This window comes from Pollicipes pollicipes, unplaced genomic scaffold (genome assembly GCF_011947565.3).
Source record: "Pollicipes pollicipes isolate AB1234 unplaced genomic scaffold, Ppol_2.1 Scaffold_3481;HRSCAF=4094_pilon_pilon_pilon, whole genome shotgun sequence".
NCBI classification, from domain to species: Eukaryota; Metazoa; Arthropoda; class Thecostraca; order Pollicipedomorpha; family Pollicipedidae; genus Pollicipes; species Pollicipes pollicipes.
In genome coordinates this window covers 1-136388 of record NW_023596304.1, presented here as the reverse complement: position 1 = coordinate 136388, position 136388 = coordinate 1, and the positions used below count along the sequence as shown (strand labels likewise).

The window sequence follows — 136388 nt, the reverse complement described above, 5'->3', positions numbered from 1 at the left end:
TATGAGAGTTACTTCTGCGTAGATTGTTTCGGGATGACGATTTTGCCTCCAGCTGAGCCAGCCTCTGCTCCAGAGTCTGTCGATCTCAACTGGTGGCTGTGTCTGAGTTGGACGGCTCCTGCTCCTGAGGCTGCCCACCCCAAATGGTGGCTGTGTCAGATCAGCTGAATGATCCATGGTCTGCCCATCTCACCCAGTGGCTGTGTCCGACCATGTGCTCCAGAGCCTGTCCGACCATGTGCTCCAGGGCCTGTCCGACCATGTGTTCCAGAGTCTGTCCGTCTCTCATGGTCACCGTGCCTGACCAGCTCCTGACCGTAGCCCGGTCGTCTCACCTGGTGGCTGTGCCGGGTCACCTCCTGCTCCAGCTGCTCCAGGGTCTGAGTCTGCTGCTGGTGCTGCTCCTGCAGCTGGTCGTGACGCCGCCGCACGGCCTGCAGCTCGTCCTGCAGCGGCAGCCGGGCCGGCCGGCCGCAGCTGGGGCACACCTCGGCCACCGCCGGCAGCAGAGGCTCCAGCCTGGCCCGCGCCGCCGCCACCGCCGCTCGCAGCTGCCCCGGCTACGGTACAGAGGCCGCGTCGCCGATGACGGCAGGGAAGGCACCGTCGGCGCGCCGTGAACAATGACACAGCGGCCATCGTAGGCGGCTCGAAGGCGGCCTCCCGGTGGCGAGAGGTTCACGCAAGCACACCTGAGCGGCTCGGTCACATTAGTTTGTCAGAACTGCCGCCGAGAACATTGTCATGGATGGGTTGTTCACAGGAAACCCTCGAAAGAAGCTCGCGGCGCTTTTCTTAATATACTCGTGTCTGTGTGAACTGGAAGCGACACTCCCGCAAACTGGGAGCATCGCGGCAGTGGGCGTGGTTCCGAACACGTACGGCAGCTCTGTGTACCTGGTAGCCTGATGTCGCCGGTGTTATCTCGGTGAGCTCCGGCGCCGGCTCGGGCTCTGCCTGGCTGGCTCGCAGCAGGTCCACCAGCTCCCGCAGCTGGCCGGCCGTCAGAAGCGCCTCCCGGCGAAGCGTGCGCAGCTCCTCCGAGCCGACCTCCGGCACCATCGGCTCGTCGCACTCGACGCCGTCTCCGAGCTCCATTAGCGTCACCTCCCCCGAGGGCGGGCGGCTCACTGGCGACAGGCACGCCCCGCAGCGTGGCGAGGTCAAATGACGTGGACATGGTGACACTAGTCACATCATGAACCGTGGTCATCATCAACAAGCGCGGCGCATCTGAATCTACATGGACCGCCAATGCCTGCGCAGTCGCCTGGAAACGAAGCTCAGCGCTCAATTAGTGAGGCAACTGTTGGTCCTTGCTCTGTGGCCCAGCTCGGCTTGTCTGCATCGCCGGACGCTCGCCTGAGCCGATGCCCTCGTCCACGGACAAGTCGGCCGCACACCTGAGCCGATGCCCTCGTCCACGGCCGAGTCGGGCCCCCACCTGAGCCTATGCCCTCGTCCACGGAGAGTCGGCCGCTCACCTGAACCGATGCCCTCGTCCACGGACAAGTCGGCCGCTCACCTGAGCCGATGCCCTCGTCCACGGCCGAGTCGGGCCCTCACCTGAGCCTATGCCCTCGTCCACGGACGAGTCGGGCTCGTGCCGGAGCGAGCGGTTTTGCGCCGGCGGCCGCCTCCAGCCGGCCGGCCAGCGAGCTGTTGGCCGCCTGCAGCTGGTCCAGCTGTCGGCGGCCCTGGCGCACCTGACCGCCGCGCTCGCGGCCCAGCCGCTCCAGCGCCAGCTGCCGCTCGGCCGATTCGCGCAGCTGGTCCGACAGCTGTGTGCGCTCATCCAGCAGGCAGCGCACGCGCCGCTCCAGCGCCAGCTGCTGCTCCCCTAGGCTCTGGATCTGTGCAGACAGGGGGGGGGGGGAGGGATAAGATCGCCTCCAGCGGCTGGTGTACTGGGAGAAATGTGCACAGGGGGAAGTGACTCGGAGTAAGTGGTGTGAACGTGCTCCAGCGGCTGCTACCCCAGCTGCCGTACGCGCGGGTAATACGCGGAAGACGAAAGTCAGACAATTTATAAATGTCTCGCAAACCCATTGATGCTTTAAGCCGATCCTCTCCCTGCCGCCAGCAAGCTCAATATTACATTTCATAAATAGAGAGGATGAAGTTTGAGCCCCCCCCCCTCCCCCCCCCCCCCACCACATCCCCCTAAGAACATATGTGCAGATGTTGAGCCACGGCTGACGATGCCGTTCTGCTGCGGGTCTAAAAACAGAACGTGGCCTGCTGCTGTGTACGATGACAATTACGCCGTGCAATTTTTGATGTATTTGAATTTCATACATCCACTGGTAGCTTATTCCTTGTAGGTTGTTGCAAAGTTTTGTGATGAACAGCAACAGTGCCCGTGCCTGCTTTTGCTGTCCATACTGTATTTTATAAGTAGCTGAGATACTTGAGACGTCTGCAGGGAAAAGTTTCAGTGATATATTGGCTCCAAAACGGTAGATTCTGGGGAGCAGCTGTAAAGGCTTCAAACCGAAAATATTGTGTGACGTCACTAGGTGCCCATAACGTATGTGGCCTCCCGGTGGGCAGATGCAGACCGGTGTCACTTCTAGCTGGCGAACAGAGGCTTGTCAAGAATAAGGCTTGGTTTCCGAAAACGTAAGGTATTTAGACACGGAATATTCAACATGTCCGTCTTATAGGAGTGACTCTTTCATTACGGGGTACCATTCTCCCAGAGTGAGTTGCAAGCGTTGCTGTGCTTATGCCACACTGAACGCATCCTGCAGTCGTACCTCTTCTCGCATCGCGTCCACGTGGGAGGTGTGGAAGTCGAAGCTGTCGCGCCGCCGGTCCTGCTGGCTCCTCAGCTGTTCCAGCTGCTCGGTTATCTGCTTCTCTCCCTTCATCGCCTGTGAAGCCAGACAGACGTAAACAGTGCGCAGAAGAGACGGCGGAAGAAGAGATGCGAAAACTTTTACCGTTATGCTTGGAAAATGTCAGATATGCGCTGGACACGGCGGCATGAAGCGCAACATTGTCGCGTTTCGGTGTCATTATCTCCTGCAACTTCGTTCAGAAGCCCTCAGTGATCCATAGAATCTAAAATACCTAAAAGTCAGGACCGAGGTCAGGCTTATTTTGGCTCTACTGTTGCGGACCAGATTCCACTCCGCTTCGCTGCGCACGGGGTTGGTTCCAATGCTGGCTTTGGATAGCGCTGCACAGTGTTGAGCCGTCTCTAATTCTGAGTCCGTTAGCCAAGGCTCAATACCGGAACTGATTACGGTGGAGCCAATTCCAGTGGCAAGATTGGGCTCCACAAACTCCTCCAAAAACATATGCTACACAACAGTTTGTCTAGATCAGAGGTTTGTTAGTATGGGACTGCTGTATCTTGCGTTCCATTTCTCACACATCCACAACGATTGAGATAAAACTATTAGTTGCCGCTCATGTTTCTATTTGAGTTATCTCATCAGTGGTTGCGTACAAAATGGTTTGTTGGTAGCCCAACGTTGCCACGACTGTCACGCGCGGATGCTCCGTTTTGTGGCAGGCTGGACGGGGTGCCACGGACCGGGTCCGCTGTGTCCCCCAGGGAGACCGGTGGACTGTTGTGTCTGGCGGACCTCTGCAACTCCCTCATTGTGTGCGCGGTATGGCAAGCAGGCCGCTCCGTGCAGTGCGCCCGCCAAGAGCGTATACCGATGTCAATATCCACCCCGTGTGCTGACCGTCAGTATTCTTTGACCGCCGATTCTCATTCGACTTAACCCGTGTGAGGGTTATTGTGATGTGTTGCTCTAGGTCGCTCAAACCGCCCTTTTAAGTATCGGAAACCTGAGAGGGGTGCTGGACACCTCTCGGCTCACCTCCGCATCGAGGCTCCGTGACCACTGTGGAAATAAAGGACACCCCTTACCGGCTTTTCGGCCCACACCCCCGGCCCCGATTCTCCGCTACGACGCTTGACCCTGACCCCAACTCGAACCGCTTTCAAAGGACCGATTCTACCTTGCCTCAACAAAACGTGTTCGATTGCAGGGTCGGCTTAGATTCCACTGCGATACGAGCGCAAGTCTGACGACAGAATATGCGACGTTTCAATCGATTAAAACGAGCTGTTCATCTGCAGTTATCGTAGCTTATTATGGCAGTTACCAGCAGTCACTGGCTGTTACAGTTATTTCCTTATCACCAGAACGTGAAATTCGAAACCTCGATGATCTATGTGCCTAAGCGGATGTGTTTAATTCTAACCCCTGATTAACTCTAACCCCTGAGTTACCGATGCTAATGCCTTTTATCGCCATTGAATATTTACGGTCTGAATTGTCTGTAGGCGGCGTCGAGTGATGCATATAAATCTTCATCTGTCGTAACTTGCGGTAGCTTTTGGGGAGAATCTCGGGTGAAAATTTTGGTGGTGGGTGTCACGAACCACCGACAGCTCATCACATCCAATCGTGGTGCATACCGATTAGCACTGTTAAATATGTGAAAAGAGAAGAGATGACGTGAAAACTCACCAGCGGCAGTGTCTGAGATGAGATGCGTGACCGCAGAGTGGACATTACCCGTCATGGATTCTTCAGCGAGAAAAATCCCCTGACGATTATCTGGCGTTTATTCGCCGACTGCGGAGAGTTGGCGAGGGTACTCACGTCCCGGAGCTGGCGCGCTAGGCGCTGGTTCTGCTCTGTGATGTCCTCGATCATCTGGGAGCGCTGCTTCTCCGTGTCTCTCCCCGAGTGGTGCTTCTGCTCAATCTGCTGCCTGTCGGGGGCAGGGCCGGCGACACGGGTCAGTAGGCCGCCGCCGTCGGACAGACTCGGGTCAGGTCACCGGGGCACCAGCTCCCCGAGTGGTGCCTCTGCTTAATCTGCTACCTGTCGGGGTCAGGGCCGGCGACACGGGCCAGTGAGCCGCCGCGGTAAGATAGGTTCGTGTCAGGTCACCGGGGGCGCCAGCTGTCGTGTCTGACAGCCGTCCCCAGGCTGAACGTTCGCATGCTCTTCCTCACGAGCGTAGATTTATGTGACCGATACACTTGTTGGCCGATAGTACAGGGGCGCAGAGGCGCATGTGCCGGAAACGCCGCCCTACTCTTCCTCGCCGCCTCGAGGCGTGCACCGGATGGCGATCCAGTGGTGATGAGACACTGACCGCAACCTGTCGCCGTACTGACCTCACGCTGGCGATATCAGCCTGCAGCTGGACCACCTCCGCCTCGTGCTCGCCCTCCATGGCCGATATCCGCAGGCGCAGCAGGTGCCGCTCCTGCTCCAGGTCCTGCAACACACAAGGCCGACCGTCGCTGGTGTGCACCATACCATCGCGCTTCTGTATGTAGTCACCGTTCCTGTTCCAAGTCCTCTAACACGCCCAACTGTCAGTAGTGGCTGTCAAGTCACCGCTCCCGCTCCAGCTTCTGCAACGCACGATTTTCTTCAAAAACCGCGAAAATAATTTGTGTTGATATGTTTTTCACAACTTCTTACAAAGGTCCTTTCCCTCCGCCCTCGCCGACGTTTCTGGGGCAGCGAGCCGGTGATCAGTGCTGCTCCAAACGTGGCAAACGAACGGCGCGACAACGCCGCTCGCCACGCGCAGTTGGCTCAAGAGGTCGTAACTGAGCATCAAGTAATGCTGCCCATCGCGCGTGCCATGGCGTTAATTGCGGAGGTCCATATGCGATGGTGGTCGGGTCCGTTGTCCGTTGGTTTGGCCTCTAGCAAAGATCACGCCCACGCTTGCAGGCTGTCAAATCACGGAGTCGAGTCACTGAAATATCCGCCCTTCATTCTCTTTCTCGATGCGCAAGTCAGTTAGTGCATAAGCGCTATACACATACCGTTCTAATTGGCGTGGGGCGCGGACTTTTAACGAGACGAATATGCATAACGTCCCACAATCCGATATTTAATCGAGAAAATACATGTATAGCCGGCTCCGAAATGACGACTCGCCAATTTGGAGCCAATGACACTCAGTCCAGCGAGACCAAATCTGGGCTGGCAAGTGCTTGCTAGGCTAGGCCAGGCACCAAGAAGTGACTGCCAATGGATTAGATCGCGCAAGGTGAGGTTTGGAGCAGACTGCTCCCACGGCCTTCAGCACAAGGCAGGCTCTGGGAGTCAGCTCGCATTGCGATGCTTGCTTGGTGTTGTGAAGGTAAACGATGGGATCCAGTAGGGACCCGTGAGAATCGTGCGGTTCACCTGAATAATCACGTCAATTATGCCGTTCTTCCTCACAATGTCTTTCCTACACTAATTGCAACATCGTTTGGTAGTCAGCACTGAGAGATGACACTGCGTAAGATATCAAGAATTGTAGCCGGAGCCCTACAAACATATGCACCGACTTTACACCTCACAAAATGCATTTCACGTTTAGGAGATAACGGGGAAGTTTGCTGGCGCCGCGGCCTCATCTGCCTAGTGGCAGGTACATACATCTATACATGCCAGCCTGTATCAAATGAAGGTCGTTCTGTGAGCGAAGTCCATCCGTAAATACACGGCCCAGGGGCAGCGATCCGCGGCCGTGCGCACCAATTGCCCGCGACGACGGCCGCAACGGAACGCCGGTCTTCGCGCCGCGCGGCCGTGCGCCAGATAGCGCCAACAAATCGTGCGAAATCGGACCGACAGCCGGCCGGCGGGCCGTCCGAGCGCCAGTGCATTACGGGCGCGGCTCCGGCGCGGCGGCGGCGGCCTGGACCGCGGCCGGCGGCCGGGCCGGACGCGCGCCGCCGCCGGCCGGCCGGCCGCAGCGCACCGCGGCCGCGACCGCACCGCCGTCCGGGCCGCGGCAGTTAGCGGCGGTCCATTTTCGGCTGGCGGGCGTGCCATTCCCACGGGGCCAAGTTCACTGGGGCAGCGGTGGTTTGCTCGACTGGAGGTCTTGGGCTCGTCGGTACTCGTAGAGGTCGACGAGCAGGTAGTAGGTGTCAAAGCCAGCTCAATTCGGGATCAGGATGAGCAGGGGTTTTGAATTCTGCCTGGTGTAATCGCAGAATCTGCAGTTATGCCAAGACTAAGACTACAGTCTCCAGTGTCTAGTCGAGAGCTCCAGTCGCTAGGATACCCCCACCCCCTCCCCCTCACCCCCACTCCAGTACGTCTGGTGAGGCCCGAGAATCGTGAGAATTCTGATTGCGTTCCACCACACAGTCGTCGGTTCCGACACCACTGACCAGCCTGTCGGAGACATTTCGGACGTCCAAAAATTACTTGCTTGCGCCAAGGCATCTCAAGCCTCTCAGGGCTCCCAAAAGAAGGCAGGTTGTGAAAGAAACGGATGATGCTAGGTGCTGATGGTGGCAGGTAGCGCGACAAAGACTAGTAACTGCAGACGGGTGCGACATCTCGCCAACAACCAAATGAGGTTATTTCACGCGAATGCATTGTAGCACTTTTCACCTTTCGTGCATCACACCAGCTCGGATACGTCTTTCAAAATTCGTCCTCTCTGCAAGCACCTGGCCTTGCTGCGAAGTGATACGTCACCAGTTCATGTCTCCAGTCGTCACGCCCCGTTACCAAACGTCCCTAGTCATCCCAGCGTTGGCAGATTTGAGTGCATATTCGTCCGTGGACGCAGCAGACTCTGGTTGGCCTGCCGTGTTCTGAATGCATACTACACGTCGGTGGCAATGCCGGATAGTGTGCCATCGAACAAAGCTCATTTTGTCATCGCGGTTTCGCTGTTGATCATGACAATGATTTGGGCTCAGGTGGCGATTCTCTTGCTGTCGAATGATTAAATTTCCTTATGCATTCCTCTATCCATAATACTGCTCAGGCATACGTAAGTAAATAGCGTGATCTACCTTTCAGCTTTCCTGTGATTGCTTTGAAAAAGGGTTTCTTCGCTCCCGTATGACACGCACATTGCTCGACAGTCCTCAAAACGGGTGGAAACATAAATAAAGTGTGATTTGTGCATTGTCGCACTTTTTCGCGCTCACCAGTGCCCTGCCTATGCAATAGTTGACTTTAAGCCTGCCAACTGTCTTGGGTCGGGATCAAGCGTTCCAAACGAAATCCACTCGGATGTTAACAGCGTCCCTCTCCAGCCAGCCAGCAAGCGTGTTTTATGTGAGCTGCGCGTGCCGGCAAGTCAAGAGTAGAGATGATCAGCTTTCCCCTAGGAATACCCCAGCTTGAGCACGACAAACTGGAAGCCATTCATAACGTTCCTCGGTCGGTACTGATGCACTGTTTTTCCACGCCAGCGTTGTTATATCATTAACGTTGCCTAATTTTCTTGTTGTACGTGAATTGCCTTATTGTTGCAAGTTCGCGTAGGGATAATAATACGCCTGAAACACTCGTCCCGCGGAAGCACTTAACTGATGTCCGTGTGGTGTCAAACGGGTGACGGTGACGGTGACGACACGTCAGCCAAATGCGTAAGCGCTAACCAACCAGACACACGACGTACCGCCTATCCTGCTGAGTCGTGATCCGGACTACGACAGCCTCCCCCGACGCTGAGATGACGTGACCTCTGCCCCCTGCCTCCGCCGCGGGCTGACCCGGCCCGGCCGGCCGCGTGGCCCGGTCATGACCCCGCCAGCGGCCGGCCGGACATCCTGCCCGCCGCACCGGCCCCGCCCCCGCAGACCCGCGGTGGGCCCGCCGCCGTGCCGCCCGGGCCGGCCGCTGAATGAGGCTCGGAGCGCGGCAGGCCGGCTGTCGGTCAGGCGACAACAGCAACCGTCGCCATGGCAGCCAGCCGACGTGGCGCTGACCACGTTGATTCGCGAACCTGTTTGGTGCTAGGCCGCTGGGAATTAGAACGGTACGGGTCATGCAACGCTGCATGACCGGGCAGCCACCGGTCATGTCCTATACGGGATCGGTCGTCGGCACACAAACAGCAGCCCGACCGTGGCGGCCCAGCCGGCGACGAGATGAGCGGCGGCTTCATGTGCACGGCTGGTGAGCATACACTCGTCGCCGTATTCTGGCACATGCAGAATGCAGAAATCCGGAACATAACATCTCCTCACTAACGAAGTAAACGTCATGACAGTAATCGCCAGAACGTTTCGATGCTAGCAAAACTGGCTTTCCGCCATGACCTGGCATTTTGAACCTTGCCGGTGCGAGGTATTTCGCCGCCTTCGACGCCGCAAGGGAGGGGCTTAAGAGCCAGTGCTGATTTCACACAGGATGGATTAAAGCAACATTGAGAAACGTGACGGGCCGACGTGGCACACAACGTACAACTCTTCCCTAGGTCAGTCTCCTACGCTGTCCCTCACGGTTGAGCTACCAGTTTTTGTTTTGTTTAAATGCTGTCCGGTTTTGTGTTCGTAAAAGCAAGTTCAAGCTACGTATATGCTGTTTGCAGAACTTTGCAAAAATATGTAGAGCATTGCTGAAACAATTAAGAGTGCGTCACAGTTAACTTTAAGAGTTCAAATGCATTCAGGGTTATCCCGTGCCGATGACCTTAAGTGATCTTGTAGCTAGAGTCATTAGATATAACGATGACATTGCCATGCTGTGATCAGTTTATTTACAATGTTTTGTACGGTGTTGAGGCCTTACCTAACGGGACCTCAACGGGAGCTTGCGTGACGCTTACACCAATAACGATATAATGCGTTGATTTCAGTTCGCATTTAGATGGGTACGGTCGCTAATTTGATGGGACTTATGTAAGTTTTTCGAACTACTTTAGAAAATACAACCACATGGTTAGAATTCATGATATACCATTTGACGCCTTCAGAACAGTTGAGGAGAAAGCTCAGTCGTTGGCGCAGTCAGGAGCACGGCAGCGCAGGCGTCGCGGGGCGGCAGCTTTTCACATTTTCCCCCCACAGAGGTTTGAGAGCCAAGACGTATGCTAGTCGCATGGCAAAGTGGGGAGATCGACTTTTCAAGCTCGGTGCGGAAAGGTTTAAAAATTAGACAGATTCAAAATTGACTGCAGTGCTCGAAAGTTTTGGGAGGTTCTTTTCAAGAACCGGCCGTTTCACCAACGCTCTTGTCGGCAAGGATTGTTTTTGAAACCCAAAGTTCATATACCACATAGTGAGACACATCATTGCAGTGTTGGAAGCGCTGACATCTGCAGCGATCACATTTTCTGCCAACCCAGCCATGAGTTGTCTTCAACGTTACACGATGGGCGTGAGCGGATCGGAACCGCCCTCGGAGCTGCCGTAAACAGCGGCTGATCCGCACCCAGGCTGTCAACCAGGCCCTCGCCGTCCGACTGTAGACTAAGTGGCATTCTATTTCGTGGTCATGTGCCCCGAGTTACGAGAGCGCCACGCTCCGCGACCCCCTGATTACAGTAAAATGCATCCGGACAGCGGGCACGCGACGATGATGAAGGGACAGCACTTTGGTGTTTTGTTCGGATGCAGGCGTCATAGTAAAGAGAGCTTGTGTTGTGAGAGTCGGTTGTACCGGCTAAGGGCAGCGGCAATGGTCATGACGGGCAGCGCCGGGCCCGCGCGCCGGCAGCGCGGCACTGGGGCTGGAACGGTGACGTCCGCCTGTCGCTTGTGCAAGTCAAGAGATGAGCCGGCCGCCCGTCAGCTAAACGCTGCTTAGACTGTCACTGTGGTTACGTTGGAACCAACGACATAGCATTATCATCCGCATGGTCCGCATGCCAGATTTACAAAAGTGTGAACCGCTTTCTCGCCAAACAGGCTTCCCAAGATATAATCGATCGGACGGGTGTCGCCGTCACTTTTGGCGAACAATAACACAGTGGCGGCGTTGTTCCAGTGCGTGGGCAGGCGACAAAGAACACGAACAATAGACGTCGAAGAGGCCAGTGGAAGTTTCAAAGAATGGGGCGTCACTGAATGACTCATAGAAAAAGCAATATATGGTTCGGGCAGTTGCAGTGTCCTTTTGCAAACATCTTCTGCTGTTTGACAATTGGACAACGACGACTGTTCCTCACCACAGTCTGGTTTGCCTCATATTGTCCTGTACAAAACTTCCTACGGCATGTAGGTCGAACAATGCTGCCTTCTTTGTCAATCAATAATGTTACAAGGGCTCGCGTGGGCCAGCCGAAAAGAAGTATTTCAGATGACTTGGAAAAGCCAATATTCCAGGCTTCTTAAGGTGACCCATTCGCAAGGACCCGACACTGCAAAAAGAAGGTTGCCACGGGCCTACAGGCTTTCCCATGCGCAGAACAGCGGTAGGAGGAACAACGTCGTCACTGAGGCTGGCGACGGTCGGGTCGCAACACAAGTGCACGTCCTGGTGGCCCCGATACTCTGAGGACTGACGCCTCGCGCCTAGGCAACGCATCGCACCTTGGATCAGGTGGCTTCGGTGCAAATTCCAGGCACGACGCGGATATTCCGCTCGCGTTCGCCGCTCCCAACAGCCGTTGTAAGACTCTGCGCCTACCGTGACCCCGAGAGCCACACGTGTCGATGAGTGATCAGGTCATCGATCCGGTTATCGATCAGACGCGACTTCATGCAAATGTCAGCCAGCATCCGAGAGCTGGGATCACTGCCATTCTTCTTTGAGTAATCGTTGAATAGCAATGCGATCATAAATTTCACTCTCAGTCCTGAAGCGTTGCGAATTCTACGCGACACAAGGAGACCACTGCTGCAAGCCAAAGCCGAATGCTTAGCGATCGCATTCTGCATCGACATCTTGCGTAGTTCATGCGCTTAATATCCTGCGTAAACATCGTTTTTCCAATATTCTCATCTTTATCGCTGTTCCTAATTTAGACGGGCGTGATAGGAGGCTCGAATGTGCGTGAATAAGTCGGGATATCAAACCAATTATTGTAATATGTTATGAGAATGATACATGTTTCACGTGCTATAGTCCGTCACTTGCATTTTGTGGGCTATTGTAGGGTTATTCATCACACATCCGCTCGGACTACACACGCTGTGTAACTAACCCAGAACAAAGAGACAGGCTCTGGAAACAAAGCTCAAAGCTCTGAGAACATGGTACACGCAAATACTGCAGCAAAAACTGGATAGTCGCCATGTTCCACTCACAGGGAGTACGAGTGTACCGTAACGCATCTGACATGGTCGGATTATGGTTAGTTATGAACTTGGAGACAACAATCCTTTTCACTTCAAGTTGCTCAGGTTCCAGCTGATAATGCAGTAGGGGCATGCTGAGTAGCTCTGAAACCGAGTCCGCTCCACAAAGTGGGATTTACTAAGAATGGAGTAAGTTGGGGCGCAACTTTATTCCCCTTTGTGCCTCGTCAGAGCCATCGTGTAGTTAGATATTGTTCGTCAGATCTTGCCAACTAACTTGCACAATCAACAACACTACATGCTGACCTTCAATAAATGGCGGGCGTATGGTGCCTGGCAAATCCCTTGATACGTTCGCATCTGTGGATAAGTAAGGAACATGCATGAAAAAATTTGGTCAAGAACGCAAGTGTCTTCTTAATTTATGGGATTGCGTCTCTGGATACTGAGGCTCGCGATCCAACCACTCCATTGGGAGGATGAGGGTACGTTCGTCCAGATTTTGTCATCTATGGAGCTATTTTGATCCCTGCAATGCTGAAATCACGGCACCTGATGACCGTTGACGAGCCGCCTCCAGCCCTGCCTTTCTGTGCGCATGAAGCAAACTTAAGCGCGAACATTACACCTGGCAGAATGTCTGGGATCTGCATACGTCGAACCACGATTATTCGACACAGACACACGTGTTCGTTTCGATACCATCAATTGAACGGTCGTTTTACGGCTGGATAACACGGATGCCGATAAGATCCACAACATAAATTGAGGAAGGAATATGTGATACCGTGTCTGCCGGCGGCGCTGTGGCATGTTTGTCCCGCTTCCGCTCTGAGAGTAGGTTAAAAAGTCGGAAGGTCAACGATCTCCAGACGCATTCGCGCCAAAACCAACCAGACAGTTCTGTCTATCCCAGCGTTTACCTCGTTACCAGCTATTGTGTTCACGGGATTAAATCGGCTGGGGTGGGTGGAAAGGAACGGACGCGGTAGCGCGCTGGCTGCCAAGCGCCCAGGCCGTATACCACGGAGCAGGTGTGGTCGGCTACGTAATCCTGCTCTTGGTCCGGCTGCGCGGCGCGCGCTACAAATTGCCTGCGGAGGAGTGCCCCGGTGCGGCCATGAGTGCTGCACCGCTTCACACGGCGGCCCTCCGGGCTCTCACCCGATTAAGTGCGCTCGACGGGTACCATCCGTGACCGTAATGCCCGATCCACGTCAGGGAGCGTGGCCTGCACGCGTCACACCCGTGCTCAGTCGGAGTGAAATGTCAGCGCGGTCGGCCCTGTCGGGATTGGCCGGCACTTTCACTGGCGGTGCCGCGCGGAGGCGCGGCTACGTCGCGGGTCACTGACCCCGCTCCCGCGCTCGCCTCAGGGCGCCCTCTGTTCGCAGAGCGCACGACCCGGCCGGCTGACCCGTGACCGGGGGGTCACGACGTCTCCTCCGTCGTCGGCCTTCCGTCCGAGCCGAGGGCGCGGACCGGTGAGACGGCGCAGGCGGCAGTCATGAGCTGGGGTAGCCGCCCGGCAGGTGCAGGAGGTGGGCGGCACGGGCGGGTCGGAAAGGTTGTGAAACGGTGCCAGGCTCCGGCGGCGCCGCCTCCTCCTCCAGGCGGAGGTCGGCTTGGCACAGCTCGCGAACTGGGCCGAAGGCAGCTGAACAATGCAGCCGACTGCCGAAGGCACTGCTCTACCCGCCATTGGGAAACACGCGGGCGGAGGCCGGGCCACGCACCGGTTCGAGTGAGAGCTGATGGAGTTCCAGCTTAAGCTGGATGGTGGGGATGGATGTTCTGAAGAAACCTAGCCGGCGAATTGTGCTAGGAGACGCATGGTGCCACCGCGGACCTTGTTTCCAGAGGAACATTCTGTCAGATGGCGGTCCTGAATGAAGACTGAGCGAATATCCGAGTGAAGGATGACAACTGCATGGTTTAATATTCTCCGCGTTCAAGACGACTTCAACTGTGCACATGGGCCGGTATGCAGGCGTTGTGTGCCAACCTCGTAGTTAGGGTTACCAAACTTCGTGCCTTTTCTTTTTCAAGCCTCGGACTTCGCAAATGGTAGTGCGTCACCTAAAAATGCACCGCATTATGGCGTTATTGCGCTGTCCTTGACAAAGGACATTCAGAGATTGAGCCTTCGAAAGACAGTTGGTTAGCCGGCTCAAACAATAGCGTACGGGGCTGGTATCGCTGGGTGGGCCCCGAATACCGGTCTGCCCACCCGCGGGTGACTTCGTGGCGCGCCCCTGGTGGCATTCATGGCCACTGCGCGCTTGTCTGGATAATAGTTAAACGAATTCAGTGACGCCTGAGATGGAAGGACGTTAGGCGTTCCACACCTGCAGCCAACCAAAAAGGAAGGTCAGAGTGACGTCCAGAATTTTACACATATGTTGCAAAGACTTTCTTGACCATCAATTCACCCTCAATCATTTAAGGCTCCAGACACTGCATATTTGCTCTCCTTAAGCACAGCTACAGGTGACCAAGCGTCTCAGAAAGTGAGGAAACAAACATGAAACTACCACACTGAGGAGCATGGCTATAAACACTACCATTAAACTCATGACGTGAATGAATACCACTACCATGAATCCCCTCACACCACTGAAGTTGGAGCACGCAGGCTGTAGTGCTTCTCGCCACCTGTCGCAGTGTTTCTCCTGTGAGCCCCGATTTCCACACCGTGCACCACAGGAGGTGCCTGCTCAGATGTTTGACCGGAGCGATACGACCCGTCGGCTGGCACTGCCGCCGCCAGTGCACAGGAGATGCCTGCTCAGATATTTGACCGGAGCGATACGACCCGCCGGCTGGCACTGCCGCCGCCAGTGCACAGGAGGTGCCTGTTCAGATGTTTGACCGGAGCGATACGACCCGCCGGCTGGCACTGCCGACGCCGCCACTGCTACAGCTGCTCCGTGAGCCGGACATGACCGAGGAAACATCACGAAGGTTTCGTCCGGAGGTTTCCATTCACGGCTGTTTTGCTTCCCAGGCACGACGTGTACCGAGTTTCGTGAGATGCAGCTGTTCACTGTAGCCCCGTACTCTTTCGACTTATTATCGCTGCAGTCGTCCAAACCGTCCGTCGCCAAGACACCCCTGTCCGACCAGCCTCCGGCTGCCCCCTGCTGCCGTCCTACCGACCGACCCTGAACTCGGTCAGCTGCCGAACGCCCCCCGAAAGCATCGACCAGTTACCGCCGGTGACCATGACGATGCCGACCACAACGGCGGCCAGTGACGTCATGACACGAAACTGGGCGGTCCGCGTGGCGTCACAGGGAACAAAGGCTGACTCAAGTTCAGGTAGCGGCGCCCCCGGAGCTTCGCTCGTTGTACCGGAAGGAAAACCTGCTGGGCCAGGTGGACGTGGGAGGTGTCATTGCGTGCGGTTGTAGTGGATTTTGCAGCGCGTGGGAGCGCTCTCGTGAGAACGTGGCAGTGTTACTGTTACGTGGCCCGTTCTAAACCGTTGCAGCTTTCGACGGTGTAGAATCTCAGCTATCACACGTGCCGCCCATGAGATCGCGGGAGGAGACCGGAGTACGACCCTGGTGAACTTTGGACCGATGTGTTCCTATCACACGTGCCGCCCATGAGATCACGGGAGGAGACCGGAGTACGACCCTGGTGAACTTTGGACCGATGTGTTCCTATCACACGTGCCGCCCATGAGATCACGGGAGGAGACTGGAGTACGACCCTGGTGAACTTTGGACCGATGTGTTCCTATCACACGTGCCGCCCATGAGATCACGGGAGGAGACCGGAGTACGACCCTGGTGAACTTTGGACCGATGTGTTCCTATCACACGTGCCGCCCATGAGATCACGGGAGGAGACCGGAGTACGACCCTGGTGAACTTTGGACCGATGTGTTCTTATAATGCGCAGGCGAGCACACTTATCCAGAAAATGTAAATATACTGAGTGCCTTAGCAACGTTTCAACTTGAGCAAAACTGTTTTATGGTGCAACAGCTTCATGGTGCAACTTGCTGTGGCTTTATGGTGTAAAAAAACTTCCACTGAAGGCAATTAACACTACACGCAATCGTATCTACCTGTTATTCAAGTTCCGAGGAAGGGCTGTTCGCATATCTTGGTTCAAAGAATGGAAGACACAGATGCTTTTAAGACGCACGCCGGCTAGCTCGACCCTCTTAGCCAATGGTGTATTCCTGGACTTGGTCCATTGGTGATTGTTTGTACCGCCTCGCGTTCAGAGCTCCAGGTTTGTCTTTGAAAACCATCTGAGCAGCTTCCACACTTCCCCAGCTATCTTGAAGTAAGCTAAGGAAGTTCAATGTATTTCATTCGAAGGAAATGTTCCTCCCTTGAAGAAATTGAAGCAAGCATGAGATGTGATTAAATAAGCTTACTTGTAAATTTCGGTATGCCGTTCATGTCTAGGTGACTGAAATAATTCGTACGAAATGGTCTGCACATACTCGCGAGCGTGTAACTCAAAAACTGGAGGGGTTTAGGTCTTAAAGAGCACAGCTTTGAAGTGCACCGAATGATCTTTAAAGTGACTATTTCAGTGTAAAATTCCATACAAATGTGGAATGACTCATCATGAATTTTCGTTGTCGAGAAAATGATTTCTCATAAAACGTGCAGGGAGAGAGACAATACACGAGAGAATCGGGAAAATAGCCTTCCACCGGGCGGTTGTCAATCGCTGCATCGCTAATCCTGACATTTCCCATCGAGGAGAACGTGTGTAGGTACTTGACATAGCGCAGGCTGTTGACCGTGGTCCGGCGCTATCATCCCCGGTGAGATTGGTGAGAGCGGGTGAGATCAGCGCCAACACGACACGGGCTGGTGAAGGCCAGCAGTGCAATGTTTACCTCCGTTTCCATGACAACACAGACGATCGGTATGACGGTGGACAGAGCATGCAACCTTACGGTCGATGCTGACGGCATTGAGCACGATGTAACGGCATGTTTGTTCAACAGAACATTGTGTTCACAGGATAGAAAAGGGTTTCATTTGTTATGTAATCAAAGTAGCGTAATTAAAAGTGCAGTTATCAAGTACGCCATAGCGTTTTTTTTCACGCAATCATTCAGACAAAATATAATTTGTTACCAAATCTGAATTGCTCGACAAAAAGAATAACCAGGAGCGAAATCCATAATTTGTGGCTGAGGCTATCAAAGCAGCCGTCAGTTTTAGTCCGGAGGTGTTTTCTTTTGCCATTATGTATCTGTTCGGCATGTCACGTTTGCGGCTCTTTAATGATTTGGTTACGTGAAAACAAATACGGAAATGCAAAAGGGAGTTTAATGCATGATTACGAAACAAAAATGTTTTTTGAGTGTAGCAGGCAGTCTGGTTGCTTAAATAGGCCTCGCGACTGGCAATGCATCTCGATCCCTGTTCATTCCATTTCCCTGCATTTCAAAATTCGGCGCCTGTGGAATGTGGTGGAATTAAATTAAGTCTAATCGAATCAACGCTAGCGTGAACTGGACTTATATGTATAGTACAGGCTGTCCTGCTTCCCGTAACGCCAACACATCTCCGCACATTACCTTTTTCCCCAGAAAACAAACATCCAGAGCGCTTTCTATGCGGTATCCTCGATCCGGAGGAATCTAATTAGTGTAGTGGGCCGACGCCCCTAGCCCGCCCCACAGCACGTACTCTGGGGCTGGTCAATACACCCGCCGCAGGGCCAGCCGTGACCCGTCCGCCGACCCGGTCCATGTGGGCGGAGCGGCCTTTTCGTCACGTTCCTTAAAATTTTCAGGGTAAAGCAAAACGTCGCTGTTTTTGTTTACGTGAGGCACCGCGGGTTTTTTCGAAACACGTATGGTGCTAAAACTAACGCGCAACAAGAGTGCGTCGAGCAATGCACGATAAACTCCGTTGCCTTCGACAGGGCGATGGCAGGGTTTGGCAGTTGGCGGGCCGCGACTGAATTTGGGTGAGACCTCAAAACAGAAGCTCAAGGGCCGTATGAAAGACGCGAAGCTGAAACTAAAACTGTGAGCAGGACGTCTGTGATGCGAACTTGTGCTTGATTCCGCTCCGGCGTAGGTCATTCCAGTACCGACCAACACCGCATGAGCTCAATTCCGATTCTGGCTCCGACAACTTTAGCACAGTATGAATCTGCTCTGCTTCTAACGCAACGAGATACAGCTCAATTCTGGCAATGCCGGCACGTCACAACGATTTACGAAATAAACCGTTAAAATGCCAACAAACGTTGTCGAGGCAACTATTTTTTGTGGAAAGGCCTGCGGAAGACACGAAGTTTGATGAGGCAACTACAGGGCGTTGTGACATTTGTGTAATAGTGTCACTTATTTTGGGAGAATTTCGTCACCCGAAGTTCTAATAGCCTTGCACTTCGATTTTGAAACTAGCATTCTTTTGTCATATTTATAGGGTGCAGCTTTTAATCAGTACTTATGTTGCTTGGAACTGACGGAGCTGCAATGTGCTCGACAGCATGTGTTCGGATGTACAACGGAACAAAAATGTGTGTCAATATCATTACACACTGTTGTTTCAGTCGAATCGTTTTGGTCCCACGTCGCCACGGTTCCGTGTTGCCGAACATGCCTTCACATGCCTTAATACATCCACCGCATGGATTGGGGTGCAGGATGTGAGAGACTTAGCCAACCCAACCGTCGAACTTCACCGCGCGTGGTCACCTGCACACCTGAACGGATGTGAGCACCGGTGTAATTATATGCCATTGTCTCAGCCGCATTGTTTTCGTCCCGTTTAGCTGCGAGCCTCAGCTGCCAAGTGTGCAGTGGCACGGCTGGCTGTCCGCTGGGCTGAGAACCGTCAGCACACAAGCCCACGAGTCCCTCACGACGACGGATCCGCCCCACACGGCTCACTCACGACTCACTCCCGACAGACCCGCTCCAGCACGACTCACGACTCACTCACGGCGACAGGTCGCCCAACACGGCTCACTCACGACAACAGAATCACACCAGCAACAGACCTGCTCCAGCACAGCTCACGACTCACTCACGACGGACCCGCTCCAGCACTGCTCACGACTCACTCATGACGACGGACCCGCTCCAGCTCGGCTCACGACTCACGCACGACGGACCCGCTCCAGTTCGGCTCACGACTCACGCACGACGACAGACCCGCTCCAGCTCGGCTCACGACTCACGCATGACGACGGACCCGCTCCAGCTCGGCTCACGACTCACTCATGACGACGGACCCGCTCCAGCTCGGCTCACGACTCACTCATGACGACGGACCCGCTCCAGCTCGGCTCACGACTCACTCATGACGACGGACCCGCTCCAGCTCGGCTCACGACTCACTCACGACAGACATGCTCCAGCTCGGCTCACGACTCACTCACGACAGACATGCTCCAGCTCGGCTCACGACTCACTCATGACGACGGACCCGCTCCAGCACGGCTCACGACTCACTCATGATGACAGACCCGCTCCAGCTCGGCTCACGACTCACTCATGACGACAGAGCCGCCCAACACGGCTCACGACTCACTCATGACGACAGGCCCGCTCCAGCTCGGCTCACGACTCACTCATGACGACGGACCCGCTCCAGCTCGGCTCACGACTCACTCACAACAGACATGCTCCAGCACGGCTCACGGCTCACTCGCAACGACAGATCCGCTTGAGCGTGGCTCACCACAAGTCAAGTCGTCGGCGGTGGGCGGGGAACTGAACGCGGCATTGTGCTTAGACAAAAACGGGGAATTTGGCTGTGACAAAAGTTTTGGATGCTTGCGGCAAGCGTGTTGATCCCATCTTGCCGTGCCCCCTGCCCTCCCCTTGCCAGACCAATTACTGGGTTTCGACGTGCGTCACGGTGAGCTTTGGCCAATTTACGCATTGCGAATTTGGCAAAATGCGAATCTCGTGCTTCCCATACTGCACCAATGGGGCACGTTTGCACGAGCCGACGGCGACCCACTGACCGAATCCGGTTCCAAACTTTAGGAAGCGATGCGACCTTGCTGACCTAGCCGTTCGCCAATTTCCACATGGCCAGTGGGCACTGGTGCCGAGCTGCGACTGAACATGTACAGGACGGCTGGAAGGACGATACGGAATTATGATTTTACATTTTATGAATTGCATCAGATTCGATCAATACACATGATCAGATACATCAGATATTGTTATATATATTTTTAAGGATGCAATCTGAACCTTTTCAAAACATCAGTTTTTGGGATCAGAGCTCACGCTAAGCCGTGCTTGTTGTGTGAGCACTGGCCCCTGCCATCCGATCGTGCAAATTGACGCCAACGGCAGAACTTGGTGGCGAAAGTTTAGCATGTCGTAATGCTCGGCATGGTCCGCCCTGTCCTCTGACGTCACCTGACCTTTGGCACGGCTGTCGCCAACGGCCGCACTTCATATCTGTCGAGGGCAAATAGCGAGCGCCTGAAGTGACTCGAACCCATCCCGTCACGGGTAGTAAGATCGGAAGACACGCGCTCTAACCAGCTTTCATATCTGTCGAGGGCAAACAGCGAGCGTCTGAAGCGATTCGAACCCATCCCGCCACGGGTGGTAAGATCGGAAGACACGCGCTCTAACCGGCTGAGTCCTCGGGACGGACTAAACGCACTGTGTGTTCATAGGAACAACTCAACGTTGTGTCCGGACAACCAATGGAACTAACGCAGCGAAATAACGACCGCAAGGTTAAGCTCACGCCCACACCTACCCGAGCTCCGAATCATGACGCTGAAGGACATTCCCTGAACCTGATCTATAGACACCTTGAAACAACAATGTCCTGCGCCGGAAGGCGTGGTTACCCATGCGGACCCCTCCACGTCACCGTGCGGACGCGGCTGCACGCACCACCGACGGCGCGTGCTTCCCAGAAGGTCGAACGTGTTCCCTTGTTCGAACCGATCGCTAACGAGGGGCCGTTTGCTTTCGCTCCCGGCAACCGCAACGACGTTCATCCCCATCCGAGTAATCAGTTGGTCACAAATACGTAATTTGTCAGCGGCGGTGTTCAAGAGCACATTAGGGACAGCACGCGGGCAGGTACTTGCCAGAGCTAGTCGGTGACAACGCCGAACCCCCACGGCGTGAAGGGACACGCACGCGTAAAGCCAGCACAAGGAGGGCGGGCCGGGCACCGCAGCCGTCACACGTGACGGCGAGACGGCTGCTGGCGGCCCGTCACCGGTGTGGTAACGCTGAGCCAGCGCGGATCGTGACCTCGGCCGAATCGTGTCAGCACAGCATTTACCTCACACTGACACGTGTGCGGCAATGACATACATGGCGAGTCTTTCTCCAGCCCCAAATGGCATGCAAATGTGCCGTTTTCCAGTATGCCCACTCGCAATGCGGTGGAAGGCCTCACGTCTTAGCGCCAGCTGCAATATGCCGGAACTGCTGAGCTGCCACCGTGCTCATTTACAATTACCACATTGTCAACATCTTCAGCCGCTTCTCGGCCGCTGACAACGGCCCCAAGCTCCCTGCGCCCCGCTCGCCCCCCCCCCCCCCCCCCCCCTGCTTGTCGACCAGAGCGGTGCCCCCTCACCTCAAGGTGGCGGCTGTACTTGGCTGCCGTGCGCTCGTTGTCGCTGCTCAGCTGCTCGTTCTTCTCGAGCAACGCCTTGCCGAGCTCGGCGGCCAGCAGCAGGTCCTGCTCCTTCTGCGCCAGCAGGGTGCGCGCCGTCGCCTCATCCGCGGCCATCTCGCCGCCGCCGCGTTCCACGCACGCCGCCCGCGCCATCCGCCTCGCCCACGGGTCGGGTGAGGTCAGGTCAGGTCAGGTCAGCGCGGTTCCGCATGTCACGTCCGACCGGTGTTGGTCTCGAGCTGCGTGCGGATCGGCCGCCGCGGCGCCCCTCGACGCAGTCCACCTGCTGAGGCGCAGGCGGCCGCGGAGACGGTGCCGACGGCGCTCCCGCCCGCCCGCCGCCGGCCGCGCACCTGTACACACTGATTCACCGGCGGGTCGACACCGGCGCCGGCACGCTAGGTCCGCCCGCTGGTGTGCTGGCAGCGCGCCGCCCCGGCCCCACGGCCGGAACGAGTCTATGCTTGTGGGATCACCTCGGGATTAGCCGACTGGGTCGTTCGCTAATAGCGCACAAATGACGCACCACGGACACAGGTAGAAAATACACGGCACATTTATTCATGGTTCATGATTTACATGGTTCAGGGTTTATAAATGGCTGAGTATGAAAACTGCATTCCAAAACATGCAATTTCACCATTCTGCTTTACACATAGTGCGTTTTACCCGACGACAAACCGTACACAATGGCAGTGCGGTGAGCTCCACTTCAGAACACAGTGTATTTGCATGTTAACAATGAATACTGAACTATTCGCGGCTAATGAGAACTGAGTCCGCTTGCATAGTTATAACACAAACCCGGAGTGGCGCGGCCGTGGATGGGACGGATGCCGGCCCGCCGACACGGTCATGACGGGACTGGGTACGATTCGTTCCGGAAGAGCCGACCGAGCGCCGGACCGCTGCCGCTGACCATCGCCATGACAACCATTCCGAAGACCAGAGCACGCGCCGGCCACCTCCGGTCAGCAAGTATGCTATGTACAATCGCGCAGTCACATAAATATGCATACTGAAAATGTCACAACTAATGCCCTACGCTGCCAAATCGATTCGGACCGCACAAAAATGAACGATTTCGTAAGGCTCCGCGGAGCAGCATGATCAGAAGAGATCAGAAGAGATCTCTTGATCTCTTCTGATCTTCATGATCAGAAGAGAAGCTGACCAACTAAGCCCAGACATTTCGTAAAAACGCGACGCCCATAAAACATGACAAACTTAAGCAAGCTGCAACCTAAACCGCTTTCGGACGTGTCTGTCCGCCCACAGACCAGTCGGAAGTATTCGCACTGGCCACAGCCGAACAGCAGCGGCGTGGTGCCGACAGACGGCCGCCGACCGCGCCGGCGAGCCCCGACCCGTCCCGCTCCGGCCGACAGCGGCGGAGCTCAGCGCCGCACCGGCCAGCCACCGGTGTTTGAGCCCAGCCGCAGACCCTGCCGGACGCGTCCGCCGACCCACTGAGGCGTAAAGCATCACCGCACAGCGCTGCCGCGACCTGTGGCCCAGCGTGGCGCAGCACAAGCCCGCGTCACGGCGCGACGGGCCCGCCCGCTGCGACGGTCCGCAGCGCCGCGCGTCACACCCGGGACAAGGTGGGACGCCTACTGCTGCGGTCGGACGTAGCAGGAGCGCGTATAGTCTATCATTTGCCGCAGCACGGCGCTCAGCACGAACTCGGCGCTGTAGATGGCTGCGGACGGAGTGGGCAGGCGTCACGCGCACGCGGCCAGACGGAAGCGTTCCGAACACATTGGTCACACAACATAAAACGGGGCCTAACAGCGGGGCTTATTGGGGTCAGCGGAAGAAACAATGCCACAGGTCGGGGCTCGCATAACCCTGCATTGGTCGCTTTCGGATAGCGTCCTCCTCCTACTTACAGAGACCGTGGGAAAATCTGGGTATCTCTGCGCTGGAACTTCAGGTCTACATCGGCACAGGCATAATGATTGACCACGAATGACCACGACCTTCAGCAGTTTTCTCCGTTTATCAGCCTTAACTGCGGGTAGCACGCAGAAGTGTCGCAGAACTCCCGTCCAACGGGGATCTCTATGCGTGGCGGCCACTCCCCAGCGGGAGCGGATCCGCTCTGACCACGGCGCCCCGCCCCGCCCCGCCCGCGCCACTCACGCAGTCCCGCCTTGAAAATATCCTCCACCAGGTGCAGGTCCGTCTCGCACGTGATGACGTAGTGGTTCTGGAGGCGTGGCTCCTTGAGCGCCTTGAGTGGGCGGCGTCGCTCCTCGACTGTGCCGCCCGAGCACTGGATGATCTCGGTCAGCGCCCGTCGGCTCGGCACCACGCCTGGGGTGATGTGGAAGCTCATGCCCTGCCGGCGGCGCGGCGGCGTCAGCGCGAGCCGGGCGCAGGAGGACGAGCAAGTACGGTTGTGACGGACCACACGGGCTCCCAAGAGAACGGGACGACGCGTCTGGATCTCCAGTGGAATCTGCGGAGTCACTGAACCCGGGCATGATCACACGGGTACTTGACCGAGAAGGGAAGCGTTTCATAAACCTGCACTCAAGTCCGCACAGGAAGCGATGTTGGCACCGGCTCCAGACGCGCAAGCCTGGAGTGCATCTACGAAGCTGCGGTAGGCGGTACTACAGCTACAGTGCATTTAACTACACATCACCAAACTACGGTAGGCGGTACTACAGCTATAGTGCATTTAACTACACATCACCGAACTCAGCACTGCTAGGCATCGCAGCCCACCGCCTCACAAGCCGTCCAATAATGAACTACGCCCAGAGCGCCTGACCCGCCGGCACTCAGCCGGGCTCACCTTGAACAGGGCACACCGGTCTGTCTTCGCGAGCGTGGCGGCTAGCGAGAAGTTAAATCGCTTCTCGAACTCGGCGTCGGCCAGCAGGAACGGCTGCTCGGGCAGGAAGCGGCCCTGGCGACCGCTCTCCTCCAGCCAGCGCTGGGAGACGATCAGCGAGCAGCCAGCCAGCGCCGAGAGGAACTTGACGGTGCGCTGTAGACGCGCCATCACCAGGTGCGTGGCTTCGGCGGCGCCGCTCGCCAGCGTGCCGCCCAGCCGGCGCACCGTGTCGGCCAGACCGGGCGTCGAGCAGGCCGACAGCAGCACACGCGGCGGGCCGTTTTCCGGGTCGGCCGGCGGCGGCGGCACGCCCGGATCGGCCAGGTTCGGTGACAGCGTCGTCTTCTTGGTGGCCCGGTCCGCCTCGATCTCCTGCAGCTGGGAGCGGCGCGGCGCACAGGTCAGCGCGCGCTGCTGCGGGGACGTCGGGCGCTTCCCCGCTCAGGGTTGTTCCCAGCACCGACACACGCGGCGCGCCGAAGCTGGGCGGGCCACGGCCTCGGTAGAAGGCGCGGGCAAAAACCGGTCCCGGCGGTACGCGCCGAGCGCAGAAGCCGATGCCATTCACAGCTTGGTGGCGGCAGTAAGCGAAAAAGTGGAGACACATGGCACGATGCAGCCACGTGTGCAGATGTAACCGCACAGACGCCTGACTAACATTCCTATATAAGCTGCTGGCTGCACCAGAGAGCGAGAGCGGCTCCTGCAAAGTTAACAGCGTGCTACAATCTCACGAACGTGTGATTACGAGATTGACCGATGAAGTGCTCGATCTGCAAAGCGAGGAACGCCCCAACGCAGAGAGACAATGGCCTCGCTCGAAAGCTCACCAGCCCACCCATATGCATCGCAGCCAGACGTCGGACAGGCACCACACAACGGTCACGTTGCTCCAGGCCCAGCCGGCACCCCAGGTTGCTCACCTTGCGCTTGTTGCGCGGCGGCGGGTTCTCCTTGAAGCGGCTCCAGATCTCGCGCGTCACTATGATGGGCGCCTTCCAGGCGGCCATCAGGTGCGGCACCAGGTTGTAGTCGATGCGGAACGGCTCCTCCAGACTGAACTGCTGGTACTTCTGGTGGGCGGCCAGCTGAACCACGCTTTGGTTGCCCAGCAGCAACTCGTTCAGCCACTGCAGATTCACCGCCGGCGTCTTCCACTCGCGACTCTTGGCGTACTTGGGACCCTCCGGTCTGTCCGAGCCGAAGGCGAGGTCAGGCTAGGTCAGGTCACGTTGGTCGGATCAGATCAGGTTAGACATGCAAGCGCAAGCCACAGCAGCACCGAGCATGAACGCTGGGGTCCAGCGCACGATACCACGCACGATCGCTTCTCGCAGCACATTCGAGATCCCAGCACAGTCGGCGCCCTGCAGACATCGGCCGTGAACTCCTTTCCGCCCCATCCATCGCGGTCCCCCGCCGCACGCAGCCCCCACTGATGTGGACGTACTTGCGACAGATGAGCGTGGTATTGTGCCGCGTGAAGTAGCCCGTGTACTTGGCACCGCACGCCTCCACCATGTGCTTCACGCGGCGACGCTCCTTGTCCTCGAAGCCCGATATAGTAATGATGAGGTTTTTACCCGGCTTGTCAGCGTCACTGAGGAAAGGGGGGAGGGGTGTTCGGTGGTGCAGCGCACATCGTGTTGACGACATGCTGTCCGGCCGGCGGCGGCCACTCTCAGCTCCACTCAATAACTGCATCCACACAGTCCGAAACCGTGCGATAGGTTGTAGTAAAGTGGTGGCGACCGTAAGCCTGGTGCGGGTTCATTTTCCTTTGATTGTTTCTTCCCTGCATATGCTCGTGTCCATTTCTGAAGAAATTAAGTACGACATACCTCCCAGCCCGACGAGGAAGCAGCCCAAGACTCCAGTACAATGTGGGTGAAACTGAGCATTTAACATAATCTAATGATGCATCTCAAAGCCAGCAACACAATCCGGACCACCCGACAACTGGTAAACTGCCCGCATCACAGCTGACCGGCACCGGCTTCAACGATCGAGCCATCGACCCGGGCCCTTCAAAAACAGCAGGCACACGTACGGCCCACCGGCGCCCGGTGCATACCTGTACGAGACGGGCAGATGGAGCGCCTGCCACGGCGGCGTCACCTTGTGCTGCAGGATGATGTCGTTGAGCCAGTAGGCCGTCACACAGCGCTTGTTGTCCCGCATGGCCTGAGGGCAGCGGTGTGACGCGCGGCGTCGGTCTCCGAGGGCGGTGCTGGCGGGAGGGGTCGGGACGGACGCCAGCGGACGGGGCCGACGTCTGACAGACGCCAGCAGTGACGCCCACGTCCTGCCTCGCACGGGTTTCCATCGCGCCCTCTCGACTCGACAGTGGCGCCACCAAACCAAAGCCAAGAGACAGCGCCAAGATCCACGCCACCTCACCCGGCCACGTCGAGCCCTCCCAGCCCAGTGGAGGTCCTGTCCCTGTCCGTGTCCCACTATCCCTCTGTCCCCCGCCGCCGGCCGGCAGCCTTACCGTCTGCACGATGGCGTTCTTGAGCTGGAGGCAGAGGATGTGCGTGACGCGGCCGCTGTACGTCTGCTCCACCTCGCCGCCGTACTGGCTGATCACCTTGCACCAGGACTTGAGCTCGTCCACGGGCGTGCAGTGCTGGTAGTCCACCAGCAGGAACACGCAGCCCAGCAGGCACAGGTCGGGCGGCACTGCCGGCGCCGGGGGAGGCCGGTCAGTTCTCGCGCCGCGGTCCGACCTCCGAGCACGCGGCCGGCTCGTCAGACGCCGGACGCAGCGCGGCGGCAATCGGGCGCGATCACGGCGAGGTCGGCGGTGGCCGCCGGCATATCGCACCACAGACATCCACGAGTCCTACTGCACTCATCGTCACCCCGCCGCTGCGCCCGGCTCGGCCTCTCCTGACCAGGAGCCCTGTCCTGCCCTGACCTGACCTCACCCGACTCAGTCTGACCCGACCTGGGCTCTCAGCCGCCCTGAGTCGACCCGTGCCCGACTCACGGTTGAGGGTGGGGTCGTGGCCGTAGTACTGGACGCGGACGGCCGGCTGCTGGCCCGGCTTTTGCGGGCTGACGCCCAGCCGGTAGGCGGCCTGCGGCGGCTGGCCGACCGGCGCCGTCGTCAAGCCGGCCTGCTGGAGCACCGCCATCTTGGCTGCCGGGTCCGCCGTCACTGCCGGCCGTCGGGGGCACGGTCACGAAGGGAGTTGTGGGCACACATAACAATCACAGTCCAGGAACCTTATAGCCCAGTAACTAACTGCCTGGGATTTTGGTGTACCTGTCAGTCTTCGGCGCGTACGCTTACACTAAGCACGGTGCTGGGCGTACCAAAAACACGGGACAGTCTGGTATTGCGTAGGACTGTGGCCCCTCCTCCACCAACAGGCGACAGACAGCTCGCAAGCCCCCCCCCCCCCCTCCCCCCTATCCCACTGGCTTCTGTTCGAGCCGGCCGTCCCTGGAGCCTCGGTCGCAGAGCCGTCGGCGGCGGCTCACCGTTCTGGCCGGCGGCCGGCGGCGCGCGCGGCTCGGTCGGCGTCGTCTGCACGCTCTGCGGCGGCGTGGTCAGCACCGGCGTGCCCGGCGTCTCCGGAGTGGAGGAGCCGCTCATCGGCCCGCTCGACAGCCGGTTGTTGAGCAGGTTCGCCAGCGCCGTCTTCGTCTTGGGCTGCACCAGGTTCTGCTGGTTGTTCTGCGTTGCGACGAAGGGGGTTGACTCGCCATTAGAAAGCGTGCCTTCTATTATATCATGGCAAGCTTTTCATGCCTCATTTCTACATCACAAAAACGTCCAGGACTCGTACAGACTTGCTCAGAGTACATACAAAGTAAAAACACACAGTACTGAAAACAGAAGTCTGGGCCAGACCTCACAGTCTCTCCGCCTTCGAGTGATCTGCCATTGCCCCCCCCCCCCCCCATCCCTCTCCACGGCAGTGGGATATCACCAAACCGGCAAACGGTCCAGTCGTTCTTCTGACGCACCAGGATCTGCTGTCGCATCTCGGGCGTCAGCGCCTGGCCGTGCGGCAGCACCACCTGCTGGCCGCCGACCTGCACCAGCCGCTGGCCCGGCTGCAGCTGGCCAGGGTCGCTCTGCTGCCGCAGCAGCAGCTGCTGTGGCACACCGGCCGCCACTGACTGTGGCACGCTCTGCTGTCGCTGCATAAGCTGTCGGTGGGCGGAAGCGGCGTCAGAACGGCGCACGATAGGCGGATACCGCGTCAGAACGGCGCGCAGTAGGCGGAGGCCGTGTCAGAACGGCGCGCAGTAGGCGGGAGCTGAGTCAAAACAGCGCGTGGTAGGCGGGGGTTGCGTCAGAACGGCGCGCAGTAGGCGGGAACTAAGTCATAACAGCGCGTGGTAGGCGGGGGTCGTGTCAAAACGGGGCGCGGTAGGCGGGGGCCGCATCAGAACGGCGCGAGGTAGGCGGGGCCACGTCAGAACGGCGCGGCGGCCACAGGACGCCACCCAAAGGCAACATCAAAGTAACGGCCCTACCACGGTGCAATGTCACCTGGCAGGAGCTCGTCAGATGTGCCAGTAGGGTCGGCATTCCATGCGTACCTGCTGGACGCCCTGAACAGTCGCTTGCTGACGCTGCACCAGCTGCTGCTGCATGCCCAGCACGGACGGCTGCTGCTGCTGCAGCGGTTGGCGCATCTGCTGTCCGGCCACGGCCTGGTCCACCACCTGCTGCCGCTGCACCAGCTGCGCCGGTATCATTCCACTCGGCTGCTGCTGCTGCTGTTGCTGCTGCGGCTGCGGCTGCGGCTGCGGCTGCGGCTGCGGCTGCGGTTGCGGTTGCGGTTGCGGCTGCGGCTGCGGCTGCGGCTGTGGCTGTGGCTGTTGCTGTGGCTGTGGCTGTGGCTGTGGCGGCTGCGGCTGCGACTGTGGCTGCTGCGGCTGCTGAGGCTGTTGCTGTTGCTGCTGCTGCTGCTGCTGCTGCTGCTGCTGCTGCTGCTGCTGTTGCTGCTGTTGCTGCTGTTGCTGTTGCTGCTGTTGCTGTTGCTGCTGTTGCTGCTGTTGCTGCTGTTGCTGCTGCTGCTGCTGCTGCTGAGCGGCCATCGTCTGGCGGATTTTCTCCAGGTTCTGCTGCACCTGCTGCTGGATGGGCTCCTGCGAGTCGGACGGCATTTGCGCCGGTCGCACCTGTCCGCGTGCGGGCCAGTCACACGCCGCACCGCAGCCGTCGGCTGACGTCACCGAGCTGTGCTGCGTCAACGGCAGGGTGACCAGGTGGGGCACACGTGCGACGCGGTCGCTCCGACACACCAATGGTTGCCCGAACAGCGCATCACTCAGTTATGCCTACAAAAAACGCCACTTGCAGCTGGGTCAGTTGGACCCGCCCTCAGCACAGAGACGGCTCGAACCGACACACAGCATTCACGTGAGCGACACCCGGGCGGACGGCGACGGGGGCGTGCCGTACCTGCTGGATGATCTGCTGGGCGGGGGCCGGCGGCCGCGCGATCTGCGTGACCATGCGCGGCGTCTGAGGCTGCCCCACCGGCACCGGCATCGGCATACCCTGCCGCACGGGACGCACCACGCCCTGCCGGCCGGAGCGGGCGCGGCGGTGAGACACGGCACCCGTCGCCGGCGCTACACGGACGCCGCCACAGCGCAGCGGCGAGGACGCGGCGCTCGCGGCGGCGGACGGCCGGGCGCGCGCGAATGCGAGGTACGCCCGGAAAATTGGGCGGAGGGTTTAGTCTTGTGCTGAAAACCTACAGCGGTGGCACGACAGCAGCCTTTTTAAAGACTTGCCCCTGCGATCTACACCGTGACGTGGCTGATCACGCCAAGATAATGTGGATCGTGGAAATGGACGAACGAACCGACGAAAGCCGAGAGTCACGAATCAACGAAACTTGCAACTTGTGAAAAAGGAAAACTAACCTCACCCATGATAGATCGCAGACCGGAATGGGCAGTCAGTGCGCCAGTTCCATAAGCTGACAAAAGCCGCTGCCCATCCGCTGTGCGTCCGAGCATCACATGCAGGCTAAATAAACCACGGCGCGACCCCGACATGGCGCTCCTCTCGCGGTCCAGCGAGACATCAGGACCGAGGGCGTGCGAGGGATGCCGTCCGGCCCGGCGTGGAGCCCGTCCCGCACACGCGCCCGTTCGGAGGCGCGCCTCACCTGGATCTGCTGGATGGGGTGCGGCGGCCGCTGCAGCTGCTGCACCTGCGGGCCCAGCCCCGGCTGCTGACCCTGCGCCAGTCCCGGGCGCGCCTGCCACTGCTGTTGCTGCTGTTGCTGCTGTTGCTGCTGTTGCTGCTGCTGTTGCTGCTGGAGTGAGCGCTGCCGGAACTGGAAGTGATTTATGAGGATGCTGCGGTGCTGTGGGTCCATGCGCTCCAGGTACTGCACTCGCTGCTGCGAGTCCAGGCTGACCAGCCGCTGCTGGTGCACCTGCACGATGTGATCCTCGCGCCAGCCCAGCCGCTGCTGCTGGCCGGGCGCCGGCTGCGCACCGGGCGGTGCCGCCTGCTGCACGGCCATGCGCACGCCGTCGCCCGGCTGCACGGGCGGCCGCCATGTTTGTACGCCCATCAGCTGCGGCTGCGGCGGCTGCGCCTGCGAGTACGCCGGCTGCTGGCGCTGGATGTAATGCTGGCCCTGGTGGCGGATCAGTTGCTGCGGCTGCGACGCCGCCTGCTGGCCCGGTACGCTGTAGGCAACAGACTGCGCTGGCTGCTGGTGCTGATTCAGGATCACGTGCTGCTGATGCTGCGACGTCAGCACCCGCTGCTGGTGCTGCGACGTCATCACTTGGTGCTGCTGCGAAACTAGCACCTGCTGCTGCTGTTGAGGTGGGATCTGCTGTTGCGACGTCATAATCTGCTGCTGGGGAGCCATGATCTGCTGCTGTGACGTCATTATCTGCTGCGGGTGCTGGCCCATAACCTGCTGCTGCTGTGCCAGCGGCGGTGTCCGCATCCGTTGCTGCTGCTGCGCGAGCATCTGCTGGCGCTGCTGGGGCGTCAGCACCATTTGCTGCTGCTGGGTCAGCATCTGCTGCTGTGTAACCAGCTGCGGTCGCTGCTGCTGGCCGGCATGCGTCAGGTGCTGCTGCTGCTGCTGAGGACGCTGGAGCGTCGACTGTAGCGGTGACCGGATCTGCAAACCGACATCGGACCCGTAAGGCGATGTTTCAGCGATACCGATGCCGCGCGCGTGTGCTGGCTGGGCAGGCAGACGAGACTTGAATCAGATGTCACAACAAAGGAGATCGGAGATCAACGCCTGGTGTAGCAGTGCTTCTTCTCTTGTTATCATGACACACAAGAATAGCCGCTGCCTCCTCGGTCACCAGCTGAAGGTGGCGGCCTCCCCCTCCCCCCCCCCCCCCCCCCCGTCTCGGACCGAGCGGCTTCATCGACTTCTGACCTGCTGCTGCTGCAGCTGGACGGGCAGCCGCTGCAGCTGCTGGCCGGCCACCGCCATCCGGGGCGACATCTGGCGGGCGGCGGCCGGTGACGTCCCTGCCGAGGCCGGCGTGGCGGGCCGAGGCGCGGCGGCGGGCGGCCGTGGGCCGGCGGTGACCGTGACGGCCGGCGCCGGCGGCTGCACACGCCCGGGGACGCGTCAGAAATGGGCACAACACGAACGGAGCGAGGCGCGGATGCGGCTGGGTGGGTCAGGAGTTAAAGCGGACCCAGCATGGGCAAGAGTGGAACAGGGCGGGATGGAACAGGACACGAGCTAGGCCAGGACGATGCCTGGCAGCTGACAGCGTCCCTGGCGACACGGTCCACAAACACAAAGCACACGCGTGTTGGTCGAACTGCTACGCACGGTAGAGAAGGTGCAGGTAAATTGAGGCAGATGTTACGACTTGGGAATGCCAAATGTGTTCGGCACCGGATGGCATGGCGTGGACGATATGGTAGATGTGTTTGAAATAAGGCTGCCTGGACGAGCTGAAAGAAAATCTGACCAAGAACGCTATGTGTTTTTGAAACATGTAATCAGAATGTCGCGTAAGAGCCAACAACAGGTACAGCGCGCATATGCAATTTACACGTTCCTGCATTAAAATAATATACTGCACGACTTTCTGTCCTCCACGTCCAAAAAAAACGGTGACCATGTCGATGGTCCCGAACCTTATGCCCGACACGTTCTGCCGCACCCGGTGCCGCACCAACCCAGTCCCATCTCCCGCCACCACACCAACGCTCCCTGGCCCCGCGTCCGCGCCTCGCCCGTTTCCACCTTGTCGGGCTGATTCCAGGGCAGGTTCTGCTTGAGTCGCGCCAGCAGCTGCTGCTTCTCCTGCTCGCCGCTAGGCCGGCGGTCCTCCTCCTCGCCGAAGCCGGTGATGGCGGCCAGGGCCGGGTCGGGCGGCGGTGGCGGCGTGGCCGGCGGTGGCGGCACCAGCAGGCGCGGGTGAAAGGCGGCCGCCTCGCTCAGCCGGCCGGCCTCTGCCGAGCTCGTCACCCAGTCAGGCGTCACCGGCACCGGCCCCGCCGGCTGCAGACACCGCTCGTACATGGCCTGCGAGCGCCGGCGCAGGCCGGTCAGCGCCGGTGGCGGCGGGGACCGGTGGCGGCAGCAGGCCTGCGCCCGAGACAACGGCGGGGAGCGGCGCCAGGCAGCAGCCGCACAGAGACTGAGGCCGTGCCAGCCGGTGACAGCAAGGGACCGGTGGCGGCAGCAGGCCTGCGCCCGAGACAACGGCGGGGAGCGGCGCCAGGCAGCAGCCACACAGAGACTGAGGCCGTGCCAGCCGGTGACAGCACGGGACGACACGGACAGAAGCTCCCATGCTAGCTGCGTACATTGGTGGGCAATTAATTCCTATATATACGGCCTGCTGTCCTCCGTCGCAGAAACCCGAACACCGACTACGTCGAACCCGTCAACATTCCCAGGACCAGCTCAGCACCTCGACACCCGCCCAGCTCGCAGGCCGCAGTCTCCGCCGCCGGCCGTCAACTCACGCCCTCCGGTTTGCCGACCACCAGATGGGTGCAGCGCGCGTCCAGCCGGCGCTGGAAGGCGCCACCGTGGAAGGTGACTAGCGCCCACACGGTGCGCACGTCGTCGGGCTCCAGCCGGCTGCAGCAGACGCGCACCCCGCGAAACACCTGACCCGGCGCATGGCTGAAGGCAGCCGTCCTGCGGGTCTCGGTCAAGGGGTGGAACTGACAGAGGCTCACTGAGGTGCATAACGAACAGCAGAGGTGAACCACAGCTGAATTGTTATTATCTATGTCCGTGCCGCATGGTAAGATCAAAGTGATGAGCAGGTGAAGAGAAGAGCACAGTGTTGGCTATAAGGTGCTATCCAATAAGACAAATGTAAGCACACTGACGAGCTTGACACCCACCCTGCCCATGTCTCGACGTTTGGCCAGCTGTTTCCAGGATGTTACTACATTGCCATACTATCAGACCCCCGCTCGGGGTTCACTGCGCTATTCCGCAACCCGCTCGAGATGGACCAATCAGCATCGAGCCAGACGGCAGTCAATTTAGCATTTAGGCGCCTTAGGCTTGACAAATCAACCTGGCAGGTGCAGTATCAGAGTCTGGAGTCGAAAGGCAACTGGTCAGCAGCCACCACAACGTGCGTGCGGAGGCAGCAGGGAAGCCTAAGTCTCAAAGCACGAATTTATGGTAACATTTTGCACACCCGACCACATGAATTTCGAAATGCTCTTCACTGCTAACATACAGGTGGTTTGTGGAACAAAAGTGTGCTCAAATACAGCACTGAGAATTCACACGCACGCACGCACGCACGCACGCACGCACGCACGCACGCACGCACGCACGCACGCACGCACGCACGCACGCATGCACACACACACACACACACACACACACACACACACAGCAAACACCATCACAACATAATGTCCTTGCACAAAAAATCCAAGTAGCTCAACTGCTAGCACGCCAAGGATACGGAAGCAGTTTTCCAGCAGCTGCGGAGAGTGTGACCCAGACTGCCCTGAGAGCAGGCCGCTCATAGAGGTCATGTGCTTCATTAATGACATCTTCATCTGGTAACTCCCCAACAATGAGGTGAGTTGTGTAGTCTGTGAAGTATGTCTCTCTCTTGGCACCACCACTTTCCAACTGTTCTTCAACCTGGGGCAAAAAAGGCAGGTGTATTGGGGTTTTAAACATGAAAAATGTCACAGACTACACAACTGTGCATTCTGATCGCTTAGTCAGCTAGAAAGACTGCTTTCTGATCCACCCATGGCAGGGTGGGTTGTATTTGCTTTAGGGCCTAGCTATTTACCCCAAATGGACAGATGGTGGCAGCAGCTGTACTAAAGGTCAGATGATGTTGAAGGGCCAGAAGGCCATACTGAACATTGCAGCATTCTGAAATTTTGCCACCAAACTCTGCTGTTGATCTGGAATTACGTGATTGGAAAGAAGGGACCAGGGCTCACACAAGCACTGCTGAGCATGAGCTCTTATCAAAGAAATCCATCCATAGGAAAGGTTCAGGTGAAGTCTTCAAAAAATAAACATGAAATTTGTATGAGTAAATTGCACTTAAAACTTGTGATAGTGCATAGCAGCATTCATTTGTATCTGAATGATGTCACACAAGATATGAAGTAAATTAATGCTGCAATGCTATGAAGTGAAAATGGCACCTGCCACAAAAAGAAAAATGGCATCACAACAATGATTAAATACCTTCAAATGGAACATTTTCCAATGAATCAACACTGTGGCTGTGTGCTATCAAAGCAAATCTGGCATTAACACAATCATTTCAATAGCAACTGAAAATCATGCTATGTGGCAGTAATATACAAAAGTCTGCTTCCTGTGACCACCTCCTACAAGGTTGAATAACAGCAGACCTATTTCCAACAAAAGAAAGCAAACCTTACTTTGTATAAGATTTCAAATAGTATTTAGATTCCACGTAGATGCCAAAGCAATTAACCAGTCATCAAAAGTACAATGATCATAAAGGACCACCTCCAAAGCCTAGCAACAGCATGTTGGACTGGGGATAGGGATAACAGGGACAACTGTTAAATAGCATAGCATGATAGGCATCTAGGGATAACATGCTGGACCTAGCAGCACCATATACCATTAAGGAGAGCATCCTGCCTTTTTGTACATTTCAATCACTGTTAGACATGTACAATTTGATCAGCAACACCAGTCTTCTCAAAATCTGTCTGAATAGCTCAGGATTTCCATCTGAGGCAGCCAACCCTGAGGGACAGAATTTGATTCCTTGCTCACCAATAAGTAAAACATTTTATTTGCCTTGCTTTTTCTGGCATGTGTTCTACAATGTTTGTGTGTGCTGAGTTAAAGTGCTTGTGCAATAAATACCCCAAACACTTAAAACTTTGCTTAAATGGAAAGGTATGCACACATGTAACTATTATTTTGTGAGTTGAGCAAAACATTTGCCAATTCCTCTGCTATCAGCTTGCTGCAGTGGCTCTTTTCCAGACACAATTTGGCTGTGGGAATGTATCACATGAACCATGTGAGGCACTGATTCAAACTTAAGCCAATGCTCTGATAAAAGGCTCATTCCCTTGGCCCATTCCCAATCACAGGTGTTCTTTTATTTGCACCAGCACAGGTGCCACTGGAGTTGTCATGATGATGGCAGTCCTAACTACAGGGAAGAAGCTTAGTGCTTCCAGTGCTTAGCAAATTATGTTGTCAACAAAGTAATGTCAACATAATCTGGGCCACAGAATAAGTAGAGGTTATTTCCTTGCACTGACTGTGCCACAATGGCATTACTCAGTGGCACCATTAGGCATGACTAGTCCTAAGGTTTCACTAAAATATGATTTTGAAATATGTCCTGAAGGTGGTACACTCCCTTTAATATGCCTGACATAAAAAACCAGGCTGTTGCACTCAGCAGCAACAAAAGTCCTCTCAAGACTAGTCAGCAAAAAATCCATCCACTGCCTCAGTGCCTAAAAAATATTTGTGTGCTGACCCTGGTGCACACATGTGCCAAACTCAGGTCAGGCTAAAATGTGTTAAATTCTAAAATCACTTCCTTGAAAAAGTTTTGAGGACATTTTTGCATGAAATGGTGATTGCAATATCAAAATTTCTTGGAACATGTGTAAGTTCTACATGCACAGAAATCAGATGACAATGTGCAACAAACTCATGATATCTTGAATGAATAGCATGCCTTTGCCAAAACTGTTTCTTTGGTGTCACCGCTATGCTGAACTAGCTCAGAATAACATATTTCAGCAGTCTAATCTCAAGGGGCAGCTGGCAGCCTGAGAACTTGGGGGACTCAGCTCTCCTGTTCCCAGACCAGTGGTTGAACTTGGAACTGAGATGAGTTGATGTAAGCATAACCTTTGAAACTTAGTGCATACATGCCACTTCACCAGTAAATTATGTGTCTGGTTATCACATGCTTGAAACCTCACAAGTTCTGACTGTATGACACATGTTAGGGGTATGCCATATCGCACATGACATCCCGTCACCACGTATGGTTCAACGAAAACAAAACGTCTCACCTTCGGAGATAATCTGCCGGTGGTGAAGTACCTAATTGAACTAAATATTTGAGCCATACTCTCGTTACCAGTTATTTTAACAAACGCGATGTATCGGCGTTGATCACTTATGACTCAACCCGGTCATAATGAAGCAGAAATTACGCTCATTTGGGCCCTAGCACATGCACGCCCCCACACATTTCCCGCGGCCTTGTCCACAGCACGAGAGCTGGAAGTAGAAATATGGCGGGAACTGGTATTATCACGTATCCGGCTAATCTGATGCAATATTGGCGCATATGCCCTCTTAAGAGTGCCATATCTTATGTTAGATAATTTCCGCTACTCTTGAAGGATTCCTTCGACAGAGTACCACCTCAGTGCCTTCGACATCGGATTTTGTGCTTTTAGTGCAGGAACGGATAATGGAAGCGGGGGTGGGGAGAGAGTCAGAGACATACATGGAGCTGCCCCATTCTTGGACAAATCTAGCATCAAGCCCATAGTGTTCCACGGCGGGAAACTTGGAAAAATGCATTCGCTCCTAACTGAATAGGCAACGGCACCCCTGCTTAGATGATTAGTGATGGTATTCGCTGCCTCTGGTATTTATGTATTTAAATCGCACGTTTTTTGAGTGAATGTTTTTGGCATGCGTTCAGGACTCAGTTCTTTGGAATGTACATATCATTCCTAAATCTGCCGAGAGCTGTAAGTTAAAGTTTAGTCATTTCTATCCTGAATAAATCAAAATCAGGAGCGAAAAAATGGCCAGATATTATTGGTGATTCTGTCGTGGCTCAGTTGTCTGACAGCATTCCACTTTTGGAATATTGATGTCTCGTTTAGCATTGTTCGGGTACTCACCTTAAACTTGCTTTATGTCCAACACCCGATGACCGCCTCTGACCGGTGCTGGCGTGCAACAAGGACGAGCACAGAGGCGGCTATCTATCATTATGCTAGATCGCCCCACTAATCGTCTGGTGAAGCCGTCTGTCGGAGCGCCGTTCCACTGATAAAGCATGCTATGAGATGGCTTCATCGCGATCGTCGCGGTATCAGTCGCGTGGAGCCAAATACTATGAGATTGCTTCATCGCGATCGTCGCGGTATCAGTCGCGTGGAGCCAAATACTATGAGATTGCTTCATCGCGATCGTCGCGGTATCAGTCGCGTGGAGCCAAATACTATGAGATTGCTTCATCGCGATCGTCGCGGTATCAGTCGCGTGCAGCCCGACAAAATCCCTTTGCCGTCGTTGTTAAAAGCTCGAGCTGTCCAAGAAAGGATGGTCTGACATCCTGAGAAACTGCACCCGTACCACATAGGTGTGCTCCATAACCTCGAATCACAATACGGATAACGGAAGCGATGGAGAAACGGATAGCGAAGATAAGACAAGAAAGAAACGAATGGCGATGTGTCATAGGTTCTCCACTGATAAACTCGAGCATGAACCAAGCTTTCTTTGTGACCTCTGGTTCACAGACAGATCTTATTTTCCCAGTGGTCATACCAACTCGTTATTTATTGGGTTTTAAGAGCGCGCCAACTGCATTGGTTGTTCGCGCCGGCTGTACCAGCCCAAAGAACAGTATGTACTGGGTAGGCTCTTCGCCCGACATGGCGCTGCAGTGACCGCTGCACTCAGTGAATCGTATCGCACATGGCTGATAATACCCAAGCGTTTTTTTTTTTACCAGATCGTTCTCGTCTTGTTTGAGGAAGGCGGCCGCGCAGCTGCAGTGAAAACGCGACCCTACATCGAGGTCTTGAGGAATTCTGGAAGTGCCTTTCTAGGAAAAAAACACACATACAGACGTGCTATCCGGTGGCATCAACAGAACGGAACGCACTCTATCGTTTCCATGGATCACTAGAATGGCTCCAGGATCACCTCGCGATGAAGTGATCTGTCGCCGACTTGATGTGGCGAAGCGGCTCGCTCTCCTGACTTGTTACCGCAGACTTCCCGCTGTGGGGGCACTTGAAGTACAATCCCTTACGACGGCAGTCCGCAGACAATCACACAACCCGAAGCAGAAGAAAACAAGATATCCGAGCGATCCCCATGACTCAGTGCCTGAACACTAAACAATGTCGCCAAACGCATTGCGTTGTGTTTAAGTCACTCATATTCTCGCATTCTCTCAATTTCGCACGCAGCACGCGTAGGATGCTTATCCATCTAACAATCGCATGGGTGAAATATACGCCCGTACTACTTTCTAAGCGTAAGAATTTTTGTCCTGAAGCGTTCAAAGGTACTTGTTTCAGTGAGCCGCGGGGCAGACTCCGCGCGGCCTGCGGAGACCGCGGTGCCAAGCGTTGAGGTTGTTGCTAAGATTTGCGAGCGCGTGTGTTCAAAACCGTGTTGAATTTTTTCAGTAATCGGCTCGAATGAATGTCAGACATTTCAAGGGAAACCTGGGCTAGCCAATGTGAATCAATGTAAACTGTGTGACCCCGTTTTGATCTAGAATCCACGTTCATTAGTTTTCAATATCACTGAAGAACACAGAAAAACGTTTAGTAGCGTTTCGGAGTTTTATCGGTGTAGAAAGAGTCCATTTAACCATTGTAAAGTGAAGAACGACGGTGATTTATGCTATTCAGTTGTTCAAGGCCAGATTGTTCAAGGTTTGTTGCCTCCCCAATGAACCAAAATGCCTGTTCGCTCGTAGAAACTAGCCTCCCCAGGAAAGCAATGTTGAAATGGACGATTAATTTTAGGAAGCCGGAAAGTCGTGTTTGCCGAATGGCATATATTAATTGGATAGGCAAGATTGCGCACCAGTGGGAAACAGCCGTGGATGTACATCTAGCACAGCAATCATGGCATATGATTTTCCAACATTTGTATCGTGAGCCTGGCCGCTCACTTTCTAAAACGTTCTAACGCATATGATTTAAATTCAATGAGCTCGTCTGACTACCAGATTTGCTCCAACCGCTCAAAGAACTCTTTCTTTTTTTTCGCAGGATAATTGATGCCTTGCCACCCTGCCATGCTCAACAACGTGTCATGCCCACGCTTGACAGCTTTTTGTATGTTGCCCGACGTAAGTACCGATTCGGCTTGTCCAGTGACTTTCTTGCGTGCCTTTTTGTATGTTGCCCGACGTAAGGACCGATTCGGCTTGTCCAGCGACTTTCTTGCGTGCCTTTTTGTATGTTGCCCGACGTAAGGACCGATTCGGCTTGTCCAGTGACTTTCTTGCGTGCCTTTTTGTATGTTGCCCGACGTAAGTACCGATTCGGCTTGTCCAGTGACTTTCTTGCGTGCCTTTTTGTATGTTGCCCGACGTAAGCACCGATTCGGCCTGTCCAGCGACTTTCTTGCGTGCCTTTTTGTATGTTGCCCGACGTAAGTACCGATTCGGCTTGTCCAGTGACTTTCTTGCGTGTCTTTTTGTATGTTGCCCGATGTAAGCACCGATTCGGCTTGTCCAGTGACTTTCTTGCGTGCCTTTTTGTACGTTGCCCGACGTCAGCACCGATTCGGCTTGTCCAGCGACTTTGTTGTGTGCTTTTGATACGCGGACCTCGGTCTAGTTACAAATAAAGCCATTGTGTTGCTGCGGTAGACTTAGTTTATAGGGAGTGCTTAACAGCCTTGGTGCGATGCTTCCACGTCAGGAAAACGTTGACGGGGCTCCAGCGGTAACCGTGGTAAATGAACTGAAAGCTCTGCTTCTGATGGTGTGTTCGTGAGTCCCGCGCTCTTCCGTTCACTCGCTAAGTAACATTTTGAAAAGTGTCTAAGGTTGCTGCACTCGCGCATGTGGTGGGATCGAAAACGTGCATTTTGGAACTGCAGGCGCTCTCGCTCTAGAAAGCATGAGGTTTTACAATATTTGCGCCCCATGTTTTCGATCCACGTGTGCTCAAGAGCGCACCTCGGACTTTTGTGCGCATAGGCCGACCCCTAGAGGCCTCCGATAGAGCTCCCGAAGCGGTCCCTTCAGAGGCTAGTTGCTGTGCACACCTTCACGACGTCCCTGTCTGTCCCGGGCTGCTCAATGGTACGGTGTGATGTGCTGCATGGAACTTTGTGAACTTAGGCGCATCCCGGGTCCATCTACCTATTTCATGCCTTCCTTCGATACCCTGAGGGCCCGCATTTTCTAATGGAGGGACAAGGGCCCATATGCTTGACGTCCTCTAGAGAGCCGCTATAAAGGACGTCTATACAGAGGCGCGTTTGCGCCTATGGTTGATATGGGCGGTGGATGCGCCTGAAGGCGATGTCCATGGTACGGTGTTCATGACGAAGTCTAAGGGCACTTGGTACAACTATCTAAAATTTGGCCTTGTTTGACCTTATTGAACCTAAATTTCATAAAAGCAGGACATAAAAGCAGTACACAAATGATTCCACATGGATTACAACCTACCTATTGAATTTGAAGTCTATAGCTCTGTTAGTTTGTGAGATCTCGGGGGAGCAAATGACCCCCCCCCCCCCCACACACACACACCCGAGCGCGTTGCATGCAGCCGGCCATTCAGGCGCGTGTTACGCCGAAACCCGAATTAACTCATAAATAATGATCACACGCGGAATTGATTTTCTACATAGATGTGGCGATTGGTTCTGCTGACTCCGAAGCGAGCGCAGGTTCGAGTGTTGGTGCTGCTTTGAGCTCCCATTCGAGCCAAAAATCCAACGGCCCCATAACTCCACCGTCAAATGGCGGAAATCATGACACGACACCGTCCTGGGTCAGACAGAGTGCTGACTAGGCAACGACTGCCAAGTTTGTATTGCTGTGACACCCAGTAGCGCACAGGCCACGGTCTGAGAAGTTGGAAGCATGACGAGCCACTCTCAAATTGCGAACGAATTTCGCCAGATTGCCGTTCGGAGCTCGTGTTATCAAAGATTTTTGGGAAAATGAACACAAAGCGACGAAACAGGCGACGTGACGAGTAGGTCCGTTTAGCGTGATGGCGTGCGCTCTCATTGCCTCTTGTAGACGCGCGTGCAGACGACACCATTGCAGGAAACGACCTGAAACCGGTCATGGTAACTATTAGCACCTGGTCAGACCTGCTCTGCTATGATCCCGCCGGCACTGGTGACCGATATGGGCCAGTGATCGGTGAACGATCAGGTGCGGCGCACAGTTAACGGAGCCTGTTTCCAAGCACACGACGCCAGTGACTTCATTGGTCATCTGGCGGCAGTTTAACAAGATCACAGCAGGTTGTTTGCTACCCCCCCCCCCCCCGCCCCCCACCGGCTGAGTAGCCCTTTGTTCACTCGCAAAAACTCTTCCCCGACCAGCTGTCTCGCACACGACTGCAGAAGGGCGGCCGGACCCCAGTCAACGCCATTTGTCTGCATTGAGCCTGCTTGTGGTGCTCATCTCGGCGGGTGACGAGCAGACAAAAGTAAACGGCCATTTTTCAATTTGCTGGCAGCTGGGCGGGAGGATGCGGGGCAGACGGGTCGACATTACGTTAACTGGGGCGACGTGATGAAGCGGGGGCCAGCGGCATCCGAACCACGGCAACACGGCATTGGGAACTGCACCACCCTCCCTCCTTTGAGAACGCTCTGAACCGTGCCCGCGCTCGTGTTCTCGTCTGACAGAAAGGACCATTCGATTTACATTCAGCCCTTTCAAAAGTGAGAAGTCGCTGCATACGCAAATGTGAAAAATGTAACTCAATTTAGGAGAACTCGAACATAGACAAAAGAGCACTGGTCTCGCACAGCTTAGTTGGTTGACTCGTGCCCCCTCCCCTGCCCGTCTGATTGCCGCGGCTAGCCGTTCTCGCCAGCGAGACTTTCTCACCGCCTTGATGCCCTCGTCGCTGAACTCGCGCACCAGCGTTGACTCCTTGCCGTCGCCGGTCTGCTTCTCCGTCAGCGTGTCGCCGTTCTTGGTGACGATGCTCTGGGGACAGGGTACGTCAGGTCAGGGCAGGACAGGGCAGGGCAGGGCAGGGCAGGCCAGGGTAGGGCAGGGCAGGGCAGGCGCACGAAGGCTAACGTCGTTGTGCTGTGATGCATGTTCAAGTCTGCCTGACACGCACCGCGCTGGTTTGCGCAGACTTGTGCCGGATTCGATTTAAATGCAGAACAGCATGAAGAGACACTGCAAACCTTGGCGAACCAAGCTTGGTTCGAATTCCTCAATTTTTTGCGACCACGAATCACATTAGTACTCTCGTGTTAGCCGAGTCGGCTGAATCAGCAGCCTGACTTGAATCAGCATTCTTCGTTGGTCTCAACAAGGCTTCAAAGAACGGCGGTGTTCAGCATTTTTAGTAAGTTACCATTGCCAGTAAAGAAGGGGCAATTGCTTTAAAATCAAGTGAGAACAACCGGCTAAAATTGACAGAGCAATCTACACCGTACGGTGTCCCTAAGTGTGATGTATTAACGCCATCAGTCCACAATTCATAGTTGAGTGCAAAGTTGGTATGGCGCAGAGAAAACCTCGGCGCACGCAGGGTGATTGAAAACATGCTGCGCAATGTATTCGCAAAGTTCAGTAGCCGTCTGTCAAAATATGTGCAAAGAGTTTGGTGACTGATAACTTGGAGGACGCTCCGCCCTGCCGCCAGCTGCATGTATTCGTGTGGCTATGATAAGCTGTGATGCCATGATAATGCCGGCGCCTGTGATTGTCCCGGTGGCTGAAGACTCGGCGGACACTATCTGGTTCTCAGCTGCATGCATGCCTGTGGTATGATAATGTCCCGGCGGTTGTGATAGTTCCGGTGGTTGTATGAGGACTCGACGGATACTCTGTCTGGTTCTCATCTGCATGCATGCCTGTGGTATGATAATGTCCCGGCGGTTGTGATATTCCCAGTGGCTGTATGAGGACTCGAAGGATGCTCTGGTTGTCAGCTGTGCGTGTTGCCGTGGCTATGATAATGTCCCGGCGGCTCGCTAACCGAACCACATGCGCTGGTCATGGCTGGTCTGACCGAAGCGAGCGCCTGGTGTGACACGAGTGACCGCGGTTCCCGACCGGAGCGCCCGTCACAGCACCGGCTGGCCTCACGGGAGACGCCGGGAGCCGGCGGCCGGCCGACTCAGAGCGGGGAACCGTGCTTTGACAGCTGCCATATCGATCGGACGCCATCGGGGCGTCCGACCCCGGCGTGCCCGCGTGTGGTGCACGAGGGCGGCGAACACGCATCAGCCGCCCGAATAACACGACGGCCGCGGCGAGACGCACAGCTGACGGCCGGGCGGAGCATCCGACAGACCACCCGTCAGCTGGGCGGTCAGCTCCGTAGGCAGGGCGACTGTCATGGCTGGCAGTAAAGCGAAGCATCCACCCGGCTCCCGGACAGCTGCGCCGACAGCTCCACAGCCACGGCGGGGTACGCAGCTGGCGGTGAGGCTGGACATCCACCGAGTCCACAGCCGGCGGCCGTGACAGTGTCGCAGCCCACGGCCCCAGCAGCTGCACACAGCTGACGGCAGCGAATACAGCCCGGAGCCCCCCCCCCCCCCCCCGTGTCGAGTCCTGTCACACGTCATGTGTTGGCGGGCCCGGCGTCCGACGTCGGGCTGTCAGGCGGGCGCGGGGGAAGGGGGGGGGGGGGGCGGGGAGGTACGGTCTCGGCTAGTGGCCGACCTGCGTGGGTCCAACCGACAGCCTGGCCTCCTTGAAACGTGGCCTCTTAGATCAAGAGTCCCGGCACGCGACCGAGTTGTTTCCGCTTCAACTGCCCAGCCTGCAATGGGTCACCTCCTCCGAGTGGCCCTGCACGGTCGCCGGGTCTGGGTGCGGGTTGCTCAGTGGGTCGCTCTGACAGGGGGAGCTGTGACGTCACTGCCGGTCAGGAGTTGGAGGTCGCGGACTGCTAGCCAAGTCATGCGGCTCGGTCGAGGACAAAGGGGCAGGACGGCGCTCGCCACTCGCCGTAGCATGTTGTTTTTAAAGAATTGGTCTGCGTCTTTGGAATAGATGAATTTCTGGGATCAGAGCCCACGCTAAGCATAGCTTAACGTGGGCTCTAAGCAGAGCGTGGGGCCTAACGTCTAGCGGTCGCTCATCAAATATTAGGTTAACGGTAGATTCTCGGCAAGGTTAAATGTGCCGTAATACTCAGCACGGTCCGTCCTGCCCTCTGCCCTCGAGCCCTCTGACATCTTCTCCCTGACCTTAAGCGCAGCCGTTGCCACCGGCCGCAGGCTATTCTAGTCAAGAGCAAATAGCGAACGCTTAAAGCGCCTTGAATCCTGTTATCACGGTTGGGTGGATCGGAAGGCAAACGCTAACCAACAGAGCTATCGGGACGGATGTTGTGAGACGTTGTCATGCTGCCCTTGGCATCAAGTGGAGAGGAGCGGGTGGGTAACTGGATGCGCGTCAAGTACCCTAACCAAAGAGAGCCAGTCCGAGACTCCACGTCTGCCCGGCCTGGCACACTGGCTATCCCCGCTGGCGCAAGTTCAATCGGCTGAAGTGGCTTCGAGGCAGCCAGCTTAGGTAAATTCTACACAGCTGTAGCAGCCGGACGGCGAGCAGCTGCCGCCGCGCGCGGTACATGGGTGTTGCGACCGCGTGGCTGGTCTCCCAGTATTGAGCGCTGTATGCTGTCAAGCCGAGATACGAACATTGAAGTGAACGCGGCTTATCCATTTGATATGACGGAGGGCGTCGGAGACCTCTCCGCGTAGCTTATCGCTGATATGTAGGTCGCGGCCGTAAAAAGTTGGTGCCGTAGCATCAGACCACCGATCTCGGGCGATCGGCGTTCGCGGAGTGGCCAAACAGCGTTCGCGGAGTGGCCAAACAGCGTTCGCTCACAAGGCTGTCCGCCATGTGTTGGCAGCATTCTCTTCCAGCTGGGGGTGTCACCCAAAACCGTGCGAGCGATGTCAGATGATACGTTCCGCTGACATGCCCCTCCCCCCCCCCCTCCCAGCGGACCTAGCCGACAGCGTCGACGCCGCGTTCTGGCGCGCGAGGCATCATTTATAATAAGGTGTCGAAATACTCCCCCGCGTGAACGGAGGGATTCTACCAAAATGGCAACCGGAACCAAGTGCCACACGCGCGCACCGCGATGATAGCGAGTAAACATCGCCGGCTGCCGGAGCGAGTGACGGCAAATATCTTCCGTGTTTACGCTGGTTTCCAAGTGCATACACGGACAGCAGTACTCATCGAATCACATGCCTTCTCTGCATGCCGTCAGTTCGCCCCTTCCCCTTCCCCTCCCCGACGGTATAACGGGTCCAGGCGAGACCTTCTTTGTCATATTTCCTCGTATGCATCTATTCGTGTTCACATTTCTTCGTGCGTGAATATTCCTGGGCGTAAAACTTTGCTAACTCAAAACTTCAGAAATACCTTGGTAACGCAAAACGTTGTATCTTTAAAAGGTCATTCATGCAATTTTTCACACAGCGTTTCCTCGTGCAAACGCTACTTCCCATATACAATTCTTCGCATTGCATACCGCTAAACCCGCAATCGTTCGTGTCGCACAAAACGTTGCACATGAAAAGTTATTATGAACCAAACGTTAAGATAATTGTACATCCTCTTCTTTACATCACATCTATTGAATTGCACAGTTTGGACTGGAAGGTTTACATGCGCCTGAGCCAAATAATGCGTAAGTTGTGCGCGATTCTTCACGGAGAAACGCTCAAATGGCGCGGCGGCCACGAGCCACCGCCGCCAGTTTGAGCACCGTTACGAGAGGTGGGCGCCCAGCTAAGCACTGCATGACGCAAGCGCACTCAGATCCTCTTCGTTGGCGCTGAAAGTTTTCATTTCTTCGTGTGTTGCAGTTATTCATGTTGCATATTACGTGGACGCAACGCATTGCACCGCGTTTGCGGGCATGCACACAGCGGAGCTTCCTGCTTCGTATGAAGCTCTGACTCAAGTGGTAAGAACAATTATATGTGTCAGTTGGTTTGCCGAATATGCACACTGATATAACGACATAAATTGAGAATTTTACCCTTGCTGCGAAAGCTAAGTGAAAACAAGCATTGCATGCAATGCATGCCTTTTTCGTAAAATGTCGGGTTGCGCTCAACACCTACGACGTATATGAGCACGCAACATGTTTGAGAAAGGCGTGTGCCTTCGTCCTACATGCAAAAACGGATCACGCCGGTTACGTTGGGTGGAGGCAGGTGGAAGCTCAAGTGGACCAACACAACGCCGTTAGCCTGAAGTTGCCCGAAATATAGCATTGTGCTGTGGCGTAGCGTCGGGAACTGTCTGGTTTAGTCCGGGTGCGGTACGGAGAAATACCATACGAAAGACCGCGCATGCAAAGCAATGTGATGCGAATAACTACGTTTGCGTGGTGGCAGGAGTACAATTGCTGATGACAAATTTTGCGGAGACGAACATTTGCGTATTCAGGTAAGCCAAATGATTATTCTCGTATGGAATGCCAAGTATGTGATGTCATGATTACCGCACAAAGTTTTGCGTACGACATGCGTCTCGGACATAAATGGCAAAAGCGATGTAAACTTTCGTCCGGTCACGAGGCACGACTGGCCGGGGCAGGACCACTGGCGGTGGCGCTGGACCGCTGCGGGACGCTGCCTTCCGGTCGCGAGGCACGACTGGCCGGGGCAGGACCACTGGCGGTGGCGCTGGACCGCTGCGGAACGCTACCTTCCGGTCACGAGGCACGACTGGCCGGGGCAGGACCATTGGCGGTGGCGCTGGACCGCTGCAGGACGCTGCCGCTGCCACCGTCGACTGCCGGAGGGAAGGGGGAGGGGGGGGGGGGGGCTGCCGGTTGCCAGGGTACCAGTGCGGCAGCTGGGGACGATCGTCGGCGGCGTTGGCGGCTGGGGACGACCATGGGCGGCGCTGAATAGAGTGGACCAGCTGTCGCCGGCGGCGCCCACGTCTGAGACCAGTCGGCACCGCCGACCACACCCGCTCGGCGCCGCGTGCCGCCGGGCGACGCGGTGGCGCGGCCGGGCGGAATCAACTTCAATTGAAGCTCGGCGTGTCGCCGGGTTCACCGAGGACGGAACTGTCAAGTGCATGGGTTGCAGCGAGCAAATAAAATCTTAGGCACTAAATCAATTAACCTGCTTCAATTCTTTTACTTGTGAGATACATCAACCTCGCGAAATCGGGTTGGTGAGCAAGCGCAGGCGGAACAAACTGAGATTAATACAAGCAGATTGAGCTGCCCACATGGTGGACACACACTATGTCTTCGATGCTTTAGTGAATTACTTAACTTACGCTGACTTATTTGCATCTGAGAGATGTAATACATGGTGCATCACATCTGTATTCTGATGAGTGTAGGTGCATCTCGTCAGCCCAACTTCCCACCGCCCTTTCCACGCTAGCGTTAGTTAATAAATACCTATTTATCCGTATTAACGCAAGTTTTTTTTCAAGCGGGACCTAATTTGGTTCAGCAGCAGCCCACAGGCAGCATCCTGTGGATTGCACTTCAACACTTAATCCTAAAAACTGCGCCCAATTCTGAAATGCACTTTGAAAGGAAGCGTAGGGTGGAGCCCATTGTTTGTCAGCGGACCTTTGAAAATAGCCGGTGAAGATTACTATGGAAACCTTGTTCATTCGGCACCAGCCAATTCCTAAATTTACATTGGGTTATTTGGTCCCATGCCCAACGGGCCCAAATCACGAAACATCGCGAATGTGAAAAGACGAATAGGTACATGATGCTGAACCCAATATGTCTCCAAGGTAAAAATCTATAGCTACCATGATTGCCTTGACGACAAACCAAGGGGCTCACTCTTGCGCATCATATTCCTCGGGCATTTCAGATTCAGCACCAAATTAGGTTTTTTGTCATGATGCTTGCGTGGAAAGGGCCATTTGGCACCAAACCTAAAACGCATGACAACCTGGGTGAACAGGGTCGAAGCCCATCGTTTATTGTCAGGCCTATGGAAGTACTAGGTAAGTACCACTATGTACCTACGCATTCGCCATTTAATGTTTGCGAATTTTGGTTCCATGTGACTAAGTCACGAAATGCCTAAAATGTGAAAAGGCGTATAAGTATATAATGAAGAAACAAAGCGGTTCTAGAGTAAAATTCACGGCTACTTTTATAAAAAAAGGAAGACATCCCATGGGTTTACTGCTGTCCATCCAAGATTCCGTAAATTCCGGATTTGACTTTCAGTTATGCCCCTATCCTATAATGATAGCGTATGGGGTGCGTTCATTGTTTCGCCGGGCAGCTGTGCATATATTACACCGCTAAGCCTTCATTTTAAGATTTGTGTAGCCACGCGGGCTGTTAACTGATCCCGATTGGCAGCGCCAGGGATAGCCCGAGCGAATCACGAATCTGCAGCGGCACGAGTGGAGACCAGGGGAGCTGTTTTCCCACGACTCCACTTCCCGTCGTATCTTGTAACGCGAAATAACTATAGCCTGTGGAGTGAGCCGGGTTGTGGACAGGTTTTAAAATACCCAGAAAGTGTTGTGCCGCGACTTATGGGAAGAAGTGCTTGCAGGCCTAGTAGGAGCACGGTAATTATATGAACTTGGATGATCGCAACGCTCATGGTGTCGTTGCTTGTTGTTGGCTGTTCATCTACGTATATCCTGGTCTGCTCTGCGTCTGGTAACGCAGCTATCTGTGAAGGTGATTGCTGCTTTTCGCCAGTATTGTGTTATTATATGTATATATATATATATATATATATATATATATATATATCAAAAATTTTCGCGACATATGCGTCGGCGACAGTTTTAAGATTTTCCGTATCCATGACTGGGTTTCCTGCCCTCTACTGACCTTGACCTTCCGGCCGTCCGGGGTGGTGATGTCCCTCTCCACGCCCAGGTCGAACTCCTGCTCGGACGTCTTGAATGAGGAGACCTGCTTCATCGACCAGTGCTGGCCGTTGACAGTGACCGTGACGACGGGCGTGAGGGCGTTGGCTGCCTTGCGAGTCACCATGCCCACGCCTGCAACCCACCCCATAGGCTTTGTATCGCATTGTATGGTGCGTCGTCGACGGCGTCTCTAACCTGGCGCCACTCGAAATGAATCAGTGAGGTATGAGGTCACATCGGGTGAGCTGAGATAAGACAGACGCGTGCTGTGATGTAAGGATGACAGGTAGACAGTAGAGGCCGCGTGGCTTTGGAACACCGCAGTCCTGCAAGATGGCGGCTGCTGGGCTTCACGCTCAACAGCGTGGCACGTTGCGCCGCGCAGGGAGGGTATTTAGGCAATGGAAGTCTGCAACCGCGCCAGAATGTGATACGGCGAGCGGCAAACAAACCGCGAGATGCGGTCCCATTCGCGGGATTCGACTCTCTCTGGATCGAATCCACATGGCGCTTTGGTTCATAGGTGATGGCCAATGACACTAACAGGACCGCTGCTCAGAAACGGGTGGAACAAATGTCGAAATGTACCGGGCGCCAAGTCGCCGCTCAGATACGAGTCGGAGCGCTTTCATACAGCATGGAAGTAGTGCAAGCGGAGGAGACTCGCTCCAGTGAGTGCCGCTTTCAACTGGGTGCATACCACCTCGCCCTTTTATCCTAGTTTTAACAAGGCATCACAATCATAAGAAGACGAAGCAGCACATTTCACGACATCAAGTGTATCGCTCTCGCTTGGCCTTGATAGTCTGCGTGTGCTGCCGCGGCCGAGGCAATGGCAGCAGCGTCGGCAGCTGTCGCTCACCCACGGCCTTCATGTACTCGTCGAAGTTCTCGGACGAGACCAGCTTGTAGTCGCCATCGTACTTGACCATCTTGGCTGCCGGGTGCCGGAGAAGGCGGTGCTTGGTCGACGACGGGCGCTTGAGTGACGCCAGAGGGCCGCCGCCAGCGCGCAGGTGGGCTCCGCACCTGATAACACGCGGAGGACGCCGACCAAAGTCGGCCGTCTGGCTCTCCGCCGGCCCCAGAGTACACAAGAGTCAAGTGCGACGGCGTGTTTTTTGCAGCCCTTTTTGTAATGAGATAGCAGCCGCGAGACCTCGAGACCTGTGCACACTTGTTCCATTAGATTGTACGCTTCTACACGAAACTGGCACAGCTTGACAACAGAAACAGAAATTATCTCGTACATACGGACGTTAACAGCACCAGCTTGACATGGATGTGCATGTAGCTTACATTTGGTAATCCGGTGAATTTCGGAGTACATACAAGTCGGGGATGGACCAAGCCTTATTTGAGAAGGTTGGAACTCAGTCAACGAACCATTTTTATAAAAAGTATGACAATCCAGTCTTCACTACTTATGCGAAAGAGGCATTGCATTATTGAATGCAATCATTTTTACAGTTATTCTCAAGTTTCTGTAAGCATAACAAAGTTTGGTTATGCGTTTCATACAGCTGTGATAATTGTGTGGTGGAGTACGAGCGACATAGCTGCGACTGTCTATGCAACTCATTGCAGTTTTATTGTTTATGCCATCAGTATCCGGAGGGAAAAATAACTGTTGCAATGTAGTTACTTTCCATGCTAGGAGTCCATCCCAAACCATAAGCCCTACTTCAAATGTGAAGATCCAGCTCGGCTTCCAACAAAGCTTGTGAAACGTCCGCGCTTCACGCCTCCGGCAGGCATAGGCTTCAATAGTTTGACAAGTTTGGCACCAAATTTAGAGGCATAGCCGAGTTGCCCCGGAGCTGACCCAACATCAGATGTGAGGGTCCCGAGCCTCGCGAGACATGGGTCACTACAACTGGCCGCCTTTGGCCAGTGGCATGCCCACACACACCTTTGCTTGGGTCGCAATCAAAAGCTCACCAATCTACGCGCCGTAGTTGTCTTACCGGCGGCAAGTGAGCAGTAAAGGTGTGGAGGTCATGTTTCTGTGAGGTTATGTCACTTTAGAGAGGTTATGTCTTATTTGCTGGCCCAGTGGTCAGCAAATGACCAAATATATAATGTTTTGATCTTCACACTCCAAGAGAGCATCTTGCTCCAGTCCAGGTGCAACAAAAAGCTTAGCATCCGACGCGGTGTAGTCTATTTACCGGTGATATGCAAGTATGCAGCATGTGATTCAGGGGTATGGTGTCCTATTCAGTTGGGCAGCCCCCCCCCCCTCAACTTGGGAAGAGAGTTGGGGAATGCCGCAGATAAATATGTTTTCTGACATACTTACATAATTTGTTGGCATACAAACAAAAAATTATAGTTGTCGATGCGTATTCTTAAGATGGAAACTGACTTCAGGCGACGTTGCGTCTAAGCGTGCAACACCTTTCCTCCATGTGCCGATAAGTTTGAGATGCTTTGAGCGTGCTAGAGACGCCGTTGAGCTCAGCTGAGTGTCATGTTTACATAACTCGTTGCTTTTAAGGACGACACAACCGACTTGACTGTAAAACCGCTTCTTGAATTAGACGTAAAGTCATGCCGTCACTAGCAGAATCCGTATCTGACCTTAGCATTGGCATGCCATTGATCCATACAGGATTGCATGCTGGCTGAAGACCAAACTCACACGCGTGCGTCAAAAGATTCGGGTACCATCTTCACCATTAAATAGTCATACCTCCCTTATACGCAGATAGGTTACGCACTCCCCGCCCCCCTCCCCCTCCCATAAACACACACGCATCCTCACACACGCACGCGCTCACATGTATTTCCGTCCACGCGACTGAGACTTAGAGGCGATTTATGTTGGAGCTAGTGGCGAGTATTCTGGTGGCTTAAGATATCGCGGTGCGTTTGCGTGTAATGAACGTTAACGTTCAGTCGCCGTGTCGGGATCCACGTTGGTGCTGTAATGTGCTTGTTAGAACTGCCTGTTGTGTCTGGTAATGCTCTACTGGTGCTAAATTTTCCGGTCGGGTGCTAAAAAAGTGTTTATACTGGGTGCTATCATGAGGTGCTTAGAGCAGAGCGGGATGCTACAGTGTAGTGCTAGGGTAGGGTGCATACCCTGGAGCACCTTTCTAGCATCAAATAAGCCGCTTAAAGCGAGAAGTGCAAGGGAACTGGTCTCTGGTGCCTGGAGTATCACGTCGTGCGCGCTTATCTTTTTGCAGTGTAGCTGACCACGAAATGTATTGGCCATAAGGGTCATGACTAATGTTGGGGCTGAACGTCCGGTTTGACTGACCCTATCAGCGGAGATCGAACCTGCCACGCGGAACGCTCTTCAGACGAAGGGTACAACATGGCGGGTGAAACGTGTTGCCCAGGAGCTGCGGAATAGCAGAGGTGTTGTCCAAGAGCTGCGGAATAGCAGACGTGTTGTCCAAGAGCTGCGGAATAGCAGACGGGTGTTATGTAAGCATTGGGCTGACCACTCCTGAACAAACTTGTTAAGTCAATTCGTCTGATTAGAGCTGGCAATGGTTGCATTGAACTGACATAGACTTTACCTGCGCTGGTATATGCTGCTCAAGGATGGAGCTTAGGTAAATATCATTGATAGAATGGCGATATCTGTAATACGAATGCGTACACAGTTTATTGTTTGCCAAACCAGTCCGCCGCGCCCGCTCATATCAACACTGACCGTTCTTTACATGGTTGACAGAGCAGGCCGCTTGCACAGGGCGGCGGTGCGTATCAGATACGAGACCGCACGTGGCGCGGCTGCCGGGTCTGTCCCCTGAGAGCAATACACTCCAAACTGAAGCAGTCAAATATTAGCATGGAGCACAAACTTCAACATTGGAGCACCGCTCCTGCCTAGCCAACACAGAGCGGCTGAGCATCGGACGGCAGCATGGGTCCTGGACGCCACATCAGCGCGATCTCCTTGCCGTGTTGGCCGTTTGGGTCAGGCGTACGAGCAGCGTTGGACACTCATCGAGATGACCAGTTGTGCTGCATGTTTCTTTTTGTTTTGTTGCGAACAACTGCCGACGACCATAAGCATATCTTGAGCACAGTAGCATACGATAATAACTTTTAGCTGAGAAATATTTGAAAGACGTCTCTCGCGGTCTGGGACGGGTGAGATGGTAGCAGATGTGAGAGCCGTCAGTTAACGCGGTGAAGATGATGAAAAACTAAGCTAATGAGCCAGCATCTTTGGAAAGCCATTTGAACAGGTCTGATCAATGTGATAGGAAGTTCGCCTTCCATCGGGGTTTAACAGACGGACATCCATGAAAACCGGGCGACTAAAGGCTAACTCGGTCTTGACCGCTCATCTCTGAGTAAGCCGTGTGCGCTCTGAGTTTAAAAATGTTTTCCTACTTCCCCAGTTTGCCAAGCGTTCCAGAACAGATCTGATGAGTGCGGCGAGCCTAGAGAAGGCCGCTCGTCGGTGGTCTGCACCTGCGACCCCCGTTACCAGCCTAGCGGCCGCGTCTCTGCAGGGGCGGCGCGGGCTGATACAGCTGCCGATCCCCCAGCTGCGCCGGTTCGCGCAGCGGCAACGTCCGTCGACGCACGTGGCGCGCTGCGACGTCTGCGACGCGTGAGTCAGCGCCGGCCGCCCCGCCGCGACGCCGGCCGTGAGTCACGGCCTTGGCTCACCAATTCGGCCACCAGCCGCTGTGATTGCGGGAAGTGGCGAGCCGGGCGGAGCGGCGCCGCAGATGGCAGCACGGTCGGCCTCCTCCCGCTCCTGTCCGGCGGGAGCCCTCGCCGCCGACGCCGCCGGACGCGGTTCGGGTGTCCCGGTCGTCGTTGGGTAGCCAGGGCCGATCGGGACGCCGCGGGCGTGTGCTCGACTTCCCGGCGCCCCGATAGACCAGACAAAGTACAAGAGCAAAGTACACCACTTGAGTGCGCTCGGTTGACGGTCGAGCGCCGGGATGTCGGCCCGGGCGTCCGGCCCCTGGCGACAGCCGCCGTTCCCGGCGCCCCCTGCCGATCCCTACCGGCTCTTCGTCGTCCATCGCGGCCCGGCGGCCCGGCGCAGACGCACCGCAGTGTGGAGAAGCGTCGTTGGGTCACGGTCGGCCCCGGTCGGCTCGTGTCGACCCCGATCGGTCCGATCCCTCCGACCCCTGATCACTTCGGTCGAGTCACCACGACATGACGCCTCCGGGCAGAGCACAGAACGCCGAGTCACCCACCACTCGTGATGGCCAGCGGCCGAACGCCGAGTCACCCACCACTCGTGATGGCCAGCGGCCGAACCGTGAGCCATACACCACTCGTGATGGCCAGCGGCCGAACCGTGAACTATCCCACCACTCGTGATGGCCAGCGGCCGAACCGTGAGCCACACACCACTCGTGATGGCCAGCGGCCGAACCGTGAGCCACACACCACTCGTGATGGCCAGCGGCCGAACCGTGAACTATCCCACCACTCGTGATGGCCAGCGGCCGAACCGTGAGCCATACACCGCTCGTGATGGCCAGCGGCCGAACCGTGAGCCATACACCACTCGTGATGGCCAGCGGCCGAACCGTGAGCCATACACCACTCGTGATGGCCAGCGGCCGAACCGTGAACTATCCCGGCACTCGTGATGGCCAGCGGCCGAACCGTGAACTATCCCAGCACTCGTGATGGCCAGCGGCCGAACCGTGAGAGAACCCGGCCGGGCTGGCAAGGCCCGGCGTCAGGTCCACGAGGGTTTTAGCGCCTGGCTCATTGGGACTACGGCCGGCTTTAGCGTCCGACTCACGGAGATCACGGCTGACTTTAGCGTCGAACTCAAGGAGACAACGGCTGGCTTTAGCCTCCTGTTCACTTGGCGCACAGCCGGCTTCAGCGGCGGTTTCTCGGGGACAACGGCTGGCTGCAGTGTCCGGCTCACGGGAATCACGGCAGGCTTCAACGGCCGGCTCATAGGGATCACGGCTGGCTTCAGCGTCCGGCTCACGGGGATCAGGACTGGCTTCATTGTCCTTCTCACGGGGATCAATGCTGGCTTTAGGGTCCTACTCACTAGGATCATGGCTGGCTTCAGCGTCCTGCTCACGGGGATCACGACTGGCTTCATTGTCCTTCTCACGGGGATCACGGCTGGCTTCGGAAGCCCCACGTGCCATGGCTCGCTGGTTAACGTCCCGGCTGAGCCGCGTCCAGATGTCAGAGTTGGGTCAGGTAAGCCGTTTCAGCAGTACTAAAGCAGGCACTATATCCAAAACTCGCATGAAACCACTGGCGTCCAATGGACGAAGCGCCGAGATGGTGTCTTCAATGGAGCACCGATGAGCACTGTCCCTTACGGCCTTTGTCTGCCTTGCATGCCTTAGCTTTCTCACACTGTCATTCGTCCTGACTCCCTCTGTGAGTGAGGGCTGTCCAGTCATGAAGCTACGCCGATTACCCATCATTACTGGCCTAGCTCACGGGCGTAGACGGGATTTTCTTACTGGAGTGTTCCACATTTGCATAGGGTTTTGAGCTGAAATAGCTATCCTGAAGATCATTCGGTGCAGTTCATAGCTCCGTCCTTTTCAAAACTCAAACATTCTTGTTTCTGAACTACACACCCTCGAAGATGTGCAGACTTTTTCCGGGGAGACTCTTTCAAGGGCACCCAGGAATCTATGGTGTCACAATAACAGCGATCACAAAACTCGCACCATTGCGTGGCTATGCGGTTTGCAATGCCAAGAAGGGTATAATTGCTGAGTCCTCCATATCTGGCATTAATGAGCACGATTTCCGGGTAAAATGGTCGTTAATTGGTTCTCAATCAACGTTGCGCAAGGTACGATGACACGATCAAACGGTGGCATATTGAGGAGCATACTTACTTAACATGAATTGTGTTGTCCAGATCATTTTCCACTTAAAAGTATATAAAGACTATAGGCGAGCTTATGGCATTATATCTGATGCTGACTTCAACATCTTTAAGTGTGGAATATTCCCTTTAAGGCGTGAGGGGGCGAAGCTCAGCGAGGGCTCGGCATAAGCACACCGAAGAAAATTACAAATTTGTACTATCTGGACGTTTTTTCATTGGTGATGGATATCTGTAACAAAATTCACTTTTCGTCTTTAAACTAGCTGCAGCCCGCCACCGGCCACGGCGAGCACATAACCCCCCTACCAGCCGACCGTCGTCTGTAACTTGAGCCAGACTTAACGCCTTATATGCGCCGCGCCACAGACGGGCCGGGTTATGTGCAGCTACTAGGCGCCTAGGACACTGGGAGATGTGGGTCATCATTCAGACTGAGTCATCTGGCCGGCTGGAAATTAAAACAGCGCCATTTTTTTCGCTATCAACATACTAGCAGCAATGTGATTCGATGCTTCCTATTGCAAGTCCCTCTCATCGTCTAACCAGGCAACCCTTGCATCAGACAGTTTCGGAGATCGCAATGTGATCACGCTCTCTGTGAAGGCTTTTTTTGGCCTATTAGTGCAGCCCACCGTGCGATGTTATATAGTTTCAGGACACAATATCGCATAATTCCGTACCCCGCCGTCGTGACTGTTTCTGTTTAAAAGCAAGACATGCCGCGAACCGCCCGCTGCCGTGTATGCTTATTTATTCTTTTTGAAGACGAGCGGAAGCACAAGACTAACGTTGGTTGCACGTGTGAGCTCTATGTTGCGGGATGGATGTGGTGAGAGCGAGATACTGGCCAAGATGAGCTCCAGGCTTGAAAATGCATCTGTGTCTGACTCGCGAGAAGGACTGGCACAAACGGGCTCGACACTGGCATAGCTATCTCGCAAGCAGTTAGAAATCTGCTACAATATCACTTTACTGTCCAATCTTGAGTGAACGGTGGTAGCTTTCTGTCAGGAGCCATCTACGGTGCCAGCATTCAAGACGCGGGCCTGGTGGAGAAGAGGCCTCGAACACTCTTCCCTACCCTAGCCCTCTGTCTGTGTCTTTGCTTAGCTTGTGTGAGTTCCAGCTTCTGCGCTCGCCTGTATACCCCCACAGTCTTTGGCGGGTAGTCCCGAAGACTTCACCACTCTGTTTATTTGGCGCACACAAGCAATCCGGCCACGTCTGAGCCCGGCCAGTCGGGAACAGTCGGCCACACCGGAGAAGCTGAACTTCCAATCCGTGTAGGTATGCACGTAAGTATTACGTATGTGCATTTCCGGGGTTACGTATCACGTATGTATATATACACATGAGTATTCCGTCGTTCCGTGCTCGTTCCGCGATGTGAACATTACGCACGCTAGCTGCCATAGCCCAGCCAAAGTACACCAGATCGTGACAGGCCACTCCTCCCAGTGCTAGTGTGGGTAGTCAATGACCACGTATTATTTTGAGCCGGTATGAAGGCTGGTCTTAGATACATGCATCCATCCCAGTAGGCCTGCCGTTTCTGGAGTGATCTAAGCCTGATGAAAAGAGAAGGTTCTCAAAGCACACTTAAAATATTTAATTTCCGGTCGGGGAATGTAATGGGTAGCCATGATCTGCACGGCTTTTCCATTTTACGTATTTTAATTTTCCGGCATCTGGTAATGCATAACAGCCGCGCTTATTGTTCACACTCTGATGTTTCGTGTCTCGTGTTTCTCATGTGCAGAGTAGCGTGGCGATACTGGGGTCAGTGGGGTCCGAGCTCAGTAAATTTTGGGCCGGCATTTTGTGTTATGACCATATGGAATGTCACCAAAAACATGTCGACCCCAATAGGATGCAATGCGCAGTTACGCTATACACAGCTATCCTATGGCGGGATTATTTTTGCGCAACGTTCCTCAGAGGTGTCATTTTCTGCCATTAGTTACGTCACACAATCATCACATGTATGCTTAATGCGGACTTATGCAAAACACCTTCAACTCTACATCAGCAGCGTAGCTTCCTATTCAGTTGGGGGGGGGGGGGGGGGACAGTGTTTTCAGCCGCTAACTCCACCTAACATCCTCCACAAAGTATCATCGACCTCTTACCGTGGAACTTACGTGGTTTGAGAGTCAATGGGCCTGACCTCCAGGGGCTGTCATATATGTATATGTGTATATATATATATATATATATATATATATATATATATATATATATGTTATCCAGTCGTCGCATGTCTTCAGGAGACCCAGGCCTCCCCGGACAAGCCGACAGAATTTGAACTTACAGCTTATAGCATCTGCCGTAGAGGTGTCACGAGCATCACTTAAGCGCACGCTGGGGCTACGGTCCTAGTACAAAACAGTGCACCTTGCATGGCTGTGAGACTTATAGCTGGATTACATGCCGGCTCTGTGATAGTTGATCTCGGACCATTGAAGTTAACAGCTTGCTGTATATAACTACCTCCTACTGATGTCTCCGACTCCGCGCTTCAGTCCATTTTTGATCAGCTTTCTTCATTGTTCTTGATCCTCAGCTATTTTAACTCACGTGACTCATAGTGGGGCTGTAGCGACGCAAGCCACCGCAGTCGGCGCATGGAATGCTTCCTAACTAAAAATAGCCGTTGTATACTAAACACGGGTCGTCACACACATTTATCTCCTCCGTTAGACAGCACGTCGATGATACACATTTCTGTTTATTCTCCCGCACTGCTGTCTAGGCTGTCTCGGTGGAGATGAGGTTATACTTGGGGACGTGACCGTTTTCCCATCTAGATCGCAAGCGAAGAGGCTCATTACTTTACTTACGACGTACGTTAGAATCTTAAAAACGCAGGTCAGCAACGTTTACGGAAGGCAATATGCGTCCTTTGGTGAGCGTTGTAGGCTCGACAACAGACTTGCAAAGTCGGTGTCGAGCCCACGGAATACGACAGTCTTTTCGCACAACACACGTCACGTCACCTATGCTTAAGCCACTGCGAGAGCATACATCCCCGCCACATTGGTGGACCCACGCAGAATTTCAGTCCCTCGGCAGTCGAAATAGAGTGAAGAAGCCAGGATTAACTGAAAACGAGGGTTCAGAGCTTCGCTCCCACAGCGACGACGGAAAACCACACCGCATTCAAACGGTCTAGCGTACGTGTGATGCCCACTACACGGCAGGGGAAGCGGTCTACATGGAGCGGATGCGTCGGCAACATGAACCCCTGAGACCGAGACTAAAACACGTGACCGGCCGGTCTTTCACTCTGATATGGCAGTGTATTAAGAGAATATCAGAAAACGTGTCTCGACTGCATTTCCGATGTAGCAGGTTGACGAAAACCTGGTATTCAATACACGGGAAGTAAGGAATGAAGTAGGCTCGGCGCTTCAAAAATGATGCGGGCTCGGAGCGAACACCCAAGTTTGCATGCCCTACAAAACAACAACGTGAGTCCGTGCCAATTAGTTTAAATCCACTGAGACCAATTCTGAGTGATATAACGTCAGTTTTCCGCATGGAAGAGCTGCATTCAGCAGTAAGACGCGTCAGAGGTGTTCTTCTTGGGTCAGACAAGATTCATGACGAAATAGTGACTCGGCCTAGCGTCTGTTGTTCTCTGTCAAGAGGTGCTCCTCTTGGGCCAGACAAGATTCATGACGAAACGGTGACTCGGCCGAGCGTCTGTTGTTCTCTGTCAAGAGGTACTCCTCTTGGGCCAGACAAGATTCATGACGAAATAGTGACTCGGCCTAGCGTCTGTTGTTTTCTGTCAAGAGGTGCTCCTCTTGGGCCAGACAAGATTCGTGACGAAACGGTGACTCGGCCGAGCGTCTGTTGTTCTCTATCAAGAGGTGCTCCTTTTGGGCCAGACAAGATTCATGACGAAGTAGTGACTCGGCCTAGCGTCTGTTGTTTTCTGTCAAGAGGTGCTCCTCTTGGGCCAGACAAGATTCATGACGAAACGGTGACTCGGCCGAGCGTCTGTTGTTCTCTGTCGAGAGGTGTTCCTCTTGGGCCAGACAAGATTCATGACGAAACGGTGACTCGGCCAAACGTCTGTTGTTCTCTGTCACGAGGTACTCCTCTTGGGCCAGACAAGATTTATGACGAAATAGTGACTTGGTCGAGCGTCTGTGTCTGCGTGCGCTTATTCGGCTTTCCAGTGTTATGTGAACGGAGGGTGATTTTCCCTGGTGTATGTCGCTGATGGATCGTGGTTCCTATCTTGGAGGCCGGAGGAGATGGATCCGACCTATGGCACCTACGCGCCATCTCATTGGGCCTCAGCACCTTGCAAGCTTTTTGAAGAAAAAAAATTAAACGATCGCCGATCGCTGATCATGTTTTTTTTAAACACGGTTTTAAACACGAAATGTCCTAAATGAACATAAAATATGGATTTTAGAAGCACCGAAGAACCATAGATCATTTGCGGATTGTGGATTCCGCAGTGCGACACAAGTGAACAATGACGGCACACAATAAAGTCATGAAAGCACCTAAGGTCACAAAATGAGGAATAAGTAGCCACGCAGATGCCTTTATTCGGGAATTTCTGCACTAGCTATGCTTCCGCGTCCGAGTCGATGGAACGTTGCGGTCCTGTTTCCCTATTTTTATTATTTTTTAATTTTCATTTACACCTTTAATTTACAACTGCCATTGCATTTCAGGGCGGCTCGCAAGACGTTGGCCTAGAGCTGTGAGCCGTGACTCATCCCCAAACCCAACCCCCACCCCCTCTCGACACCTGACCCATGTCCTGTGACCCGGACCCGGACGGAAGCCCGCCGGTGGCGTGGGCGACTGGCGGCCGAGGGGGGGCGGGGCGGGGGAAGCAAGGCACGTGCCGCGAGCCCGTGACGGCCGCCATGCGGGGAGGCGTCCTTTGAGGCCATCGCCGGTCAGGAGGCCGTGACAGATAATTTGCGGGCCATGGACTTTGTTCCGAGATGTGTCTATCGGGTATACAGGCGAGGAAAAAACCAACACCACTTCGGTATGACAGAGCTGTTTTCCGCTTCTCGAAAGCGTGACATCTTATCTCGACAATACGACTCCGATTCGTCCATAAAAACTAGGCTGATGCCAAGGAACAGGGGCGTAATTTTGCGCGATGAGTTGGGGGGAATGAACAACAACAAAACGACTCAACTTCCTCCAAATACGCAAAAAAGTCTTCCTCTGCGGATTTGCCCCATTTTCTTCCTCCGGTCGGAGAGGTAGGGGAGGAGGAGAGGGCTGAAGCCCAAGTTGGGGAAAGCTTAATTGGACCCCACCCCAACTGAATAGGATACTACACCCCCGAAGCAGTCCGTTCCGTTCCGCGCCACTGATGCAGATAAACATTCCGAGGTTTGCGGAAATGTGAAGCGAAGTCTACTGTAACTCCATGGAGTTACAGTAGACATCAATCCAGAAGCATGATCCACTCATTCATCACTTCATTCCGTGGAACACTCTTGGGCCCCAGCATGGGTGTTGCTATCTCAAAATGACTGGGGCCATAGTAGTGGAAACCACCAAGGGGAGGCGGGTACCAAAAACTTCTCATATGTTATTAAAAATTTCAGATAACATATTCCAACCATCGATATTGACCAGATACCGCTGACGTTACTAATTCATCCATCAAATATTTCGGCTGTGTTTGTCACTACTTTATGTCGGAAGCGCTGAAGTTCCGGGACGTGTTACACCCATGGCTGTTCCATCACCATCAGCGGCATTTATAATATGATAAAGGTTAAAACTCGAGCAGTAACGGCTGGCCCGATACCTGCAGTGTTCCGTGCCAGGGTTCGCTCATGATTTTTTTCAGTACTTTCTTTCTTTCAGTACACCACAAAATAAACGTAATTGTCACAGTGGTGCCGCACAGCTCATGCAGTGCGCGGCTATCACGTCCTTATGGCAGGGGACCCACGGAGTCTAGACGAACATGTATAAATCATGCCTTGAGTTACTGCGCAGGTGGTTCTCATGCAACGGAATAAAGGGAAACCTGGCAAAGGCCCGGGCGATAACGCTGACCTGGGAACACGTCAGCGCACCAGAGTCCGTCCACCGCATGGCCGTACATGGGCAGGTCGCTTTGACTGATCAAGGGCCCGGGCGATAACGCTGACCTGGGAACACGTCAGCGCACCAGAGTCCGTCCACCGCATGGCCGTACATGGACAGGTCGCTTTGACTGATCAAAGGCCCGGGCGATAACGCTGACTTGAGAACATGTCAGCGTACCAGAGGCCGTCCACTGCATGGCCGTACATGGGCAGGTCGCTTTGACTGATCAAAGGCCCGGGCGATAACGCTGACCTGGGAACATGTCAGCGTACCAGAGTCCGTCCACCGCATGGCCGTACATGGGCAGGTCGCTTTGACTGATCAAGGGCCCGGGCGATAACGCTGACCTGGGAACACGTCAGCGCACCAGAGTCCGTCCACCGCATGGCCGTACATGGACAGGTCGCTTTGACTGATCAAAACAGGTGCAATAACCTGGGTGTCATTGTTCATGAAATCCTGTCTTGCACATCACATGTTCATGCAATTGTGCAGAAGTGCACAAGGATGCCGGCGGTGCTTTTACATCACCACTATTTGATGTCAAAGAACTTCATGTGTCAAACAGCTGAATCACCAGTGCTTCCAAATGCGCTCTTCTGCATCACGATCGTAGGCACTACATAGGTGTTGCGTTTGCAAAAAAGGTGTTACCGGCCGGAGTGAGAGGAAACTTTCGAGAGCACGATCATTGTCAGTGCCGTCCCAAGGTAGTAAGACTGGGCGTGGGTGAGCTCATTGAGCACGTAGTATGCATACAGAAGCATAATCACACGTTTACTGAAGAGCCAGCTCAAGCTGCAACGTCGCTACAATCAAGCCGCGTTGCGCACGACATTGGGAAACAGGCGTTTCGTCTGCCACACGCTCCGACTGAAACGGATAACGTCGCTTTCCATTCGACAGGCACAAGAGCTTGAATTAGTGTGCTAAAAATGGCAGCAGGCTGGCAATTTTTGTTCATTGAAACGACGGGGGGAAAAACATTCCTAACAGGAGGCCATTTGCCTTAGCGTAATCGGGGAAAAATTGAGAAGTATTTTATTAAATGATGCGAATAGGAATGCCTGTGTTTTGTCTTACGTTAGATAAAGTGCATACGTTTTGTCGATCAAATTGTAATGTTGAGAAGGTGCATGCAAAAGGGTTGCGATGACCACAAATATGCAATGTAAAAAAGTGGTATCAGGGTGATTTATTCTAAATCTTTGCGGTAAGTGGCAGTCTTCAGTCACTCAGCTGACAGTCTGGAGTGACTAGGCTGACGCGCAGCAGCTCTCTCTTCCTTTCAGTGTACGTCCGGGCGCAAACGTGCATGTGCTGTGAGATGAGAGTGACCCGGTGTTGTTTGCATATCGCTGAAAACTATCGCGATCGACGGAAATGTGTGTTTAAGGGCTTACGGCATAACTGCACCGATCTGAATGCTATACTGCGTGAAAGGATAATACATGAATCGCATTTGTTGTAAAACTTTTGGTGTCGGTTGGCCAAGAATTTGGGGGAAGCACGAACTTTTTCTGAAGATGTCGAGCGGAGAGAAAGAGAGAGGGAGAGAGGGGGGGGGGGGGGGGCGGGGGAGAGAGAGAGTGCTGTATGGTTGTGACTTCTGACTTCCCACCTTTTTGCGCAAACTTGTCAAGTGGCGGTCTCGTCACTGCCAGGAGCCGCATAGCACGATATTCATGACGATGAACGGCATCTCACGGTTCATTCGGTGGAAGGGCGTCAGGACAGCGCTCCTGTCGGACGGCTCCTGTTTACTCTGCCACGGTCAGAGTCTTTGGAATCATATCAGCATTCGTACGGCGACAGCTGTAGACGTCATTGCTTTCTTTCTTTCCCTCTCCCTTGCCGCTCCTTTGTTATGTTCTAGTTCCAGGTAGCAGTGGCCAGCTGATGGTCACTGCAGTGGCCTGGCACGACATCCGTGTGCTGGACGGGGTTTGGAGAGTTGGTAATAACCACGTAAAACAGTGGCATATCTACTGGATATAACTAGAACGTCGGTGGAACCACGATTTGGGTGAGCAAAAAGTCAAAATGTCTGAACACCTGACGAAGTCGACGCACGGTATGCATGTATGTTGTCGGTACGTATGTACACACAACGGTACGTATGACACACGGTATGCACGGTATGTTGTCCTCGTGCAGTAAGTAACAAATGAAATCACCCATGGTCAGCAGGGACCGCATATATTGTGCACTAAACAAGCTAAAGGTCCCATTGCTGGCACCCTTGCTGAACGATCTTGGCCAGGCGCATGCTGTCAGGATTCCTGCCAACGCAAGTAGGCATGGATAATCCTATACCGGTTTCTTGGACCCAGAGGTCAGACGATGGCTCCGACGATTCAGAGCGAGGGGAGCCCGCGGAATGGCAAGCGTCCAGAAGAATCTGTTTAGGGCAAACCATATCCACGACTCAACCGCCGCGGGTCCTGTTGGCGCGGCGTCAACCCTGGGGCAGAGTGATCATTTCCCAATTGCTGCCATCGCCATGGAGGTAGGCAGTTGAGGAAAGCCTTACCGAAGATAGGCTTGAACCAAAAACCGCCCACCAAGGTCGGTAAGCGCATTAACCACCTGCACCACCGAAGCGGCCAGAATGAATGAAGATACATATACGCCTGAAGCTTGCTATTTGTGCGCATGTTAACGCACTCCCTGGTGATGAAATGCGATACGATCTTCTGGTGTTTTGGAGCCTTAAGCAAGGTGCGCTTGTTCTAATTTTCTCCAAAAATACAACTTTTAGATGTTCATGCTAGAAGCATAACAATTGTTTGATGCAAACTTGCAATTCTGCATATCTCAGTGCCGTCCATTCGGCTGTCTATTTTTGTGACAGGTGCTGCGCGAGCATCCCACTCCGCTCACAGCCTGCATTCAGTCCGATTGAGGTTCGTGAGAACGACAGGCCGTCACACGGTTCATGCAAGCTACCGATCGTCTTACATCGTCTTACTGATCGTCTTACAGCGAATTTGGTCTACCGATCGTCTTACAGCGAATTTGGTCTACTGATCGTCTTACAGCGAATTTGGTCTACTGATCGTCTTACAGCGAATTTGGTCTACTGATCGTCTTACAGCGAATTTGGTCTACTGATCGTCTTACAGCGAATTTGGTCTACTGATCGTCTTACAGCGAATTTGGTCTACTGATCGTCTTACAGCGAATTTGGTCTACTGATCGTCTTACAGCGAATTTGGTCTACTGATCGTCTTACAGCGAATTTGGTCTACTGATCGTCTTACAGCGAATTTGGTCTACTGATCGTCTTACAGCGAATTTGGTCTACTGATCGTCTTACAGCGAATTTGGTCTACCGATCGTCTTACAGCGAATTTGGTCTACCGATCGTCTTACAGCGAATTTGGTCTACCGATCGTCTTACAGCGAATTTGGTCTACCGATCGTCTTACAGCGAATTTGTCTACTGATCGTCTTACAGCGAATTTGGTCTACTGATCGTCTTACAGCGAATTTGGTCTACTGATCGTCTTACAGCGAATTTGGTCTACCGATCGTCTTACAGCGAATTTGGTCTACTGATCGTCTTACAGCGAATTTGGTCTACCGATCGTCTTACAGCGAATTTGGTCTACCGATCGTCTTACAGCGAATTTGGTCTACTGATCGTCTACAGCGAATTTGGTCTACTGATCGTCTTACAGCGAATTTGGTCTACCGATCGTCTTACAGCGAATTTGGTCTACTGATCGTCTTATAGCGAATTTGGTCTACCGATCGTCTTACAGCGAATTTGGTCTACTGATCGTCTTACAGCGAATTTGGTCTACCGATCGTCTTACAGCGAATTTGGTCTACTGATCGTCTTACAGCGAATTTGGTCTACCGATCGTCTTACAGCGAATTTGGTCTACTGATCGTCTTACAGCGAATTTGGTCTACCGATCGTCTTACAGCGAATTTGGTCTACTGATCGTCTTACAGCGAATTTGGTCTACCGATCGTCTTACAGCGAATTTGGTCTACTGATCGTCTTACAGCGAATTTGGTCTACCTGTCCCTTGATCTAGAAAATGGCAACACCTAATTATAAAATGCACTGAACAACGGCTTTCTCGCTGGATTTGACGTTAACGTTAGCTTTCCTCTTAACGTTAGGGATTTGGGCAATCTCCCCCCCCCCTTCCCGAACTGAGAAACTACACCCCTGCTCCAACAATTTCCTCCACTCTCCCAGTGGGGGATGTCGTTGGGCATCATAATCATTGTGTTGGACGCCGATGGCCGAAACCAGGTTCCAGTAATCAACGCATGGTCGGTTTAATGCTGTTGCAGACTTTGTTGGGCTTATATGGCTTCGGGAACTTACGCCGTGAGTTGATGTAGCGCAACTGTGCAACATGCAGCAAAAAAATACAATAGGCGAGAGGCGGGAGAATTGGGACGAAGAAGAATAGGGACACACAAATATCTCCGAGATGGCCAGCTCCGGATCACCACTTGTACTTCCATGTTTTTCTCTTTTGTGTCAGCCAACGCTGGAAACTACCAGCTGACCTTTTCCGGTGCATAGGAACGCTGTACGGGGTGAATGCCAAAAAACTACACTTTTCGAGCGTTGTTTCAAGTTGTGTGTGCTGTTCATGTCAAGCCATCTTTTCTTTTGACTATTTCGCATTGTAAGCTCAAATGGTGTTAATCTTCTTGCTTGCATTTAAAATTATATAAACCAATTGACAAACGGCGGAGAACTCGTCTAGTAGCTAGCGTTCGCTGCAGGAGAATCGGGACGCCCGTCCCTATTGCCATGCAGATGTTCCAATTCTCCTGCAGGAACCATTAATGCCACTCGTGCATAATGCTATACATACCCATAAATTGATATCTGTTTTTGTCGAAACCCACTCACCTTTTTTCTTCTTTCAGAACCATGCCACGTGTATACGCTAGAAAAGAAAAGGGATACGCGGACGTATCTCATGATTCAATGCTGCTGGCTGTCAAAGATGTAGAAGGCGGAGCGAGTCTGATAAAATCTGCAGAAGCCCAGTGTGAGAAAAAGCGTCATTAGAAGGTATGTCGCAAAGCACAGTGTCGATCCTGCAACTCGCCTTGAGCCCGACTACAGTCATTCGAAGATATTCACTGCTGACGAGGAGCAAGCCTTCAGTGAATATGTGATGCAGTGCTCGAAGATGTTCCATGGCTTAACGCACAAGCAAACACGTGGAATTGCCTACCAAATGGCGGTTAAAAATGACAAACATTTTCCCGCCTCCTGGGCTGAAAATGAAGAAGCGGGGCGCGAGTGGATGAAGGCCTTCATGAAAAGGAACACCTAACTGTCACTGCGGAAACCTGAAGCTACATCCATCGCGCGAGCTGGAGCCTTCAACAGGCACAATGTCGCTGAATTCTTCGGAAACCTGTCTGAGGTCCTGAAACAGACGTGAGTCTTAGGTGCGAGGATTTTAAATTTAGATGAAACTGGATTCACGACTGCACAGAAGCCTGGAAAAGTCATTGCTGGAAAGGGAGACAAATAGGTCGGGAAGGTCACCTCTGCGGATAGGGGTGAACTTGTCACGATGTGTGTCACTGTGACTGCCACTGGGGCATACCTTCCCCTGTCTACGTCTTCCCAAGGAAGACTCTTCGGGAGAATCTGATGGAGGGCACCCCGGAAGGATCGCTGCAGCTGTGTCACAGCAGCGGGTGGATGACGCCCGAAAACTTTGAGAAGGTGATGCAGCACATTGTGAAGCACATGAGAACAAGCAAGGACAATCCAGTCGTCTTGGTGCTCGACAATCACGTCAGCTATGTCAGCCTGAACGTGTTGACGTTGGCGAAGGACAGTGGAGTCCATATCGTGACTCTACCTCCTCACACGAGTCACAGGCTCCAACCGCTCAATGTCACCACCTTCGGTCCGATGAAGACAAGCTTCAACAAGCAGATAGACAGCTGGATGCTCCAAAACGCGGGGAAGCCCATCAAGCTTCTGAACATGGGGAAGCTCATGGGGCAGGCGCTGATCCGTTCGGCCACCCCACCCAACATCCTGTCCGGCTTTCAAACGACAGGAATCTGGCCACTGGACACTGAAGTCTTCACCAGGGATGACTTCCTTCCCGCAGACGTGACCGACAGACCAGCTCCCTCAGCGACTGCAGGAGCGCCCGTGGTGGCTGAAGATGACACACACGAAGCGGACACACAGAAAGTGGACACACACGATGCAAACACGCATGAAGCGGGCGCACACGAAGATGACACACACGAAGCGGATACACACGAAGAGGACCGTGTCGAGTCTGGAGCCTCCATCCCTGTCAAGGAGGCCGACTGATCCGGTTATCCTGCAGCTGGAAAGGCCGCCATTTGCAAGCAACGAACCGGATGCAGTTCCTGTGCCGTCACGGGCTCCAGCTGAGGTCCAAGGAGGTGACCCACTCAGCCCAGCATCTCCCGCAGTCCGGCTTGTCTCACCGCAGAAGTTTCGGGGGTATCCGAAAGTGAGTTCCTGTTATCCCAATTTCTTCCTTAAACCGATAAAGCAGCGATGACAAAGTAACATTAAACAGACCCCAGATGGCCCATACGATCCTTAAGAAAACATTGTTCATTATTGAACTGTCTTACATTTTCGGGATTGTTAATTCCTTTTATTTCCATCTTTCCTATGTTCGTTAATTATGTTGTAATTCCGTCAAAATATAGTTTTGTAATGCATAATTTGGTATCCCAAAGCTAATCAAAGGTAATACAGATTATTTTGTATTCCAGTGAGCCATGTTGTCCAATGCCTATGCCTATGTTCCATAACCGTATCCTTACAGTTCCTGATCCTCCATCTTTTAAGGCAGGACCCAAAGTGGAGCCGAGTCGTCGAGGGCGGAAAAAAGGAAAGACCATGATAGCTACGAGTACACCAGAGCTGCAAAGAAAAAAAGAGGAAGAGGAGAAGAAGACCCGAAAATTGCAAGCCAAACACGAGCGTGTGTGAAAGCGACTGTTCGATGCCAAGAGCAACACCACTAACACGAAAGGTAAGAGGAGAAAGCTGGGAGGTGCAAAGGACTTGCCAAAGGCTGACGATAAAGCGTCGTGTCTGTACTGTGGGACGCAGTATAGGCTCAGCTGTGAATCGTGGATTCAGTGTACAACATGCAAAGAGTGGGCGTGCTTGCCGTGTACCGACGCAACAACCTGGCAGGCACAGTTTGTATGTGACGTCTGCCGAGACTGATAGTCCGCTCATCCGCTGTGATCCGATATGATCCGCCGTGTCGCGGGTATTGCATTGGCTGTGCTGATTTAACGTGATTAGTACGATGTGTAGGAAGCTTTGTGACCGTTTACGTTGTTAGATGGTGCCTAGGATAGGTACCGATATTGCTAGCCATGTGATCCGCTGTGTTGCCATCAACGCATTGGCTGCGCAGATTCAACGTGAGTAGCACGATGTTCAGGAAGTTTTGTGACAGTCGCTTTGCCCGTTTGGTGCTTAGACTGCCGAGACTGTAAGTCCTACGATCCGCTGTGCTACAATTATCGCATTGGCTGTGCTGATAGGCGATTATGCGATGTGTAGGAAGTTTTCGGCCGTTGTCGTTGCCTAGTATGTGTCTAGACTGCCAAGGTTGATAGTCACATGATCCGCTGTGCCGCAAGTAGCGCATTGGCTGTGATTATTTAACGTGGTTATTACGACTGCAGGTTGTGTGGCGGTGTCGTCTGGTTGTTGTGTAGAGTACCGGCATTACTGCTAGCCGGATCTTATGTTAGAAATACCTTCCCGTTGTTGGGGCTCTTCTGCCAAAAACGGAATGGTTATTTGGAGGTGGAAAATTCACGTTCTAAAATGTTGTGTCTCAGTTTTAACACGAGATAGATGAATCTGATATGCTACCACTTTCAGCGGAGGGAAACGTTGCCACGACCATTGACAAGCTCCTGAACGCAAGTAGATGGCAATGCAGTGCACTCATTTTATCATTTGCAATTCAATTATAGAACATGTAGCCAAGTAGAAATGCTGTCCCAATGCTCCTTAGTATGTCCCAATTCATACTCACGTCTGCCCCGATTCTCCTGCGTGCGTCCCGATTCTCCTGTAAATGAAGGTCTTTGTTTCTGCTCCACGCGAGTCGTATCCTACCAGAAAGTGAGACTTACTTATTAGTATGATGTAAATAAATACCCAATTCATTTATTAGTATGATGCAATGTTACCTAGCTTTCATACTTTTGCTGCAATGACTCATCAAAGTTGAAGTTGCAAAAGTGTCCCAATTCTCCCGCCTCTCCCCTGCTCAAGTAAACTCAGTATGAACGAAGAGTTCTTACCTTTTGACCGGCTCCATCAGCAACACTCGACTTAACATGGTATCGCAGTTTGCATTTTCTTGGTCCCTTTACCTGTGAAACAGTTATGAAAAATCTTAAAATTATCATTCTGAGCACCCATCATTAATGATCTACTTGTACTCAGACTCCACAAGGTTGGAGATGCAAACACACTGTTGAGGTGGGCAAATTGGGTTGGGGGGGGGGGAGGGGCAGTGGCCAGCCCGAAAATACAAATGAACACCCGTGGGCTCCACCTGCCCACGGCCTGGGGCAGCCGATTCTGGAACCGACAATCGATCTCGTCGCGTCGAGTCGTGTAGAACTGCGACTTGACTGGGGTCTTGAAAACAGCAAGTTGCGTGAAAGATAAAGGCATACAATTATGTCATCATGTTCAACAATTTCAGTGTTTAAATGACTGTACCTTTTCGAACCTGTTAACAACAGCGAAGGGAAGAATCCTTTTGAACACATTCTTGGCAACATAATGGTAATTAAAACTGTACATAATGTTTCGCAGATAAAAGCATCGCTAATCAGCCCTAATATAATCACAAATAGAATATGGGATAGCCCATATTATATAATTTATCAAATATGATATGGGCTATCCTGTGTCGTTACTAATTAACACTGATATCACCCCCACTACCGACCTTGAAATAACACTAACGAAACAATGTTTTCAAGCGCAGCGGTAGATGAACAGACACCACAGTAATGACTGCTTCCCATTACCGACCACGAACCAGCTGCAGCTGGGAGCCAAGGCTGGGGCCGACACAGCTGTGTGCGTTCAGTTGGCGGTGACAGACGGTAGACTGCAACTAGTCAGCGCTTCAGAAATTTAGTGAGTGGGGTCGGGTATCGCTGTCGCAAATGTGTCACAATTTGGGTGCGCTAGTACGACAAACTCGAGTTAAGATATGAGATCAGCATAAACGTTGGCAAATCAGTAATGACCAGGATATTACAAGTTTTAAGTTTTCCAGTAGACATCAGTGTGTGAGCTGAAGACTGTGGTTGGCCGCGTCGCGAGTGTGGAGGGAAAGCAATGCAAATTTCGGAGATCGGCCCACGCTTCGTCTCGCGGTAACCGGGTTAAAGGTCAGCTGACCGCGCTGTTGCAGACGTTAAATGGCCCCTGGCTGCGTGCCCTACACTCGGGCGCGCAGTCAGCCGCCTGAACCCCGATCACGAACAGAGACGATGTTTGATAGATTGATCTAAGCTCTTCTCGTCTCGGGCCCAATCACATGTTGCGTCAACGCCAACACACCAGATGAGGACGATCGTCCAGACAATCATCTCATCCGTACTCTGGCATCTTGCCGCAATCATTCTGTAAAACTTCAGTCATATTTGTTCGCAAGTGCAGCTGTGTTTTATCATCTGTTTGCGCATCATTGTGGTCATTGTCTGATCCATCGATGCTAGCCCATCGATTCGATGATGGGGTCCGTGAGCAGGCTGTTCCCCGGCCATCTTGGTCTGACATGCCGCTCTTTTGAGCAGTGCATTGGTTTGGCAGCTAAGCTAGCGCATCGGCTGTCGAGTTCAATATTTGACACAGGATGATGCGGAGACTGAGACCGCAGGCACCCGCGGAAAGCGACGATGCCTGGCTGTATCTGCCGCGCGCAACACGGCCGGACTGTGGTGAAGGGACTGAAGCCCGCCGGCGGAGACTGAGACTGCAGGCACTCGCGGAAAGGGAAGATGCCTGGCTGCATCTGCTGCTCACAACACGGCCGGACTGCGGTAAAGGGACTGAAGCCCGCCGGCGGAGACTGAGACCGCAGGCACCCGCGGAAACGGACGATGCCAGGCTGCATCTGCTGCCCACAACACGGCCGGACTGCGGTGAAGGGACTGAAGCCCGCCGGCGGAGACTGAGACCGCAGGCACTCGCGGAAAGGGACGATGCCTGGCTGCATCTGCTGCTCACAACACGGCCGGACTGCGGTAAAGGGACTGAAGCCCGCCGGCGGAGACTGAGACCGCAGGCACCCGCGGAAAGGGACGATGCCTGGCTGCATCTGCTGCTCACAACACGGCCGGACTGTGGTGAAGGGACTGAAGCCCGCCGGCGGAGACTGAGACCGCAGGCACTCGCGGAAAGGGACGATACCTGGCTGCATCTGCTGCTTACAGCACGGCCGGACTGCGGTGAAGCGACTGAAGCCCGTCGGCGACTCCGGCAGCCTGAATAACGCTCCGCCACCTAGATGCCCCTCTTGGTCACATGATCCCATCCCGTTCGTCAGACTGAGAAACGTGATCGCGTGACGATGCAGGCGTGGTTACCTAGGACGCGGATGGTGAAGCGTGCACTTTGACGCCATTGGCACGTGGCCGCAGGTATAAAATGCAAGGAAGTGCGATAACGTCGCGCTGTGTATCGCACACGGTGCTCATCATACCGCCGATCAAAGAGCTTGCCTGCCCGCAGCCCGGCCCGCCAAGCAGCAACAGATCCCTCAGCTTTATCAAACACGCTGCCCGAAAATCCTGCAGCTCCCGCGCTGAAACGTGACAGTTTCATTGGTCCCTCGGGTAACACCACCGCCGGCGACCGTTACAGAAGAAAATCAATACGGCGCGGCTAGTGCGAGAGCGGCGCATCGCTCCCCTCACCAGCGGGCCGTCGAGCCGCAGGGTTCCGCCTGCCGGACCCCTCCCGGGGGGCGAGGGTGACCGGCACTGAGGACGCCATCTGTCGACTGACTCGGGCCGGCGCCGGCGCCCGCGTCCGCCGCCCCCGCCGCCGTGGGCGCCGGGCGGACCGCAGCGCATCCGGGCTACATTCACCCCGCTGGTGGGGAGGGGCGACGGACGTTCTGCTGAGCAACGACTCCCCGCGGCCAGACATAGCTCGCCGCCGGTTTGCCATGTTGTACAGCCAAGTACTAGGGCCGCTAGCAACCACGCGCGCTTATAGGACCAGTCATGAGCTGGAGCTGCTGGGTGCTGCTGGGCCACTGTTCACGCATCCTGAACCACCGCCACGCCCGCTGAGGCATATAGTGCACGCTAAAAGCGTGTGATTCCCCCTTACTCTGTCAAACGAACGCCTCATCACATAAATCCCTGAACGACCCGCAGTCGTGTACTCGCATGGATCAGTGACGATCTGAGCATTTCTCGCGTGTCTGCCGGCCAGTCCAGTGAGGGACCGCCTCGGCCAGGCTCTGCGGCTGCAGGGAGCACAGCCAGACTGCCCATTACCACGGAAGCGCCGACCAGTCTGACCACGGAGCCCAGTCACTCCAGTCTGACCACGGAGCCCAGTCACTCCAGTCTGACCACGGAGCCCAGTCACTCCAGTCTGACCACGGAGCCCAGTCACTCCAGTCTGACCACGGAGCCCAGTCACTCCAGTCTGACCACGGAGACCATGGAGTTCAGCCACTCCAGTCTGACCATGGAGTTCAGCCACTCCAGTCTGACCACGGAGCCCAGCCACTCCAGTCTGACGACGGAGCCCTGCCACCTCAGCAAACGAGCCACTACAACATGTCGGCGAGTGTATTGAGATTCTCCGGGCGCGGTGGGGTTACGAATACAAAACGTCGCTCGAGGCGCGGCCGTCTCGGTCGCGTGTCTGGGTCACGCGCCGCCGGTCCGGCCGGCCGCGCTGCGCGCGACAAATTCCGATTACAGCTGAATAACATCGCGACACGAACCAGAAACAGACGTCAGGGGGGGGGGGGGGGGGGGGGCGGCGGCGCCCCAGTCGGCGCTGACTAGCTCCCGCTGACTGGGGAAGCGCGAGCGCGTACTTGGCGAGTACAGTCGGCCCGGGGCGGCGCCTCTACGGGGTCCGCTTGTAGACACGCGTGGCGGTGACGTCGTCCACGGTGCACGTCTGAAACGGGGAGGCGTGACGTCAGAGAGGGAGCGAGCGATAGGGGGACAGCGGTTATTGGTCACAGTCAAGGAGACGTCGCTCTCGCCGCCAGCTACGTAGCATGGGACGACAGCAATGCCACGCTGTCGTCGGACATCGCGGGACAAGCATCCATGAGCGGTCGGGCGCTGATGGCTGTCGAGCACACATACACAGAAACGGGGTCGGATTACCACCGTGCAAGGATCGCTAGTTCAGAGCTGAGACCATGCCAAAGCATGGAGACCACAAAGGATCGCCAATTCAGAGCTGAGACCATGCCGAAGCATGGAGACCACAATACGCCCGCACGTGCCGAGCTTTTCCGTTAGCCACTGCGAGCCGCCATCAACACTGCCATGAACGTCATTGCATGACATTCATTGTGCTTTTTTCCCCGCACATGAAGCTCAGACTATAAAACACTTGCAAGATAACGGTGCAACACATCTACGTGTGCTGAGCTTCCCCGTTGGCCACAACGCAATATGAACACTGCTGTACGCTGACATATCACTGCATAATATGCCTAGCGCTATTTGTGCCCAGCACGGAACACTCAGATCTTAGCAAAATTGCAACATATCGGCCATCGGTTAACCACTTAACAGCCCGCGAGTCCCGATAATGCGATAAAGTACATATTGGCTGCATGCAGAATACATTAACGCCGTCGTCCGTTGCCAGGGCGACGGGTTGCTAAGCCGCTTTTAGCATCCCAGAATGCAAACATTCGCGAGAAGACGCGGAATTAGATCGTGTGTCGACGGCAGCCTACGTCAGGCTGATCCATTCGAGTTCGACGGTCCAGCCAGCCAGGAAGCCGCCCACAGGCGTGTTCGGACTCAGGGGCGTCTCCCCGGTCACCGCCCTGTCCCGAGCGCCGCCGGCCTGGGCCACGTGCCGCCGAGACGCGCCGCGCCGGCCGGGCCCGGACGCCGCCCGCTCCAGCCCCATGACGACCGATCACGATCGGTAGCGTCCGGCGCCGGACGTGACGTCACGGCCGCGTGAGGGTGGCGTGAGAGCGCGGTCGGCGGCAGCAGCACCGCCTGACGGAGGCGGCCCACGACCGTCACGGCCGGCGCCCGGCGCATCGGACGCCGCTGTCACCAATCAGAGGGGGCAGCCAGCGGCACCGCCAGCCGGCGCCGCCCCGCCCGGCAGGGTTGGGGGGGGGGGGGGGGAGGGGCGCCACGTGGCCGCAGCGCCAGCCGGCTCCGCCGCCCCACCCGCGGTTTTAGAACTCGCAGACGGCGCCGGAGGGCCCGGGCTGGCTGGGGCGGATTGGGCCAGCGCAAGGAAACGCAACACAGCATCGTTGCAGGACGTTCGCCATCGCGAGCCAGACGCTATGCTACGTTTACCCAACTTCCGGCATCAACCGATTGTACTGTGACTGCAGTTGCCCACACGAGGCCCGCGGTGTGGCGGTCTTCCATCGGCCGTCACGCCTCACCGCCTCAGTTCACAGACGTCACTGGTCACACCATCTTACTCAAAACTCCCAACACTTACAAGGAACGGATCAGGTAAAACGCGGAAAATGGGCGAGGTCGTTGCTCTAACAATCCCAGCAGTTCCCGGCTCCCTCACAGACGCTGGACCAACTGGACGCGTTCGCACATGACAGCCACCTCAAAACGAATTAGCATGACGGAAAGCCAAAATCCAGCTACAGTAATATGTTAAAGAAGCATCAGGCATGGAGTCTGATTCGCGTCACATCAAGCCTTCAGGTGACGTATGTCGGCACGTGCGAGGCAGGGCGAAACGGCGTCCGATTCGCCGAACGGCAGCCTGCACAGCTGTGGAGGCGCGGCTTAGTTTTATCGCACTATATCGGTGGCGTCGCACATGCCGGTTTGTTTGCATATGTTATACTCTGATCGGGCTGAACACCAGCTTGGGAAATAAAGCAATCCCCACTCACTTTCGTCTAAAAATATAGAGCCATGAACATTTAGAAAGCGTAGTACAATTCGCAGCTAAAAAGAACATTTTGGCACCGAAGCGCTGTGAGGTGCAAGTCTTGCTTGCAACAAAACATGTACATATAAGTGAGTTTCAAATGTCATAGCTGAAAAACGCTTTCAAAGGGAGTATTTCACATTTGCATCGGGCTTTGAACTGAAAGAGCCATCTTGAAGACAATTCGGTGCAGTTCACAACCCTGCCCTCCGTAAGATGTGAACCCCTCTAGCTTCTAAGCTACGCGTTCGCGATGTGCGAACTATTTCAGGAGTATTTCAAGGTCAGCGAGGCATCCATAACGCCATAATAACGCCGTTCGAATCCTTCCATTCCATTACACATGCGACCATCAAGGGCAGGAAAGATACAATTGTGGAGTCGTTCATAACTGGCGTTCGTGAGCACAATTTCCGGACATAACGACCATCAATTAGCTCTCAGTCATGATAACGCGAGGTACTATGACGTAGCCAAACAATGACGCACTGAGGAACATATTTACTAAACAGACAAATTGTGTGGTCCAGAAGTGTTTTCCACATAAAAGTACACCAATATTTATAAGTGAGCCTATTTCATCAAATCTGATACTTGCTTCAATGTCTTTAATTGTGAAACATTTCTTATAACGACCTTTGCATCCCACTTTTCCCTTACCCATGCACCAGCCTTGCAAACAATCGGTTTTCAGACAAACCCTGGTGAAATAAACCACGGCAAACCACGTTAGCGGTCGACTGCCGGACGATCCGCAAGAGCGATGCTGCGATCGCAGGGGAAGGTTGAAGTAGACCTCCGTAAGAACCCAGTTCACCGCCAGAGCACACAGACGAATAGGGTCACTAGCAGCCAGAAGGTGCCTTTTGTAGCGAGACGAGCAAGGTGCCAGCCTTGAGTGCTATCGTCGTGTAGATGATACCAAAACCTAGCCCAATGACGACAGCCATCTTTCGGAACCCAAGTAAATAGGTCGCCAATGTACTCGCATGCTTATCATTATGAAACCTTTGGAAGGATATTGGCTATGATAACATGGGTTCGTGCATGCTAAATCGTAATGGTCTCAGTGTCTCAGTGTCTAAATGTGTCAGTCTCAGTGTCTAAATGTGTCTCAGTTTATCCGGCGATGACCTTTCCCCGCCGGTTAATGACGTCATAAGGTGCTGGTCTTCAGTCGTTGAGGCTCCGGGTCGGCGATATCGTTACGCCGTTTCCAGCCGTGCTCTTCAGTTTTTCACAGGTTCCACCTTTCACGTTCCCGTGTTACCCGAATGGGACAGTCTAAATTTGTGTGACATAGTACTGTTACAAGCAAACCGAGTCTGATCAAACAGCTTGCATGACCCTGAGATGATAACAAATTATGAGCTGTTCTGGGCAGTAGCAGATCCAAGGGATAGCAGCGACACTGTGCCCCCAGCCCCCCCCCCCCCCCCCCCAAGGCGAAAACGAAATACTTCCTTAGTTTACCGACACTTGTATGGAAAAGTCTGGTTCACTGCCCTGAATAGATCCTGGAACCGCCGCTGGTGCTACTCGTTAATGAAAACCGCTTGATGGCACGACCAGCGGTTGCAACAGCCCGGAATACGAAGAGAAGCATGTCAGCGGCGTCAACAGCCGACCGGGCCGCGCCGCTGAAGCTACAATATCAGCGATCGACTGACGTGAACACGCGCCCGGCCCGCCGCCTCGCTCGCAATCAAGCACGTGGAGAAGTTGGCATGCAGAGAAGTTGGTGTGCTATGTCACGTGAAAAACAATGCACGCACCCACATTCACGCTCTCGGCACGTGCCATTTGGACTTCAGACATAATGGCTCGCCACTGAAACGACTCGAGTTCTTTACTGCGAGCACGGAATGGAGTCAATCGTTGTCGGCCGTTCTGACAGAGTACGAAATCACAATTCGATGGTCTGGCACAAGTTCCCATGAAATGTGAAACGCCACTGCCACGTTGCCGCGCGCGGGGTTTGGACGGAGTCTTCGGCGAAAGTTCGGTTGCCAAACAGAATAATCGACTTACAAAAGTGGAGTCTGGAGTCCCGCTGGGTGAGCGCGGCCTCGGAAAGTCATAACCTAAAATTAGGGGAACAGCGCAACACTGTTCTGAAATGTGCACGAGGCCCAAGCTGCGGCCGGTAGCACGCAGGCACGGACGGAAATAAACATGATCAGGCCCAAGCTGCGGCCGGTAGCACGCAGGCACGGACGGAAATAAACATGATCAGGCCCAAGCTGCGGCCGGTAGCACGCAGGCACGGACGGAAATAAACATGATCAGGCCCAAGCTGCGGCCGGTAGCACGCAGGCACGGACGGAAATAAACATGATCAGGCCCAAGCTGCGGCCGGTAGCACGCAGGCACGGACGAAAATAAACATAATCAGGCCCAAGCTGCGGCCGGTAGCACGCAGGCACGGACGGAAATAAACATGATCAGGCCCAAGCTGCGGCCGGTAGCACGCAAGCACGGACGGAAATAGACATAATCAGGCCCAAGCTGCGGCCGGTAGTACACAGGCACGGACGGAAATAAACATGATCAGGCCCAAGCTGCGGCCGGTAGCACGCAGGCACGGACGGAAATAAACATAATCAGGCCCAAGCTGCGGCCGGTAGCACGCAGGCACGGACGGAAATAAACATAATCAGGCCCAAGCTGCGGCCGGTAGCACGCAGGCACGGACGGAAATAAACATGATCAGGCCCAAGCTGCGGCCGGTAGCACGCAAGCACGGACGGAAATAGACATAATCAGGCCCAAGCTGCGGCCGGTAGCACGCAGGCACGGACGGAAATAAACATAATCAGGCCCAAGCTGCGGCCGGTAGCACGCAGGCACGGACGGAAATAAACATAATCAGGCATAAGGAATAAGAAAGCTTAAAAACTACACCTTTAAAACTGCGCAGAACTGCGCTTGAAGCAGACAACAGACCAACAGAACTGCACTTGCGCCCACATTCGGGACGCTTCACGCTCATATCACATCGAGCCAACCCAGGACAGCCATCCCAGTTGTAGGAGGGATATCCTGAATCCGTAGGGCTTAGCCTGCTTTCATCACAGGCCTCTTCACCCAAACCACTTGATTTCGCCACGTGAAAGCGATTCAAGGATTGGGACTTACGAAAAAAGCGGACAGACAGAAGGCTGCAGTATCTTACGACTCCTGACATTTTTTTTTTCTCCCTCAGAGGCTTCTTTCTTTGCGCTGTTATAATCTTGTGAAGCTTGGGTTTTTCCATGGAGCCACTCGGACGGATAGTGGCACTTTCAAACGTGGCAGCATGTTAAGTGACGCACCCAGGCCGCAGCCGGTAGAGAGCATAACGTGTCATTCACCGGCGATAAAAGCGCAACAAGATCATCCTAGTGCGGCATAAAGTATCTTCCCCTGACATTTCAGCGGTTGAAAAGCCTTCCGTCCAGCTTTGTACATTCCTTCAGGGCGAACAGTAGCTGACAGTTGCATAGTCCACAACAAATATGACCACGAAATCAATGCACTTCACCCTCAATCCAGATCAAGTGATTCATCTTTAAGATCACGTGGCTAATCGAGACTACTCCAACCCCATTCGATGAGTGCTCTGCTTAAATGCTCCAGCCGGCCCCGACTCGAGGCACTACTCAACGCCACCCTAGCCCTTTGATCAAACCCGCCGCGTCCCACGCAATTCTGATCACGTTACGCCAGACAGTAGTGCTGCTGCGTCACAAGTGTCCGTCAACACCTGCCCCGATCGGAGCAGAGGCCGCTCCGCCAGCTGTGTACTGCTAAGCAACAATGTGGGTCCGCGCCCGTAGCGGCCATTCACCCCCACCTTACGATGCTTTTTCACCTTCGGCCTACGAGGGGGGGGAGGGAGCCCCGGGGGGCCGTACCATTTTAAGTACTACTCAGGCTAAAATCACAGGAAAAATGACATTGGAAGGCTCTCGTCAACTGTCTTGGACAGGATTGGCTGAGCAATGGTGCATGTGACCTTCGATAGACCAAATCAGGTCACAGGGGCCAAATTAGCGTTTTACGTGCCCTTCCTGTTATCTCAAGCACTTGTCATCAGGAATTGCGAAAGGCACCATTGAAAAGCTCCAACTAGCTCATCAGACGGGCGCCGGTGGAATCAACAGGTGAGACCAGTGATCTGTTATGCCAGGTCAAAGGTCATCCGTGTCAAGGTTATCAAAGCGTGCATAGGCTCGCCCGGATGGGTCAAGAACTGAACAAGCCGCGTCGGTGGGGAAAACAGCGTTCCAAAAACCTTACAAAACCGCATTAAAGTTTCAAACGCACAATGCAAAAGAGATCAAAGATCATTAAACCGACAAGTTTAAAGCTTCAAAACTGCATAACATGGTGCTAACTCAGCCAACACAAACTTCATGCTAAAAAACATCCAGAAGTTACTTCGGAAAAACCTTAGCAGGGCCCCTAACGTATAAAGATATTTCAAATGCATTTTGTGTGCCCCCCCCCCCCCTTGTAGTGCAGAGATTCACAGGAACGAGCCCACTGAGGCTCACTGGTGGGAAGCACGCTGAACAAGGAACCCCCGGTAGCAGCAATATCACTTACTTTAATCAGCTGAGGAGGCTTAAGCGACGAAGTTGATCCAACCTGTCCCCAAAACCTGATTTCTTACCGGATTTCAGCCACATTAATTTACATCCCAGATGTTAAGACAAAGAAGAAGACGTAACAACATATACCTCGTCGATTCCGAAATGGGGCGCATCGCCGCGGGGGGCATATATATATATATATATATATATATATATCTATATATATATATATATATATATATATATATATATATATATATATTATATATACCAGGGTACTTAGTGTACCAATAGTTGAGCCATTTTATGTATTTCCTCCACCCTGTATTTTCTTTTTGCTCATATGCATTGAGGGGATCAAAGGCTAAGGGCTTAAGTCAGATTTGGAGGGGCTCACCCCACCCCCTCCCTCCCCCGCTTCTCCCAAAGAACAAAGCACCACCCGACGTCTCTGCTCCAAAGACATACCTTTGTCGGAAGAAGGCCAACACTGTCGATCTTTAATGAGCCAAGTGCGAGTCGCACTCCCAGGTCCGGGAAGTTCCCAACAACACATTCCCTTCCATGCTAATGATGACAATTGTAAGCACCAAACGTACATCAGTCAGCTGAAGGGGCAGCAACGAAAGGTTGCATTACCACCACCGATACCAAAAACCATAATAAGGCGAACACTTACATCTACCCATGGGTTGTGCCCATCACAGTTTGTCCACATACAAAGTTATCAATTTTCCCTTATTAGTGGTCTTATAGCTTCCCCAGAAACGTGATGGGGTTTAAAGCATTATACAACTAGTCCAGACTGTTGCATCGCGCGCACGGCCACGCCTCTGAACTGACAGTCGGGCAGCTGTCCACGGCGCGGGCGGCGGTGACTGTTGACAGTGTGGAGCACTGTTGAATCAGCGTGTGACGGGTTGCGATTCAGAGCAGCCACAGCCGGCCGGCCGAGCGCCCGTCCACGTCCCCGGCCCCGACGCCGACGTCGACCTCCTCCCCGTCCCTGTCCCCGACCTCCTCCCCATCCATCCCCGTCCCCGACCTCCTCCCCGTGCCTGGCCTCCTCCCCTTCCACGTCCCGGTCTCGTCCCCATCGCCATCCCTGTCCCCCTCCCCGTCCCCGTCCCCGTCCCCGTTCCCGTTTCCGTTTCCGTCCCCGTCCCCGACCTCCTCCCCGTCCCCGTTCCCGACCTCCTCCCCGTTCCCGTCCCCGTCCACCGACCTCCTTCCCGTCCACGTCCCGGTCTCATCCCCATCGCCATCCCCGTCCCCGTCCCCGTCCCCCCGTCCCGACCTCCTCCCTGTCCCCGTTTCTGCGCCTCACCAGCGTCATGGTGTCGCCATCGAAGGTGCGCTTGAGGACTGAGTCCTTCTCCTCTTTTCCTTGTTGCCCTTTTGCTCGTGCACCAGGGTGTTGCCGTCCATTGTCATAGTGGCCTGCCGGCGGGGGGGGGGGGGAGGTCAAGACGCCGGAGCTGCAGCAGGACAGCCAGCTGGAGGCACCGGCCGCGGCCACTCAGGCCCACCGTGTCCCGGTGGAGCGGACCGACGCTGGATCGGCGTCACAGGCGGCAGGGGGCGAGGCCGGCGGGCTGCGACAGCGCGGGCGGCCGCGGATGCTACCGGGCCGGCGTCGGTAGCCTGGCGCCCGGTCCGGCCGCCGACACAGCGGCGCTCCACCGCCGATCGTCTACAGGCGACGCACGCGGCCGCGGCGCGACGATGGTCACGGCTTCCCGCCGGTCCTGAGACGGCGGCGGGGCGGGGCTGCCGCCACCCTCCGGGTGAGCCGGGGACGGGTCATGTGTCACCGCCTCAGGCAGACCCCGGCCGGCGACGGCGCCGGATGGACGGCGGCTAACGACCTGCACGCTCACTGACACACACAGTAATTAGCTTGCGACACTCTCAGGGCGAGCAGAGGACGAGCAGAGCGTCCAGCCAGCGTTGGCGGCGCCTGATTGCCTCTCTGGGGGCGCGTCGCTCTACCGCCCCCTGCTCAGGCCGCGACACAGCGCAGATGGTCTGTCCGAGCCCGCCCGCAGCCCGACTCCGCTGCGGGCTCCGGCAACGGAGGCTGTCCTACTCAACACGCCCCCGCGCGCGGATCATGGCAGGCTTCCGTGACACCGGGCAGACGTTACCGCCGGCACCGGTCACCAGTCAGTCACCAGTGATGCCGGCATCGGTCACCAGTCAGTCACCAGTGATGCCGGCACCGGTCACCAGTCAGTCACCAGTGATGCCGGCACCGGTCAGTCCTCACCCGGCGTCACTGAGGATGCCAGCCGAGCGAACGGCCGGGCGCGGCCTCCCTCTCGCCGGCCCCGCATGCCGGGCGTGACTGGCGGTGAACGGGCCGAACCGTCGGCTGACGGCAGCGAGCTGGATCACTGACGACGCGACCGGGCCTGGTGATTCCGGTGCACTGCCAGCGGCGTCGGCAGGCGCCGCCACTGACCTGCACCTTCCTGCCGTCAGCCGTCTCCTCCTCGAACGGCACATCCAGCTTGAACTTGATGACGGTGGTCTTGAACGTAGTGACGGTCTTGAGCTCGTACTCGCCGTCCGCTTCCGTGATCTCCACCGTCGGCACAAGCGTGTTGCCCATCTTGCGCATCATGAAGCCCACGCCTGCCGGCACAGACCCAATGTGAGGCGCTGCCCTAAGACTGGAGATGTCGAAAGCGCCAGCACTTCCAAACCGACATCAGTGGCCATGAGAGACATATGCTAGACAATCAGGGCTGTTCAACTGGTGAGGTGTCGTTTGACGTGCACGGGCTGCCGCGCTGGACACCTTGTGGTGAGGTGTCGTTTGACGTGCACGAGCTGCCGCGCTGGACACCGAGTGGTAAGGTGTCGTTTGACGTGCACGGGCTGCCGCGCTGGACACCGTGCGGCCCGCGCATGTGGATGGAATCGCCGCACGCCGTGGCAACTCGACATGCCTTTAGTGCCGTGCGCCAAATCCGAACGGCGCCCGGCGAGCCGTGCCGCCTCCGTATCCATACACGCCGCACGTGTGACGGGTGTTCCCCCGCCCAGTGACCACACAGCGGAGCGCAACGCACAGCCGCGGAAACCGAACACAGGAAACAGTTCGGTGATTACTAGTGACGTCTGACTTGGCGTGATATAACATACCCGCCAATGGCCTCTACTTTCTCTGGCCGTTGTCAGCATTTCCGAGATATGGCATTAGTGGCGCTAGGGTCCGCACCAGCCACTCAATCAGCTCATAGTTCGAGACAGACATGCACACCACTCCGCCTGCTACTGGAGCCGGAGTGAATCGCAAGCCGTAGCTGAACCACCCGCTAGCGGTAACGACAGGCTCCTGGCGAACCTGCTGGGGGGGGGGGGGGGGGGGGGGGAAGGTAGAAGGGGTAGGAGAAGGTACGTAATGCGCACTAAGCGGCTGTCTACACTACGGGCATGTGTTACTTCAAGAACACTGATACAATGCGTTGTGTGACGCCAAATCATGACTGCATTTCGATGCCACCATCCCCTCAAAGGTTACTGATTATATCAACAAAATGTCTTCATTATCGATGGGGACATAAACGCTGGCTACTAATGCGGCGGAAGCGAATGAGGAGTCAACGCGTTAGCGCTCGCTCCACAAAACCCCATTTCCGTGATCCTCAGGGGCGAATAACGCGAATGTCAACGAGTTGCTCGGTGTCGCGTCCCTTCCTACTCTGATCCACTACCCCCGCTGGTGCCTGGCGGGCGGACCTCGTCCCCTACGTGACCGGCGCGGTGTCGCGCCCGCCCCCAACCAACAGTCATCCGAAACTGCGTACGTGAACCAACAAATGTAGGGATACCTGTCCATTGTTTCCAAGAATTCCCTCTCACATTGGCCGCCGACGACAACCAATGGTTAGCACTGCTTGGTTTTTGAATGTCAGTGTTGAAGAGGACAAGGTAAGGCTGGTGAAGTTGAGCGTCACTGCGATGTATTGTGCGCCCCCAGTTAACGCGTCAAGAAACACATCTGCAGCAGTTTCATCTTCTGATTCTCGTGTAAGTTGCTCACATCCCACATCAGCTGACACTGACCCACTTTGTCGTAATTCACAAAATATTCAAAAGTAATGTCAGCAGCTATCTTAGTCACGGCAGATCTCCCATAAGACCTGAGAGTGAGTTCTCTAAGACCAGGGCACAGGATCGTACTCAGGTCCAGGGCTCGATCCCCCTTCCATTTTGCACCTGAGCCATCAGCCTAAGAACATCAAGCTTGTGGAGAACTCCCCCCCCCCAAAAAAAAACAAAACACAATCAAAACACTAATGTGAAAGAAGGCCATATTACCTATAACGACGATTTCCCAATGTCTGCATCCCTTCGCCTAAATACAACCCTCAAACGAAGACGCTTCAGCTGAAGGTAAAAATTGAAATATGTAACGCTTTAGCCGTCTCCAAATGTCCGACATGGCCGGCCGACCTGTCTGTATTCGCGAGCACACGGGGATGGCCGACATGTTGAACTCCCCATCCGATGTTGCGAAGCCACACCGACGTATCGGACACCTCAGTGGTCATTTCCCAACATAACTCTGGCAAACTACATAGGCCGTGCAAACGCTACGATCCTCTGACGTTGAATACGCCCTGGGCCCGGCAGTCCATATCACGTGCTGAGGCTACACACGGGGCCGGCGATTGGTTAAGACACGCTGATGTTAGGTGTGACTGGGTATTCCCGAGGTACTACGATATACCACAGCAGCGCCACATGGCAGCACTGACAGGACCCTGCACCAAGTCGCTAAACGTTGACCGTTGAAAAGCGTCCGAATCAGTACATGATCGGGATCTTTAGAACCTCAGTACAACGCACTAGTCAATCGCTGTAGACTGGTGGCCAGCCCTACCGCGCTGGACCCCAGCCCACACAGCTGGCCCCCACTGCGAGTCAATCGCTGTAGACTGGTGGCCGGCCCTACCGCGCTGGACCCCAGCTCATACAGTTGGCCTCCACTGCCAGTCAACGTACGCTGTGCACACCAGATTCAACTGGCACACCAGATTGCACACCAGTGCACAGCAGGTTCTCCATTCAACAATGTGTCTTGTTTGTATGACTCCCGCTGTGTGCAAGGTACACGCCAAGTAGGGCTTTCTGTTCGCACCCTGCAAACACCATCTATATAGCATCATTTTAATTCAACGGATAATCTCATCTCCGGTATGTTTGCTAGACTGATAATGAGGAACCTGCTTCTTGTCACACCAGAAAACTTCGGTAACACAGCCCGATGGTGACAAAAATAAACTGTGTCGATTTCGAGCCTGATCACAGTTCAACCCACAATCACACTGACCCACAACAACAGGAACCAAATCGACCAGCTGATCAAATTTGCAAAGCTCCTGATAACTCAATATAGATGCATAATGCATATGCTGTACATACTGTGCTTTACGCGCGCACTAGTTTGGAGCGAACTACTAAGGTGTTCCGCACCAGTTATGATCCGTCTGGACACCCACAATTCGTGTGTACGGATGTGTGAGCACACATGTCTGGCTACTGGCTACATTTTTCGCATAATTTTACCAAATACTTCACACTGGGCATCACCACAGTAGTGCCACGTTCTCATAATACTTAATATCGGTTCAATAAGCAGCAGATTCTGGGTGCACCAGACTTGCTTCGAGTAACACAAAATTAGTGCAGCTGATTAGATTCTGGTTTGCCGTGTTTTCCCCGACAAGGATTGCGGGGTGGTTTGCAGGTTGCATACCAATATGGTAGTTGAGGCCATGAGAAAATGAAGGTTCACAAGCGCCGCGAATAATCGTTGAGCTGTTGCCTTCCCGCAATCTTGTAGAATGACACACTAATTGTCCTTGATGACAAAGCCAATTTTGCTGGAGAGATCCCGGATCCCGTGGCGTAGTGCCTGCACATGTGTACCGCACGGTGGCGGATTCCTCCTCTCCCAACAGCGGACGAAGCATCAGTTGCCCCCACAAGATGCCGAGAGCGGATATCCACAGACGATTCAGTCCGAGGGGCGGTAGAAGGCACGATGCACCAGGGAGGCAGCCACCACCTCGTTTGGACCAAAGTAAACTACACCACGAAACCACAACCCGGTCATAGCACGCTACCGCTCCATGGTTGCCTGAAACCTTGACTTCGACAGCTTGGCATGGAACAAAACAGAACCCATCTTGACCCCTTCACGACAACAGGTCACAAAGCCCAAAAATACGTTAAATATGAAGAGATTTAGTGTAACACACTGATATACGGTAGACGAGCATGTGGCTAAAACTCTCCACCACGGAAAGAACGCCAAATTTTCGTGCGATTGTTCCGTTCGGCATTGAAAACACCGTTACCAAAGCGCTGATCAAAAGTGGTCCAGCAAGTATTCAAAAAGCGTTTTAGCCTACTCCCGTTAACTTAGGCTCCACGCTTGTAAAACACGTGCCATGACGCACCATTAACCATTTCAAACGTGTAAGTGTCGGCATCTAATGTTCTTTTCATGTCCAGGTGAGAATGCTTTCGGGGCCCAATATCACAGCTTTTCACCATCCCTCCGGAGAAAATGCACCTCGCGATCACTTTTGTACGCCTACCAGCGTTCACCGCGCCGTGTCATGTGAAAATGACACGCCATGTGACACGCCATGTCAAAATGAATCCCTCCATTTTACCTAGTGATGTAGCTAAAGCTTTTGGGGCTAAAGAGGCGGCAGAGACACGCTGGGACCGAAACCCTCGGTACTTTTGACGGTGAGAAGCGCTCGTGGAGCTTCTCAATATAAAAACAGTCCCCTGAGGTATCAGAGTAAGACCACTAGCCTAAACCCTCCACCAAATAAAAATACAGGGCCCCTAATAGTCTTACAGCCGCGCAGAGGCCTTACAGAAACAGTAGTCTTGCTTTCTTAAAGCGGTTGGGGGAGAGGTTGAGCCAATAAAGTTGACCTTGTCTACCTCAGTACCCTGCCGTTTCCCTGGATTTCAGCCACTATGATTTGAATACTTCATTTCAAAATTTTAATATCATTTGGCCAGTTCCGAGATTGTTCTGTTTTGAAGACTGAACTCCCATCTGAGGCCAATGTGATAGTGGCAATCTGTAGTGATTTGATTGATAGTTAAGCGTTTATGTACCGCGTGTACCAGCAGTTCAAGCACATGGCGCATCCAGAATTTCATTTTCCCAATTTTCTCTTTCTTGCTCATGCATTAGGGGATAGGCTTAGAAGAGCATCGAGGTCAAATCAGCATAGGGTGGCTCGGTCTGGGGGGGGGGGGGCTTATAGGGGCGCTCAGCCCCCCTCCCTCTGAAAGTGTACAAAGTGACACCTCTGTTCCCAAGCAACAAAGAGGGACCTCTTGGCCTTAAAGGCTTTCTATTACTCACTTGGCGCACTGCTGGGCAAAATCCTGAATGGGTCACTGTCTTAACCAAGCATGGATCTGTTTTGATTGGATTTTGAGAAAATGTCTTGCGCTGCCTAAGTAGTAATGCGTTACTAAACTCAGCGGCGAAGTTTTTTTATATGGTCGGGAACACACCAGGAATGGACGTTGATAATGTTTAAACGACGGCCATATGCGCCACCACAAAATTCCTAAAGGCGGGTCGAGGTGGAGGGGGAGGGGGAGGGGTCGGCTTTACGCCTTCCGAAAATAGAGTATACTGTAAGTGTGCACTTCAGCCATTGGTTACAATTGACTGAAGTGATATTATAACATCCTGGATACCGAGTGCTTGAACTGAAACCGACATGACGCGAGAATGAAAAGTGCAGTTTGGGGATCCTCGTGGGAATCGGGGACAAACTTCGGGATGCCTGTGATAAATGACGGGCCTGGATCCCACTTGAGAGTGCACTTAGAGGTGCAAGCCATAGCGTTTCTTGCGCATTTCGACAAATCTAACTGTTCTATGCCGCAGCTTGTAACATGGCAGCTGATGAGACAGGCGTGTAGCGATACGACGCTGAGTGCAGACTGCGGAAAGGGGCGCCATTTGTCCACTCACTCAAAGCTAACATTAAAACCATGCTGTACGTACCCAGAGTTTTCATATACTCGTCAAAGTTCTCGCTTGATTCCATCTTCCACTTTCCTACCATCTTATCAGTCATGTTTGCACTTTTTTAGATCACGACGCTGGCTATCAGTACTTGTCACGCGCGCCGCCCTCCAGCTCCCGATGCGACGCAAGCAGACGACGGAAGCTGACGACGGATGCCGGCTTTGGTCGAAAGCGCGTCACTTTTGTCTTTCCGGGTTTTAGCTACCAAATTAGACAAGGGTTGGGCGTTTCTGGTCTGTATCTCAAGCTACTGGATTGCGGAGATACGAGTCCTGCGTGGGATGGGGTCCAACCTTCATTGGTGGTTGGTAGTGGTTCGTCGAGAGCAGCAGACAAGAAGGATGACATTTATGGTAAGCCCATCATGAAACTTGACAAATCCGCCCTCTACAGCGTGGTGGCGACAGCGCAATGAGCACTCTCTATGCCCTCTAAGTGAGGGACAGCCTTGTCACATCGCGACATTCACGGGCTCAAACTGATTGCCTGCTCAAATTACAGGTTAGGGCAAAAAGATACAAGCTTTTAATTGGTGGCGTCTAAACTTAACCCGCGCCCGGTGGGGAGGTAAAGTTGATTCCAACACGGGTCAAAAACGAATACTCGCAGCAACACCAAATTTTCAGCGTTTGTTCATCTATCAATTTGGTATCGGTTGTGCGAATTTGAAATTTTGATTTGCCAAGGCCAGGTGAAACAAGTCGACTTCTAAAAAATTGGGCCACGCATGACTTTTGGGTGCGTTATTTTTAATTGTTCAAACTTGCAATGGTAGCATAAAGTGATAATATCTACAGCTTATGCATTTCAGTTTTTTTAAAACAGGTGAGGTAGTCGCCGAAAGTCATGGAAACTTTTAATATTTTCTCGTAAATAATGCAAATTTAAATGTGCTTTTGTGCAACCACAGAGCACGTGGCATCGGCCCAGGCTAAGAACTCTACAAAGCACATGCTGAGCTCAAATTAGTCGGATTTCCAAGATAGTTTTGGGCGCAGAATTAGAATATGCCGGTGAAAACATGCTGTGATGTCATTATAATGTATGACGAGGTCATAATAAATAACGTGAGGACATGCAAGGTCACATGAGGCTATCCAAGGTAGATGATCTCCGTTGTCAGAAGTTGAAAAGCTAGATGAACGAATGCGACGCGTTAACCCTCTCTATGTCGTGTTTGTGAAGCTGGTAGGGTATAATTTCATACACCAACGTGACTGTTCTCAGTTTGTTACAAATACATTGTCAAGCGTAGAGAGGTCTATGCATAATGTATCCCAGAGCTATGCGATCTTGAGTATCTGTACATGTACAACACACTAATTCTGGTGACAATAAGGTATTGTCGTGGTCACTTAGCCCCGTTAGAACTTCATTTTTCCCTTCCGTTTTGAAAATGGAATTAACTATTTTCGTTTTATTGAAGAAACATTTTGACTTAAAAACTATGCTCTGGTTTTACTGACCATTTCATTCATTTCAGAACATCCGTTGAATTGCCTTTTTATGTAGCCTAGGTTTTTTGGCTGCCTGTTTCCAAGATGATTCAAGATTAACATCGCATAGCCGTTTGACGTGCTTCAGCATGTCGGGTGAAAACTAGGCTTTCATATAACGTCGGTGTCTCACGTGACCTTCGCAAAACTACCGCTATTCAACTGTCTGGTTTAGAGTTTTAAGCATTCAGTGAAGTGCCGGAGCTCACGGATGTTTTCCGTCGGCAGCAAATGCATGTGATGGTGCGTGACCCATGATCACACGCATTGCCACGGCTGCGCCATACGATCGTGGGGACGCTTCCGCCTCCCGCCAACTGGCATCTGCCGGTTTAAACAATCGGCCGCCCCTGGGACTGATCCTCGGTACGCACCACATGCTGGAGTTGGTAGTGTGAACCAATCGCACACGACTGCGGGAAATGACACAGACATAAATATATGGGCAAGATATACCACAATGATCGACTTTTAGATCGCAAGCTTCCAACGAGTGAGAACCACACGGTCGACGCCTGAAAAGCCAGTGCAATAAATTCCGTCCTATCAGACAAAAACACAAGGAAAAATATCGATCATTACTGAAATCGGTTGGGTAGGGGACTGAGCAGATGACATTGAACTAACCTAGCCTCCAAACCTGATTTCTCCCCGGACGGCAACAGTGATTTGCGTCCCTGTTGTAAAAAGCTTATTTTAGAAATGTCTCATGGATTTCAAAACTATTTTGCTGTTAAAGAACGACTTCACATTCTACGACAATGTGAGGCTTCTTTTCGTGAAAAGCTTGGCATGTGGTGTAATGTGGAGAAAACCGTCTTAGCAATTCGAGTCCTTGCGTTCAACGGAGATAATTACCATTTATTGTTGATCTCAGATGGTCCGAGGCGCAAAGAACGGTTTGGCGTGGAATGGCGTGACCTGACACGTACGGCCGAGAGCCTATGGAAAATTTTCCGGTTCCCTGCCAGGGCGTGCCTTTATCTAAAGACACAGCTAAAGTTGCACGACCTCTCAACAGACATAGCGATAACTGCTAGGATAGGGTAGGTAAAGGCTGGTGATGGAATGGGTCTAGAGGGTGGCCGTCTTAACAAAGCGCGGTCAGCCATTTGACATGTGCTGGAAGTTGATATGAGAAAGACGGGTCGTGAGTCTTGGTGCTTCGTGGTGATAAGATGGGAGCTCTCCTAACGAAAATAATCGACCCTCATTACGGCAGCAGGTAGAAGTTCCGTGACACTACCAAAAATATTGCTTATTTCGCGCAAGCTCTAGGTTCACAGCAGTACTCATGGTCAGCTTTCCGCAATATTCCATCAACTACATCCCCGATGTTTCCACTCCGGAACACACCGCACAAAATGTGTTGATTGCATTCTTAACATCCTTTTTGTGATACAACCAGGTAGCAGATGTACCGCCAAAGTGTATTTAGATCGTCCCGTCCCGCCACGCATTCTATTCTGTCCCGATAGCTCAGCTGGTTAGGAGGCTCTCCTCCCGATTCACGGACCTGTGGGTGGATGGGGTCGGCTCACTGCAGGGTTCGCTATTTGTCTCGACTGGGATAGCCCGTGGCCGGTGGCAGGGCGCACTAACGGTCAGGTAACGCCAGAGGGCAGAATGGGAGGTGCCTAGTATTACGGCACCTTTAAGGGAGTGTTTTGCATTTACATGGAATTTTGAACTAAAAAAGCCATCATGAAGATCTTCCGGTGTTGTTCACAATTAAGTCCTTCCTAAGAACTAAGCCCCTCTAGTTTCTGAACTCGCGAAAATGGGGAAAGCTACTTCGGGAAGGGTGTTTCAGTCACCTGGGCATTCATGACGTCAAAGTAACGTCACTCAAATCCTGCCATTCCTTAAGCCAAGCGATGGTCAAGGCCAAAAAAATGCACTTGTGGAGACGTTCATATCTGGCGTTCGTGAGCGCGATTCCAAATAAAGCGGCCGTCAATTGGCTGTCAATCAATGTTGTGCAAGATGAGATGACCTACTTCAACCATGACGCACTGAGGAGCTATTTACTAGACGGATAATTGTACTGTCTGGAGCAGTCTTTCCCACTTGAAAGTCTGCCAATAGTTATAAGTGAGCTCGTTTCATCATATCTGGTACTTGCCTCAATATCGTCAAATGTGGAACATTCTCTTCAAGTTTCCATCGCAAAATATCTTCAGCTAACCCGGAATTTTACGACCGGGTAAAAACTCATCAAACAAGCATCGTTTAGAGTGGGTGCTCATCCCAAAAATACTCAAATCAAAAGGTCTGGACTAAATCTAACAACACTCACGACCGCCTAAGCGACACTGCATTACGATGGTGCACACCGCACTGCTAGTAAAAGGGCAGCTCTTGAATACGAAAGTGAAAAGGGTTTGGGGGTATTTGCATGTATCTTCTGATCCCCAGTCGTGTAAGCGTAGGCGCGCCAACGTATCCTTTCTTTTCCGTGAGCACGGACGCAAGGAGAACCGAGTGAGCTCTCCCGATTGCGCCGCAAGTTCTCGGCTTAAAAATACATTAGACTCACAAAGAGGTCGGAGAAAAGTAGAATAAAGATTCTGTGTCTAAGCGGAACTATCGTTTATACAAGGCTACCCAGAAAATAGCCCACGCTTTACTCAAGAGTGGCGACTGTGTTGTTGCACAGTGAGGACTGCAACGGCTTTCGAACAGCCTTTTTTAAGATTTCGTTCGAACCGTTTGAATGGATGGATTTCTGGGACCAGAGTTTACGTCAAGCATTGCTTGTTGTATGAATCCCTACGATCCGGTCGCGCAATTCCAGGGTAACGGCAGAATTTGGTAACAAAAGTTTATTGGGCCAAGTTTTCGGCACGGTCCGTCCTGATTTCTGGCGTCAAATGACCTTGAGCGCGGCCGCTACCACAGGCCGCAGGCCATGCCTGTCAGGGCCAATAACGAGCGCCTGAAGCGACTCGAACCCACCCCGTCCCGAGTGGGTGAATCGGGAGGCAGGCGTTCTAACTAGCTGAGCCACCGGGACGGATTAGCTCAAACAAAAACATGGCATTAAATGGCAACACATCATAAAAGCAATGACAGTCATCAGTGAACTCACCTTCGTCAAATCACGACTCGGCAGGAGATCCCTCTTTGAGGACCAGAACGAGTGTCTTATAAATTTCACCCCAAAACTGTTACATCGCTAACGCTCTGATGCTCTTTTGGACGGCTCTGGGACGACTTCACAGGATCGACCGGTACGAAGAATGGCTCCAGCGGAAGATAGGAGACGGGGTGCTCAAGTCAACATCGGGGTGGGCTCGAGTCAGCATGGGCGAGCGGGAGAGGGGCTCTGGCCCCCAGAAAGTATAAAGAGTAACATGTCTGCTCAGTGCTCACTTTAAATCTTTCCATTCTAATAATATTTAATTGTCCTTAATATCAATGCTAGATGCTTTTGACGTGACAAATGTCAGCGGAAAGGTGTCTTTTGCCTAAGCACTTCCGGTTTCTCTTCTAATTTTCACGCTTCACCTTCAGTTGAATTTATTTCACTTTTCACTCGGTCTTTCTTTTCGTGATTCGCATTCAGAATCAGCAAAATAGTGCAGGCCTTATGCAGCCGTAATCACTGTCATTTCCAAGAAAGTGCCTTTGCTTCCGGTCACAATTCAGCTTTTAAAATATTTAGCCTGGGTCGATTCGGATCGCTCAAAGCTGAATCCAGCGCATATCTGACCAACAATTGCTGATTCATTTGCAGGTTTTGAACGGTATAAGCGTTTAGCGGTTTGATGGGATATGGTAGAAACATTTTCCCCCCGATTTCGGTATATCGAAGAAGATACCATGTGAATAAGGAAACACGGTCAGCAAATGATTTTTTGTACGACGTCGGACGGGTGATGTGAGAACAGGTGCCAGGTTTATCCCTTATAAGCTGCAAAATTATATTTTCATGACAGTTCGGTAAGCAAACAGGTTCTCTGATGGAACCCTCACGAATCATCCTGATAAAGAGTTGTCGGGCAGTGATAAACGTCCGACCCGGCAATTTCAGTTCATGAAACAGAGGAATTGACGACGATTCACGCATCAGGTGGTTTTTGATCGAATAAACATCTCGGGTAGGTGTTTGTAACAGTTATCTCAATCACGTGGCTGCATTTTCATGGCTCGGGATATCGGGTTGAGGCCAATTAATTTCGCACTGGAAAGGTTGCCATTGCCCGCTAACCATTCGATTTCTGCGAGTTGGGTAGTGTTTAGAGGTCTTCCTGGTGTATTCGGGCTTAGTTTTTTATCAAACATGTTTGTTGCCAACGCCTGACATCTGTCCTCAGAGACGTCCCACAACGGGTGGATCCATGGCTTACGTTCGAGCGCACATCATTAGCTGTGCACAGCAACTACCAGTATAATTATCCGTTTTCTCCTCGTTCAAATGTGTTTGCTTCGTGCTGCTGCAATGCCGGTCGGTCGGGGTTTGGGCCCAGACTCGAACCGTATGGTACAAATGTATTGCAGTTCGTAGATTTTGCTTTAGGGAAAGGGGAGGAGGGGTTTCATTTGGCTCCCACTGCAATGTTGGGAATTAAGACAGCCGGATATTTAGGCGATTTTGTGACAAGGCTACCATATTCATCAGCTGAAAGACGGAATCCTTTGTAGGCAGTTGCTACGCATACGTGTCTATCTCGATCGCCACGGGATATCCATCCTATTGTGAAAATTGAATGATGACGCGGTTGAGTGCATGAATCTGTACCGACTGGAATCCATAGTCATTCACTTACATTTTGCAGTCACCGAGATTCAAAAAGGTAGGAAAGCAGGTACAGAGTTGTCGCTTTGCTTTCTGTTCACCTGATGCAGTGTGCATGGGCTCGCGTATTAAGAAAATGCACTGGGGATGTCATATGGTTTAGTTTGTTATTTTACATTGGTCTCTTGGCAGTTAGTTGCTAGATCTGGGTTTTAACCTGGACGGTCTGTTCAGGGTAATGAACTGCATTGAGATGCATCGGTTCTTGTTACATATTCAATAATATGGGTTTGATTGTCATTCAATTTGTGTTATCCTCAAAGTTCATAGCATGCATCTAACATAGGGAGATGGCAGATTGATAGTACCATTGCGCTATGAACCAAGTCGGTGTAGGTGCACTTTGCTTCCTAATGCTAGAAAAAAATCATTGTACACCATTTGTTGTGTTTAAGGTGGAACATATCATAAATAACCTCAAAACAGGTAGAATCATGCTCCTACCTCCAAATTTTAATAAATACGATGGCTAGCTCCTGAGCGCTGCACGCACAGCACAATGTGGCACGGCACCGCCTGGACTCCCCAGAGCCGTTCCTGCGGTGTTGCATAATTACAATATTTCTGCTTATCAAGAACCATAAAAAATTATGGGACCAAGGTAATAATAATAATGCAATGAAAATTGTTTCTTATCATGTTTAGGTACATTTATGAAACACACAGGCCAGAATAGTCCAGAACATATCCTAAACTAGCCTAACCTAACCTAACCTAACCCAATGTAACCTAACCTTACCTTACTTAACCTAACCTAACCTAACCTAACCTAACCTACCCTAACCTACCCTAACCTAACCTAACTGAGAATGGACCAGAACCTAAGCTAAGCTACACTAACCTGACCTGACCTGACCTAACCTAACTGACCTAACTAACCTAACCTAACCTAATCTAACCTAACCCACCAAACTGAACCAAACCTAACCTAACCTAACCTAACCTCCCCACCCTATATCCCCTTCAACCCAGCATCCCATTGGCATCCATGTTCCATGCCACATGCAGGTACCATATAGTGAGCTGTTATTTAGCTGCCATGTTCTCATTTTGCTTTACATTCCCCACCCAAGCCCCCTGCAACCCATCGTCCCGTTGGCGTCGAGGATCAAATTTCATGGATTCTTGTTACCTTGGCCCATACATTTTTATGGTGCTTGATGCGCAGTAATGGTGCCGGTGTCGCGGCTGCTGTGTGTGGCGCTTGGGAGCTCGCCATCGTAATTATAAAAAATTTGAAGGTAAGAGCATGAATCTACCTGTTTTGTGATTATTTGCAATATGTCCTGCCTTAAACACGAGTAATGGTGTACAATGATTTTTTTCTAATGTTTGGTAGGAAAGTACACCCTGACCACCAAGTCTAAGGTTTTGTGTCCATCAGCTTCTGTTGAGAACCTGAAATCAAATTATGATTGTTTTTGTCATTATGCATGCCAGTTTACTTCACATATTGCTGGATTATTTAGTTCCGGTGTGTATATTTTCTTGCGTCACATTGTTTTTGAGACACAAATTTTATTTAAGATCATGTAAGTTAATTTTTAGTTAGGCCTTGCCTGCTGATGCTTTCAAACATCCTGCTATATCCTCAGCAACTTAATAAGGGTCATAAAAAACAAACAACAAAATGTGATGCTTTTTATCATTGCAACACTATTTGTTATCTTGTGTGTGTGAAAACAACCAAGCATTTCTTCACTTTGAATTAGGTTTGAGCATTTGTGACAAAAAAGCTGACTACTTACTCTTTTGGTAAGCAGATAATGGCAAGAGGCTGCTGTAGCAGGATCTAGTATACTGTGCTAAGCTTCAGCTTGCCACAAGATGACTTTCCCCATTGCACTTTGCTTGCATATGTGGATGCTGAAGGAATAGAGGTTAGGCTGGGACAGTGACAAATTTGTCATGGGGATGTCCAAAATCTTTGAGGACTGTCACATATTTAGAAGGACCATTATAGAATCCCATATCTCATCAACCAGGGGAATCCTATACACACCAAACAACAGTTGATATCAGTAAAAAGTATCATGTAAGACCTAGTGCCATCATCAACCTGTTTTGCTCAGGCATAAGGGTCTTTTTGAACATGATAGGAAGATGGGTTGCAAATTGCAGTTTTGCATAAACTTATATTTTTAAAGAAATAACTTTACCACCCTACTTCCACTGACCACACAATTACCTATACTGGCAAAAAGCCGTACCATGCCATCTAAGCATTGGTTTAGTCATAGGATCACTCTGAAAGTATGAATGTAGAAAAAAATAAAACTTCAAGTTATTACCATAATTCACCATGTCACAGTAAGTTGACAATCACATAGGCAACCATAAGTTTTGGTGTGATGCATTTCAAATTTGGCTTTTAGATGTGAATATGTAAAAAGTCCTGTCAAAGCAGAAGTAAGATGTTAAATCAGTCAGTAAAATGCACAATGATACTTCAGCTTAATTAAATGAAACATGGCACATGCAGCATGCATCAAGTTTGTTTTACCCCGCCACTCTTGGGCATTCTCTGATCTATTTTACTGGTTTTGGCCACTCAATTTGTAAATGCATCCCATTCTTACCTGTCTGGTACTGATCATGTTTAGTACTCAAAAGGCTCAGTATGGAGGATTTTTTCAGTACATTTTTTTCATTACATGAAAGACTGAAGGCCATACTGGTCACATGCATTCATAACAAAGTTGAAGGAGCTGTACCATTGCATTGCTCCCCAGAAGTAATGGGTATGCCTCATGTCTGTATGTTATTATAATTGTCAGCTTACCTTGGCTTTGCAAGTAGACATTTATATACTTACAAGGAGCTACAATGGTGCAGAAGTACTCCTCTGCCAGGGATTTAGGATGTCCTGTTCTTGAGTGCACCTCTCTACCTGGGTGTAGGTCATGACTCAGTGAGGTTTGAGGACCTGCCAGCTAGCTGAAGGTGCTCATCTAATTTGGTTTGGGTCATCATTCTGTGTGTGTCTGTGTGCCATGGCTTGTGAGTGCCCCTCCACCAGGATGCCCTGCTTGTTAGGTTTGCTGGCACCACTGTTCACTGTTTTGAGTCTGATCTTGATCTTGACCTCAGCTTCAACCTCCAGAACCTTTGAAGCTCTCCTGCACTTGACTAGATGAAACTGTTCTTGGTATTGTGGTTCCATCTACCATTGGATTAGACAGACCCACCTGGCCATGGGGTGCAATCTACTGGGTCCTTTTCAGTGCCCCTTTGTCTGAGGCCAGGGTGCATGTCTGTAGATGTCTCTCAGCATCCTTCTCCTTTGGTGGGTGGGCACGTCTCTCTTTTTGGGACACCTCCGTAGTGGTAATAGGGCCACCTGTACCTGTATGTAGAAGCTCCTCCATACTGGGACTTGAGGAGCATCTATGCTTGGGCTTAGGACTCCAAATCTCACATTGGCTTTGGGCGACCCACCTTTCCTTACAGTTCATCTTGAGGTGTTCAACTATCAAGGACCCAGGTGATGCTCCACTTGTCCTTTGAGGTGCCCCTGTACCCAAGCCCCAGGCATGGAACACCTCACTGCCTGGCCTGGAATGTGCACCAGCACATACAACACTACGGGTTTGAGTCTATGCATGCATGGACCGCTTTAAACCTAAAGCTGGGGCGCAGGTTTACTCAATACGAAGAGGCACCCATCTACCAGGGCTCGAGGATATTCTTTCTGTATTTAAGGTGTCTTAGGGTGATGATGTTTCTTTATGAGTTCAGGGTAACATATGGTGACAATTATGATTAAGGGTTATACAGTCTCGGAGTTGTTTTTTCAATGGGTTTTGGGCGCTGCTCTGGTTTGGTTTTGTGACATCTATGTTTCGGTAGCCGGCAACAGCGAGCCCCATAATACGATGGAAGGGAAGTTTTTTGAAGACAGAATAATGACGGAAATCATCTTTATCTTTAAATGATTGCCCTAAGCCTTCCATATCTTTTATAAACTGTGGAAGAAAACACCGATTCGTATAGATAAATGTGCATGGCTTCAAGCATTGAAGCTCTTACTTCTGTTTTTGGCAGCTTCCCTTAACTTCTCTGTAGCTTTTCTGTGTTCTGTTTCCATTGCTCCAAAACAAGTCCATGTATACCAACTTCGATGTTGTCGTGCGTACTGTGCTGGTTAGTATTGTAAGACTGCTTGATCCCAGCAAATATTTGCTTATGTTTCAGGCCATCTGAGATCCAATCTACTATGCGACGTCCTAACTTCCCTGGTAAGCCTTCTTTGTAAAGGATTTAAGACATGCGTCTCCATTTTCGTGAGAAGCATAAAACGTCTCTTAACTGTTATTCTGGTTCTGTCGTACGAACGTATTGTAGGTTTTGTTGGAATAAAATTGTTATTTGTGTTTGATATTCTCTGTTGACGATGTGCTGGTCCATGGGCTTTTGTTACTTTTCATTCGACGTCTTCAGATGATCCTGTCGTGGTGGTGTGTACCATTATCTGATAGTTCAGATGCTGCTCGACCTGCCCAATGATTTTGCTATTGTTGGGCTACGTCGTCATGACGTCTTTGATCTGCTCCGTCGATTTTACCACTCGGGCTGCATCGTCATTTTGTTCATTTCAGCGGATCAGCCCATTCGTGGAAATGAGGGAGTTGAAGAAGAAAATGACTTTTTGGAGAGTGAACTTAAAGGAAAGGTCTCAGCTCTTAAATCGGTAAGGCCTCTTTTGTTTCAGAAAGTATCTCCCAATCAAATAATGTTTTGCTGCGCCCAATTGCATCGTCATTCATGAGAAAACTGACTGATATGTTGTAACGTCATTTAAACCAACAGACCGCGTGAAAGCGTTCTGGAAAAGGTGCGGAAAAAATAGCCAATGACTAATAAGATGGCTCGAAAAGGCAATTTTACTGTAACCAATCGAATGTATTGTTGTGCGTCTGACGATTATCGCGAAGGACATTCGCGTGTGCATGAGCTTAAAAACAGCGCGGGCATTGTCTCGGCCATTTTTGAACCTGGATCATGCTTCAATTTTCGCTAGGAATCTAAATTCCTGTATCATTATTCTTCACGCACCAACTTGTTCATCTTGGCTTCTAGCCACTTGAAAGTAAAGCCTTTCAAGATGGAGCAGCCCAAGCGGAGAGCAGAGCGGGTACATTCGGTTCTTAACTCCGCCCTCATATTTCTGCCCGCATTCGGTGTCCCAACGCATTGCAATCGTTTCGACCCTCCCCCCCCATGCCATAAAAAAACATGGACAAAAGAACACGTAATTGCTGGAAATGCTCTCGGCGATTTGAATTGTCTTCTGTCGTAGATAAGAAGATCCATTTGGTACCAATTCCACCCACCGAAAGAGTTACTGCAGAAAATCGCACAGGCAGTTAATAAAAGAGTAACCGCCTGCACCATCGCCACACTCCGCAGTGTGGCGATCACGGCGCATCGTGCGTTACCATCACAGCACCGACGCTTGTTGGCGCACGACCACTTAATTGACCTTGAAACCTAGATGTGTGAGCCACTGAGTACGTAAATGATGTTGGGATGCGTGGGATGGACTGAGCGCTGCACGGTCTTGTCAGGCAAGGGAATGCTATAACAATTATTTGGCCTGGCATATTGCGGATTGCCCGCTGTAAAACGCGGTTTCGATAACTCGACACCGATGGCCGTTATACTGGTGAAAACTTATCCTTTGTTCTCGGTCGATGTCACCTTCAGTGTCAGATGGTTTTAACTTCGAACACAAATGTTTGGCCCATCCTTATTTTTGTGCTAGGTTTACAGTGTTGTGGACGAATGTGATGTGGGAAGGCTCATTGCCACCCGCTTTAGTTTTAAGACAGGTCCCCTGTGATTGTAGTGAGCACCATATCACAAATGCAGTTGGCGCGCCCTGGAGCCCAAATCATCATGATCAGTGTTCTTTTTCATGACATGTTCCAGCTCACCATCGACATTGGAACTGAGGTCCGGTACCAGAACCAGATGCTGAAAGATATGGTAAGTCTGCTGCCATACGCCCGTAGTGCTGGACGCGTACATGCCTCTCAGGAACAGTTCTTGGCGTTGATTAGCTGCCATCGTACAAGCAGACGGCGTTCGAAAATGCGTCCACTGCCGGCCCGTCGGGTATCTTCTTCCAAGCACCACGCGGTCCAATCGGCGCTGTTTCAGTTGGCACTACTTCAATAGTTGATTGGTCCTGCGGGAGCTTTGCCTACTAACTTTGCCCAGGAGGCTTTTAAAGGGATTGAGCCTATCAAACAGGTTGTCTTCTAGTAATCTTCGCCACACGGGGATAACATTGCGGATACGAAAATTAACGTACAAGCGCAATCCCGAACGCCTGGGACGCGGCACTTCCTACCCTTAGCCGTTGAACGTGGCTTCAGTGATCGCAGCGTCGCCCTGATGAAGGGACTTCCACGCGGCGGCCGTCTCTCAATAAGCCCGTGTTAGGCAAAAAGGGTGTAAAAAGAAGACGGACCGTATGATCCAGTCGAGTATGCTGTAACTTTACACTTAGACTGAAAACACCCTGCGATATAGTAAAAACAAAAACGGCTCAGCTTATAAAAATCTCGTTACCACTAATTAGACAGGCATAGGCACTCTTGGAAATCTTTGCTACAGGACATATTGCGTTGAGAGGGCATTTGACCGATATCATGCAGAGAAGCATATAGAATATGTTGCTTTGTCAAATGATTTCCAGTGATGTGTATCAGGGTGGGAGATGCGTTTCTCTCTGGCTAGAAGACATAGAGCCGTTTTGAACTAGGAGGTGCGGTGCCAGATGGTTTCGTCCACAGGCTTTCACTTGTATGCTTAGATGAATGAATGACGTGTGCAAGTCCGTAGACGTGATTTCGAAATTCAAATATTGTTGTCTGGTCTATTGTTGTCTGGTCTATTGTTGTCTGGTCTATTGTTCTCTGGTCTATTGTTGCCTGGTCTATTGTTGCCCGGTCTATTGTTGCCTGGTCTATTGTTGTCTGGTCTCATAATGGACGCGACGCTTGCGAAGCACCGTAATCCGCAATAAAAGAAACAACATTCTGTGTAATGGGGTCTCGATCTCCAACTGAACCGGTATGGAGGATGAAAACTAGGCCGTGACTGGCGGCCAGGTATGTAACAGGAGTAGAAAAGCCGCACATTTTGTTTGTATGCATACGTTCTAACGCATAATTTCCGCGTACATTTATGGAGTTGTCTCACCCACCCCTCCCCAGCAACTCTGCTTGCGTCCCACTTGTCTCACTTAACGTGAATACCAAAATTCTGTTAAAAATAAGTTGTGACGGCAAGTTAATTGAGACCGTGCCAACATAGTTCAAAGTCCCTGCTGCTAAAATTGTCCTGACGTAGAGGACATTGAACACAAGTAGTAGGAATGAAGGTTGCTGCACCCAGTGGTAGGCGTAAAGATACATCGATTGCAAATATATGTTTTTTCATATAATGGAAACCGTCGCTGATGTTGCTGTTTTTACATTATTCGTCGTACTTTTGCCACCATAATCTGCGAAGCGAGATCGCAAACGATTCCAAATGGCCCTTTTTCCCGAAAATTATTTTCTCTGGGGTGTATTTAGGTACTTGCCGATAATAGCGAATAATTTCAATTCAACCGGGTATATGTCGCCATTGGTGGCATTTCAGTTACAAATATTGTAAGTTATTATTATTAAGCCGACCGTTTTTTATTATGACAGCCGTCAGCTACCCGAGCCATATGTGTTCGTTTGGCATGTTCATAAGTCCAATGTTTGCTTGCAGGATGACGAGTTCGACTCGGCTGGCGGTCTTCTTGGCAACTCGATGAAGCGAGTAATGCGGATGGCGCGCTCGGGGCATAATCGATATATCTTCTACCTTTTCCTCTTTTCGTTGTTCGTTTTCTTGGTGATATGGCTCATTCTGAGGTCCAGATAGCGACCAATACATGTGTAAAGGTGAATCGTGAAGGGCAGTCAGGAAACGGCGTTTCTTGATTGTTTTGCTCGCGGGGGTATATCATTTGGTGGAGATGCGAGTATAAATTTGAAATATGTTATGCATTATCCGGAACGTGGTCAGCGAGTGAATAATGAGGCACATTTTTGCGACAGTTCGGTTCGAAGTGTGTGTGTGTGTGCGTGTTTCAAACCATACAGCATGCCATCTCCTCTGCCGTGTAAGCCAATTACGACCTGTGTTGTGACCCTTCAGGTTATTTGGGTAATTCATCTGCCACTCATTGGTCGGCCGAGCTTGTCAGCTTATGAGCCGGGTCAAAGTGGTCGCAAAGTATTAAATGTTTTATCTGCAGTGCCCTTGTAATGCATCGCAATATATTTTTTGAACAAGCCACCGCATTTCCCACCGATGCTGATTTCAGGCACTGAAGGAGGGTCCCACAACCGCACGAGAGATAGAAAAAAGGAACCCAAAACTCTTGGGAGGGGGGGGGGGGATGGCAGACAGCTTTGGTCCGTTTCGTACCATGCAACGTATCAGTACTATTGTTTGGTTCTTGCCGTGTTGCGAATGTAACTGTCACAGCTGTTTTTACGTAGATGCGCGTTGCGGTTCGCGCCAGTAGCGGCTTTACTGCGAGGCCATCTCAGTTTTCCCTGGCCGACCGTTTGCTGAAGATGTATGCACTGATATTTGGTCGTCCATCCAGCACATACATTTATGCGAATCGCTTGCTTCATTAAACCATTAGCATGCTCTCACATCTAAATAGCTAGGGTCAAATAGAAGCATGATCACTCATTGGAAGACTAGCTGTAGAGGCACATACACAAGTTCTGAAGCGTTGTGATGGAGGGGGCTCGGGTCCCACCATACCATAAGCATGGAAACATAGCTTTGTCGTTACGATGTATACCACATGTTCTGTTGGCCCCTTGCTCCAAATGGATGTTTCCAATGACCAGAAAGAACTCGTTGAGAAACCATGCTCACTACAAACATTTGAATGGCGCTCAGAGGTGGCGTTTGCCTCCGAAACTACCAACCAGCACCCACTAAACCCCTCTCACTTTATTTCATTTGACCCATTGAACCCCCACCATCCTATTCTCGAGTAACCCGAGGGTCGGAAGGAAAAGGCCACTATGCAAAGTCATGTGTCAGTGGTCCTGAAAAAATTGTCTCCACTACGCACGCTTTTTCCACCCCCACCATATTGATCAGTGGTTCTTAGCCCTGCGTCTGAATTTATTCAGTTTTCGTCTGATAAATCATAAAATATTGTGCGTGCATTTTCGTGCCCGTGTGGGTGCAGTGCATCCGCGCTCTCTGCAAACGCGTTGCTACCACTATAATTATTCTTTGGCTGCCCATATCCACATGCAAAAACTTTGCACGCCTTGACAAAAGGCAGCTGCCGTTTAAGAAGGGAACCGGGGGCACAGCGAACAATCTACCTGCAAAACAATTAGCATGTTCATCTGAGCGCTGCCTGATTTGCTTTTGACTCTGTGAGACTTAATTTTGATTGTCGTTTCGGAGATTCACCCCTTAAAATTTCCAAAGCGACCTGTAGCTTTTGGGTGATATGGAGTTCCAGTTATTTGGCATGGAACTGGGCGTGACAGGTGACGCGATGGCTATAGAAATAGATTTTGTTAAATAGGTGTTAGATTCTACGTTCCCGTGCCTGGACTGTCTACCCTGTTTTCATCGAAATCGAAACCCACGACGTCAAGCATGACTGTCATTATCCCAGGAAGGCCTATGTAGGGCACTGGCCCAGTCGAAATTGAAGTTGAGGTTTTGTTCAAATTGGTTCCAACACCATCCATCGCTGCTGCCATAATAAAAGGAACAGCTCTGTATGGCAAACACTTCTTCGTTCAAAGGAAAACCAATGGCCTGAATCGCTATGTTAACGTTTGTCAAATACCCTGTTATTGTAGGCATCACGGATAGTTTTTTATCCACGTCATTTGTTAGACAGGCAAGCATATAACCTCTATTCTACCCTATACACGAAAACGGGCCAGTAAATGGTGTTTAGCTTTGCATTCGCTACTGAACATTTCACTCGTCTCTCCAGCCACTTCCAATCCAATGTTACCAGCGGGTGTGAGAACCCGCCATTCGCCCCGGCAGGACAAAGCCAGCGGGACTGCGGAGTGCGGACCACAGTCGGCGCGCAAGCTAAAATAAAGTGCTACTTCAATACCAATATTTTACAGCGAAGGTGGGCTGCGTGCCATGTTTCCCTTAAACAGCACAGCTGGTTTATTGCTATGTTCCTCTTCAACGCAGTTCCGGGTCTGCCAGTCATACCCCTGTTCATGTATTTCACAACTCGATCACAAAACCGGCACATTTAGCTGGTTGGTTACATCCGCTATTGGACTCAGTGCGTCTGGAAGCCCAGTGATCTCTCACAGCGCGGCGCCCCGCCATCGTTGGGTTGCACATAGCTGACTAGACATTACGTAAGCGGTTAAGCGCGCATTATTTCAAACAAATCCAAGCTGTAACTTACTTGCAACCGATCACTTCCACTGGATCATTGGCCCCGGGATGCACAGCCATGCATTTCATAAAATTCGGACATGAAAAATCAATGTGATGGGAAAACGCGTCATTTCACACCTGCCAAACGCGGAGGAGCTAACGCTGATAATATCATTTTCGACGTGACGCATCTCGCGCACACACCGTAAGTAGTCGAGGTAATACTGATCAATATCATGTGTGTGGGTTTAATTGTGTGTGGGCTATAATTATATATGTGGGTAATCCACCCGCCCCTATCAATGATTCCAAAAGCCTCACTACAAAATGAAGCTCTTCGTCAGCCAAAACATTCTGTGCAGTACAGAACTCGAGTACATAAGTAGAGCACATATTAAGATACGCGTCGTACATATTCCGCCCATTATACACGCGTCCTAGACGTACCCGCGGCTAAAATCGTCAACCGCGACCTAAAACGGTTGGAGAATGGACGGAAAGACCATTTCCTTTCCGCGTCTCTTTCCACGTCGGAAGCGGCAATCAAGCAGAAACGGAGAGCCGCTACCGGGGCCTGCGACGTCAGCTGACAGCCGGCGGGCCCGGCGATGGACCAGCAACGTCAGCGGTGACGTCAGCTGACAGCCGGCGGGCCCGGGGACGGACCAGCAGCGTCAGCGGTGACGTCAGCTGACAGCCGGCGGGCCCGGCGATGGACCAGCAGCGTCAGCGGTGACGTCAGCTGACAGCCGGCGGGCCCGGGGACGGACCAGCAGCGTCAGCGGTGACGTCAGCTGACAGCCGACGGGCCCGGGGACGGACCAGCAACGTCACCGTTGACGCGGCTGAAGCTGACCCCGCGCACCGGAGGAGGCGCGGCGGCCGCCCTGGTCTGCGGCTCCAGTCGGCACGTCCGCCGGCCGACGGCGACTACGGGTAGCGCGGGTCGGTGCAGGTGCACCAGGGCGGCCGACAGCAGGGCTGCAGACTCGGCCGCCACATGAAGTTCCCATAGCTGAATTGGCTCTCCGGTAGGTCGACGAGCGTGGCCGCGTGCTGGGCTGCCGCGCGCCGGCTAGCGGCCAGCACGCGGCCGTACTCGGCGCTGTTCTCGTCCAGCGGCCGCTGCTCGCTCGCGTCCGTTTGGATGTTGAAGATGTGCGGCCGCCCCAGCCGGTCCGACATATCGCACAAGCAGATATCGTGGCATACCGCCGTCCCCGGCAGCCACTGGGGCTGGTAGAAGTGCACCTTCCACGTGGTGTTCTCTGGCGAAGACAAAATGCGTCATTTCACTCCAACCTGCCGCGTTTTGGACGGGCATTGCTATCAATTTGAGTTCATCCTTCACAGACCAACCAGCGTCCAACCGCACGGCCAGCGTCCACCAGTTCCATGCCAATGTGCCAGACTATCAGGCCTAAGTCAATGATTAACGCAGACGCGTTAACCACTGCACTGCCGGCACCCAGGTGCGGAGACCGTGCTCGGATCACGTGACTGGCCACAGTAGCATGACTGGTGAGTCGTTTGCTCTGCGGTTCGGAACGCACAAAGCCCACGCGAAACGTTGTTCCACGCTCGAAGGTGGACAAACGGACGCTCAGTTGCCATTCTCACCGTTCTCTACCCAGCGCAGGGCGTGGATGGCTTCACTGCAGTAGTGGAACATGACCTCGTGCGGCGACCGACTGGACTGGCCTGTGATCAGCTGGGTCAGGTCACGACCGTCCAACACCCGGTCTCCCACATAGGTCTGCAACAAACAGGGATCGCGTGGAGGACGGCCACGGTACGGCTACGCTGCAACCGTGAACCGGCCATCACAGAGGCGGGGATGCTGTGCTTTGGCCGTCCGACTCAGCACGTGTCTGGCACGAGTGATCCCCACGGCAGTCGGCTCGCGCGGCTGACCCGACGCGCCGCTCATGGCCAGCGCACGGCCGGCCATCGATACAGCGTACATGCCTAAAACGCGGCCCGGGACCGTGACGTGTTACACAGAGTCTGGAGGCGAGTCGAGGCGCCCCGCGTCCACGCGGCGGCGCGCTACCTTAGCGTCCACGCCAGCTACGCTGAGCACGGTCGGGAAGAGGTCCATCTGCGACACCGGCGCGTCGATGGTGGAGCCGGGCCGAGCCAGCGGCGGGTAGCGCAGCAGGGTGGGCACGCGGATGCCGCCCTCCATTCCTGCCATGCCCTTTCCACCTGAGGGGTGGTAAGGTGTCATGCTCTGAGGGCGACCACGCTGCAATACAGTCAACGGCATAATGATCTGCACCAGCTGTACGGGTCAGCCTAGCGCGAATCGTGGATCGAACGGGGCGAGAACAGATTGGCCAGCGACCACCGAACACCTCGGGCCCTCCGCGTGTCACCGCGCCACGCATGAAATGCCGCGAGGTGACAACACATGCAGCCGACCAGCATCTCACCCCTGGCGAACACCGGGCTGCAGGATGGTGCGACTCACTTAAAACAGCAAACCTGTCACCAGCAGGGTCATTTGTCGGCGGTCTCAGCCCGAGTACGCCAGCGCAACCACGTCTCCTCCCCGCTTGTCTGAGCCACCCATTATGCCTCCTCGTACCCCGGGCCTTCCCCCACCAGAGTCGGCACTTACAATGCACCCAACGTGCCCCGGCACCGCTACGCGGCCCGTCGTGATATAGGACTTCAGAGAGTAGCCCATCAGGCCACCGGTACCTTTCAGAGAGCAGCCCATCAGGTCACCAGTACCTCTCAGAGAGCAGCCCATCAGGTCACCGGTACCTCTCAGAGAGCAGCCCATCAGGTCACCGGTACCTCTCAGAGAGCAGCCCATCAGGTCACCGGTACCTCTCAGAGAGTAGCCCATCAGGCCACCGGTACCTCTCAGAGAGCAGCCCATCAGGCCACCGGTACCTCTCAGAGAGCAGCCCATCAGGTCACCGGTACCTCTCAGAGAGCAGCCCATCAGGTCACCGGTACCTCTCAGAGAGCAGCCCATCAGGTCACCGGTACCTCTCAGAGGGCCATAGCCTCTCCAGTACCTATGGGCTACGAACAAGCCGTTCTCTCACCAGTACTTCTGAGCGGTACACTGCGCAATCAGTACCTAGTTCCTTCGAGCGGGTCATGCGTACCTCTGAGTGGGCCGTTGTACCCGCCTTGGACGTCGCCGGCGACGCCACGCTCCTCCAGGTGTCCGCCATTGTCGGAGGTCAGGTACACGAGCGTGTTGTCGGCCAGCCCGAGCCGGTCCAGCTCTGCCAGAATCTCGCCGACGGCCCAGTCCAGCTCCAGCACGCTGTCGCCGTACAGGCCGTGCCGCGAGCGGCCGCGGAACTCGGGTACCGTCGCCAGGGCCGTGTGCACCTGCCGGTCGGGCGCAGGCGCTGGCACGGCCGCTCCGCCCGGACGCCGACTGACCGGGGCGGGCCGCACACACGGGCCGACGGCCAGCTCGGTATGTGTCGAGCGAACAAAACCGGCGCCCGCGCAGCCGGGTAATCCATCGCGCAGAGCCAGGCTCTGCATCCACTACCAAGGCCGCACGCATCGCATACTCGCCCTGATCGCGGCAACCAACACCAAGTGAGCATTCAGAAATATTGCACAATGGTACAACAACGGTGAGGAAGACCGCAACGACGATTGCTCTTAGACAGGCTACGGCATCACGAGTCAAGGGGCGGACTGTCTGACCGGGCCTGCTCTACGTAAGCGCAAACGAGCGTTCACATCGCTTACCTTTGAGAACGCATGCAGAAGGAAAAACGGGCGATCCTGTTGCTTGTATTCGGCCAGCTTTTCTTTGGTTTCAGCGACAAATCTTTGGGTGAGCCCGACCAACCTGATTGGTTGTTCTACCACCTGCAGATGTAAACGAAGACGTCTGAAATCGGGGCGGCGACACTGGCTCTGGCCGATCAGTCACCAGTCATTGGAGACAGCCACAGACGGCTCCGGACACTACGGCGTGCTGATCGAACAGACGCAGACCAGCGAGCGCGACTCAACACATCAAACACCAGTCATTGGAGACAGCCACAGACGGCTCCGGACACTACGGCGCGCTGACCGGACAGCCGCCGACCAGCGAGCGCGACTCAACACATCGGTCACCAGTCATTGGAGACAGCCACAGACCGCTCCGGACACTGCGGCGTGCTGATCGGACAGCCGCCGACAAGCGAGCACAACTCAACACATCAAACACCAGTCATTGGAGACAGCCACAGACCGCTACAGACACTACGGCGTGCTGATCGGACAGACGCCGACCAGCGGGCGCGACTCAACACGTGGGGATCGCATGCAGGGCAATGTCATGCAACGAATACATCGAATGAACAGCTGGCGGACGGAAATGGGGCACTAATAAGGTACTAATCCTCGTCCCCAGAATAAATAGGCGCTGATGAATGCCAATTAATGCATGACTCCCAACCGTTGTATTGGTGAACGAGGCAGTCTTCACACCAGCACGGGTTAATATCCTACAAACCACTTTTACCATTTGAAATTACCTAAACCACAAGACGTTTGGCGCGCACACACTTTCAGAAACTGCCCACGTTAAAAGATTTAAGAAACTACATCGTGTAGAATGTGAGTGAATGAGCTATGCGAGTCGGCTTTGTTGACCAGTCGAGGAAACCAAGCGACAATGCTGGCGGTGGTGGAGCCGTAAACTAGGCTTGCAAAATGTTGGCCACCTAACACACGTCGCATCACTGACTGCGACCGGCCAGCTGAACAGCACTGGACGTATAAAGTAGCCGAAGAAATGCCCCAAATATTCATTAAATGCATTTTCTTGCTACTTTACGCAAAATGACGTACCATCTCTTACATGCGCTGACCATCCCCGCTATTTCTATACCGAAAGACATATAACCTCCTCACCCACCGCCGTGTCAGACCGCGCGGAAGCTCCCCAACCTCCTCACCCACCGCCGTGTCGGACCGCGCGGCAGCTCCCCAACCTCCTCACCCACCGCCGTGTCAGACCGCGCGGCAGCTCCCCAACCTCCTCACCCACCGCCGTGTCGGACCGCGCGGCAGCTCCCCAACCTCCTCACCCACCGCCGTGTCGGACCGCGCGGCAGCTCCCCAACCTCCTCACCCACCGCCGTGCCGGACCACGCGGCAGCTCTCCGACCTCCTCACCCACCGCCGTGTCGGACCGCGCGGCAGCTCCCCAACCTCCTCACCCACCGCCGTGCCGGACCACGCGGCAGCTCTCCGACCTCCTCACCCACCGCCGTGTCGGACCGCGCGGCAGCTCCCCAACCTCCTCACCCACCGCCGTGTCAGACCGCGCGGCAGCTCCCCAACCTCCTCACCCACCGCCGTGTCGGACCGCGCGGCAGCTCTCCACCGGGCGGCGCCGTACGGCGTGCTCTAGCCCAATTAGCGTATTACATATGCAGTGTTTTATCATCGAACGTGGCAAATCAATGGTGTAACATGTGAAAACACACGCAGCAATAACTTAAGTCGCTGTTGCACGGTGTCTAAAACGCACAGGTGCCTGGAGTCGTCGCCAATGCAAGGTTAGGGCTTCGGGGCGGCTGGCCAGATGAAAAACAAAATGCTGGCTAGTACAATGACCTTATCGCTGGACATCGCGGACTTCACCAATTCACTCATGGTTGGAAAATCATCATGGACTCATCTGACGGAAAGTTATTACGGACTTAACGTAACTCCGACTCGCGTGAGTAATACTTTTGCACCTGGCAACACAAAACATTGTTATTTAACAACGACGTGCCCAAATCAACACGACTTCGGGGACAACAATGGCGCATGCTACAGAAGTCAACACGACTCACAAACCTCGCCGTTCCTCATGATCAGCGAGTTGATGAGCTTGACGTTTGACGCCAGGGGAATTGTGGCGGACGCGAGCAGGGCGGTGAGCAGAGCGAGCCAGAAGAGACACCGGGAGCGCCCCCGGAGCACCGCGGCAGCCATGCAGGAGCCGGCCAGCACGGCGTACATCACGGGGAAAAAGTTCGGAAGCATGGCGGTCACGACAGATGTCCCGTCGTCACCGAAGTCCCTGCCAGAGTGGGAGACTGCATGTGACGATAACCACCTGTAAGGACACAAATTTAACGACTGCATACATGGCTTAGGGTTCGGGGCACGATTACTAAGCACGATTCGATCACTAAGCACGATTTGCAGTGACAGACAACAAAACCCGCGCAAAGAGCTTCCAGCTCAGCGGAAATTCTGTAGAACGTAGAGAGGCTTCAGTGCGCCACGTAATAGCGATGACCTAGGTATACCTAGGCAGGCGACTCACGTCATGAGCTAAGCTAGGCATGCGTAATGGCATGTGTTCGACGTGGCATGTGTGGTGGCGTGTGGAACCTACGACGATCCTATTATTGCAATTATCTCACCCACAAAAAAGCTTTTCCAGGAGCACCTTGCCGGACCCAAGCCCCAAACATGGCCAGACTCACACTTTGACCGACATCACTCGAGAAAGTCATAGCACAACAAGCGACCATACGTGCGACCATGCATTTGTGTAATTGTATTGACAGGGACTGCACGTGGGCAAGATGCCTCCTGGCGTCGATGCCAGGAGCCATAACCCATATGAAAATCGCATCACTAAACATATCGCGGACAAAGTTGTATAAACTCACTTCAAATTGGTCAACGGCATTCCGTACCAATACTGGAAGCCATGGTTGTTGGGCGAGTGACAGTTGTCGCCATATGTCTCACAACTGACGCCTAGGTGCCATTTCCCTATGTAGGATGTGTTGTAGCCTTCGTTCACAAGAACCTGCAAAGGAATCCGCATTTCAGGTCAGCGCTGTGCGTCTGCGTGTGTGCGCACGCGCCGGTGTGTGTGTCTGTGTGTGCATGTATGTATGTATGTATGTGTGTGTGTGTGTGTGTGTACGTGTGCGTGTGCGCGTGCGTGTGCGTGTGCGCGTGCGCGTGTGCGTGAGGACGTGGGGGGGGGGGGGCATCCGGCGAATAGCACCAGGCTTTGAAAATCTATGCGCAGGTTTTCAGCAATGTCAGAAGTGCACCTTTGTACTGAACGAGTTGGAAATAATTCAGTTCAATATCAGAGCTGCCTTGTTGTTCGTTTCACAAGTTTCTAAATCAATCAGCATAGGAACTCAAGTGGCTTTGAATAACGTTGGGAAAGAGGCGCACTTCTTATAGGGCCTGTCCATTTGTTCTCTACCTTACCTTTTCGTTCGTTATAAACACATTTAATGTGTTTATGTATTTATGCATTTAATGTGTTTAACGCGCCAGCCATGATATTCTTTTAGTGCACTTCGACTTGCATCCTACGCAACAGACGGTATGTGTCATACTACCACGGAATTATAGAAATCAGGCCATCTCCACGATGTGCCACACCACACCATCCGTGCCACACAGGAGTTGGTGTCACGGCGAGTGGTTTGGTCTGGCGTGCAGAAGGACATCCGTGACCGAGCGTGCCGTGTCAGCGCGCTAAGGTACACCGCCACACCCGTTATCCGGCTGCGACCTGGACGCCACCGGCCGGCGGGTTCGATCATGCCCACATCGACCTGATCGGGTCCACCGCCATCTGCTGGTCAGGTTTGCCTGCTGGCATGTGTGTGGACAGCTTTACTTAATGGCGCGCGGGCGGGACCAATGCGACACACCCAATAACTATAATAGGCACCTCATATAAGAACCTAAAAAAACGGCACCTCTTATCCAGTTACTACTGATGCATTATGTCGTCCGCAACATACATCTTCAAAAAAAGTTCCCTGTGTTGGGCAGACCGCCGTTCATCTCTACCAGTGTGATCTCTGTGTCGGGCAGACCACTGCTCGCTTTGGCCAGCGTGCCCTCTAGGTTGGGCAGGGCGCCGCTCACCCTCGCCAGCGTGACCTGTTTGTCAGTCAGGCCGCCCTCACCTTGGCCCGCGTGACCTCCTTGTCGGGCAGACCACCGCTCACCTTGACCAAGGTGACCTCTGTGCCGGGCAGACCACCACTCACCCTAGCCAGCATGACCTCTGTGTCGGAAAGGCCACCACTCACCCTGGCCAGCATGACCTTTGTGTTGGGCAGACCACCACTTACCTAAGTTAGTATGACCTCTGTGTCGGGCAGGCCGCCACCCAACTCTGTCAGCGTGACCTTTGTGCAGGATAGATCACTACTCACCTTAGCCAGCGTGACCTCTGTGTCGGACAGACCGTCGCTCACCTTGGCCAGCGTGACCTCTGTTGGGCAGGCCACCACCCACCTTGATCAGGGTGACCTCTGTGTCGGGCAGACCGCCGCTCACATTGGCCAGCGTGACCTCTGTGTCAGGCAGACCACCGCTCACCCCAGCCGGCGTGACCTCTGTGTCAGGCAAACCACCGCTCACCCTGGCCAGCATGACCTCTGTGTCGGGCAGACCGCCGCTCACATTGGCCAGCGTGACCTCTGTGTCGGGCAGACCGCCGCTCACATTGACCAGCGTGACCCCTGTGTCAGGCAGACCACCGCTCACCCCAGCCGGCGTGACCTCTGTGCCAGGCAGACCACCGCTCACCCCAGCCGGCGTGACCTCTGTGTCAGGCAAACCGCCGCTCACCTTGGCCAGCGTGACCTCTGTGTCGGGCAGACCGCCGCGCTGCGCCACAAACAAGATCACATCTTGGCCGTATGGCGCTGCAACCATGCCCTGACGGATCGGGTAGCGCGCCGTCAGCAAAGCCGCCCTCGACGGCGTGCAAGTGGCGGCCGCCGCCAGCGACTGGGTGAACCGCATGCCGTCCCGCGCCAGGCCGTCTGGCGGAGAGGTCGCACCGCGTCAGCCGCGCCTCACCGGCCCCCACACAACCGTTACCAGTTTCCAGTCACCCGTCACCGGTCATCCGTCACCGCAGTGACCTCTCCAAATGGGAAAGCCCAATACCAATAAACCAATGGGTTCGGCACCTAAGCGATCCAGGGTGCCGTGGCAGGTCAACAAAGAGACTCTGTCAGCAGTGTGGGGTCCTCAGAACAAGCCAGAAAACCCAAGATCAATGTGGTGACCCCTGAACATTTGTGAGTGCACCAGTAGGTTAAAATATAGCACCCCAATCAGAGAGCAGGGTCCTCTCAGTAAACAAGGCCAATATCAGAGTGGAAGGCCCCAGAGCGATCAGGAGTTCATTGGAAGATGAATGTATAGACCCCATGACAGCAAGAGTGTAGGATCCTTTAAGCAAGTATGAAGTGGGCAAGACCGATGCGGAGCCTTCAAGCAACATCAAGTGCCCCAGCAGGTTCGCATATGGGGACCAGACAGCAACATACAGCCTTCCAGGCAAATGCAGAGAAATCAAGGGCAGTGTGGAAAGGTCCTTAGCAATCATGGTGACCTGGTAGATATATAACAAACATATCATAGTAAAGTATATCGCATAAGTAGACATATTGGGACCCCAGCATCAGTGTAGGCTGCCTGGACAGTACGGTGTGTCATCGAGGGGTAAATCTTTTGGAATCAACTGAGACAAAGTTTTCCTTGGCACACAGATTAGTAATAGACTTTCAGGCCTGCCGCACTGCCACCAATGTAGATATGCGTGAAGCGGGAGCAGTTTTTCTCCGACAGGCCAAGATAATTGTATTCGACACTAGCGCCACCTATTTTACACGCTGGCGTCATCCTTGAACAACTCTCGTCTTGCCACTTTCCACGCTACTTGTACCTGGTGGGTTAAGCACGAAAGATATATATATATATATCACGAAGGACACCGGCATATCATTGTTAAGCAGCTGCTTAATTCACTTTTTGTAAAAAGTTAAATTGTTGGTAACAAACAAAACTGTTTAATCATAAAAATGCTCCAGCGGACCGGGACAAGCCCAAGGTTACGACTATTCAGGCATTATTGCGATGATGATTTGCAGTTTATATGCTTGTTGTGTGGGCGATAACGGTTTAACGGATAACGAATAACGGCTTCTGATGCAGCTCCGTATATGGTAAGTGGCGAGGACGCCGATTGTTAATTCCAGATGAGACGCTGTCACTGCAGATCGCAACGTAAACAGTCAGACTAACACCGCTCTGGCGGTCGACAGCAACGGTAGCTCAAACCGGGCCGCTGCTGCTATCATCCACGCCTTCCAACACGACAGCAGAGACGGACTGGCTGCTTGAAATCAAGTATCGTAGATCCTAAGACGATATGGCGCGCAAGAGACAGAGTTAGAAAAGAGACAGTTCATCAAAATGCTGAATCAATCTACGGATCAGGCTTGACAATTTTCCACTTCGACGGCCGCGAAGACAATACCTACATGACCCACAGAAAGCCACGCGAATGCCGTCGAAAAACACGTGGTTGTCACCGCTGAGCCAGGTAGCCGCTACATGACTCACTTCACGTCCGAGTCTGGCCTCCCTCTGCAATTGCTCAACGAGCTACACTCCGTGAGCGTGCAGTGCGACGGTTGCGCCAATGTGCTCGGCTGCGACGGCGCGGCCGTCAACACCGGGACGACAGGCGGTGTGTTCCGGCTGTTTGAGCTGGTCAACGAGTCATCCATACATTTGTTCATCTGCCAGCTTCACGGCAACGAGATCAACCTCCGCCACCTGCTACTGAGCCTGGACGGCACGACCACAGGACCGAAATCTTTTTCTGAACCCATCGGCAAGACCTGCGCCGGACAGGCTTGGGAGAGACGTTGTGGCATTCGAGCTTATGCCAGGGCACATGCTAAACCTGCCGTTCGACCTGATCCAGCAGCTGATCACCGACTAGCAGCTGCTGTATCTGCTAGTCTCCGGCGTTCAAAACGACTCCGGCCGGGCCGCAACAGCCCAGCGGCAAATGGACCACCGAACTATGCCAGATAAATATTAAAACGCATTATCTTCGAATTCAGAGCCATGAATTTTTCGACTTTATCACATTTAACTTGGTATTTCATGCGCTCACTGTTAAGCATTTACTCATAATCATACGATGTGCAATAGCATGTGAAATCATTTGCTCGTTGGTTCATGCTTACTAGTATATTTCCTGTGAGGTATTCCGTTACATTTAAGGACTCTGAGCATCGGCACAATTACATCACCAACGAGACACCAAAACTTTCGTATGACCTAATGCCGTAATCTATTCGTTTTTGTTTCATATGGTTGGCACAGACCTCTCGCCTGCTCCCAGCTTACATCTCTACAGAGACCTCCAGCAGCTCTCGCAAGGACCTCGTCCAGTACGGTGTTGGCCACTATGTGCCGGTGTGGTTCCCCATCCGGCATACCAACAGCTGCGACTTTGGCTCACGCAACTTGTTCCGGAGCATCGCGCTGCTCCGTGAGCTGCCGCTGCATACACTGCCACGGTGCAGCCAGTCCCCCAGTGCAATGGGCACTGGGCCACTCCGCTGGCCATAGTGCCGGACGAGAACCGTGTGGTCCGCCGACAGGCGGTTTGGATCATCGCACCGCGCGTGAGCGGCTAGTCGAGGGTCTTCACCATCCCAGCGATAAACTTCGAGGCCATAAGGTACACCGAACTGATCTCCTAGCGCGGACCAGCCACACAGCCTCCACTGCGAGACATCAGCGACGGTGAGCTGCGGAACAAAGCGCAGGTTCCGCTGGCCATGCCGCCCTATCCGCTTCACATCCCGGCGGTGGAGAAGACCGTGTGCACAGTCACCGAGGTGTGTTCGGCGGAGATGGGAGAATAGACACGATATGGCCTCATCACAGGCAACGCCAGATTCCCCCCCAACGTCAACTCTAAGAAAGATCTGCTCTGAAGGTAAGCTGGTAGTTAACTAATCACTCCTCGACAGTATCAGACTCCCGTTCCGACTTCAATCCATTATACAATCGCTCGAATCTTTAGGCCTTATGTCTTAATTCGTCAATATGCAAATAACATGCAATATGTTCGTGGTTCAGCAGCACGGCAGCAGGAAAATAGGAGGCGTGCAGCCCAAAGAATGGGGACGGCAGCGCCGCGTATCAACCAGCGTGGCAGAGGCTAGTGCAGCAGTGCCCGGGCACGCGCTACATCGTAGAGTAAGACCAGCGCCACACTGCCGAAAACGTCTGGGGCTTGAGCTGAAGCTTCGGCAATATGTAGAGCCCACCTGCAACGGTACTTCTGTTACCGTGCGACCTCCGCGAAGACTCGTTTCGGGTTTCCAGTCAATGAGCAGCTCCTGTTTGGGCCGGTGCATCGAATACGCAGGTTCGGCCAGGAGCAAGATGTGCATGGGGTGTACCCTAACCCCCCTCCACGCCCTTGGTGCAGACTGTAGGCCTTGTCATATGCATTAAGTTGTACACCAGGTAATACATTCTGAGTCGTATGACATGCATGGTTTCGTTTTCAGCGTGTGAGTTGCCTTACAGCAATGAAAGCCTAAAGCAGTACTAACCAACGCACCCGTCCACCACTAAACAACACATAAGGTTTCTGTCACATGGCAATCAATCGGCCAATGTCTGATTGGTATATTTGACCTTAGACCAGGACGTCTTCGTATGATGGCTTACGAAGCTCTCGGTAGCATCGCTTCCACACGCGAAGCTATTTTGAATTGCTCGCCGCCCACGGCTTGGTGTTACCCGCGGCAGCTGACACCGCCCAGCATATGGTGACCGCAACGCCGGGCGCCGGTTTGCAACGATATTTCGATCGGCCCGCCCGTCGCGAATTCAAGTTTTTGGGGAGGGATTTTGGGGTGCATCGACTGCTGTAGGTCATGCAGCTTCAAGTTTTTGGGTAGAGCTTTTGCTACGCTATGTACTTCTGGGCTCTAGCGCCAAGGAATTTCTTTGTCTCACTTGGTTTTGTTACTGATAACGCACCCTACTGTACAGTGTAATGAGCCCTCAAACCTCCATAGATTCCATATTCTTGATCAGTGAATAACTATTGCTATCTGCTAAAGGGCTTTTCATTTTCTCTTGTGACCTTTTCTGGTTGCCTGCAGGCACCTTCATTCAACTTTTGTAGATGTGTTTAAAAACTGGATCAATTTGACTGGTTATGGGCCCCTTTGGGACCCAAGGAACAGCATGCCCCCAACTGGATCCACCATTGGATGGGACACAAGGATGTGTCCAGTGTTCACAGGTGACTAAGTATTGTGCCTGGCCCACAGTCCATTCTGAAGAGAAAGTGCAATGCACTGCCTCAATTAATGGGTTATTTGGATTAGCATTTGAGGGCCAAAATTATAACATAGGGCAACAGTATAAAAAGTAGGAGATATTTCCTTGTTCAGTTTGACATAATCAGAGGCATACAGATGCCTTCCACTTGCCATTTAAAAGGATTTTAGTACTTCTTGGCATGACCCAAGACCACAGCAATCCATTGTATTATAGCCATGACTGCATTCTAAGCATTGCACATATGCTGTGCATTATGTGGCAACACATGCTAATATTTTGGAATTAACTGTGTACAAACCTAAGCACAGGTTGTTTTTAAGACTTCTATTTATCTGAATCCAACAATGTTGTTTAGAAGATGCAGATTAAAACAATGTTGATTTAGGCACTGCCTGTTAAAACAATGCAGAATAATCTGTCCAAACCTGAATCAGGAAGCATATTTTCCATGTAATACACAAAGTTGGACTTGTAAACATCTTAAACTCAGAGATATGCAAGAACACCATGGGATCAACACATAAGCACATAACAATTACTTGGCTCAGCGAACACTTCCAGCCATAGCTGCCATCTCTCCATAAGTTTGAAGAACAACAAGTGGCAATTTCATGCAGATAGATTGGCAGTACCTCAACATTATAAAAATGTTCCAAGGCACAATCAATGATGTATTGAGAAGCATGACTGCTAAATAGACATTTTGATGTCTAAGGCAGTCTTTTCTACTGAGAATCACACCAATAGTTGTATGTTATTTCACCACACCTGATGCCTTTTCATGACCTCCACTGCAGAACATACTGTTAAAACTTCCATGACTCCACTGGGGTGGTGGATTAAGGTCTGCACAGCACTGATATTTTAGGACTGACATAAAAATAAATTCTTGCAAGACACACCAGCAGTTTTGAAGAAAATTCGCGCTTACCGATATTTGGGGTAGGTATCGTCGAGTTGCCATAACATCCAACATCACCATACCCTAGGTCATCAACAAGTAATACTAGGACATTGGGGCGTCTTCCAGAACAGCCACAACCGGCTGCCAGCAACCACATTAATATAGTGCTTTTGTGCATGACACAAATACCGACGATGCACCATTACAATACGACTACACAATCATACATATCTAATGCAGCCCCTGTGCTCCCTGCTCATCGCCCACACTACACGTTCTTATATTAAGTGCTCTACGTGGCGCGGATGAAATGAAATATACGTCACCAACATTCACAAAACTGCCCTTTCGGTTTGCAGTGTGATTTGCGGCGGTCGTGTTCCAGCCTTGCTCCGTTTCTGTGTTAGTTTTTTTGTTGTGGGGTATTGTGGTGGTGGTATTTTTGTTAAAATTCCACCACACATTGCCCTGGTAGCGTTCACTGTATTCCGTCTCGCCTGTTTTTATTTCAAAACAGCAGTTCATAAATACGCTTCCCGCGCCCCGTCCTCGCGCCATAATTTAGGCTCCGTCCCTTCCCGTCGCCAGGAAGTGCTGCCACCTACAGTCGCTGTAAGGACAACGGGGCGGGTAACCGATCCGCACTGGTACTCGCGACACCTTAATGTGTGTCGGAATTGTATTGTTTAGTTTTAAGTCGTTGTAATAATTATTTCATAAGTTAATTTAGGTTAACTTAAGGTTAAGGCCCAAAGATGTCATCAACATCTCCCTTCCCCCCGGCGACCGGCCTGGCGAGGGGGTTGCTTACTCCCCCCCCCCCCCCGCTTCCCCTCCGGAGGGGCCGAGTTTTGTGCGTTGATCTCCACGCCGGCGAGGTGCATGTAGCCAAACCGCTCCGCTTGGGAGTCCTCCTAGTGAGGGCTTTTCGGAACGTCAGGCAGAGGCTCTGCTCAAATTGAGCAGTTTTCTGGGGCGGGCGGTCACAGCCACCATCGCAGACCACCTCAACACCATCCAGGCCGTCGCTTACAGCCCGGAGCTCACCGAGCTGTCGGACGACGAAGTACTGGAGGAGCTGACCGAGCAGGGGGTGTGCGAGGTTATACGCCTGCCCTCCCGCCGTCCCGGCATGGAGCCCAACCCACTCGTCCGCCTGCGATTTTTTTTTTTTGGGGGGGGGGCTAAAGCTCCCACTTGCCATCCACCGCGAATACCTCATGGTCCCGGTAAAGGCCTGGGTCCCTCCTCCCCAGCAATGCCGCACGTGCCAACGGTTCGACCACACTGACCGGACCTGCCGGGCTGCACGCCCGACCTGCGGCCGCTGCGCCGATCCCCATCACACGCGGGAGTGTGACGCGGAAAACCCGCGCTGCGCCACATGCAAATGCCCGCACGCAGCTTGGGACCGCCGCGCCTGTCCCGCTTGGCATGTGCAGCGCAAGCGCCAGCAGCAGGCAGAGGCAGCGGCCTATGCACCCGTCCGAATGCTCCAGCCTCAGGAGTGGCCCACCCCGCAGGAAGCGTACCCTCGTCCTCCTCCTCCCCCAACACCAGCTCCGCGGCGGCGCCCCCTCCCTCCTCCGCGTCCTGTTGAGGAGCCTGAGGTACCGAGCCGGCGTTGTGCCTAAGCACAACGCTCCTCCCCAGCACGCCGCCCCTCCCCAGCGGGTCACCCGCGTCCAGTGCGGCGTACGATCGAGCCCGCGCCAGCCGACCCAGTTACGGCGAACCCGGCGGCTGCCAGCCTCCCTGAGCAGGAACCCGCCCCACCAAACTTGGAGAGCCTCTCTCCCACCCCAACGCGTCGCTGTTGGTCCACTCCACTCGCGCCAGCGTCCCAAGCAGCCCCATCCGATGCCTCAGCCGGCGCGCCCCCGACGCCAACCCCCCGGGCCAGTCCCCCAGTCGAACGCCGAGCCCGACCCGTTACGCGCCCCCGCCGTCGCGCCCCTCCATCGCTGTCTCACTGCCGCTCCGCTGGATGGTCTCCCTCCCTGCCCTAAATGAATCCCCAGTTCAGTGAATTCTTGCTCCAATGGAATACGAGATCTCTGGTATCCCATTGGGCAGAATTCAAGGAATAGGTGACCAAAAAACAAACCATTGATAGCCGCCGTTCAAGAGACCCTATTTAACGACTCGGATTATTTTAATTATAGCTTTAAGATCAACGGTTATTGCCTCTACACATGTAACGTAAACGAAACCCCGCGCCGAGGCGGTTCGGCCTTGTTTGTCTCAAATAACCTTTCTGCATCGTCAAGTTCATTTTAATGCTCATTTCAATACAGTTGCAATAAACGAAAAATTAGCACAGTTAAATCTTACTCTTCTTTCCATATACATTCTCACTCTATCTCACTATACAAATCTCACTAGCCCTGTCTCCTCAGCTGATCTCTCCGCCTTACTCGCACAAATTCCCTCGCCCTGTCTCCTTCTTGGGGATCTGGACGCCCATCATCGCGCATGGGATTGTAGCGCGACACAAGCAAGGGGGGGGGGGGAGTTTTACACACACTTATGGACACTCATGACCTCATATGTATCAACGAACACTGAGACAACTACGCATCCACATAACCACGGAGGCACAGTGACATACTCTGTTATAGATCTAGCCTTACCAACACCACGCAAAGCACCACTCTTTACGCACAAGGTTCGATCAGACACGCTTTTTAGTGACCACTACCCGATCCACATAAATTTAGAGGTCCCATCAAGGCAAACGGACTTCAATTTTCTTCCCCGATGGAACGCTCGCAGAGTGGACTGGGCATTTTTCCAAAATTGTATAGATGAGGCACACCCTTCAGGCACAACTCCCGACCTCCCTACATTTCTAAACACTATTTTAGCCTCAGCGCACCAGTTCGTTCCGAGTGTCAGCGCGCAGTAGCCCTGCGGCTGCGTATAGACTGTAACCATGCGTGCCTTTCGTAATTGCATTTGCATAGCTCATGAAGAGGAGTTTCGCAGAGCTAAACATCAAGCCGATATAATCATTAAATGCGCAAAACAGGAAAGCTGGGAACAACTTTCGAATACGTTGAACCGCTTTACCTTCAATCTAAAATATGGCCACTGATTCGGTGTTTCACAAACAAACGCACGCCACATTATAAAACCCCACACCTTGTAGTCAGCAATTAATACTACATCATCCCATTCAAAGTCGCCACAAAATTTGCCGCACACTTTGCCCGTGTATCATCATCCGGGCAATATTCCCCACAGATCACTAACACATTTAATGCCACACTGCTCGCACTCAACTTCACGTCTGCTAACACTGAGACATTCAACGTACTCTTCACACCCTATGAATTGGACCTTGCGATCAGTAAGTGCGGAAACACTTCTGTCGGTCCAGACCAGTTAGCCTGCCCCTTCTTTAGAAATCGTACTAGGTCTGGACTCACCAACCTTCTGTTGGCTTTCAACGATATGTGGGTTAACGGCTCCTTCCCTCCCTGATAGCGCTTTAGCACTCTTATCCCCATACTTAACCCTTCTAAGCCTCCCTCTGACCCTTCGAGCTATCGCCCCATCTCTCTAACTAGCTGTGCTAAAATTTTCGAAGGAATGGTCAACGGACGTATCAGGGTGTTCCTAGAGTCAAATCACCTTCTTTCACCTTTTCAGAACGGCTTTCGTCCCGGCCGCTCCACGGCGGACAGCCTGGCCCACATTATAGATTCAATTCAGCTCGGATTGCAGACTAAATCCACTGCGGTAGCACTGTTCGTGGATTTAAAGGCCGCTTTCCTGGGGCCTTCAATTATGGTGAATAAAAGTGCCCTCCTCATTAAACTACATGAAATCGGAGTTCGTGGCCGGCTCGCCGCTCTCATTAAAAACTTCCTAACTGATAGGACGTTTTCTGTGCGTTGCGGAAATGCTTGTTCTTCCCCGACGGCGCAGGATCACGGTCTTCCTCAGGGCAGTGTCTTATCTCCAACGCTCTTCCTTGTGATGATAAATGATGCTTTCAATGATACTAATAATATTTCTCCACATTTTCAGTATTCTTTGCACGCGGACGACCTGGCTCTGTGGCATACGCACGCTAATGTCGATCGCGCACTGCATTATATACAATTAGCTGTAAAATATATTCACGCCTGGTGTGCACGGTAGGGACTGCAGATTTCCCCCCACAGAGTCAGCTGTAATTATCTTCTCTAGGCGAAATAATGTTCAACCTCCCATTCCCCCTCAATCTTAAGGGTGAAATAATCCCTCTAGTTGACAGTTGTTGACTAGTTGACCTTGGAATAACATTAGATCGTCGCCTTACTTGCAATGCTCATTTTGCTGACCTTAAGCAACGCTGCGCCAGACGATTGAACATAACGAAATGCATAGCAGGGCGGGAGTAGGGCGCCGACAGACGCACTCTCCTCCGCCTCTATACCTCCCTGATACGCCCGATCTTAGACTACAATGGCTTTCTTTCGATGATATTTCTTCCAAAAAAGTCGAAACCCTAGAGGCCATCCAAAACAGCCCTCCGCATAGTGACTGGTGCAATTCGCACCTCCCCGGTCCCAAATCTGCTCGCGGACACGAATATCCCCTCCCTCAACTCCCTCGCACACCTCCGCCCCAATCGCACACTTACCAACGCGGAACTCCAGCACCCAACCATCAGCACTCGTGTTATTCGAGCGCAGCGAGCGCTCGATCTCCCCCGACATTCCCTGCAACCCATCCCCCAGTCTCCGACCCTTTTGGGGTGATCCTATACCTAACGTAATCTTTCTGTTTAAACATAAAAACGAAACGTATCGGAAACCGAAGTGCATGCACTCTTCGCTGAGTTCAAAGGATAATATGACCAGCACACCTTTATTTATGCTGACGGCTTCCGACACGATGGTCGCACAGGAGCTGCCCTCGTACATCATAATTACCACAAATCAAACCGCCTGTCAAATTACGATGCCGTGTATACGGCTGAACTAACAGCAACCCTGGCTGCCCTGCTCTGCATCAAGCAAGGTAATCTTCAAAGGGCCAGTCATATGCACAGGACTCTCATTCGTCGTTACAAGCTCTCATCACTCTCCATAATTCATCCCACCGAACTTTAAACGGCATACGACGAACGCTCTGCTCCCTTCCTCAACAAACTCACGTAATATTTCTCTGGATACCTGGACACGCAAACATTCATGGAAACAGCACTGCTGACGAAGAAGCAAAACGAAGTCTCATGCTTCCGGAACGCAATCATCTTCATGTCCCGTTTCTAATATCCTAGCAGCTATCGGTTTGCACTTCAGTCTCTTTCTCCAATCCGAATGGGATCAACGCGCTCATCACCACCCTTCACCCAATCAAACCCATACTTAAGCACTGGCCGACAGTTAATCAACATAATCGCCTGAAGAAAGTGCTGCTTGCCAAACTGTGTATCGGTCACACCAAAATCGCCCACTGCCACCTTTTCGAACGCACTCCTCCGCTGTGTCATCGCCGCGGCATCCCTTTCACAATAAATCACTCCCTCCTCGTGTGTCCGGTATGTCAACGATCAAGGCAGCCGCTCATCAATTACACCACCGCTAATCGGCTTCCATTCAATCTCCATTCTCTCCTCGGTGATTTTTATACAGATTTGATCGTTCTCCTCTTTGAGTTTTACACAGTGCAGGATTATATATTTTCACTTGAATAAAGGGGTTTTCCTGCGTAATTTGGCAAAGATTGCAGATTTTTCCCTATTGGCTAGGAGTCCTGGTTTTTCTTAGGACTTTCCAAGGCACAATAACATGACACAACACCACAAGGTCGTGCCGGGCAGCGGAGCCCGAGGCTGATCTCCCCGTTGCTGCGATGAAGCGGGCCGGCATCCATCCATCGCACAGGTCGCCGACAAGTCAGCTGAGCCAAGGCCACCGGTGACACGGACACCCCACACAGGACACGCGGCACCCCAGGAGTGAGGCGGGAGGGCCGATGAGGAAGCTCAATTGTCGTTCAAATGTACTGAATGCATGTTATGTAGTCATGACATAAGTATATCTGTTGCTGCGGTCTGATTTACTTGCTATGATCTTGCTGGACAAAAATGAGTCAGGTTAACGTAACGTCACTTCAAAACACCCTCCCTTGCTTTGCGCCGGACGGCGCAAGCCGATTTAGCGTAATCGTTGCCTGGCCTTTTGCCGGAAGTAAATATCCCCCCCCCCCTCGGAGGTGGCTAGATCCGTCGAGGGAAGAAGGGGCCTTTGCGTTGGCCCACCAAAAAAAATCACAACTGTATGTGTGTGGTTTCCCCGTGCTTGCCCGCTCTAAAGTCGCCACCGGACTTACGATGGCACGGCCTTTGTGCGGGATCGGTAAGGCGGCCCCGCTTTCCTCTCTTGGCGAATAACGTCAGTTGAAGCCAATAAAAAAGCAACTTTCACTGGCGTAAGCGCGCGTAATTTGTTACCGGTCACCAGTAACCTTGCTTCCGGGCGGTTCCGGGTGTGCTGTTTGGTGACGTGAAAATCTCACGAGAATATCACGGTGAGATTGACAGGAAAGAACGAGGGTGGCGCGATTTTCTGCAACATTGCCCACAGATCACGAACAGTCACATCTCATTCCATGATGGTAACTGTGGGATAAGTTTCTGTCCCTCTCAAGTAAGTGGTAAGGTGGGAATATGGGTGTGTGTGCCTAAACTTCAGAAGTATAGGCATTGGTTAAATTTTATGTTTGGTGTGCATAGCATGAAACATGCGATTTGTTTCAGATGGAGAAGGGCGTTGACTGCTTTTCTCAGGAACCTTTCACCTACTTCACAGAAGGTGCAGTGATGTATAGAGTGTGATAAATGTTCATATCTGTGTTGCATGATCTTGCTTGACATCTTGTGACCAATGCAGTCATGTCATTGTTAGTAGCTTGCACTCTTATAGCTTGCAAGGCTTTGTTGTTGAAACCCTTACATATATCTGCAGATGCATATATTCTATTTGTAGTAATTTATTTGTGAAGGTGGATATTCTCTAGATGAGATGATGAGATGCCTTGGATACAACATATTTAGCTATAGGCTTCTTTACATTAGCCAGGGTTTTGTGTGACATTTATGCTCGTGCTTACAGATGCTCTCATGCTGGGTACAAATACAGATGGAGATCTCACAAAATATGAGGAATGCTTAAAGCACATGCAAAAGAAGTCCATCCCACAATTCTTGAAAAACAATGGTCTGCAAGTAAGTCAGTTTATGGGACAGCTGTCTTTTTCCTCTGAAGCCCCCCCCCCCCCCATTTTTTCTGTGCAAACTAGCTTTGCTGATTGTAAGTCAGCCCAGCCTGAGTGGGCTTGGTCTGGCCTGGTCTCGCTTGGCACTTATTGCTTTTGAGATGTTTATGTCATGGCAACCACTGAAAAACCACCATTCCATTGTGAACAATAAACAGCAATTTTAGTGAGGTAGTTGGAATATTTTTGTGATTCTATACTACCACTGCTGTTACATCTTCATCTTGAATTACCATGAAAGATACCAAATTTGTCATGCTATGACTGCAATGGTTTCCTGCTGTCCTCACAGAAACACACAATTGTGTCATGTAGAACAAGTTTGGGACATTTTGAAGATTGCTGTTTTTGACTGATGTGGGCTGATATTTTCTCAGATTCTTAGAGACAATTAAATATCTTGTCACCCACAGCAGGTAGTCACACAGAACAGCTATTGACTTTAGTGAACAAACTGTCAATGAATGATTAAGCATACTTTCAATCACACAGGGGTGCCAGTTATAGTTGGAAGCAATCTATGTCCCTATTTTCTTAAATCCACCACAAATACATCAGACCTGCCTTTAATGGAGACATTGCTGTGCAGATTTTCAAAGACAATAAGCTCCTTTTTCTTATGTCAAGACATCATCTGGATGGCAATAATGAAATATCATATTTGCTGGTGCCACCGGCACCATGCCAGAGCAGTGCACACACCCTGGCCAGATAACTAACTCCAAAATGGTATGTACATGCTTACAAACTAGATGAGGACAGTAATGCAAAAAATCTTCTAACTGTTATGTTGACACCTTGTCATAATGACTTCCTTCAAAACTTGTGATATTTTCTGAATCTATGAAGTTTGAGCCAAAGCAAAAATGATTTTGGTTCCACAAAACAGGGTTATACACTTCATACCGCTTCAGCTTCGGTCTTGTGGTTTGCGTCTTCTATGTCCGAAGCTGGCTGCTTCGGTTTGGGCTTCACGTACGCAAAGCTCGAAGCCACGTTCTTCGGATTCGGCTTTACTATTTCAAAATACGAAGCTACTGGCCTCGGCATCAGTTTTGCGGTTGTTTTTGAAGCTACTGGCTTCAACTTAAGCTTCTGCTGTATGACATTGTCTTGGTTTCGAATCCAAAAGCCCAGCTTTGTCCTCATTCCGGGCGTAGTTGCTGCTATACCTGCCATGACGCATTCCTCACCCATGCTGATGTTATATCAAAGCATGAAGACATCAGGCCGAACATTGATGTCAGCACATGCCATCCTCCTTTATTTTCGTAAGGACTGCATTTTCCTGGGCACAGAAGCTATGAAGTGTTTTTGTGAACCTCAAATTCTGTAACCCACTGACATTTCAGTATTGGGTGAATTGGTTGGATCAGGACAGCATTGGATAAAATTTTTAAAAAATGTCTGATGCTTACAATTAATTTTGATGACTGCTACGACCTCAGGGTTAATCACACATTTGTTGATGCCACTCTACCATTTTCCTGATGCACCCATATTTCATTGTAAAAGCTTATTACAATAAAGTTTCAGAAAAAATCGCAATGTTCAGCTGAATTCTCTAACAGTGATTTTATATCATATCCTGTGCAGTAAAAATTGTTTGTTCATAATGGATAATTTTTGAAGCAATTTTTTTGTTTTCAATTCATTTTTAAAGAAATGGGCATTGCAATGCAATAAGTTATTCCATTCTTTCTTTACATAAATACTCATGTCGCAAGGGAATGCAGCCCATGATTTTTGCTTTGCGTACATCCCTTAGCTGTGTGGCATACATTCCCAATTCAGGTGTGATATTTCATTTTGCACACTTTTTTAAACCGCTGCAGCATTTTGGCAATGTGCTCGCTTCAATGTGGACTGTAAAACCCCAAGACCATAGGAAATCTGATGCCAATGTCACGTATCAGTGCTATGTCCGACATGCAGAATTGGACCAAGAAGTGTTCAATTTTCAATAGTATCCATGGGCTGCATTTGTTGGCATTGAAAAACTGCCGCTTGGAATGTTTTCTTCCACGGTAGATGTAGAAACTAAAGGAGACAACATCAACTCATCAGTTATTGCATAAGTTGTATGTTAGTTTCCCCCAAATAGACATAAGTTTTACCATAATGCACAGTTTTCAACACCAACAAATCTTGGATGCCTACCACATCGCCTGTTTGCATTTTTTGTTACTGGCAGCAACTTGAAAAATACTCCATAAAGGAAGCACCACCTAGATTAACAAGACCAATGGGAGCTTGCCTCCCATTGGTCTTGCATTGAGGCTAATGAATTGCAAAATTATTCCAGCACACATAGAATTAACTGGTTAAAAACAAATATAGGTGTATGATGAGAGTTATGTTAACTGGTTACCCACGACTAGGAACTTTAAGCACATGACATGTCTGATGCGACGTTGTGTGCTACAACGGCCTTTCATTGATCTCAAAACGTATTTTTTGGCAGCCCCATTTCTTGAAAAAAGAGCTATATCTCCTACGGTGCAGTGTAACAAGAGACGTGTCTCGTTCCAGCACCTCGTGACGAATCCCGAACTGGCGGCATCGGTGTGCCGCTACCTGCTGTACGTGGTCTCCTGCCACAGCGACCTTGTGGTCGTCAATGCGGCGGCCAACACTCTCCTGTACCACGTCGAGAGTGGCGTCTGCTTCGCCCCCGACCGGTCACAGATATTGGCAATTGCCATGAACATGGGTCAGTTGTGGGCCTGGTCGGTCAGCCCAATGCCATGCATGGACACTAGCGATGGAAGTGGCCGAAATGGTAAGCGCAGCTGAGGTGTGCAGCTGAGGTCGCGTGGGATCGGCCGTTTGCAGTACATGTGCCTGCTGAAGGCGATGTGATTTGATTAATTCAGTTCACCTACAGAAATTGAACCCTATTCTTTGGCCACGTTCGTAGGAAAGTGCTGCATTCCATCCCGATGCTCGTGTCGCCTTTCTTTTCCAGCCGTTTGGTCTGCATTGCAATGTGTTTATCAGTGTGTATGTTTCATCACTGACGAATGAAGGGTTAACACTGCTTTGATGTGATAATTTTCTGTTCATCACGTGTTGAAGCCCGAGTGACGCATCCATAAGCAGGGCGGTGGGCGACTTGGATCTGACTGAGTTCACACCTGTCTCCACAAAGTAAAAGTTCCGTCTTAGCAGCGTAACTATCGTGCTGTGTGGGAAAGACCACGTGCGCATTATGTTCAGGATGTCTCCCAAGGATTACCGCACATATGAGACAGCCCATTGTCTTCAAGGCCAAGGAAAGTATGCCCTTTGACTTAGTCGTGTCTGGAGTACGCCAGCACGAATCATCACGTCACAGGGCGGCAGTTGGCTCATAAACAGCTTTTAAATGCATTAAGTGGAAGTTTCGACCACGAACCGCGGTTTGTGGTGCATAATACAGGCAGTCTGATATAGCCGTATTCATACACTTATACCCAAATTCATGGCGCTGGCTCCGGGAGTTCTTTCAGCAACAAGCTCCGCTTAGCTGGGAGGACTCCCTGGACATCCGGCTCGAAACCCAATCGAAAATGACCAGTTATTTGCCCCTCGACTTGTATGACTGTACAACCCTTACTAGCAAGTGGTAGTAGCTTATTGGGTGGTTCTGGCGGACTGTCATTTGCTGACTTTGGCTATGACTTCTTTAAGCCTTCTTGTGTATGATTTGTCCTTGCCTCTTGCATAGCACAATTCTTGCCGGGTTTGTACCACCTCGTCGCCTGCTTCTCTTTGTGTTTTTCCTCTTCCTAACTGGGAGTGCCGCGACTCGATTTTATATTTTCTGATCTTAAAATACGGTTGATTGCGTCGCTGGGATAGGGGGAGGGAGGGGCACTCCTGGTTACCTGTTCTTGGGTAACGGTGTAAAAAAAGTTGGATAGTGCTATTAGTCGTACCGGAAATGGGCCTCTGAGTCTTGTAACTTCTGAATAGCACCGTATATAGCACCGAGAATAGCACGTAGTCGAGAACGCAAATGCAAGTAGAAACATGAATCACGGATAGATGTATAAGAGCGCCGCTAGAAAGGGCCAAAGGCACGCTTCGGTGACCGCTGGCACCGAGCCAGGCTGGCCCGCTGCGATGACCGCTGGTTCCGAGCCAGGCTCGCCCTCAGCGGCCTGCTGCGGTGACCGCTGGCTCCGAGCCAGGCTCGCCCTCAGCGGCCTGCTGCGGTGACCGCTGGCTCCGAGCCAGGCTGGCCCTCAGCGGCCCGCTGCGGTGACCGCTGGCACCGAGCCAGGCTCGCCCTCAGCGGCCTGCTGCGGTGACCGCTGGCACCGAGGCAGGCTGGCCCTCAGCGGCCCGCTGCGGTGACCGCTGGCACCGAGCCAGGCTCACCCTCAGCGGCCCGCTGCGGTGACCGCTGGCACCGAGCCAGGCTCGCCCTCAGCGGCCCGCTGCGATGACCGCTGGCACCGAGCCAGGCTCGCCCTCAGCGGCCCGCTGCGGTGACCGCTGGCACCGAGCCTTGACAAACGATGGGCTTGCTGCATGCGCCCAGAACTAAGTGCCCCGCTTACGCTACGCCCGTGGTGTTGTGACGTCTAGCACCGGCTCATCTCGCTTGTGGTGTTGTGACGTCTAGCACCGGCTCGTCTCGCTTGTGGTGTTGTGACGTCGGTTTTGCCTAGCTAGGTCCGCAGTGCACCCTTCTACTTGTTGAGATGCACATAGTCATGGCTTTCATGTCCGGAGATGTCTCAAATGGTGGCCATAACGAGGCAAACGTTGGCAGGCTTGAATAAGGCTGCCTTGTCGGAGGATTTTTTCCGGAGATGAGCTGCCCAAACAGGACTATGCAAACGGCACCAGCTTATCTCGTAGCCCCGAGCCATTTCATTTCAGGCAGGTCAGTGCGGTGGAAGTGGTGGGTTATGCGGTGGGTCGGCCAGGAGCTGTGTGGCCCATCCTGGAACCCAAGAGTACGCGGCTATTGCATGTCGGATTCGTTCCGTCTCAATGTACCCTTCACTTTTGTCGTGGCTCAATGTAATTATGTTTACGTGTCACCCACGCGTGCCGCACGACCGGCCAAGCACGCTGCGTGACCTGGCCGATGGTGGGTTCGTCCACACATGTGATCCACGTCACCTGTCCAGCCTCTGACCAGACCCGTGACGTGGCCGGACTGCTCGTACCTAGCGGGAGCTGTGGCCGTGCCCAGCCAGTCAACACGTCTGCCCGCTGCCGAGCGTGTGGCCCCGTGCTGGGTGGTCGGAACCGGTCCGCCAGCGTGCCTCTGATCGGGACCTGTGAGCCAGCGCTGCCTTCCGTGGCCCGCCAGGTGGTCCGGTGTATATCCGAGCTGCTGCGGTGGAATGGCCCCTACTGGACTGACGCCGCCCGCGACATGCTCTTCGACCTGCTGGTCGCCATGCTGATCGACTCGCGCATGCGCGAGACCATGATGGACCATCATGCCACGCTGTGTCTGGGCCACCTGTTTAACACCTACAGCGAGGCTGCGTGGTCCGAAAAGAAGGTTAGTCGGTCTGTCCTTCCGTGGCCTCCTGCCCATACTGCAATAACATATGAGGCCTCCAGTCCACAGCCTGTTTTTTGTCTTTTTGCTTTCGATCGAATGCAATTACGCTCGCACGGCATCAAAATTTCGCCGTGTTTGAGCATTTTCACTCATTCAAGCTGTTCGGTTACACACGGTTTTCGTGGGATATGAAATGCGATCAAAATGGAGCTTTCCCATTACGATTCAGGTGAAAAATGTCAGCGTTTCTATCTGTGGAAAAGAGCTGCACACCCGTGGTCGGAAATGGGCCCACGCGCCGACTTCTCACCGTTGTCTTCGCAACGTTGGGAAGTCGAACGCAAAAGAATATATTTTACGGGCGGGGCGATGGGCAGGCGTAAGAGTGATGCACGTCGATGAGTGCAGTTGGTACGCGCGCTTAGGGCAAATTATCATCCCACTCATTTTTGCGTCTTAAAAGTTGAGGCCAGATTCCGGTAACCAGAACAGATGAAACCATCTGTGTGGTGCATACGAATGCATCATCTACAAGTTAATGGCGATTTCGAGACTGAATGGGTCGTAGATATGGTAGAAGCCGACCTGAACGCGGTCGTTGCCACGCCAGTTTTGGCCTCTAACATAGCGAGGTGTGGCTCACACCGAGAAAGGCCAAGTCATGAAAGCTATGCAGAGAGAGAGAGAGAGCGAGAGACAGAGCGACAGACAGAGCGAGAGAGAGAGAGCGAGAGACAGGGAGCGAGAGAGAGAGAGAAAGAAAGATAGATAGATAGATAGATAGATAGATAGATAGATAGATAGATAGATAGATAGATAGATAGATAGATAGATAGATAGATAGATAGATAGATAGATAGATAGATAGATAGATAGATAGATAGATAGATAGATAGATAGATAGATATATATATATATATATATATATATATATATATATATATATATATATATATATATATATATATATATATATATATATATATATATATATATATGCATGTTGTTCAGTTATGCATTTTTGTATACAGTTCACTTTTATATGCATAAACATATATATATATATATATATATATATATATATATATAAGAATGACACATATGTCTTTGGTTACTTGCCCTGCTTGAAGGAAAGTAAGCACATGCAGCAACTGTTGCGCTGAGGTCACAGGTGTAATACAGAGCAGGCTCTCACTTGACGTGTTGTTCAGTTATGCATTTTTGTATACAGTTCACTTTTATATGCATAAACATATATATATATATATATATATATATATGTATATATATATATGTATATATGTATATATATATATGTATATATATATGTATATATGTATATATATATATATATATATATATATATAAGAATGACACATATGTCTTTGGTTACTTGCCCTGCTTGAAGGAAGTAAGCACATGCAGCAACTGTTGCACTGAGGTCACAGGTGTAATACAGAGCAGGCTCTCACTTGGCGTGTTGTTCAGTTATGCATTTTTGTATACAGTTCACTTTTACATGCATAAACATATATATATATATATATGTATATATATATATATATATATATATATATATATATAATATACACCATTCTTTGCTTCGACTCTGAATTTGTACTGGGTGGCTTCATGTTATGAGTTTGTACTCATTGGTTGCCTATTATCAGTTTTGGCTTAGTAACTACATGGTGTAAGCATGTGCTTATTAACTACATATGATAAGTTATGTATCCTTCATGCTAGTGATGTGGACGCATTTTCTAATCAACAATAGAAGGGAACTTTGTTGTTCCGGCAACCCGGGTAGCACGCTTTCGAGGTGCAGGCATTGAGCTCCACCAGGTAAGTGAATTTGTTGGCTGAAGCCATGCAAACTGAAATCGATCAGAAAAAGCTTCGTATGTATGAAGTGAATCTGCTGGCTTTAGTCTGAGAGTTATTCGAGGAATTGGCATGCTATTAATTTCAGTGAGTATTGCTCGAGTATCAGTTTTAACTGAGTCAAGATAAATGTGAGGTAGAATAACTGGCCTTTGTTAGTTTTGTAGAAAAATACTAAAATGGGAAGCCAACATAATTCACTTTGTAGCTCTCTGAGGGCCCAAAAGGGGATGTCAGAACTTGAGTCCTAGAAAAGCTGCAAAGCCAAATATCGTGACTTTTCCGGTCCTTTTGAAATAATACAAGCACAGGCCACTTAGCCCACCTCGCATTGATATTAAGGTATTACTTGCCGGGAACAGACTAGCACATCAAAGTGCTGTGCGTGAAATGCCCTTGGCGGAAGTCAATCCCACAAACATTTTACAGGTGGGTGAAACTAGAAAAGAAAATCCCTTAGAGATAATGGTACAGCGAAACATGGCAGAGCACAGTACATAGCATAATGCCACGATGCATACACACATCCACAAATTGTGAATTACACAGTAATTAACCAAAACATTTGGGATCTACCCATCACCACGGCTGAAGTTGATAACCTGTTCATGTTCACCACTGGTGAACGGGCTTTCTGAGCCACATGGACCAAGCCTGATGTGATCATAGATGCGACCGCTCCGGAGGGTTGCAAATCGAGGATGTATTCCGAACGGAGCCAGAGCTGTTGATTGATATCGAATGCGACATACACCAGGCGCCAGTATGATCAGCCACTTAAGTCGCACATCGGACACTAGCGGGGCGCCGATATTGTGGAGTTTAAACAGCTTTAACACGCCCGAAACGAGTGCAAGAAGTAGTGTAGACAATGATCTGATAGGATGCGATGCGGTCCATACGCTGCACATAGCAGAAAAGATGTGAATGTGAAACGTCCATACAAATGTTCGCCCTGGGGAGCATCGCACGGGTCATGTCGAAGGCCTGATGGATATTTGGGCTGGCATTACGCGCCAGTCCCGCTCTGGCACCGAACCGATTTGGGATCTAGACAGGTTTCAAGCAAGCGTGTGTGGAGCTTCGGGAGGAAATGGTACATTCTCAAGCGCATGCCAACCCGCGTCACTGTATTGAGTGTTGCATGACTGTATAAGGTGTACCGTTGGTGTAAATGTAGGTGTCGTATTGGTGGTGTTCTTAGCCGGGCTGGGTGTACATGCTTATGTCAGTGCAGGCCAGTACGGCGGCAGACCTCATCTCGGCCGCGGTGGTAAGCTGAGGCCTCTTAATGACGACCACCAAACGTCTAAAGGAGGTTTTGCGCGAGGAGGGGGGGGGGGGGCAACATGCCGTACTCACTTGCTTAGCCTCTGATGGACGGTTGTGGAAATA

At 52.6% G+C, this 136388-nt stretch overlaps 5 protein-coding genes across 12 annotated transcripts; 1 reads left to right on the top strand and 4 right to left on the bottom strand.

The window, feature by feature from the left end:
• Nucleotides 1-23207: 23207 nt before the first annotated feature.
• On the bottom strand, nucleotides 23208-37149 carry LOC119092837 (PAX-interacting protein 1). Its single transcript, XM_037215758.1, has 19 exons — nucleotides 36957-37149; nucleotides 34367-34551; nucleotides 33396-33573; nucleotides 32893-32949; nucleotides 32626-32757; nucleotides 30725-30909; nucleotides 30440-30482; nucleotides 29871-29993; nucleotides 29447-29587; nucleotides 28421-28606; nucleotides 27932-28127; nucleotides 27435-27605; nucleotides 26937-27124; nucleotides 26517-26626; nucleotides 25893-26042; nucleotides 25366-25633; nucleotides 24401-24820; nucleotides 23740-23938; nucleotides 23208-23296 (listed from the first exon to the last, which is right to left on the bottom strand). The coding sequence occupies exons 1-19, from the start codon at nucleotides 37011-37013 to the stop codon at nucleotides 23208-23210; spliced, it is 3078 nt and encodes a 1025-aa protein (XP_037071653.1). The 5' UTR covers nucleotides 37014-37149.
• A 4511-nt stretch (nucleotides 37150-41660) lies between these two features.
• LOC119092830 (sodium/calcium exchanger regulatory protein 1) lies at nucleotides 41661-71020 on the bottom strand. 2 transcript variants are annotated; one of them, XM_037215748.1, is made up of 5 exons: nucleotides 70989-71020; nucleotides 50610-50776; nucleotides 49707-49879; nucleotides 42746-42847; nucleotides 41661-41955 (listed from the first exon to the last, which is right to left on the bottom strand). In XM_037215748.1, exons 1-5 carry the CDS (start codon nucleotides 71003-71005, stop codon nucleotides 41905-41907), a joined length of 510 nt encoding a protein of 169 aa, XP_037071643.1. In that variant the 5' UTR covers nucleotides 71006-71020; the 3' UTR covers nucleotides 41661-41904. The 2 variants fall into 2 exon arrangements, with proteins under 2 accessions (XP_037071643.1, XP_037071642.1); XM_037215747.1 differs by lacking the exon at nucleotides 70989-71020 and adding an exon at nucleotides 53016-53089.
• A 3785-nt stretch (nucleotides 71021-74805) lies between these two features.
• LOC119092822 (sodium/calcium exchanger regulatory protein 1-like) lies at nucleotides 74806-89647 on the bottom strand. The gene is given in 5 exon segments (XM_037215739.1): nucleotides 74806-74859; nucleotides 82756-82808; nucleotides 82811-82868; nucleotides 83893-84065; nucleotides 89497-89647. Coding segments are annotated over 5 exon segments (411 nt in total). The 5' UTR covers nucleotides 89570-89647.
• A 17408-nt stretch (nucleotides 89648-107055) lies between these two features.
• Nucleotides 107056-120682, bottom strand: LOC119092835 (steryl-sulfatase). Of its 3 annotated transcripts, none has more exons than XM_037215755.1 (9): nucleotides 120653-120682; nucleotides 114868-114957; nucleotides 112923-113065; nucleotides 112096-112321; nucleotides 110002-110124; nucleotides 109395-109626; nucleotides 108323-108477; nucleotides 107890-108025; nucleotides 107056-107537 (listed from the first exon to the last, which is right to left on the bottom strand). In XM_037215755.1, exons 2-9 carry the CDS (start codon nucleotides 114952-114954, stop codon nucleotides 107200-107202), a joined length of 1440 nt encoding a protein of 479 aa, XP_037071650.1. In that variant the 5' UTR covers nucleotides 114955-114957; nucleotides 120653-120682; the 3' UTR covers nucleotides 107056-107199. The 3 variants fall into 3 exon arrangements, with proteins under 3 accessions (XP_037071650.1, XP_037071649.1, XP_037071651.1); XM_037215754.1 differs by lacking the exon at nucleotides 120653-120682 and adding an exon at nucleotides 120350-120607 and having other exon boundaries at nucleotides 114868-115064; XM_037215756.1 differs by lacking the exons at nucleotides 114868-114957; nucleotides 120653-120682 and adding an exon at nucleotides 120350-120607.
• Nucleotides 120683-126537: 5855 nt separating this feature from the next.
• Nucleotides 126538-133124, top strand: LOC119092825 (uncharacterized). Of its 5 annotated transcripts, none has more exons than XR_005093546.1 (5): nucleotides 126538-126678; nucleotides 127080-127134; nucleotides 127435-127547; nucleotides 130130-130310; nucleotides 132360-132396. XR_005093546.1 is itself a non-coding variant. In XM_037215743.1 (5 exons), exons 1-5 carry the CDS (start codon nucleotides 126601-126603, stop codon nucleotides 132959-132961), a joined length of 516 nt encoding a protein of 171 aa, XP_037071638.1. In that variant the 5' UTR covers nucleotides 126538-126600; the 3' UTR covers nucleotides 132962-133124. The 5 variants fall into 5 exon arrangements, 1 of the variants encoding a protein (XP_037071638.1); XR_005093545.1 differs by having other exon boundaries at nucleotides 126538-126714; XM_037215743.1 differs by lacking the exon at nucleotides 132360-132396 and adding an exon at nucleotides 132909-133124 and having other exon boundaries at nucleotides 126538-126714.
• Nucleotides 133125-136388: the final 3264 nt, after the last annotated feature.

What these genes read in the sequence shown, in the direction of transcription:
- LOC119092830 (XM_037215747.1), bottom strand. Translation starts at nt 53,074, where the DNA reads ATGTTGTACCCTTCGTCTGAAGAGCGTTCCGCGTGGCAGGTTCGATCT. An exon ending in GTTCGATCTCCGCTGATAGG is followed by an intron (nt 50,777 to 53,015) that starts GTCAGTCAAACC and finishes GCGTGTTATCAG; the next exon opens with GTGCGGAGCCCACCTGCGCG. An exon ending in CGGACGGCCGGAAGGTCAAG is followed by an intron (nt 42,848 to 49,706) that starts GTCAGTAGAGGG and finishes CCCTGTCCCCAG; the next exon opens with AGCATCGTCACCAAGAACGG.
- LOC119092837 (XM_037215758.1), bottom strand. Translation starts at nt 37,013, where the DNA reads ATGGCTCAAATATTTAGTTCAATTAGGTACTTCACCACCGGCAGATTA. An exon ending in CTCCAGCAGCAACAGCAGCA is followed by an intron (nt 30,483 to 30,724) that starts GCAACAGCAGCA and finishes GGACCGCGAGAG; the next exon opens with GAGCGCCATGTCGGGGTCGC. An exon ending in GCCGGCCGCCGGCCAGAACG is followed by an intron (nt 27,606 to 27,931) that starts GTGAGCCGCCGC and finishes GACGGCCGGCAG; the next exon opens with TGACGGCGGACCCGGCAGCC.
- LOC119092835 (XM_037215754.1), bottom strand. Translation starts at nt 120,500, where the DNA reads ATGCACAAAAGCACTATATTAATGTGGTTGCTGGCAGCCGGTTGTGGC. An exon ending in CAGAGGTCACGCTGGCCAAG is followed by an intron (nt 113,066 to 114,867) that starts GTGAGCGGCGGT and finishes ATTCCTTTGCAG; the next exon opens with GTTCTTGTGAACGAAGGCTA. An exon ending in ATGCCGTTGACCAATTTGAA is followed by an intron (nt 112,322 to 112,922) that starts GTGAGTTTATAC and finishes CCACTCTGGCAG; the next exon opens with GGACTTCGGTGACGACGGGA.
- LOC119092825 (XM_037215743.1), top strand. Translation starts at nt 126,601, where the DNA reads ATGTGTGTGGTTTCCCCGTGCTTGCCCGCTCTAAAGTCGCCACCGGAC. An exon ending in TTCCTCTCTTGGCGAATAAC is followed by an intron (nt 126,715 to 127,079) that starts GTCAGTTGAAGC and finishes GATTTGTTTCAG; the next exon opens with ATGGAGAAGGGCGTTGACTG. An exon ending in TGAAAAACAATGGTCTGCAA is followed by an intron (nt 127,548 to 130,129) that starts GTAAGTCAGTTT and finishes GTCTCGTTCCAG; the next exon opens with CACCTCGTGACGAATCCCGA.